The following is a 136,430-nucleotide window of genomic DNA, read 5'->3' as shown; positions in this document are numbered from 1 at the left end:
TCACCTGGTCCCAATGCTAGATGTTCCATCCAGCTTTGGCCAAAGACCCGGAGAGCTCTCAGGATAGTGACTTCCCTGACCTTGCTCTGGACACATTCAGGCACCTTCCTTCAGGAGGTTACAAAGGTTCTGTGAAGCTACCTATCAAAGGAGCCCAGTATGAGGCAGAATGGGATATATGCATTGGTCTCCAGCTTGTTCATCAAGCAGGAAGGTGGACTGTTACCCTCGTCCTTTGATAGTGCCACAGAAAAAAAGGAGTTCAGAATGGTACGTGTCCCAGCCTAAGGGCTCCCATGATCCACATTTTAGTGAGGGTTCTCTCATCAGCATGTTTCTGTTGGATCAAGTACCAATGGTGGCGGCATATTTTCCCACGAGGTCCCAATCAGTGGGACCAAAGATCTGGGCTTCATCTCTAAAGGTTCCCATACCCAGGACAACCAGTCTCAGGGCAAGGCATTGCCCAGCTAGCAACCTTTCACTGCCCCCCATCCCTGCCCCAATATAGACACAAGCACACACACAGGGGAAGTCAGGGAGGAGACAGATGTCCCCACCAAGATCCTGCAAGAGCCTAGCTGCCAGGGACCTCTGGAAAGCCTCTGGCGAGCAAGTGGGAGGAGTCAGCATTTTAAACATAATTTCATAAACCAGAAGCTGTTACAGGGCAGTCTTCCCCAGGGCTCAGAGGGGGGAAGCATGGCTGAAGACATGTCCACAAGTAGTGTCAGCAAAGTCACAGAGTTCTGGAAGGTCAGAGTTGGGTGGATCCTTTGAGACAGAGGAGAAACTGGAACCCAGAGAGGTCAGACCTCTCGTCCCTCAGGGCCAGTTCTGACTCGATGACGCTTCAGATGGCTTCCAACCCACCCAGGGACTAAATTATCCTCATTCAAGCGTGTCAAGAGAGAGGAATCAGACCTGAATAACCAAGATCCTAAACAGAGAACAACGGAAGCAAAGCCCTCGCGGCCTCCCAACCCGCCAGCTTCAAGAATCCTAGCTCCTTCCCATTCCAGGCGCCTGCGGTGGGGGGGGGGGGGAGGCTCTGGGGCACCATCAAAGGCCGATTCACCACCTCCACTGGGAGAGGTGGCAAAGCGGTCCACAAAAGGGAAACTTGAAGAGGCAGGGCGGCCAGGAACCGATTCCCAAGAGGGCAAGAGCGAGGCGGGCCGGCCACGTGACCGCCTTAGGGGAGGGGTTTCCCACAAGGACACTAGGGAGTTGACACTGCCCCCCGGGGTCCACTCTCCCCGCCCATTGGGAGCTCCCCCGCCACAAGATGCAGACCCCTGAGAAGCCAGACCAGAATCAACTTTGGCTAACCCCTTCAGTGACAGCGAAGGTGGCCAATCAACCCTGGCCCGCAGCGCTCTCCCCTCCCCTCACGGGACCCGCAGCCAATCGGGCCCCAGGACGCTCCGAGAGCGGCGGCCGCCGGCCTAACCCCGACGAGGTGCAAGCACCCCTCAGCGATCGCCGCGGCTGTTCCCGTGGCCCGCTCCTGCTTCTCACCTCCCAAGGACGGCAGAGGAGGGCCGGCCTGAGCACTGCCTTCACAGCGCCGCCCGCGGCCGTCGCCACCTTCAGCGCCATGATGAAAAGTGAGAACTGCCGCAGGTTCCGACTCGCAGATGCCGCTCTCGCGAGAGTTCGGCGGGGCGCGAAGTCCCGGGAGGGGGCGTGGTCCCGCAGTGCGCACGCACACGGCCGCGCCGGTTTTCACGCCCTCTTCCGGCGCCGAGAGCGGCGCCGCCGCCGCCGCCGTCGCCATCGTCGTCGCCATCTTGCGGGGGAGGGCGGCCCGCTGGGCCCCTGGTCCGGGGAGGGGACACGTCAGTGCCGCTGGCGACGTCACAGGCCCGCCCGGCCCGCCGGCCACTGATTGGCTGCTGCGGCCGCTTACGCGTCGCGCTTCCTCGTCTGCTCCTCGTGTTCAGGGGAGTCGCTCTCTTTTTCCCTCGGCAGAGAAGAGGCGATGGCGGCGCTGGCATCTCTCGGCGCCCTGGCGCTACTCCTGCTGTCCGGCCTCTCCTGCTGCTCAGGTAGCGGCCTGGCCGGAGCTCGTTTCTGGCGAGCCTCTCACCCACGACTGGTGGTGCGTGGGGGGAGGAGGGGTGCGGGCGAAGCGGGGGTCTGGGCTTTCTTCTTCAGAGAGGCAGGTGGTCTCTGGTCGCGGCAGCCGAGCCCACCACGCGCTCTTGCATCACACACGTTTACCAAGCAGCTGGGCTGCTGGGAGAAGCAGCCTAGTCTGTCCCTCGTCTACTTCCGCGAGGAAGAGTCCCAGAGCCTCTCCCGTGCGCCTGGCCCCAGCTCCAGCAGGAAAAATGACACACGTCCCTGCTGCCACTCCAGGAGCTCCCGGTCCCGGAGGGGGGTCGGACAGGAGCAAAGCTCTGCAGCGCCGGGCGATCGGAGCGAGAAACTGGGCCGGTGGAGAGGAGCCACCTGACCCGGTGCGGTGGGGCCAGGCCTCTCCAGGAAGAGAGCTCTGAGTGAAGAGGGAGCAGGGACGGTCCAGGCAGAGGGGCCCGGAGTGCGGGCGAGTTAGAAAGGAACTGAAGAGGGAAAGATGAGTGGGCCTAGAGTGCCTAGATCAGGCGGTTGATTTGTTTCCCCCGAGGCCTTGCCATATCTTTATAGGGTTTTTCAGCGGAGTCAGATGGCTTCACGTTCTTGAGAGGTTGTTAACACTTAGTGGCAGGGCTGAGCTCAGACTGGAGTCCAGAAGTTTGTTTAGGAGGAGGTCCTTGCAGGAGCCCCCACCCCGGGCCTGGGGGCCTGGACTGGGGCAGGGCCACTTTCAGTGCATTCACTTTACCTGCCCTACCTCAGGCCAGCGCCCTTGATGCCTGCAGTGTTTCACCAGCCTAACTGGCCTCCCCGCCTGCACCCTGCTCTCCTGCTCCTCAGGAACCCCCCCCCAAGCTATAGTCAGTGATGCCTGGAAAGGACAGACCTAACTATAAAGCCCCTCTGTGCTCCCCCGTGGCCACAGGAAAAAGGTCAAGTCTAGCAGAGCGTGGAAGGATCTGGGGGATGTGGCTCCTGAGAACCGCCTCCCACCCATGTTCCCAGGCATCTTCCTCCCGCCATTCCAGTCCCACGGCCTCTGACTGCTTCAGCCTAAGTCACGGCCCTGCCCGGACACCACATTTGGAGAGCAGTGGACGCCTTGTGATTTAGGTGGCACCTTTCCTTCCCTTTAGCCTCTAGCAGTGTGGAGATGACTACGGCAGCATCCTTTTTCTCAGTGCAGCCCTGTTCAAGGGGACAAGTTATGCTTATGGACCCAGACCCTCTGCCATTTCTTTCCCTCCGGAAACACTGGGGCCAGTCGTGGTCTTCTGTCAACTGTCTGGGGCAGAGACCCTTTCCTTCATATCAAAAGCCCCATAGGTTGCCAGCAGCACCATGCTTTGTGTCTGCAGAAGATGCCTTCAGTAAACTGTCCAGAGCCATGCATGGCTCTGGATTGAGGTCAGCCTGGCCACCCCCTGGGCTTCTAGGGTGCTCCAGGGCAGACTGCATCCCTAAACCATTGCACGGCTTCCCTGTCTGCAGGTCCAGGCACAGACTCGAGTCGTGCAGTGAATTCATGCAGCACGCCCCCCCCCCCCACACACACACACACACTCACCTGTTCTGCCTGTACGTTGAGGTTCCACCTGTACAAAGCCTTCGTGTCTCCCTTCCCCTGCCTTCCTTCAAGACCACTGTAGTTCTGACTGATCATTTGAATCTGTCTCCCAGACCCCACCTGGCAGGGTGCAAAGGGCCCTTTGTGTGCTCAGCTGATGAGCTCTGGGAAGTGGGGTTAGGGTGGTCCCTTCTGGCCCTAACCCAGCAAGCACAAGCCAGGCCTTAGCCGTTCATCTCTGCCTCTCCGCAGCAGAGGCCTGTGTGGAGCCCCAGATCACCCCTTCTTACTATACCACCTCGGATGCTGTCATTTCTACTGAGACTGTCTTCATCGTGGAGATCTCCCTGACTTGCAAGAACAGGGTCCAGGTGAGGCAGCGGGGGTTCAGCCAGGAGGGTGCGGGGGCGAGAGGTGAGCAGTGAGGCTGAGACCTGGGGCCCTCACTGGCAGTGGATGGGGTCAGACCTGGGGGTCCGTGTGGACAGGGAGAATCAGGGTTTTGATTCCCAGGTATAGGAGAGATCAGGGCACAGCCAGGCCAGATTCTAGCAGATATTTAAAGAACATTCCCCTCACCTGCCTGCTCTGCTGCATCTATGTGCGGTGATATAGACAGGCATCTTGCTGTGTGTGCAAAGAGTATACGTGTGAAGGGAGAGACAGCCAGGGTCAGCCCCCAGGCTTCTGCGTCCCTTTACTGGTTGCTCTTTGCCGAAGTGTGTGTCCACATGTGTGTTTCGTCATTTCAAGGCCAAGCAGCCCTGGCCTCAGCCTCTGCAACCTAAAGGCCCAGAGAAGGAAGGAAGTTGGGCCTTGGTAGGTACAGTCTGCTTTCGGCAGCTCATTGGGTGTCCGCGACCGTGATACCCCCTTCCAGGCTCCGAGGAGAAGCAAGAACACTTCACTCATCTCGCCCGTGTCCAGTTAACAGGCTCGCCGTGCGTTAGGGAGGCCAGGCATAGGGGAGATGTGGCCCCCGAGGAGGGAGACAGACGTGGAGAGTACCCCCGCCAGACACACCGCAGTCCCCGGCTGTGCCCGGCGGCCTCCATACCCACACACAGGCGGAGGGCGCTACTCCGGGTGGCAGAGCGGGGCCTCACCTGCAGCCAGAGAGGGGAGAAGGTGACTCTCCTTTTATCCCCTCCCCCAGAACATGGCTCTTTATGCTGACGTCAGTGGAAAACAGTTTCCTGTTACCCGGGGCCAGGACGTGGGCCGATACCAGGTAAGGGATGCTGTGGTGGTCACTTTCGCGGGAGGCCACCCGTTCACGGGTGTGGCTTGAAGGCCGGGCCAGCAGGGCTGGGGTTCTTGAATTCGATGCGCTGGCCGTGGCGCCATGTGCACTGCCCACCCCCTGCCGAACACACCCCACCCAGGTGTCCTGGAGCCTAGACCACAAGAGCGCCCACGCAGGCACCTACGAGGTCAGATTCTTTGACGAGGAGTCCTACAGCCTCCTGAGGAAGGTGAGTGTCCCCGAAGGCCACCCAGGCCTGCAGTAGGGGGGGCATAGCCGCTGCCCCAGCTGGCTCCACCCTGAGGTCCCCTCTCTGACTTGGAGCAGGACGGCCGGTGGGCGCCTTCCTGCTCACCCACCCCACCTGGCCCTGTGCCTTCCGTGTCGCTCCTTCACCCGCATTTCTCCTTCCACGACTCTGGCCGGTGTTCCTGCCTCTCCCACCCCACCCAGCATCGCCCCCTGACCCCAGCACCTCCCTCACAGGCTCAGAGAAATAACGAGGACATTTCCATCATCCCACCTCTGTTCACAGTCAGCGTGGACCATCGGGTGAGTGGCCAGAAGGGGCTGGCCTGGCACAGGGGAAGGAGGGAGCCGGTGGCAAGCCTCGCGTTTTAGCGAGAGCTGGGGGCTGAGCCAAGTGGACCAGTGTGTCTTCGCGCCCCAGGAGGAGGGTGGCTGGAGCGGCCGGCCTTCTCGCCTGTCCCTCCCCCGAGAATGACTTTGGTCTCCTTTCTTGCAGGGCACCTGGAATGGGCCCTGGGTCTCCACCGAGGTACTGGCCGCTGCCATCGGCCTAGTGATCTACTACCTGGCCTTCAGCGCCAAGAGCCACATCCAGGCCTGAGGGTGATGCCCCCCCGCCCCCCTGCTTCTTTCAATAAACAGTTACCAGCTATCCCAAGCACCAGGACTGTGTCACACACACGGGCAGAGCTGGGTGGCCGGCATCCCTCCGCCTGCCTAGACGGCACAGGCACCGAGTGGGGCAGGTCTGGAGGTCCCCTTCCTCCTTGTGTACGTTTGCTTTACTCTCGGCCATTGTTAGCGCTCCCTTCTCAGCCCCCTAATACCCAGTGCCCACCGTCTCCCAGGGCTGCCTGCCTGGTTCCGGGCGGGGCATGGGGCTGTCTCTCCCCTCCGCCCCCCAATCTCTGGCAAAGAGTGGCCTTGTTCTCCTGCCTGGGCCCGCTTAGGGAAGGACCCTCTGACCACCTGCCATTTTGAGGGCAACTGCCCAGGGCAGGTGGCGTGGGGAGCTTCCCCGAAACCCAGCAGTCAGCAGTGCACGTAGCCACGGCCCCTCCTGGCCTTCGGAAGGGCCCTGGGCAGGAACCACACACTGAAGTACTTCCTGTGCTTTTCCTGGGGGGCGCTGCAGGCGTCCCTGTGGCGCTTATGCGGTCGAAGCTAGTACTCCAGGTAGCTGTCCAGGGGGGTGGTCCTTCCAAGCTCTCCGCTCCAGTGTGGTGCCTCCCAGGATGCTCTCACCTCTGGTGTCGGGTGGGGCACGGAGAAAGGCACAAGAGAGGACCTGGACCCCCAAGCCTCCCAGGAGCCCATCGTTAGCCCTTTCCAGCTCGGCTGTGTCCCTTCCCTCCAGCGAACCCGCTCTCTGAGCACTGATGTTCTCGAGAAACCGGGCGGGCGTCCCTGTGCAGGCTCCACGCTCCACGTCAGCCCGCAGCCCTCCCACCAGCCCAGCGTCCCTGCTGCCACCTGGTGACTGCAGAGGTGAGGGGCCCTAGGGTGACCTGGCTTCCTCCAGGCTGTCGTGAGGGGTCCTTGGGATCAGCGTCCAGGGAGGCTGCACCCCAAAGGAGGCCCAGAGCCTACGGGAGTGGGTGGGGCTCTCCTCTGGGCCTTGTCCTCCGCGGGAGTGTGGAGGGACTTGCCTGGGGACCTTCTCCAGGCTAGGGGACGCCAGCTGTTCCCTGCCCCGCACCCTCAGTCCAAGCGAAGCGGGTCAGCATGGGTGGCTGGCAGGAATAGGGAGGCTCTAGGGAAGAGCCCCGTCCTCGCTCCCAAAACGGGCACAACAGGAACCATGGGGCCCCTGAAGACCAGGCCAGGCGCGAGCTGCTGGCTGAGGCGCTTTCTGCATCCCAGACAGGGCTGGTGGGAGCTCGGGTGGCGCCTGCTGGCTGAGCACCGCTCCTCCTCCTTTTAAGGGGGAAAGTGGCAGCTGTTGGCCACCCAGCGGCTCTTTTTGATCCCAGCTCCACCACTCCTGGTCCAGTGCGCCGGTTGCCAAGGGCTTCCAGATCTCCTGGTGTCAACATTGCCCGGAGCCAGTGAGAGCCAAGCCCCAGCACCGGCCTTCACACAGCCGAGGGACCCTCGGATCCGGGCCTGTCCTGGCCCCCACCCCAGAGCAAAAGCAAGGTGCCTCTAGCGCCATCACAGTGAGCCCCCAGCAGCCAGAGAGGGGTGCTCAGGGAGCAGGCGGCCTTAGTCTCCAACCGCAGCCAGTTTTCTGCGAGGGGCTGGGTCCTGGGAACCCATCCTTCACAGGGGCCTATGTGGAGTGTCCCCTCCCAAGGAACGGGGCCGGTCACGAGTTGATGTTCCTAGCCCCCCGCTCCAGAGGCCTCTGAGGGGCAAGAGGAAGGTGGTGTCTCGTGTTTGCCCCTTTTCATCAACAAGCCCTTTCCTCCCTTGAAGCCACTGGTGTTCTGTGTGACGTGCTGGGTCTTCCCTCCCAGCTGTTCAGACAGCAGGGCACTCCGCTTCTGGGAACACAGGCTCAGGTTTCTTGCTCACGCCAATCTCAGCAAGTTAGCAAAATTAACAAGAGGTCTACATTGCTCTTTCAAGAGAATTTTTAAATGTATCCTCACCCACTTAATGTGCTGGCAGCATCCTGTGTCCTTTCAGGAGACAGCGCCTACTCAAGGGCTCACCGCACAGACGGTACCCCTGGAGTTGCCGTCTTTGGGGCCTTGGCCCCAGCCAGGACTTAGCAGGGTTCCTGACACTGAGCAGATGCCCAGTGGTTTGCTGTGCTGAATGGAACCTCTGGGAGTTCCCGCAGCCACCTGGTATTCATCTGGTCAAAAGACACTTCTTTGCATCTTCTGAGGGCTAGGCACTGTGGGGTCCCCAAACAGGGAAGGAAGCCTGTGCCTTCCAGAAGCGCTAGGGCACTCCCTGAGCTGCAGGGCAGGGAGAGGGTGGAACCACTTCTCTACGACTCTGACCAGAGCAGGGGTGTTGGCCTCATGCACATGCCGGCTCCAGGCTCAGTCGCCAGTCCTGAGACAGGTGTCTGCCATCCTTCCTGCACTGGGCACCACCCTTGTGACCGTGGCAGACCTCTGAAATGACTCTGGTGGCTCTGTCCCTCCTCCCAGAGTGCTGGAGGCTGACTTCAGAACACCTCGCTTTTGCTCAGCTTCCCCCTGACCCGCCCGGCCCCACGCCAGCCCCCGGTGCTGGAGAATGAAGGAGAATGAACACGAGGAGGCCAGGAGTCACCCTCGAAGGCAGCTTGCTTTATTCTCACGATGCCGGCAGGGGGCGGGGGTGAGCAGCCTGTCAGCCTTCCATCTGAGGCTCTCTGAGCCGGGAAGGGCCCGCAGGCCAGCTCTCACTAATGCACAGGTCCCCGGGGGCTGCCTGGCCCACACTGGCAAAGTGGGGCGCAGGGCATCTTCTCCGGTCAGCCCACCTGGCAGGGCCCGCCTGTCACTCAGCTCCAGGCCGCTCCCTAGCTCTGCGTGGGTCGTGTCACCGAGGTCTGCTGCTACTCACGCCACTCAGGAGAGAAGCCGAGCTCCAGAAGGCGTCTGCCACAGCCCTGGGCTCTCTTCCTTCTTCTTGGACGGACACTGACCCTTCAGTCCCCGCAGTCGCCGGGGAAGGAGGTGACCTCCAAGGTGAGCCTGGCAAGCCACATCGGAAGCTCCCAGTCGCCACACCTCGGAGCGGAGGCCATCTGCAAAGCTGCTTCCCATTCTTGCCTTCATCCCCCCACCTCCCCTTCCCCCATCCCCCTCCCCTGCTTCCCCCCACCCCCCTCCTTCCCAGCTATCACTCGGGGATTCCGCCTCTGTCAGGCTGCCTGAAGGAGCTGCCAGCCCTCAGAGCGGGCCCACAAAACGAACAAACCCCAAAAACAACAATAGGCAAGCACAGAAAAGGAAAAGGACCACAGAGATCAGGGTTGCCTTTGTCTACAAGTAACGGACACTCTCTTGTGCTTGGGACAGTCTTCTTTGCCTCTGCTTTTCAGCTGACTTCCCTGTCCCCAAGTGCCCGCACTGAGAGCGCTCTGGAGGGAAATGCGTGTGTCTGCATGTGTACATGTGTCTGGGCTCGCGTCTCACACACACACATGCCTACGGCTGAAGGGGGGGCCGATACGGGTCTGCCCCCAGACCAGCTGTTGATGTGGTCTCTGTACTTGGGGAGAAGGAAGTCACCAATGGAGAGAAGCGTCCCTCGTCCTCCAGGGGCTTCTGTCTGGTAACAAAGTCCCACGTGCACACACAGACACCCGCTAGATTCTAAGGGAGAGCAGAAGACGGGGTCCCGGCAGGCTCAGTGGACCTGGGCCAGGGCGGAGGACCCGTGCCCTGGAGCACAGCTGGGCTCAGACAGTGGTGACGGAGAGCAGAGGGTTGTAGACCCGCTTCCCATCGGCCGAGCGCGTGCCGTGGGCCAGCATCTCCTGGATGGTGATCCAGTTGTCCAGGATCTTCTTGCTCCGCTTCTTCATGGTTTTGCGGTGGCTCAGGGCGATGATGTTGAGCTCAGCCTTGCTGTCGCCGCTCTGCTGCTCCCGCAGGCACTCCAGTCGGCTCTGCATCATGAACTCGCGCCGCTTCCGCTGCTCCCGGGCCCGGATCAGGTGCTGCTTCCGCTGCTCCTTGCTCCAGTAGCGGCCCATCTTCATCTCACTCACCGCATCGTCGTCGGTGGTCATGCCGCTGCGCTCCTCCCGGATCTTCAGGGCCCGGGCTTTTAGGAGGCGGTCCCGCACCGGTCGCTTGGCCACATAGCGGGTCCCGTCGCTGCGCACCTTGACCTTCCACTCCATGCGGGGCGCATCGGTGGCCGCCGCCGCCACCCCACCCACCCGAGGGCCACTGGCCAAACTCAAGGGGCTGCGGCCCAGCTCTTCCAGACCGCGCGGCGGGGCCAGCTGCATGCAGCTGTGGTAGTGATCGCCCTCCTGGCCCTGGATGCGGTGGCGCCGCGACAGGTAAGGGCTGCCCTCGGGGCCCACGCGCTCCAGGGTCACCCCCGTCTTGGGGCCGCGGCGGACCCGCTCCCCCGAGTGCTGTCTCCGGCCCACCTCGGGATCCCGGGAGAGGGATCGGAAGTTGGCGGGACCCCCCTGCGGAGGGGCAGCCTTGGGGTGGGCGGCGACGGGGGGTGCGGAGGGGGTCCGGTTCAGGTTGGAGTTGCCCCCGGCGGTTGCCCGCCTCAGGGGGCTCTCGGGCAGGGGTTCCGCCAGCAGCGGAGTGCTGCGGCAGCTCTCACCCGTGTTGTAGGCGCTGGTGCTGTCCTTGTCTGACTTCTCAGGCAGCTCGGAGATGTCAGACAGCTCGTGCTTCTTGGGCTCGCCGGCCCCCAGGTCGTAGAGGCTCTCCTCCTCCAGCAGCCAGGCCTTCATGCAGCGCTCCCGCAGCTGTTGCATCTTCTGCGCCCGCAGGATGTTGCGGCACTTGAACTCCAGGTGCCGCAGCTCCTCCTCCAGCACGGCCATCTCGTGGCCCACACTCTCGTTGCGGTTGACATCCAGGGCGCCGCTGCCGCCGGCAGCCCGGGGAAAGAGGAGGCCCAGGGGATTGCCATTCTCCAGGTGGCACTTGATCTCCAGCAGCTCGCGGTAGCGCTCGTACTCCTCATCCGTGAGGCCCGGCACTTCGCCGCCACCCAGCCCTGCGCCCTCGGCCAGCAGGGAGTCCATGCTAAAGTGGAAGTCGCGGCTCTGCAGGGCGTCCCCTTGCAGGCCAAACTTGCGCAGGGGCCCGGGCGTGTTGGCGGTACTCAGGGGCTCGTCCCCCAGCAGGTCGTGCTCAGAGCTCTCCTCGTTGCGCGTGCTCTCATCCGTCCTGCCCACCCCGCTGTCCAGCTCCTGGCTGTTGCTCAAGCCTGGGCCCGCATCAGGGGCCCCTTTCTCCTCTTCGTTTCCAAGCTGGAGCTGGAAGATGAGCCCCGCTCAGTCTGGGACCCACCAGTGGGGGCGCCGTGGGGGGAGGATGGAGATCGGAAGGGCTTTCGGGTCTGGTCCATCTCCCGCAGCCCCCGCAAGCCTCTACTCCGTCTGCCGTCATGCCCGCCCTCCCCGCCCTCCCCCCCACCGCCTTCCCTCCTTCCTCACCTGCTGGGCAGGGGGAGATTTCAGCTTCCGCGCCCGCAGGTCCCCCTCATTCTCAGAGCCAAAATCATCCAGGAAGTCATCCCGGTCACTGTCCTTCCACCGCTTCGCCAGCTGCAGAGACAGGCCCGTGCTGTCCCCACTGCCTTAAGGACCTCCGCAGACAATGACCCCACTCGCGTCTAGGTCCCAGCCCACTCAGCCATCAGAGGCCACAAAGGGAAATGGGCCCCGAACACTCCCCCACACCCTCCATCAGTGCCAGGATGTTGGCATGTTTGTGCCCTAGTCGGCAGCTTTCAAGACAGAAAGCCCCACATCAGGGGACTCAGGACGCCCTGTTGGGCACACACACCTGGCTCTCAGGCCGGGCCACCAGCAGGGAGATGTTGGTATTCTCCTCCTGGCTCAGGATGGCCACTGCTTCTTCCCGGTTTTGGACGTCCACACCATTTATCTGTGGCAGGCCAAGGGACAATCAACGAGGACACCAGGGCTGGCTCTGGGGCAGGCTCCAGTTGAGCTACAGGGGTCCCCTCGCAGGGAGCTCCAAAGCGAGCACCCTGGGCCAGGACAGGCTCTCGAGCTCTGGCAGGATGGAGACAAGTGGAAGGTGCCGGGGGCGAAGACAGCCTGGCCCACACAAGAGCACACGTGCTTGGAGCGGCGAGGAGCAGGACGCACGCTCACGTCTGGGGCACGGAGGGACAGGCTGGTAAGGGGCCCGAGCAGAGACGCCAGCAGAGCCCACGGGCACATGGGAGCCACCGCGTGGTCGTGCAGGAGGGAGATGGTCCTAGCCCTGGTTTCAGGCCCGGCGGGATGCCCGGCATCGGGCGGGGCTCTGAGCAGGAGGGAGCTAGAACTGGCTGAGGAGAGCTGCGGGGCCTGCCTGCCCTGCTCACCTGGATGATGCGGTCTCCCTCGCGGATGCGGCCGTCTTTGGCTGCGATGCTGTTGGGATTCACCTGCAAGGCACGCGCATCATGGGGACTCGGCCCCCTCCCTGAGGTGCCCGTCTGGTAGGAAGGGGCAGCCTCGCCTCAGAGGCCCCACTGTGAACGGAGGGCTGATTTTTTCAGCATGGCAAAGTATGGGAAAGTACCCAGCACCTGCCAGACGGGTGGCGGAGAAGAACCCCTGTGATTACCAGCAGGGCTCCTGAAGGACGTGGTGGGAGAACACAGCCTGGCCGGACCACATCCTGCCTTACCCCGCAAGGCCCCACTGTTCCACTACGGGCACAGGTCTCCTGGGGAGGACTGTCCGGCTGGACACACGCCGAAGCCACTGGCTGCCTTCCTGTGACGCTAAGCTGCCTCCTTATGGGCAGCCTCAGAGCCCTGGGCAGCGTGGCAAGGCTGTGGGGATAGGGTGGCATGGGAGTCTTCACGCGCCACATCCTGCCTCAGCACGTGCCTCCGTGCTGCCCTGGCCCCTCATGGGTGCCGTACAGATGGGCACCCAAGTCCAGCTGTCGTGTCCCAGCACACAGGAAGGCACGTAGAGCTCCACTGCCTTCTAGAAGATCCCAGCCGCCCGTCCCGCCTTCATACCTCTCCAACGTAGATGCCCAGGTCCTCCTCGTCATCCGTGCGGTAACAGACCATCAGGCCCAGCTTGTCCCGGTGGCTGGTTTTATACAGCTCCACCTCCTGCCACAAGGGGGATGGATAAGCAGAGGGAGAAGCTGCAGGGACGGCAGCCTCGGCCCAGCCTAACCCCCCAGACCGCATCACCTGAGCTGAGTTCCCAAAGGTCTCTCTTACCATCCCAAATGGCACGTGTGTCCTGTGGTGTCCCTTACCAGGAAATGCCCAAGACACACACAAGACACACGGGACGCACAGCGTACAGACATGCGTGGGACACAGACTCGCCGGCACACACTGACAGAGGGACCTCACCCGTGCCCTCCCCAACTCAGCCCAGTTTGGCCCTTGAGCCCTTCAGCCATGCGTGGGAAAGGGCCACGAGGCCCAGCCGCCTGGGGGTTCGGGAGCCAGGCCCGAGCTGGGCCACAGACAGATGCCCTGGGGCTGGCGCCCAAGGCTGGCCACCAGCTCACCTCATACTCCAGCTCTTCCATATGGTCTGCCTCCTGCGGGCTGCCCTCCATGAACTCCGCCGGGTCATAATACTCATGGCTGATGGGGGGGCTGCCCAGGAGAAGCGGGGCGTCAGGCCAGCCATCTGCTCCCCTCTCTCCCTAGCCCCGGCTCCCAGCTGGCGGGTCCCAGTGCGCTTGGCATGGAGCCCTGCTCGGGGTGCAACCTTGGGAGGCGGTGGCCCAGCTACCTCTTCTGTACCCCCTCCTTTTGAGCTACATGCATCTATGCAAAGACCAGGAACATTTCTTGAACAGGAGTGTGAGGGCATCTGCAGCGAGGACCCAGGCATGCCTAGCTCTCCCCACCCCGCCCTGTCCCATCCCATCCCACCCCATCCTGTCCTGTCCGCTAGCTCAGACTCCTCTAACCATGCCAGCCAGCAGGGACTGACTTCTCCAAACTGCGGGTGCCCCTCCCACCTGGCACTGGCCCCACTCATGCAGTGCCCCCAGGAGTTATCCAGGCCCTGGAGGATTGCTGGGCAGCGGAGGAGGGCCCAGTCTCTCTCCACAGGCGGCCCTCCTTGCCCCGAGGCTAAGCTTGGCTACTGCCAGCCCCAGGCCTACCTCTCTGTGGAGGAGGGGATCCCGGGATGACCTCCCTGCCGCCGGGGTGAGGCTAGCGAAATGAGTCAGCGCTCACACAGTCATGGGCCACCAGGCCCGGATGAGAGGCCCTTCTTCCGAGCGGGCCAAAGAAAGAAGCCGAAGAGATGGAGGAAGTTCAGAGCAGGCAGAGGAATGGGACAGACAAGGATGCAAGAAGATTCAAGGGATGATGCTTGTGAGGCAGAAGACGATGGGGCGGCAGAGGAGGAGAAAGGATAGAGGAGGAGCTGAGGACCTCAACCTTCCGGCAGCAAAGTCCCGGGACGGTCCTCCCTTGGCCCTGGGGGTAGATACAGTGGGGAGCCTGCATGTCAGGACCCTCAGGCCCATTCACCAGCTGCTGTCCAGCCAGAGGCTAAAGGCCCGGAGATGCCCGAGCCCTGGGGTGAGACGGTCAGCTCCGGAGGCCAAGGAGCCTGCTCCCTGCCCGGGGGCAGCCAGTCGGGGTCTCCCTGCCACGCCCAGAGCTGCGACAGTGTGGCCTCTGGGTGGCACGGGGCAGCCACCCCAGGTGGCTTGCCCTCTCTGGAGGCAGGGCCCGGGGCCCTCCTGAGGGCGACTCACAGCTCAGACGGGACGTACGGCTCCAGGATGACCATGGGTGGGGTGGGTGGGCGCAGCTTGCCCAGCGCCATGATATGCTCGAAGGTGATGTCGGTCTGAGTGCCACTGTCCACCAGCTGCAGGTCGTGGGAGGAGCCATCGCCCCGGAGGCGGGGACTGCGTCTCAGCACCTGGATTACCAGGGGCTCCTTGGAGGCACGCAGGGCCTCCAGGGTCTGCTCCTGAGACAGCTTGGAGAGCTCCTTCCCGTTCACCTGCGGCAGAGACGACATGTCCCCGTGAGGACCCGCTGAGGCCCTGCTTACCCCTGGGCGCCCTCATTCCCAGGTGAGCCCCACTTCTCAGCCCTGCCCCCACATGGCGCCACGCCCCGAGGGCCCTAGATCCCCTTCGGCCGTCCTCCTCCTTCAAGCAGCACTGAGGCCAGAGCTGGTGTGGGAAGATCACGGGGAGCCCCCTTAGCAATGACCGAGCATCTGCTGGGAACATCCAACATATCAAGGTGGGAGGGAGACCTTGACTCCCTTCTGACGACAGGAGTCAGTCAACAAACGGGTTCAGGTGGGAGAGTCCGGAAGAGCAAGAAGCCTCAGAGGACAGGGTCTCTGTCCTCAAGGCAGCAACGACTCACCATAGAGAAAAGGCCAACACACACCGAGCCTAAGAGGTGCTGAGGAAGTGGCCCTTATAAGACCACTGTTGTCCCAGTCTTCACTTCTCACGGTGCCACCCCCTCCCCGGGAGTCTCCGGAGAAGGGGTGCTTCACAGAGATGCCCAATGCAATTGCAAAATCATGTCTTCCAGGCTGCAAAGAACAGGCCAGCCCTGGATGTCGTTCCAGGAAGACAGGCTGTCAAAGGAAAGCACAAGGAGTCCTAGGGACGCCTGGCCAGCCAGTGGCTCCTCTGATTCATGGAACCCAAATAATCACCTTGCTGCTACTTGGTTGTGTCCTTGTAGACAGTAGTTTCAGTTTTTATGTTCCCCTCTCTGTAATCTTCGCATGGTCAGAAAAGATTTTTTTAATCAGGTCTGTCTAATTATAAAAAAAAGCAGTTTCGTTGTAGAACATTTGAAAAATACAGAAAACCATAAGGAAGAAAACAAAAATCACCCATCTCAAGGGTGTAAAAGCTGTGAATGTGTTGGCATATTTCATTCCTGCTCTTTTTCCAATTTGTAACTGCAGGCGCCCCGAGGCCTGGAGCACGCCAGCCTGCGCGTGGACCATCCGTTGTGTATTGGCTTGGTCCCTACTGTCCATCACTAGTGGTTTTCAATTTTATTATAAAGAAGGTTGCAGAGACACATTGTTTGTAAGTTCTGTACCTATTTTCTATGTATATCTTTGTGTAATCTATAGTTGTTATGTTAGAGAAATTTTCCAAAAGTGGAATTATTGGATCAAAGGGTATCAAGGAAACAGCTTGTCAACCAAGAAGGTATTAGTTGTAAGAATGTGGTCAGCACAGCCCGAGAGGATCTGGACAGCTGGAGAGGCCGCAGTTATAAAGCGAAGAGGGAACGGAGCCCGTGGGGCCACGTGCATGGAGAAAAGGGCTGGCTGCTGACGTGTATTTGGAGACGCGTGTGAAGGGTGGACTGGCAAAGGCTGGGCGCCAGGGGAATGTGAGGACTGGCCTTGAAGCCCTTAGCAGAGCCAAAACTGGCAGGAAATGCTTGAGGCAGCATTAAACGCAGCCAGTAGCGGCCTTTCAATGGAACAAACTTACAACTAAATGAATTTTATTAAAAACAAAGGCAAACGCAAACGTGCATGTTCCTTATATAAACACCAATATTTAACATTTAACTCAACCCTCAGGATTCATTAAGAAAAGGAAATTCAATAAAGTCAGACAGATGTGACTACAAGAAAAACTACCTCCAATGAATCTGGCTGCTTTCAGAACTTTGAATAAAAGAGAAGTCAGTTTTACTGAAACCATTTCCTCTAAGATCAAGAACAAGACAAAGTTGTCCACTCTCACCACTATTATTCAACATAGTTTCGGAAGTTTTAGCCACAGCAATCAGAGAAGAAAAAGAAATAAAAGGAATCCAAGTCGGAAAAGAAAAAGTAAAGCTGTCACTGTTTGCAGATGACATGATACTATACATAGAGAATCCTAAAGATGCTACCAGAAAACTACTAGAGCTAATCAATGCATTTGGTAAAGTAGCAGGATACAAAATTAATGCACAGAAATCTCTTGCATTCCTATACACTAATGATGAAAAATCTGAGAGAGAAATTAAGGAAACACTCCCATTCACCATTGCAACAAAAAGAATAAAATATCTAGGAATAAACCTACCTAAGGAGACAAAAGACCTGTATGCAGAAAATTATAAGACACTGATGAAAGAAATTAAAGGTGATACAAACAGATGGAGAGATATACCATGTTCTTGGATTGGAAGAATCAACATTGTGAAAATGACTCTGCTACCCAAAGCAATCTATAGATTCAATGCAATCCCTATCAAACTACCAGTGGCGTTTATCACAGAACTAGAACAAAAAATTTCAACATTTGTATAGAAACACAAAAGACCCCGAATAGCCAAAGCAATCTTGAGAAAGAAAAATGGAGCTGGAGGAATCAGGCTACTGGACTTCACACTATACTACAAGCTGCAGTCATCAAGACAGTATGGTAGGGCTTCCCTGGTGGCGCAGTGGTTAAGAATCCGCCTGCCAATGCAGGGGACACGGGTTCGATCCCTGGCCCGGGAAGATCCCACATGTCATGGAACAACTAAGCCCATGCACCACAACTACTGAGCCTGTGCTCTAGAGCCCGTGAGCCACATCTATTGAGCCCACGTGCCACAACTACTGAAGCCTGCATGCCTAGAGCCCATGCTCTGCAACAAGAGAAGCCACGACAATGAGAGGCCACGCACCGCAACAAAGAGTAGCCCCCGCTCGCCGCAAGTAGAGAAACCAGCAACGAAGACACAACACAGCCAAAAATAAAAACAAATAAATAAATTTATTTAAAAAAGACAGTATGGTACTGGCACAAACACAGAAATGTAGATCAATGGAACAGGATAGAAAGCCCAGAGATAAACCCATGCACATATGGTCACCTTATCTTTGATAAAGGAGGCAAGAATATTCAATGGAGAAAAGACAGCCTCTTCAATAAGTGGTGCTGGGAAAACTGGACAGCTACATGTAAAAGTATGAGATTAGAGCACTCCCTAACACCACACACAAAAATAAACTCAAAATGGATTAAAGACCTAAATGTAAGGCCAGACACTATCAAACTCTTAGAGGAAAACATAGGCAGAACACTCTCTGACATACATCACAGCAAGATCCTTTTTGACCCACCTCCTAGAGAAATGGAAATAAAAACAAAAATAAACAAATGGGACCTAATGAAACTTCAAAGCTTTTGCACAGCAAAGGAAACCATAAACAAGATGAAAAGACAACCTTCAGAATGGGAGAAAATATTTGCAAATGAAGCAACTGACAAAGGATTCATCTCCAAAATTTACAAGCAGCTCATGCAGCTCAATATCAAAAAAACAAACAACCGAATCCAAAAATGGGCAGAAGACCTAAACAGACATTTCTCCAAAGAAGATATACAGATTGCCGACAAACACATGAAAGGATGCTCAACATCACTAATCATTAGAGAAATGCAAATCAAAACTACAATGAGGTATCAGCTCACACCAGTCAGAATGGCCATCATCAAAAAATCTAGAAACAATAAATGCTGGAGAGGGTGTGGAGAAAAGGGAACCCTCTTGCACTGTTGGTGGGAATGTGAATTGGTACAGCCACTATGGAGAACAGTATGGACGATTCCTTAAAAAACTACAAATAGAACTACCATATGACCCAGCAATCCCACTACTGGGCATATACCCTGAGAAAACCATAATTCAAAAAGTCATGTACCACAATGTTCATTGCAGCTCTATTTACAATAGGCAGGACATGGAAGCCACCTAAGTGTCCATCGACAGATGAATGGATCAAGAAGATGTGGCACATATATACAATGGAATGTTACTCAGCCATAAAAAGAAACGAAACTGAGTTATTTGTAGTGAGGTGGATGGACCTAGAGTCTGTCATACAGGGTGAAGTAAGTCAGAAAGAGGAAAACAAATACCGTATGCTAACACATATATATGGAATCTAAAAAAAAAAAAAGTAGTTCTGGAGAACCTAGGGGCAGGACAGGAATATAGACGCAGACATAGAGAATGGACTTGAGGACACGGGGAGGGGGAAGGGTAAGCTGGGACGAAGCGAGAGAGTGGCATGGACATATATACACTATCAAACGTAAAATCGATAGCTAGTGGGAAGCAGCCGCATAGCACAGGGAGATCAGCTCGGTGCTTTGTGACCACCTAGAGGGGTGGGATAGGGAGGGTGGGATAGGGAGGGTGGGAGGGAGGGAGATGCAAGAGGGAGGAGATATGGGGATATATGTATATGTATAGCTGATTCACTTTGTTATAAAGCAGAAACTAACACACCATTGTAAAGCAATTCTACTCCAATAAAGATGTTAAAAAAAAAAGAGAAGTCAGTTTTTGAAATAAAATGCCAAATATAGATGGTGACCATCATTATAAATATTTTCTTTTGTTTTTAATCCTAGAGTGACTATCTTTTGTATCTTAAACTACCATGTTTCTTCAGTCCCTTGGAATACTTTTAAAGAATCTCATTGTGTGAACTTTAAATAAATAAATAAATAAATAAAAATAAAAACAAAGGCAATGAGTCCTCCAAGCTCATGGCTTTCTAATTATTTTACTACACTTTTATCTGGTCTAGTGTGTCTGGAAGGAGACACCATAGGACAGTGTGCGACTGTGCATGTCTTCCCATCCCCGCGTTCAGTGACATCGGGCTGGTGGCCATGGTAGGAGTGTTTACACCATGGAAATCGACAAAGGCTCCAAACGAGGGCTTTGCGTTTCAGAACATTTACCGGCTCCCCACTGCCCTTAAGTCAAGGGCTCCTGTAAGAAGCAGAAGGGCCAAGGGCCGAGAGCTGTGCTCGGCATCTTTGACCGGGGTTGGTGGGGGGTGGGGGACGTTTCACCTTTTCACCATGTGCAGTGGGACGCTCAGGTGACACTGGGAAACACGGGGATGTCTGTCTCCCTGGAAACGTTACCCAGCAGCAGCGTTGCTATGGAAACTGGGCCCAGGCAGTGGGAGGGGAGTGCAGGGTGGTCTGGGATGTCAAGAGGGGGATGGGCACACACACCACGGAGCAGATCGAGGCCACCGGAGTGATGCCCCTGACAGCCCAGCAACCTTCCCCTTGACCCACGTGGCGCAGAGCAGAGGCAGACCTCTCTGGGTGTGGAGGCCTGGAGCTCCTGGGCCACTCCTGCAGAGAGCGCCTGGGGCTCCTTCAGCCTCTTCTCTTCTCCTCAGCAGTCACGATGGGCCCCAAGAGCTAATGAAGGTGTGTGGGACCAGGACAGGTAAGACAGGAGCCCTCCCAGAAAGGGTGAAGGCTACAAACAAGATGCGGAAATGCGGGGCAACGGGCAAAGCAGTGCGGGCCCAGGCACACGGTAAGGATCCAGCGTTCTGCCGCTTCTCGTCCTCACTCACCCTACGGCAGCGAAGACTCGCGTGCACCGGCGAAGCCACCATTCAAATGGCCCCGCTCCAGTCCCAAAATGTCTGAACCCAAGCCAGCTTCCCTTCAGAGTCCCCCTCAAGCTAAGGCCACCGGGGGGCGCTCCCCACCTCCCCGGCTAACACTGCTCGAAACCCACACCAAGCAATTCCAAATGGATCAAAGTCCTAAACGGTAAAACTACCTTGGAGGCGAGAGAACGGTGTCTTTATGATGCTGAGATAGAGAAGCAATTCTTTCTTTTTTTTTTTTTTGGCCATGCCTCGCGGCATGCAGGATCTTAGTTCCCCGACCAGGGATCGAACCTGGACCCTGGCAGTAAAAGCGATGAATCCTAACCACTGGACGGCCAGGGAATTCCCTTAAGACAAAACATGGGCAAACAAGAATGGAAAAGATAAATTTGACTATGTTAAAATGTAAAACTTCTGGACAACAAAAGACACCATAACTACAGTGAGAAGATAGGACAGGCTAAGAGAAGATCCTTACAAACGCACAGAACTGATACAGGATTGTCCAGAATAAAGGGAAACGGGCATTCCAGGAAAAGGGAGCCTGCACCCACCCATAAGCTTGAATCGATGCCCCTTCGGGACGCTGGGAAGCGAGCAGCGTCATCTTAATAGCTAGAAAGAGCCGAGGGCCGGCCGTCGGTGGAGTGGCTCCAAAAAGTGTGGTATAGTCATACATGTGGCTTGTGACAACACACCTGCTTATGAATGGCACACACAGTAGAAAATGTGCCTCAGAATGGCAAACCTGAATCCCCTCGGACAGAGAAGGAGAGGAACGGGGTCAGGCATGGGAAAAACACTGAGGCCAACAAGGCCCACATCGAGGCTGGTGGCAGTACACGCGCGTGCTGACATCATTTTTGATGCTCATACTCTCCCAAGCTCAGGAAATATTCCAGAACATCTCCACGTGGAGGAGCAGCTAGGGGGAGGGAGGCCAGCTGGGGGGCTCTTGCTGCCGTCACCCGTTAGGATGTGGAATGGGTGAGACCTGGGGATGTGGGAGCACAGAGGTTTCTGGCCTGGGTGGCTCTAATACTGGCAGGGATGCCATTACTATTATTACTAATAATAGCTACAAACCAATACTAATAGCTACCACTTACTAACGGGCGACCGTGCCCCATTCTGCTGTGAGTGCTTTATGGCCAGTACTATGAAACAGGCACTGAGGGTACGTCCACCTCACAGATGAGGAAACTGGGGAGGTTAAGGGATTCGCCGAATAGGCCCACCACGGTCAGCATCTCAGGCTGCTGAGGGGCAGGGAGCATGCTCAGTCGGGACAGCTTCGAGAAGCCCCCTCCTTGCGGGCTGGGGGCGTGTGGGTGGTGGGAACCCATGGGGGGAAGGGTGCGGAGGAGTGGGGTGAGAGGGCGGGGCTTCGGCTCAGGTGGGGGGCTCTGGGCTGGTGGTCTGGGTAGGGGCGTGGGTTGTGGTGGGATGGCTTGGTGGCAGTGGGGGTAGGTCTAGGATCCTGCGTTGGACTCTCTTCTCCTTGCAGAGGGTCTTCTCTGGCCCCCTCCCTTCGCCACCCTCCCCCTAAGCGCTCCAGCCAAGCTTATTCATCTCTTGGGCTCCCTACTCCCGCCCTCGGCACTCTCCTGCCCGCTCACACACCCTTCTTCTTGCTGCTTGCACACCTGCTCGTCACCTCCTGCCCCCCTCCTGTCACCCACACTCACTTAAGGCCAGGTGCCCAGGCATGTCCATTCCGAGCCCAAGCGCCACTCAAGGCCTAGCGACCACCCAGGGAGAATGCCGAGCAGGGGGTCTGAGGGTGACTCGCCTTCCATCGGGCTCTGGAGGCCGCCCGAAGGCCTGGCCGGATACACTCACACCACACCTCGCGTGGACCTGCGCTCAGCTTCACCAGGAACCCTTCTAGTTCAGGGAGAGCAAATACTTGCTCGCTGAGCCCACGGTCAGGGAAATCGATTTGAAGATGCTGCCCAAGGGGACCGCCCTGTGGACCCAGCTGGGCTGGAAGTCGCTTTGCTTCCACTGAGGACTCTGCAGAAAGGTGCCCTTGCCTTGCCGGGGGGCGGGGACCGGCGCCTCAGAGGCGCCTCTTTGCCCAAATGTGGCCCGGGTGGCCCTCCCCCTCCCCTCGCTGAGGGCCTGACTCCCGTTTACCTGGAGATCCCTGCCCTGGAAGCAGCTGCGAGCCTGGTCTGGGGCGCGGGCGGGAGAGGTCCCTGGAGTAGCAGCCGCCTCCCCCCCCCCCCCCGACCCGCACTGCGACCCTTGCGCGGGCTGACCCCATCACAGACCACACACTCTCAGTCTGAACGTTACCCCAGAGCATAAAATGGTAAACTTGCTGGAGGAATCTGTCAATAACTATAAAGAACCTTGAAAATGTTCATCACACCCTTTGATCCAGTAAATTGACTCTAAGTAATAGATCCTAAAATAATCAGAATCGATATTACATGAATCACAGGATGTTCAGAGCAGCATTCATGATTTTTTTTATTGTGGTAAAATACACCAAACGTAAAATTGACCATTTTCAAGTGTACAGTTCAGTAGCATTTGGTGCATTCACGTAGCTGTGCAACCATCACATCTATTTAATTCCAGGACCTTTTCATCCCCTCAAAAGGAGACCCCCTGCCCATTCTCTCCAAATTCACCCCAGGCCCTGGCACTCACCAATCTCCTTTCTTTGCCTCTAGACATTTCATAAGTGGAATTCTACAACAGGTGGTCCGATGTGTCTGGCATCTTTCCTCAAGCATGTTTTCTAGGTCCATCCACATTACAGCCGGCATCAGTACTTCATTCCTCTATGGCTGAGTAATATTCCATCATATTCCAAACTACTGCATTGGGCGGACAGACCGTTGATCCCTCAACAGACACTGGTTTGCTTCTACCTTTTGGCAATTGTGAATCACGCTGCGGTGAACATTTGTGTACAAGTTTTTGAGTCCCTGTTTTCAAATCTTTGGGGCCATATGGTCATTCTACATTTAACTTATTGAGGTACCAGCATTATTTTTAATGCCCAAAACTTTACAACAGTCTTAAGCACAATTGTCTGCCTCGAGACTTCCCTGGTGGTCCAGCAGTTAAGACTCTGCGCTCCCAATGTGAGGGGCCTGGGTTCCATCCCCGGTCAGGGAACTAGATCCCGCGTGCCGCAACTAAAGATCCCGCACGCCGCAGCTGAGACCCAGCGCAGCCAAATAAATAAATAAATTTTTTAACAGTGTCTGCCTCATCGAAGTGTACAGCTGCCCTACCAGAGTCTTCCAATAACAAGCCTGTTTCTCAAAAAAGATATAAAATGCCATGTGAACTATGACGATTGCCATGTAAAGTATGTTTATGGAAAGACTGGGAAAGAATATATAAAAACATTGTTCGAGGGAAATGGAAATCTGAGAACTTGCTTTTTTCCAAACTTTATATACCATGGCTAAATTGTTTTTTGAAAAAATGTTTACAAACTTCAAAAAAAATAGCATTGCTGACCCCAGTTCTGAGAGTGTGGATCTCAGCACGTGGGAGGCAGCTGACAGATGAAGGTGGGGAGGGAGGTGTGAGCCCACGGAGGCTTCATGATGCTACAAATGTGCCAGCTCCCAGGGTGCACGGGGGCTCACGGGGCTTTGAAAACTATTTGGAATGCACGTGCCCGTTATGTATATTCATTGGTACGTGCGTAAGTATCAATTATCACACAATATCTTCTTTAAAGACTGGAAGGAGGGACTTCCCTGGTGGGGCAGTGGTTAAGAATCCGCCTGCCAATGCGGGGACACGGGTTCGAGTCCTGGGCCGGGAAGATCCCACATGCGACGGAGCAACGAAGCCCGTGTGCCACAACGACTGAGCCTGCGCTCTAGAGCCCGCGAGCCACAACTACTGAAGCCCGCATGCCTAGAGCCCGTGGTCCACAACAAGAGAAGCGACCGCAGTGAGAAGCCTGCACACCGCAACAAAGAGTAGCCCGCCAAAGCCCACGTGCAGCAACGAAGACCCAATGCAGCCATAAATAAATAAATTAAAAAAAACTACAACAATCTAGCCTGTGCTCGGTTTCCCTGAGGAGGCCCCAGGCTCGGGGGCATGGGCTGCTTTGTGCTTCTACTCCTGGGCAGCCCCTGCAGGCGGTACAGCCTCTGGGCTCAGGCCCCTTGGGAGCAGGCCATGAAGTCCCGTCAGACTTCACATCCGATCCGATCTGAGGAAGCTCGGGACGTGCTTTCTGGCCCAGGTGTCCCCAGAATGCAAGGGGCAGCTCCCAGGAGCCTGGAGCCCAGATGGGGGCAGAGCCTTCACTCCAGGACCTCCGGCCTGGAAGGTGGGGGAGATGAATCACAGCCTCCACCCCCACCCCACAGAGCATCAGGAAGCTGGTTCTGCAAGGCTGGAGAAGGGCCTTGTCATGGGGCTGCCAGCTGGTCTCAGGCCTGGGACAGGACAGAGCAGACACCATCCCACCCCCCATTTCCCCCATGCCCCTCCCCGTCACACCCACCTCCCACTGGCTCTAGGACTGCCTTTGCAGAGAGGTTCTGCGGGAGCGGGCCCTGAGCTCCCCCAGCCCAGTGTGTGAGCAGAGGGCGGCAGGAGGCCCCTGGGTGTGGAGGCACTGACCTGCGAGCGGGGGAGCACAGCCAGCAGGCCCCCAGGCCTGCCTTCAGAGGGAGGCCGTGCCCAGCCCAGCCCCTCAAGGTAGGCCAGGCCCCGGGGCAAGGCCCCTCACACCAGCGGAAGGCAGGTGCCTGTGGCGGCCGGGAGTGAGGTGAGGGTGGGAGGGGTGCGGGAGAGGAGCCAAGACACAGCTGGCTCCCAGCTGGCTCCCAGCTGGCACACAGCTGGCACACAGCTGACACACAGCTGACACACAGCTGGCTCAGGGACTGCCTCAACCCAAGCTCCAAAGGAGGACTGTGAGGCAGTGCGGGGGGGCATGCGAAGGCCTTTCCAACGATCCAGGGTGTTGGGGGTGAGCAAGGAAGCAGAGGGCCCCCAGCACCAGAGGCTGAACCCGGGCAGGGAGTCTGGGTGCCTGGGCCACTTGCCACAGCTCAGGCGCTGAGGGGGGCCCTGGGGAACACCCAGTCCCTTATCCCCAGGGGGCCGAGGACAAGGGATTCCTGGCACAAGCCCATGCTGTGCTGTCTCCCCGGGGCTTCTCCGGGGATCAGAGAGACATGGAAGAATGAGCCCAGGAAGGGAGGGGGAGTGGGATTTCCTCGCCGCCACCCACCCGCCATGCCGGGTTGCTCTTGTGGAAGCTGAGAGGCAGCCTGCTTCAAGCCGTGGGCAGAAGCTTGAGCCTGGGGGGATCCAGCACACAGCCCCTCCCACAAGGGTCCTGGCTGGAAGGTGGGAGGGAAAGGGGGGGCAAGGCTGCGGCTCAGAGGGTCCACGGCAGAGCGCAGGAGGTGAGGTCGGCACGTGGGGTGTGGGTGCACCAGTGACCCAGTCCCTGGTCGGCCAGGAACCACTGGAGGGAAGAGGGCACGTGTCCCGGAACAGGGCATTCGGGGACAGGCCCACGGCTGGCTCAGAGCCCAGGCTCACCCAGCACCGGCAGAACAGGAGCAACAACCTTGGGCAAGACGGACATGATCCCCACGTTGTTTGGGGAGACCAGTGCCGGGGCAGAAATGAGCATACAGAGCCTTGAGCTTGGACGGGGGCTGATAGAACGCACAGGGACAGCCTCTCTGGTGACATTTGAACTGAGACCCGAAAGATGACAAGGAGCCAGCCATGCTAGGGACTTCGAAGAACACTGCAGGCAGTGCTAAGCCCTAGGATGGAATGACTTAGCGCTTGCTGGAGAATAAGGCACGTAGGGGACAGGGCGGAGGCAGGGGACAGACCGGCAGACAACTGCAATGGCTCAGCTCAGGGGGTGGTAGTGGAGACGGGGCTACCATGAGCTGCTGCTGAGCTGGGGAAAATGACCAAGGAACCGTGAGGGAGGAGGGACACCGAACGAGCACAAGAGAAGATGCTCAATGTCACTCATCACAAGGGAAATGCAAATCAAAACCGCAATGAGATAGCCCCTCGCACCCACTAGGATGGCTGAAATAAAAACACAGAAAATAACAGTTGATGAGAACGTGGAGAAATTCAGCTCTCACACACTGCTTGTAGGAATGTCAACAGCAGTGGACGTGGAAAACTGTCTAGAGTTCCCAGATGACCCAGCAGTAACACGAGAATTGAAAACAGGCACCCAAACAAAAACTTGTACACAGATGTTCATAGCAGCACTATTTTTATTTTTTTGGCCACCCCACGCAGCTTGCAGGATCTTATTTCCCTGACCAGGGATTGAACCAGGGCCCCAGCAGTGAAAGTGCTGGGTCCTAACCACTGGACCGCCAGGGAATTCCCAGCAGCACTATTCATTTGTTGTTGTTGTTTGGCTGCGTTGGGTCTTCGTTGCCGCGCGCGGGCTTTCTCTACTTGCGGCGAGCGAGGGCTACTCTTTGTTGCAGTGTGTGGACTTCTCATTGCGGTGGCTTCTCTTTGTCGTGGAGCACGGGCTCTAGGCGCGCGGGCTTCAGTACTTGTGGCACATGGGCTCAGTAGCTGTGGCTTGCGGGCTCTAGAGCGCAGGCTCAGTAGTTGTGGCGCACAGGCTTGGTTGCTCCGCGGCATGTGGAATCTTCCTGGACCAGGGCTCGACCCCATGTCCCTTGCATTGGCAGGTGGATTCTTAACCACCGCGCCACCAGGGCAGTCCAGCAGCACTATTCTTAATTGCCAAAATTTGGAAGCAACCTACATTGTCCACCAACAGATGGATAAACATAATGTGGTAACATGCACCCGGTGGATTATTCCACCGTATAAAGGAATGAAGTCCTGCTACATGCTACGACGTGGATGAAAACAGCCCAGCTGAGTGAGAGAAGGCGGGCACAAAAGGCCATGTACTGTATGATTCCAGAACAGGCAAATCCATAGGGACAGAAAGTAGATGAGAGGTTGCCAGGGACTGGGGAGAGGGAGAATGGGGATTGCCTGCTTAATGGTGTGAAGTTCCCTTCTGGGAGGATGAACACGATCAGGCACTAGCTGGTGGTGACAACTGCACCGCACCGTGGACGTACTCAGTGTCACTAATGGTAAACTTGATGTCATATATCTTTTCCCACAATAAAACATTAAAACTGCTGCCCGGATCCAGAGACCACCAGTGCCCTTACAGAGGTGAAGACCACTGGAAAAGACACAGGGGTGGGGGGGAGGGGCGGGACCTGGGGAACTTGTTTAATCAATGCACATCTTTGTCTCTGATTTGAAGTCCCTGAGACCTGCAGACACCCCCAGCGCCCCCACTCCACTTACACGCATCCCAAACCGAGCCACCAAACCAGGTGTCATATGACCACTGCTACTGAATTCAAGCAGGGATTGGTTGTTCTTGACTTAAAATCATGAGACGGAGGCTATCACCTGGGGATTGAGTGTAGCAGAGGATAAGAGGCCCAAGGAGGACCCTAAGGCACCCTGACATTGAGCAGTTGAGGAGACACAGAGCTTAAGTCAGCCAGAGAGAAGGAAAACTAAGGAGGGAATCTGGGCAAGACAGTGCACCACGGACCGGGAGGATGGACTGGATCAGGACGCAGAAGGGTCCTCAGGATTTGCTAAAAGGGGGCAATCGGGGAGGGCGACCTGTACAGATACTCAGCCTTGGGGAGCTTCTACAGAGAATGGGGTGCAAGCGCCCTGGGGCTGGGGCTTGGGGATGCGGGAGAGCACTAACGTTTGGGTTTTACCAGGTCAGACGCCTGAGAGCGTCTGAAAGCTTGATGGGAAAGGTAGGTTCAGAAGACGAAAAAATTTTAAATGCCAAAGAAAGCGAGGGAAAGACCTGCAGAAGGTACGGCAATAAGAGAGGGGAACACGGGGGCAGGAGGGAGGGACACGGCGGGGGGGGGGGCAGCAGAAGGGATATCGGTGTCAGGTGAGACACGGGGGCTGACTAGAGGGACATGGGGGCAAGAGGGGACTCGGGGACAAGGGGTCAGGCAAGAGCAACGCAGGAAGCTCAGCGGGCAGTCGCGCTCCCGCAGGGGCCCGGTGGGCGAAGCGGGAGGCACGGCCCCACCCCGACCCCCGCCGCGAAGCGGCGGCGCCCAGGGAGGCGGGGGGCGGGGCCCAGGCTCGCTCGTCCCGCCTCCCCGGGCGCGGAGCCGCAGACAAAGAGCGCGCGGCGGCGGCGGCGGCGGCGGCGGCGCGAGCTAGGCTGGCAGCCCGTTGGCTGCGTCTCCGGCGCCAGCAGCCGGCGCAGCCCGACCGACCGGCGCGAGTCCTCCGCCCCCACTCCCGGCCGGGGCGGGTCTCCGGACCCCGCTCTAGGAGGCCTGGCGCGACTGGGCCGGAGGCTCCGGGTGGGAGGTCCTCGCCGTACTTCCCAAATGCCCTGATCGGGAATCTCTGAGCAGGCGAGAAGAGGGAGGGTAGGCTGAGAAAAGAGCCCTGGCCCGGGTGACTGGGGGTCCCGCGGGCCCCACGGCTCCCCGGGAGGTCTAGGGACCTCCCCTTTCACCCAGGGTAACGCGAGGGGGAGGGGGTTCACGACACAATTCTAGGGGCGCCCACGGTTGGGGTGAGTCTCCCAACCCCACCCTGCGGATTGGGAAACCTAGGCTAGGCGAGAACACAGACCGGAAGTCAGCCTCTGCGCTGGCGCCCCGTTGCACCCGCTATCTCAGCTCTGCTGTCGCGAGTGTCCAAGGAACACCTTGGACGCAGCCGTGTCTGGCTCAGCAGGACCGAGAAAGGAGAAGCCAGGCAGGCTCTGTGCGCTCCCATCTTTTCAGTGGCCCAGCAGAAGTCCTCATTCATGTGTTCCCATCTCTGGAGCTTAAAAATTGTCAACCCACAGGAACGTTGGCGCATCTGACCGTGGACATCTGCATTCCCCTCACCCAGCTCTCCCCGGAGTGCACATTCCACCGCACCTGCTCCCTCCTCGCTACACACACACATTCCCAAGCACCGACGCTCTCCACACACCCCCACCCCCCGGGAAACCGCGACACCCTTAATGTGCTCAGGGATTTAACACTGACACAGTCAGCACCTCTGCATCTCTCCAATTGTACTGCTAATGCCCTTATAGCTGCTTTTTTTCTTCTTCTTTTTTTTTTCAGATCCAGGACCCAATCAAGGATCACACACTTGGTCATTAGGTCTCTAGTCTCCTGTAATCTAGAACAATCTATGCATTAAAAAAAAAAAAACAACCTTTCATGACACTGACCTCTTGGAAGAGTCTAGGGCACGCGCCTTGCAGAACGTCCCAGTCTGGATTTGCCCGCTCCGCTTCCTTCCTGGTTAGATTCAGCTTAGGTGTTTTGAGGACAGCGCTGCCCAGGGCAGGCTATGTCCTTCTCCCTCCCCGCACAGGGCGAGGAGGGGCAGGGGGCCGGGCTGCCCACCGTTAGGGAGGCTCGGTTTGATCACCTGGCGACTCCCTTGTAAAGTTGCATTTTCCCTCCCCAATGCACAAGTAATCTGGGTGACACCTTGAGACCCAGTGACTGTCTCTCCCCCAGCAAGCTTTATCTCATGGTTTTGCCTTCCAAGGATGACCCCCAACTGGATGAATTGCATTGGCGGCTGCAAAGTGCCTTAATTTGTTAGAACTCTAGCAGGGACACAGCGCTACACGCCGCGCGTGACTGGCCCGCCCCCAGTTGGGGCTGCCTGGACAGGCCATACCGTCCGCCCCCCAGAGCTCTGTGCCCACTCTTTCTGCCCAGGGGCAGGAGCGAGAGAAGGAAGAAGCACAAGAAGCCCTCATCTCAAAGGACTTTTTAGTAGCTTGGGGCTGCTGAGTGTGTCTGGGTACCCATGTGAGCTGCCTGTAGGTTGGTAAGGTTGTGGGTGATGGGAAGAGGCTCAGTTAGCTGCACGTAGCCTGGAAGAACAGATTATGTCCCTTGGGGCCCCACCTGGTCAATTATCCCTGGAAATTGATCTGATAGGTGTGAGGCCTGCCCCTCTTATTTGTAATAACCTCACTTCCTAGGTGATATTGACATAATTTGGGGCTTCACTGATTTATCCAAGTCCTGAGCGAGGTCCTAGCTACTCAAAGTGTAGTCTGAGGGCCAGCAGCATGGACATCCCCTGGGAGGTCGTGAGTAATGCAGAATCCCAGGCCCGCCCCTGGAGCTGCTCGAGCAGATCCTGCATTCTAACAAGGGCCTCAGGGTAGAGTCATGCTGGCCCAGAGCACCCCCTTGAGGAACCGGGGAGGACTTGCACACACCTTGACAGGATTCAGACCACAGGCAAGTGCTTCAAAGGGTCTCTGCTCTCACTCCACAAAGGGGAGTGGGTGGGTGGTGCCCATGGGGCAAGCGGAAATCTGATCCACCTGCCCTGGCCCCCCTGCCTTTCCAGGGAAGAGCAGGCCTCTCGGGCCCCTCTGAAGTCCTGCCTGGAGAGAGAGGCTGGGAATGAGGGGTGCCCCACGTGCGGCCAGTACGGGAAAGCAAAGAACTTCCGGAGGTCATCATTAAGATCAGTTTTAGGGGGCTTCCCTGGTGGCGCAGCGGTTGAGAGTCCGCCTGCCGATGCAGGGGACGCGGGTTCGTGCCCCGGTCCGGGAGGATCCCACATGCCGCGGAGCGGCTGGGCCCGTGAGCCATGGCCGCCGAGCCTGCGCGTCCAGAGCCTGTGCTCCGCAACGGGAGAGGCCACAACAGTGAGAGGCCCGCGTACCGCAAAAAAAAAAAAAAAAAGATCTGTGTTTGGGTGTGTGCTCACAGCTTCCCAGGCACCTTGGGTGATGATGGAACACGTCCTCCCACCCACCCACCTCTGGGCTAACCTGGCTGGCCCAAAAGCAAGCTCTGTGTCTCGCAGTAATCAGAATGATATCCCTTATGGAGTGCTTTTCATTTCCACTGCTCAAAGCAAGCATGAGGGAGAGACAGATTGCACGACAAAGAGGGGAGACGCCTGTCACACCCAAAGCCAGCTCTGAGCCCCAGCTTCTCAATCTTTCTTCTTTTGACTTGGCTCACGTGCAAAAGGACCAAATGTGCCTCCACCTTGGCATGTGTCCATCGCCTAAGTAATCTTACACGTTACACTTCACAACTCACGGCGCCTCTGTTTTTCTCCCCCTTCTTTCTTACTAGAAAAACCCTCAGAATCATATTGGACATTCTTCTGTCACTGGACGTTAATTGTGACATGTTCATGAGGAATGCCTTCTCCATCCGATTTCCACGCCTTAACGCCTGACCAAATGGCCTGATGGCAGCAACTCCACCCCCACCCAAATGAGATCCCAGGGGACCCAGTGCCGCTGATCTCCCAATGGCAATGACGCCGGGAGGCAGGCGCTCTTTATTCCCATAGAGCAGGTGAAGAAACTGAGGCACTGAGCCAGTGAGCCGTTGAGTATCCCCACACCACACCGTCTTCCCCGGCAGGGATCCCAAAGTAGAAGGAAAGAAGGGGCTCCTGGTGGGCTAAGTGCTCTCGCGTGCTTTTCTTCCTTTGGTAGGTGTACACGTGTTTCTTGCTTTCAAAGCTTTACCGGGGTACCACTGCCACATGATCAGCTGCACATATTAGAGCGTACAGTTTGAAAAGTTTTGATATAAGGTGTACATACACATCTGTGAAGCCACCACCACAATCAAGATAGTGACCATTTCCATTATCCCCGAAAGCGTCCTCGTGCTCCTGCCTCTGCTCCCTCCCTCCCACCCATCCCTGCAAATACTTTCTGTCACTATAGATGAGTTTGCATTTTCTAGAATTTTTCTATCAGTGGCTCAGACAGATCCACGTCATGGGGGTCATGGTGTCAGAGAGAAGGACACAGGCCCGGCAAGCAGGGACAACAGGAAAGGCTCTCGGAACGTGCGTTTGTGTCTCAGTGTTAGGTGACCAGGCTACCTCCCTTTCTGCCCTTTATGACCTGGCTTCTTCCTCTTCCTATCAACATGCATGACCCTCCCCCACTCAGGGTCATTTCCAGATTTTTCAAGCTCTCCCTGTGCCCCCGCATGCCCCCAGCGCCCACCCTTGGTTAAGTATCCTTGGAGGACTAGACTGGGATAACAGAAATGGAGCTGCGGTTCTGACATGCCGCACTTAAAGTGCCCGTGATAGACCACGTCAGTGGAATCAAGGGCCCAAAAACCACAGGATCATCTCAAGAGCCACAGAAAAAGCATTTGACAAAACCTAACAACACTTCATGATAAAAACGCTCGAACTAGGAACAGAAGGGAACTTGCTCAAGCTGATAAGGAGCATGTATGACAAACCAGAACTGTGGGTGAAAGACTGGAAGCTTCTTAGACCAGCAACAAGACAAGGATACCCACTCTCACTTCTATTCAACACTGTACCGGAGGTGCTAGCCAGAGCAAATAGGCAAGAAAAGGAAATGAGAGGTATCCACAATGGAATATTACTCGGCCATAAAAAGGAACGAAATTGGGTCATTTGTAGAGACGTGGTTGGATCTAGAGACTGTCATAGAGTGAAGGAAGTCAGAAAGAGAGAAACAAAAATCGTGTATTAACGCACGTATGTGGAACCTAGAAAAATGGTACAGATGAGCCAGTTTGCAGGGCAGAAATAGAGACACAGACGTAGAGCACAAACGTATGGACACCAAGAGGGGAAAGTGGTGTGGGGAGGGGGGTGGTGGTGTGATGAATTGGGAGATTGGGATTGACATATATACACTAATATGTATAAAATGGATAACTAATAAGAACCTGCTGTATAAAAAAGTAAATAGAATAAAATTCAAAAAAAGAAAAGAAATGAGAGCTATTCAGATTGGAAAGGAAGTAAAACTATCCTCTATTTATATATAGGAAATCCTGAAGAATCCACTCAAAACAACCATTCGAGCTAATAAATGAGTTTAGTAAGGTTGCAAGATATAAGACCAATATAAAAAATCGATTGTATTTCTACACAGTGGCAATGAGAAAAATGAAAAGGAAATTAAGAAAACAATTCCACTTACAATAGCATCATAAAGAATAGAGTACTCTGGAATAAATTTAACAAAAGTGCAAAACATTGGCGAAGGAAATTGAAGACTCAGGGAATTCCCCGGCGGTCCTGTGGTTAAGACTCTGTGCTCTCACTGCCGAGGGCCGGAGGCCAATCCCTGCTCAATCCCTGGTTGGGGAACTAAGATCCCACAAGCGACGCGGCAAAGAAATTGAAGATTCAAATAAAAAGGCATCGCATGTTCATGGGTAATACTCTCCCAGATTCAATGCAATATTCAATACAAATTCAATGCAATTCGTACAAAATCACAGCTGGTTTTTCTGAAATTGACGAGCTGATCCTAAAATTCATATGGAAACTCAAGTGACTCAGAATAGACAAAACGACCTTGAATAGCACAAAGTTGGAAGACCCACAGTTCAAAAGTTACTTACAAAGCTCTAGTAAAAGCAATGTGTTACAGGCATAAAGATAGACATTTCTCCAGAAAAGATACGCAAATAGCCAATAGCACAGGATAAGATGCTCATCAGGAAATGCATATGATGTCCCCTCAAACCCAGTAGGATGGCTATAATAAAGAACGCGTGTGGGAAGGGTGTGGCGAAACGGAACCCTCATACACTGCTGGTGGGGACGTAAAACGTAAAACTGTGCAGCCCTTGTGGAAAACAGCTCCTCAAAATACTAAACACAAGTACCATATGATCCAGCAATTCCATTTCTGGGTACACACACACAAAAGAATTGAAAGCAGGGACTCAAACAGACATTTGTACACTCATGTTCACAGCAGCACTGTTCACACTAGCCAAAAGGTGGAGATAAGTCAAATGTCCATCAACGGATGAATAGATAAATATTATGTGGCATAGCCACACAAAGGAAAATTACTCAGTAATAAAAAGAAATTTAGTACTGATACATGCTACAACATGGATGAACCTTAAAAACACGATAGGGGCTTTCCTGGTGGCGCGGTGGTTGAGAGTCCGCCTGCCGATGCGGGGGACGCGGGTTCGTGCCCCGGTCCGGGAAGATCCCACATGCCGCGGAGCGGCTGGGCCCGTGAGCCATGGCCGCTGAGCCTGCGCGTCCGGAGCCTGTGCTCCGCAACGGGAGAGGCCACGGCAGTGAGAGGCCCGCGTACCGCAAAAAAAAAAAAAAAAAAAACACGATAAAGGAAAGAAGTCGGACAACAAAAGGTCGCGTATCGTATGGTTTCATTGAGATGAAATGTCTGGAACAGGCAAGTCCATAAAGACAAGTAGATTGGTGGTTGCCAGGGCCTAGGAGGTATTGGGGGAAATGTGACTGCTAATGGGTACGGGGTTTCGTTTCAAGGTGATGAAAATGTTCTGGAATTCGATAGTGGTGATGATTGCACAACTCTCTGAATATACTAAAACCCACTCAATTGTATGTTTTACAAGGGTATGTGAATTATATCTCAATAAAGTTTTTTTTAAATGCCTGTGAACTATCGGGAGAAAAGGGTCTGGAACTCAAGGCTAGAATAAGACACTCGGCACTTAACCTGGGTGTCAGAGACCTCTGGGGATCTAGGAAGGGGCCCCAGGGCGCCCCAGCAAAATGAAGCCACATGGCAAGTGCTGTAGGTGTACTTGTGCATTTCTCTGGGCTGAACTGTATCCCGGGGGGGTTCCTTATTTTGGCAAGGTGCGGAGGCCACAGGTGGGTGTGGACAAACCATGGAGAAGCCTCTCTGAAGCTGTGAAGCACCAGAGTTTAAGGGGGGGCAGGCAAGGGGTCCTGGAAACTGCCTGGTGTTCTGGGACAAAAGCTTCCCTCCCCTCTGAAAAGAGGCTGGGACCAGGAGAAGCTCCCTGCTGCGCCTGGGACGCCAGCCCCCAGACCCAGAGTCATCTGGGATAGTTAATGGTTTTCCCTGCTCTCCAGATTTTTTTAAATTCAATTCTCTTTTGTCTTCCCTTAATTTTGAAGGATAGTTCCTTTTTAAAAACTGCATCCATACTGTATAGCACAGGGAACTCTACTCAATACTCTGTAATGACCTATATGGGAATAGAATCTAAAAAAGAGTGGAAATATGTATGACTGATTCACTTTGCTGTACACCTGAAACTAACACAACGTTGGAAATCAACTATACTCCAACAAAAATTAACTTAAAAAGATAAATTTAAAAGGTAAAATAAAATAAAACTGCATCCAGTCTCGGATTCTGTCCAAACTTCTGCAGGAGCTTTAAAAGGGAGCAGCACCCCCAGGGACTGGTCAGTGAGGGCTGCAGATGAGGAAAAGCAGAGGCGGCTGGCCTGAGGCCGCCCTCCTCCTGGGGAGCTACTTGCCCAGGGCTTGGGGTTCTCTCTCCAGGAGAAAAGCCTGGACTGCGACCTTCCAGCCCAGGTTCACCTCAAGCCTTCCTGCGACATGAAGCCTCCCTGAAGGCCGTCCCAGCCAGATCTGTGGCAGCCTCCCTGCCACTGCCCATGGGGAACCCGAAGGGTCACAGCAGCGTCGCCTCCCAACCACGGCTCATCTCGGGCCTGCAGCGCAGCGCAGGTTGCCCTCCACTCTCCACACATCCGCAAGGGACTGGCCTTTAACGAAGCACTACCTCAATCCCTCTGGGAGGAAGTTAAGGTTCGCTTTTTGCCATTTGATAGAATGATCCCAAGAAAGGAAGCAGTGAGGACGGGATCCCACGGCCTCATCAACCAACCAGTGCAGCCCACCTCCCGCCGGGAGCCCTGGTGCCACTACTGGGATTCCACGGGACTGCTCGGGGTCCAGCCTGGGCCATTCCCGAACCTGATCCCACGAGGGCGAATAGCAATGGCCAGGCAAGATTTCCAAACAGCTGGAACGAGAGATGGGAGGAAGCACGAGGCGGGGTGGGGGTGGCGGAGAGAATGGCAGAAAGAAGGCGGAGGGCCGAGAGCGGGGAAAGCAGAGGGCCCGCGTGTCCCGGGAGAGCGGCCCGAGAGCGCGGAAGAGGAGCGCCGCCAGGCTAGGCAACATTCCCGTCCTGCCCCCCTCCCCTCCCGCCCAGGACGGCCAGAGGCTCTCAGCACGAATGCAGCACTCCCGCGGGCTCCCCAATCCCCACCGCGCCCCGGCCGATGCCTGTAGGGGTCCCCCCTTTTCTTCTAAGGAGACCCCATTCCCCCAGCCACCACCTCTCCGACCTGCACTTGCTCCCCAGTCCGGACCAATAAACCCAGAGCAGAAACGTTATCCCTGTCTGCGCCCGGTCTGCCCCTGGGTCCAGACTCCCTCTAACCTTGAACTCCCTCCACAGAGCCCTGGGGGCGTCTCAGACCACGCCATCCGGGACATTTCTCTAGACAGCTCTCAGAGCGCACACAGAAAGTACACACACGCAGGGCCGGAGAAACCTCCGCGAACACACAGACGGGGCACAGGCACGCACTCACGAAGTCACGCCACGCACAGGCAAGGAAGCCGAGCTCCGGGTCCGAGAGCGCGACCTGGAGTCTCCCCTCTCTCCCCGCCGATCACTGCCCGGTACACGCCCCCACCGCCCAAGACCCGAAGGCCCTGCGGGGCCTAGGGCAGGCCGGTCACCGACTCCCGAAGACTGCCCTTCTGGCAGACCCGGCGACAGCCACTCACCCGAGGCTCCCAAGGGCTGGGAGCCCACCGTTTGTCTGGGCAGGGCCGGAGCGGAGAGTGCGTGCGGGGGTAGATGCCCGATCCTGGCCAGGCGGCGGCGGGGTCCCGGGGCGGCCCGCGCGCTCCAGTACCCCTGGCCCACGGGGACCTGGATTTGCCCCGCCCCACCGCGCCGCGGGCGCCCTGCTCCCTCCCCCGCCCTGGGTCCACCGGGGCTAGCGAGTGCGGGGAACGGAGGCCGTTGCTATGCAACCCCCATCCCGCGCCGGCGCCGGCAGCAACGCGTTTCCCGGCTCCCGGGCCCGGGATGTATGAGCACAGGACCTAGGCTGAGCCCAACTTCCCGACCCGGGCCGACCTGGACCCAGGGCTCGCGTCCCAATCAATGTACTCCGGGCGAGCCAGGGATGCGCCCCGCACCCCTACCCCCGCGCAGGGACCCCCCATCTTTGCCTGGTTCCCACGGAGCACCTACACCCAGCAGCCCCAGAAACTGAGGGCGAGGATGGCTCCCTACCTCTTCCTCGTCGAGCCCTCGTGCCCCTCCACCCGGCCCTCCCCGCGGGCCAGCTCTTCCCCAGGTGTCGCCCACGCCCCTCGCCCCAGCTGCCCAGCCGCCCTACCTGAAGCATCACTTTGTACTGCTCCTCCGGTTTCTGGACCACGCACATATTACATCCCATGGTGCTAGCCGGCGAGGGAAGGAGGGCGGGAACGGGAAAACGCCTTTCACTGGCCCGTGCTCAGGACCTCGGGTCCTGGCCCAGGGCCGGGGGCCATACCCTAGCGCGGGGGGCGGGCCGCCTAGCGGGGGAGGGGGGCACGCCCCCGAGGGGGGGGCAGCTCCACGCCCCTCGGGTTAACTCTTAGCTGGCTGAGGCCAGGCGCAGGCATGCTCCCTTGCACCCGGCCAGGAAAAAAAGGGCAGCGGGGGATGGGCGGGCGCGCCGGGCGTTGCTTGGCTACGGCCCCCCAGGAGGCGCGGGGGCGCGCCAGGCCACTGGGGACCGTCAGGGGCCGTAGGCCGCGCGCCTCCCCGCCCGCGGGGCCCGCCGCTGCCGCTGCCGCTGCCGCTGCCGCCTCCGGCTCCCGCCCATGGCCACCAGCCCCGGGAGCCCGGCCCTCGCGCTTGGCGCCGCGGCCCGGCCAGCCGACTCGGGGGCGGCGGCGCGGCTGCGGCCCCCGCCCGCGGCCCAGGCCCGCGCCCGCGCTCCCGCCTCGCCCGGCCGCGCTCCCGGCGCCTGCTCTCGGGCCCGCAGCCGGCCCCGCGGTCTCCAGCTCCCGCCCGGGACGACGGGCACAGCGCGCGCGCCCGCGGCGGCGGCGGCGGCGGCGGCGGCGGCGGGGGAGGGGCGCGGGGACCGGGCGCAAGCGCGCGGGAGAGTGGAGCTGGGCTGGGTGGGAGAGCGAGCGGCTGGAGGCCGCGGGAGCTGGCGCGGGAAGCTGGGGGCGGGGCCTTGACGGGGATGGAGTGGGTCCCTGGTTCCCCGCGGTCCCCGGCGTCCGTCTCCGAGCACCCGGCCCAGTTTGTGCCGCCCGCCCTGTGCCAGCCCGGGAGACGGGGATCCTGTTTGGAGGAGCGCCTCCCGGGATCCCCCAGAGAGCTCAGGGCCTCGGGAGGGGGGCGCGATTTCAGACCCTTTCCCAGTTCCTCCGCGCCGCATCCCGAATGCCTCTAGCCCTCCCTCAGGTTGCCCTTTAACGAGTGCTTCTCTCCTTCAACTTAGCCGTTCTCTCGTTGTTGAAATGGACACCTTTGTTAAAATTTACAAAGAAACAAATGTTTTTAATAAGAAGGAGAAAAAGAAAAAAGCATGAGGTGGGGTGGGTCCTGGGGAGAGCCGACTAAGGGCCTTGGGGTGCCCTGGGGCCCTGGCGTGCAGCCTACCTGTGTCTCTCTCAGCCACAGCCTGCGCTCAGGCACACCGCTTTAACGTTCCCTCCATCTCCCTCTTCTCTCCCACAACCTGTCCTGGCTCTCTTCTTGGGAAGCCTGGAGAGGGGCAGCCTGGGAAGCAGCATCGGGTTGAGGGCTGGGTTCCCATGGGGTGCCAGGAAGAGCTGCAGAGCCCAAGCCCTCTGGCTGCAGATCACTTGATTAAATTGTTGCATGCTTCATTTCCAGGCTTTGGCAAGTGATAGGATCATTAACCACACAGGGCCGAAGGCCCCTCCAAAGCCTTTCGTTCCTCCCTGACTCCTGGCTTAGAGAACAGGAATCAGGAACGGTGGGCCTGCCTGGAGTCTGGAAAAGGAATGTGGGTGTTCCAAACTGCAGACCTTGAGACAAGACAAGGGCTGGTGTGCAGGTTGCATATGTCAGAAAGTGGTCTCAGGGGAGTGAGAGCCATCCTAAGGGCACATTATCAAGCTGGTCGGCACTTGAAGCTGCTAGGACTGACTCTGCTAGGGGCTGGCTGGGTAGAATTGTCTGCCCCGGACCCAAAGAGGAGACTGCCGCACCACAAAAGACCACGAGCCCGGTGGCTTAAAACAACAGAGACGCATTCTCTTCATAGTTCTAGAGGCTCCAAATCCGAAATTAAGGTGCTGGCAGGGCCACGCTCCCTCTGAAGGCTCTAGGGGAGGGTCCTTTGCCTGTGCTGAGCTGCTTGGCGGCTCGTAGCCATGTTTCGTGTTCCGTGACTTGTAGCTGTATCGCTCCAATCTTTCCCTTCATCTTCATATGACCTTCTTCCCCATGTGTCTACTCTGTGTCTGGGTCCAACTTTCCTTCTTCCTTACAAGGACACCAGGGAGTTCCCTGGCGGTCCAGTGGTTAGGACTCCGTGCTTTCACTGCCGTGGGAAGCCATGCTGCGTGGCAAAAAAAAAAAAAAAAAAAAGAGAAGACACCAGTCATTGGACTTAGGGCCCACCCAAATCCAGCATGACCTCCTCTTAAATTGGTTACATCTGCAAAAACTGTAAATCCAAATAAGGTCACATTCACAGGTACCAGGGACTGGAACTTGAACTTCTGGAGGACGTAATTCTACCCACTACACATCAGCAAGTCCAGATTCCGAGCCTGCAGAAGTGGACTCTGCCTCTTGGTGGGAGGAACGACAAAGTCACACTGGATAGGAGCGTGAGTGTCTGTGTAGACCACATGGGAGGGCTTTGTGGACGTTTTGCCATTGACCGTACCCTCCTCCATCACCCATTCTAGATTTCCCTCGCCCTCAGAAGGCCTCTCCACGGGTCGAGGTGATTTTCATGGAGGACTGAACCACATCTTTATCCGCCACAGGTCAGCGCGTTTCATTGCTTTCCCCTTGTCAGGCCACCAGCGTGCAATCACCTGTTTACAAACACCGAGAGACACACTAGCGAATCCGTGTGTCACGGACATACTTCCTGCTGTCCTTGGAGAGCAGCAACTCTAGCTCGTGACGTACTCAGGATCAGCTGCCCTGCCGATACAGCAATCTTTTCTTGAGTGGATGGTCCCTGGGTACGAGGAGCTCACATTGACCAGATGGTAGGTTTCATTTCAAGTTCTGCAGAGCCCTTACCATGAGCCCTGATGGAAGCAGTTCCCGCCACCCCAGAAACCAGGACCGCTGGTTCAGGAGGGCCTAAGGTTTCAGAAATGGGGAGCACAGATTCCCCAGATGGGTCACTGGGAAGCAATGGGAGAGCAGCCAACACTACTCTCATTCCTTGGTCCACAGCACCATGGATTCTATCCACTGGGGACACAGCACCACAGCACCACGTACTAACTATTAACTCAGTGCATTCGTCACATTATGGAGTAACACTCCGCAGCCCCACAGGGTGTATTTCCCGAGCTGGCATCTTTGCAGAGCAAGACCACTGACTCCCAGGGTCGTGTGCCTATTGTCACACCTCCTTTCTTGGAAGAAGAGTCCCTTACTCTGAAGCACTGTTACGTGACATACTATGTAAGCCCTCCGATTGCTGGCAGACACGCTATGCACAGGAAGGCCAGTCCACATCTGGAGTACAACCAATTATCGCCCCTTCCAAGGTGGAAGGAGCCCAGTGTAATCACGCTGCCTCCAAACGGCTGGATGGTCCCCTGGAGGAATGGCATCACACTGAGGGCTGAGGTCACTGCTCCGGCGGGCTGGGCACTCAGTGGTGGCAGAATCAGGATTAGCCTCCTCGGTGAGAGGAAACCCTAGCTCTTGGGCCTTTGCAGAACCTCCAGCCTTTCCACTACAGCCACTGCCTTCACGGGTCCAGGGTACCACGGAGAAAGGCCAGCTGACCTCCGCAAGGCAGAGACACGGGACCCACACCCTCTTCCCACACACCCCTTTCGGTGTGCTAGCTAGCTCCCACGCTCTTCTCCAAATCTTCTAGTCTTTGGCTGTGATACTGTGATTTATGAAAAGAAATATATATACTTGGTATTTGTCCCTGTTTCTGGCACAGAGCTCCTAAAACTCTTGGAATTTCCTAAGTGATGAGAGCTATAGAAGCGTCTTTATTAAGTGAATGAGGTGACTTTGGGACCCCACCTGAGGATGGGGGCTGGTTGCCAGGGGAACCAGCCAGGTGATTAGAAGCTTGGGATCTTCACTTTCTCCCCCCATCTGCCTCTGGGGAGGGGAGAGGGGCTGCAGGTTGAATCAATGGCCAATGGCCAGTGATTTCATCAATCGTGCCTGTGTGATGAAGGCTCCATGAAAACCCACCAGGACTGGGTTCAGAGAACTTCTGGGTTGGTGAACACATGGAAGTGGCCGGGAGAGTGGCCCCTGGTGAGGGCGTGGAAGCTCCGGGCCCTTTCCTCATGCCTCGCCCTGTGCCTCTCTTCCATCTGGCTGTTCCTCAGTTATATCCCTTTATGATAAGTCAGTGATCTAGTAAGTAAAGTGTTTCTCTGAGTCCTGTGAGCTGCTCAACCAAATTAATTGAACCCGCAGATGGGGTCGTGGGAAGCTCCCATCTATAGCTGGTCAGTCAGAAGCACAGTTGACAACCTGGGCTTGCAGTTGGCATCTGAAGTGGGGGGTGGGGGAGCGCAGTCTCATAGTCTCGTGGGACTGAGCCCTTAACCTGTGGGGTCTGATGCTATCTATCTCCAGGGAGACAGTGTCGGAATTGAGTTGGATTATAGGACACCAGCTGGTGTGCAAGAATTGCTTGGTGCTGGGGAAAACCCCACCCCCACCCCTCGGAATTGGGTGCAGAACCCTTTCTACCGACCCAATCTTACTCCCTCTGGGTCCCTGACCAATCAGTTAAGTTGTTTTCCATGGACACCTTTAACTCAGGCCATAGCTCTCTCTACCAAGTGGACGGCCAAGTGTATTGCTCACTGGGGGGATTTCCCTCACCACCGTCCCTGAGGGCCACCTGAATGGGACCATAGTGAGACAGCAATCCACTTTTATCAGTACCAACATAATGCGGTGACCCATCTATGAGCCGGGTCTGAGTGCTTCCCCCGCATGGGTTAGTCACAGGGAACCTCCGCCCATGAGCCCACAGGTGTGAGCTGAGGAAGAGTACAGAGTGTGATGGAGGCAGGTGACACGTGGGGTCTTGACTACCTGTCCATGTACCTGACCATGTAGCCTTGGGCCCCAGTTGGGCCTGGTCTGGAAGGTGTCATCTCCATTGGATCGCTGCTGTGTCTGCCAGGCCACAGGGCTCAGTGGGTCTGCCAATACTCGGCTCGTGATGGCCAGCTCTGGTTACACAGGCACTTGATAACCTGGCATGAGGCTCTAAGTCTGGACCACGGCCCGGTAGCATGACAGCAGCTTCTTTTTTTTTTTTTTTTTTTTGGCTGCATCGGGTCTTCGTTGCTGCACGCGGGCTTTCTCTAGTTGCGGTGAGCGGGGGCTACTCTTCGTTATGGTGCGAGGGCTTCCCATTGCGGTGGCTTCTCTTGTTGCAGAGCACGGGCTCTAGGCGCGCTGGCTTCAGTAGTTGCAGCACATGGGCTCAGTAGTTGTGGCTCACGGGCTTCGTTGCTCCACGGCATGTGGGATCTTCCCAGACCAGGGCTCGAACCCGTGTCCCCTGCATTGGCAGGCAGATTCTGAACCACTGCGCCACTAGGGAAGCCCCAGCAGCTGCGTTTTTGAGCGGTGGGTAGCTCTGCCACAGAAGATATGGCCTTGCTCCAGACCTTTATGGGTCTGTACTGGAATCCTTCTACAGAGGCTTCCCACAGACTCCCCCCAGCATCATTGTCTACCATGGACAGATCCCCTTGAGCCTTTAGACTGGCTGCATCTTATAGCCCTAGTGGCCTAGCATCTTGCACTGCAGTCCAGATCTTCTGCACGGCCCTTTCTTGCTCTGGACCACTCTCAAAACAAGTGACACCTGTGCATCTCAAGACCTGCTTATAGACATTCTACCAATTCAGTGATCTACCCAGCATCATGCCAAATAAATCCCTTTTCTTGCTTAAGTTAGAGTCAGTTTCTTCCTGCAATCAAAAAGCCCTAACATGAAAAACCTGTGAGAGTGTGGGAGAGGAAGATCGGAGACAGTCGATCGATCGAGGAGCAGCTGCTTTGGTCTGACCTCAGCAATTCAGCAATGAGGACGAGTGTGGAGGGGTGCCCCAGCATGGCAGGAGGGCAACAGGTATGGCAGGCAGCCAGGCTGGAGCAGAACAGCCGGCTCAAGAGACAGATATGGTGAGGGCAGTCACCACCATCATCTCCATGGCCATCGCAGCATTCGTTAACCTGAGGACCAAATACCAAGGTGAGCCAGCCCAGGTTCTTATCTGGACTGGTCCTATCCTGTGACTCTGGGTTTCTTTCCCTCGATGCCCTGAAGCTTGGTCCTGCTGAGGACACCATGTCACCCCACAGAAAGTTTGCACTCCAACTCACCCCTGATTGCTGCAAAGAGGTCAGGAAGCCAATCTCCTATTTTTCCAGTGGATGTACGGTCCCTGCCTGGTCTTCACCCCAGCCCTGCCATATGCCCAACTGGGAAGCCCTGTTTCCCAGTAGTCACTCATGACCTTGCCCACTGGCATCCCCAGAAGGGAGCTCCCAGGGAAGCAGAGGCCAGACCACAACCGGGAAACTGTCCAGCTTCTCATCTCTGGAGAGTCTGGACTCTTTGTTGTCTGTCATCCTAGAATGAAGAGGTTGCACTCTCCTAATTCTTTGTGTTTGCCACTCTATTTTCCACTGCTCGTATCTTTGGTGTTGTGAGCCAAAGAAGTCATCAGCAAACGCAAGGTCACCTAGATGTTCCTCTAGGTTATCATCTTCTAGGATTTCATAGTTTGACATTTCCTGTTTAGGTCTACGATTCATTTTGAGTTAATTTTTGTGAAACGTATAAGGTCTGTGTCTAGATTCATTTTTTTGCATGTGGACGTCCAGTTGTCCCAGCGCCATTTGTTGAAAAGATTATCCATTCTCCATTGAATTGCCTTTGCTCGTTGCCAAAGATCAGTTGACAGTAGTTGTAAGGGACTATCTCTGCTATTCCATTTTGCAAAACTGAAAACCCTGTTGATGACACGGAGGAAGCAGATGGTGGGCCCAGGGGGCTTCTCATGTTCTATATGAGAACATGTCCTGGCTCATGGGAACATAGGTATTTGCTTTTCTAGTTTTATTCTGTTGTTTTGTTTTTTTAATTCAGATGCACAGAATTGGATTACTCACTATCCACCAAATTTGTCCACTCAAGGCCCACTTTCATTTTGTTTATTTTAAAAATAAGCTCGTTAACACCGACTAAGCCAGCACCCAACCCTGACACAGGACCATTACCGGTAACTTACGTATACCATCCTGACCCCGCCTCCCCCATGCCCCACAGTGACCAATAGGCCACAGTTGGATTTATCATTCTCTTGCTTTTTAAAATTGGGAACAAATATGTATAACACAAAATTTGCCATTTTAACCACTTTTAAGTACAATTCAGGGGCATTAATTACACTCACAGTGTCCAACCATCACCATATCTCCAAAACCCTTTAATCACCTCAAACAGAAACTTTGTACCCATTAAGCAATAGTTCCCCCTTCCTGTCCCTGAGCCCCTGGTAACTTCTATCTACTTTCTGTCTGTATGAATTTGTCCATTCGAGATATTTCATATAAGTGGGATTGTATAACATTTGTTAGTTTATTAGTATTATTTTTTTAATTTATTATTTTTGGCTGCATTGGGTCTTCGTTGCTGCGCGTGGGCTTCTCATTGTGGTGGCTTCTCTTGTTGCAGGGCACGGGCTCTAGGTGCGCAGGCTTCAGCGGTTGTGGCGTGCAGGCTCTAGGGTGCGCAGACTACAATAGTTGTGGCTCACGGGCTCTAGAGCGCAGGCTCAGTAGTTGTGGCACACGGGCTTAGTTGCTCCGTGGCATGAGGGATCTTCCCAGCCCAGGGACTGAATCCATGTCCCCTGCATTGGCAGGCAGATTCTTTTTTTTTGTGGTACGCGGGCCTCTCACTGTTGTGGCCTCTCCCGTTGCGGAGCACAGGCTCCGGACGCGCAGGCTCAGCGGCCATGGCTCACGGGCCCAGCCGCTCTGCGGCATGTGGGATCTTCCCGGACCGGGGCACGAACCCGTGTCCCCTGCATCGGCAGGCGGACTCTCAACCACTGCGCCGCCAGGGAAGTCCCACGACTGGCTTACTTGACTCATCATAATGTCCTCAAGTTTCATCCATGTTGTAGTGTGTGTAGCAGAACTTCATTCCTCTCTATGGATGAATGGTATTCCATTGTATGGATGGACCACATTTATTCCTCTAGTTATCTCTCTGTGGACGCTTGGGTTGCTTCCCCTTGTTTTATCATATATGCTTTCAGTTTAGCTTATTTTTTAACTTTATGCAAAAAACTATCTCATCTGTAGTCTTCTGTGACTTGCTTTTCTCCCCTCAACATTATATAACTCAGACTTTTTCCCATGATGTTGTTTGTAGCTATAGGTAATAGGTAACAATAGGTAATGATGCATAATTTATCTACCCATTCTCTTGTTGAAGGGCATTTCAGTTGCTACCAGTGGGTCGTGTGCAGTCTCCTAGTGCAGCGTATGGAAGTTTCTCTTGAATATGTGCACATATTCAAACCAACAGATGAGGCCTAGTTGTTTCCCAAGGCGGTCCTGCCAGTGTACACTCCCACTAGCAATGTGGAAATGATCCTTTGGGATCTGCATCTTCAACTCTTGGCATTTTCAGACTTCATTTTTGCCAGGCTTGTGGGTGGAAATGGTCCCTCACTATGATTTTGCATTTCCCTGATGACTGATGATGGAAGAAATGTTCACATAGTGAGGTCTGGGGAAGTCATTCTGGCTTATGCATGAGTTCATTTGAATTTGAGGCTAACTAAAACAGCTTGTTTGTGGCCTATCGAACATACGTTGCCCATCTGCTTTATTAAAGAAAAGCGTGCATTGACCAGAAGTAAAGAACGTCAGTGATAAAAATATGAAATGCCTCCCCTCCTAGAACTCCTTTGATTTGATAAGACTCCCTTCCCATGTGCCAAGGCCATACTGACTCGCTGTGGACATGCCGGTCTGTTGTTTTAAACCTTGAAGGAATGTATCCTTGACTTGTTTGATGGTCTTTGTTCTGACAAGTTCTAAAACTGTGCTGAAAACCATGCGTCTCTGGAACAGTTCCTCAGAGTCATATGAGAGGCTGTCTTCCAGGCTAGAGTCCTCAGTTTGGCTCAAATAAAACTCTTTTCTATTCCTATTATAGATTGTTTATTGATTATTTTCGTCGACACTAGTGAGGCAAATATTTTCTTCCGTGGTTTCTTGGCCATTTGCATTTTCTCTTCTATGCTACACCTGGTTTTGACTTTTGCCTTTTTTTGTATTGTTTTCTTTTTCCATTTGCTTTTACTGATTTGTAGGAATTGTTTGTATATTCCAGATACTAATCCTTTGTCAGTTACAAATATTACATATATTCTCTCTCAGTCTGTGGCCTGCCTTTTCACTTTCTTGAAAGAGTGTTTGGTAAACAGAAGTTCTCAATTCTAATGTAGTTAAATCTACCAAAAAATATTTTTTTAATAAATTTATTTATTTATTTTTGGCTGCGTTGGGTCTTTGTTGCTGCGCGCGGGCTTTCCCTAGTTGCGGCGAGCGGGGGCTACTCTTCGTTGCGGTGCTCAGGCTTATCATTGCAGTGGCTTCTCTTGTTGCGGAGCACGGGCTCTAGGGTGTGCGGGCTTCAGTAGTTGTGGCTCGCGGGCTCTAGAGCTCAGGATCAGCAGTTGTGGCACGCGGGCTCAGTAGTTGTGGCTCACGGGCCCTAAAGCGCAGGCTCAGTAGTTGTGGCGCACGGGCTTAGTCGCTCCGCGGCATGTGGGATCTTCCCAGACCAGGGCTCAAACCTATGTCCCCTGCATTGGCAGGCGGATTCTTTTTTTTTTGAATTTTTGAATTTTATTTTATTTATTTTTTTATATAGGAGGTTCTTATTAGTTATCCATTTTATACATATCAGTGTGTATACGCCAGTCCCAATCTCCCAGTTCATCCCACCACCCACCCCCGCCACTTTCCCCCTTTGTGTCCATACATTTGTGCTCTACATCTGTGTCTCTATTTCTTCCCTGCACACTGGTTCATCTGTACCATTTATCTAGGTTCCACATATGTGCATTAATACACGATATTTGTTTTTCTCTTTCTGACTTACTTCACTCTGTATGACAGTCTCTAGAGGCAGGTGGATTCTTAACCACTGCGCCACCAGGGAAGACCCCAGAAAACATTTTTTTAAGGATTAATGCCTTTTATGTCTGGTTTAAGAAGTCCTTCCGTACCCCAAGGTCAAAAAGATACTTGCCTATATTTTCTTATAAGAATTTTAAAGTTTCCTTTTTGACATTTAAATTGTTATTTGCTGGGGACTTCCCTGGTGGTCCAGTGGTTAAGACTCCGTGCTTCCAGTGCAGGGGGGCGTGGGCTCGATTCCTGGTCGGGGAACTAAGGTCCCACATGCCAGGGGATGTGGCCAAATAAATAAATAAATAAATAAAAGTGTGATTTGCTAGACAAGCCCCTGCTCATTCATCTTCTTCAGGGGTGTATTACCTAGTCTTGACCTTTGCTGTTCCGTAAAGCCAGCAGTAAACCAAATATATAAACCTAGTAAAGAGAGTATAGAACGAAACCTTTTGAAGACAAGTGCAAAAATTCTAAAAAGATAAGCGAGTAGATTCCAGCAATATACCAAAAGAACGAGATATTATGTATGACCAAGTAGGATCTAGTCCAGAAATACAAAGGTAGTTCTGAAGCAGGAGATAGATGGGCCCCAGTCTGAAGTTTCTCCGCTGTGGACGGAAACTCCATAATAGCAGAAACTCCATAAAAACAGGATGGTGGAGGAGGCTGGCCCTGCCCAGATAAGAGATGAGAGGCCACATATTCCCATTCCCGAAGTCAAGGAGACCTCCCCGACTACACGTGTTCAGAAAGGCTCCTTGGAGGTCAAAAAGGGAGGGGGTGCCACCCCATAGTAAGTAACGCCAACTACCCATAGGCCTCTTCGCTAGAATCCATCTTGGCTAAGAGATGCGTATGCACACGTGGGAGGACCCTGAGTTATACCAAACACGGACTCAGAACCAGGCAAAGCAAGACGACTGGCCAGAGGAAACCCGGAAGAAATGCCCCATAAAAGTGATTCAAACCACCACACGGGCGCGACTCTCTCTGAGCCTGCCCGTGTGTCGATCCACACGTACTGTACTCTTTTCCCTCCTAATAAACATGTTACTTGCTTCACTACTTTCCTTCTCTATGTGGAACTTCATTCCTACACAGCTGATGGGCCAGGGCCTTGTCACTGGCCACTGGTCCCTGGTGGTCTGGTGGTTAGGGTTCAGCTCTCTCACTGCCGCTGCCTGACCTCCATCTCTGGCCGGGAACCGAAGCCCTGCTTCAAGCTGCTGCAGGCCGAGGCCACCGGAGATCAGTTCAACAGGAGAAAGTCTTTTCATAGAAATCATTACTCAGCAAATTAGAGGAAACAACTTAATCACATCAGTAGGTGCTAATAAGGCATTTGATCAAATTCAACGCTCATTCCTTTAAAAAAGAGTACGAGGTAGATCTTATACTAGTGAAATAAGACAGAAGGAAAAAGACAAATGCCATATGATATCACTTATATGTGGAATCTAAAATATGACACAAACTTATCTACGAAACAGAAACAGACTCACAGCCATAGAGAATAGACCTGTGGTTGCCAAGGGGAAGCGGGGATGGGGGAGGGAAGGACTGGAGGTTTGGGATTAGCAGATGCAAACTAGTACATATAGGATGGGCAAACGACAAGGTCCTACTGTAGAGCACAGGGAACTATAGTCAGTATCCTGTGATAAACCATAATGGAAAAGAATATGAAAAAGAATGTATATATTCGTATAACTGAATTACTTTGCTGTACAGCAGAAACTAACGCAACATTGTAAATCAACTACACTTCAATAAAATAAATTTTTAAAAACAGTGCAAGGCAGTGAGACAGCGTTTTGACTCTTCTGGTGATGTCACAAAAGCAGTAAGTTGCATGGAAACCCCCCCCCCCCCGCCAAAAAAAAACAAACTTCCGTTTTCAGCAAAACTAAGAGACAGATCTCCTCAGCCCCAAGGCAGTTAGAATTCGCGTCGTGCAGAGTCCACAGTGAGGCGGCCCCACCCTGGTGTGTCCCAGATAGACCAGCGCACTCTGTCCAAGTAGGGAGCTGACTCTGTGATGGTAACCCTATGTCCCTAACTACAGCAAGAGCTATAGGACCTGGGGGACATTGGGAGGAGGCGGACCGAAGCCACACGGGGGATACGTGCAATTAAAGGGTAAAGAGCAGAGAAAAGCAGCTAAGGGGCAGAAAATCTCAGAAAACACCAGAAACAAAATACACTTCTGTAGGTGAGGGGCTCATCCTGACATAGTAATCCTACCTGCCTAAAGCAGGAGCTTGGAGATAGGGGTCAAGAGAAAGGAGAGAGCAGAAGCCACGCTGCGGGGGGAGGGGCAGGGTGCAGGGAAGACTTGAAGAATAGCAAATTGGCCCAGTGCCGGCAGAGCTCAGAAAACACTAACTTATCAATATCTTCTCCTACGGTTAGTGCTTTTTGTGTCCCACCTAAGAAATCTTTCCCAACTCCGAGATCATAAAGATGTTCTCCTGTCGTCTTCTACAAGTTTTGCTATCTTGCCTTTTATTTTTAATTTCCAGTACAACTGAAATTGATCTTTGTGTATGCTGTCAGGCAGTGGTCACGATTTTTTTTTTCTTAAAAGAGAAGAAAAAGACTCTTCCAGGTTGAAGATGCTCTGTAGGGTCTAATCACGAGGTCCAGGTTGGTTTTCCAGACTGTTATTTTTAACAATGCCAGGAAGCTGACCAAAGTACTCTCTTCCTTTAAAAAGACACAGCATTGAGATGCAAGTCCCTTTGCGGGCGGGGCATTTGCTTCTACAGACTGGGTCTTGGGCACTTTTAAGTTTTAAGCGAAGTCCTCCAGGAGCAAATGCATCTCAGGAGCTCCTGGGGAGGGGATGTTGGGGGTGCTCTCACTCTGACTACTCTCCACTCCTCTAAGAACTTAAGCGGAGGCATTTGCTTATCCATATCGCGGCTTGACAATTTTTCAATTGTAAGGGGGCCGTTGGAAATTCTCTGGGCCAGATCACAATTCCTTCCTGGAGGAAATGCACCTCGTGAGTTCCTGGGGGAGGGGCTGCTGTGGAGTCTCTCGCTTTGGCAATCTTCAATTTACCCTTCCTCTCCTTGCTGCCTTGGGTCCCACCTTCTCTCGAAGTCCCCTCAGCCCCCATCTTTCCTGCTGCTGCTGGGGAGGGCTTTGCAAAAGCACCTCTGTTCTTGGGAAGGGTGGTGACCCAAAGGGATGTGGAAGGTAAATGCTTCTTTACCATCTTTGGGTCTCTGGCTGGGCCTGAGAATAAAACAGACACAAGACACATTAACAGGAGACAAGCATACGCATTCTATTAAATGTTAACATGTACCTGGGAGCCTTCACTAGAGAATGAAGACCCGAAGGAGTGACGAGAACGGGAAGATTTTCTACCTTTTAGACACAGGCATGTTGCATTTGTGAAGAATTGACAAGAGAAAGGGGTTTGGGCTTGGGTGGCAGGTAGTAAAGAAACAACTCGGAATACTAGGGTGAGACTAACAAGGTTTGCACAGACTTCCAGGCCCTCGCTCCGTCCCTGGGGCACGGAAGCACTTTCGTGGAGGCGGGCTAGCTCCAGCTCTCAGCAAGAGAAAGGCTCAGTACATTCATGACCTTTCACTTTCCTGCCTGGTGGTTACAACTGAGGAAAAGTTCAGTGAGAAGACTTTTTTTCTCCATGTAGATATTCAATGAACACATCTCCATTGAAGCAAAAGTTGCCCTTTCTCCCTGGCTGCGAAGTGTGTCGGAGAAACATCACTAAAAACAAAATCTCCCAACCTGGAACACCTCTCCACAAAAGCAGAAAAGATAGAAAACGGATGTAAAAAGCCTGAAAACAGAATGATCTGTGCAAACGCAGGCACCCCACCCGAGGGATGCGGAGACAGAAGGAACATCTCCACAGGGGTAGCAGACAACAGCCCCGCCCCCCGCCTCCCGCACTAGCTTTTGCCATTTGGAGTCCGGTCGGCTGAAGTCAGACGGAAGCTGGGAGGTCTGCAGGGCCAGCATCTTCCTTGATTACAATTCAAAAAGACGCTCCCAGACCCTGGAGTGGGGGAAACATTCCTGAGTTGTGAGAATGACCGGAGGCTGATTTAGCCATTAAAAAGATTTACATATATTTAAAAGGACAGAGGGAGAGATTCTGAAAGAAAATGTCTAGGAAGGGGAGTCTCTCACCTTATCTTCTCCCAGTAGAATTAAGACTCTTACTCTTACTTTGTATTCGTCCTTACAATTGCCTCCCTGTGTTCCTATGAAATAGTAACATTACAATATTTCATTATCTCCATTGTCCTTTTAACTTTCTCTGGGCAAGGGACAAGTTGCAGGTGCCTAATTAGCCAGGAGGAAAAATGTGAGGCAAAACGATTATCAGAATTACAATAGGATGACAGGCCACCATGGAGAACAGTATGGAGATTCCTTAAGAAACTAAAAATAGGGGCTTCCCCGGTGGCGCAGCGGTTGGGAGTCCGCCTGCCGATGCAGGGGACACGGGTTCGTGCCCCGGTCCGGGAGGATCCCACGTACTGCGGAGCAGCTGGGCCCGTGAGCCATGGCCGCTGAGCCTGCGCGTCCGGAGCCTGTGCTCCGCAACGGGAGAGGCCACAACAGTGAGAGGCCCGCGCACCGCAAAAAATAAATAAGTAAATAAATAAATATATCATACCAATGGGGAAGGGTTAAATCAGATTCTTGGGAAGCAATGCACATTTTCCTTCTTCATAGATTAATTTTACTAGCGGTTATGACCTCTTTATTAACTGACCTTTCAAATGGTTAACAATTTGAGTATTATTCTGAAGTTCCTTACAAAGTCTTGTCCAATCCAAGTCTAGAGTAGCTTAACTCTGGAGTTTTATAATTTAAAATTTTAATTCAGAGTTTTTCTTGTAAGGCCCAATACCTTTCTCCTGAGTTTTCATCAAATATATAGGTAACATCATATTTACATCAGTTTAGGCCCTTCTGTAATTGTTCTATCTTCTCACATACTGTGTCTCTCATGTGGACCACAAAGACACCCATGGCCACCATCCAAGTCTTAGGTGGCACCAATCCAAGGGCACAGATGGAACTTCCAGTGTTTGATGTCCATGACCGTATTTGTTTTTAGTCTTGGGACAAACCAGTCCCTTGCGCCATTTTTTTCATGCATCAGTCCAAATCAATAGTATTATAACGTTAAGTCAACGACATCTCCCTGAATAAAAGCCAACCTTTGTTTATCCCTCCGTACTGGGATTGGGAGAGCTTGTGTCCGAAAGTTAATCAAGTCATATTAGACCCGTCTTTTGGAGCCTCTGTCTGCAAATGCCAGATTTCTGTTTGTCTATTAATTAGATTCTTTTCTTCTGAACACCATCCTTTCATCTCTTTTGGAAGTCGTGGCCCAATACCTAACTGTTCCTTTAAATATCAATAGTCCTGTAACTTTGAACAATCTCAGTGCTCTTTTTTTTTTTTTTTTTTTCCGCGGTACGCGGGCCTCTCACTGCCGCCGTCTCTCCCGTTGCGGAGCACAGGCTCCGGACGCGCAGGCTCAGCGGCCACGGCTCACGGGCCCAGCCGCTCCGCGGCACGTGGGATCTTCCCGGACCGGGGCACGAACCCGTGTCCCCTGCATCGGCAGTAGGACTCGCAACCACTGCGCCACCAGGGAAGCCCTCAGTGCTCTTTTATAGCTGATTGTTGCTGGACTCTTCTAGTGAAGGTCTCTGAGGTCTGGGTGGGATGATTTTTTTCCCAGTATTAAACTATTTCAAATTTTTTAAATGTAATTATCTTTTTAATTTTTTATACAACGTTTAAAGGTTACACTCTATTTACAGCTATTACGTAATATTGGCTACATTCCCCGTGTTGTACAATACATCCTTGTAGCTTACCTTACACCCAATAGTTTTTACCTCCCGCTCCCCCAGCCTTATATTGTCCCTCCCTCCCCACTGGTAACCACTAGTTTGTTCTCTTTATCTGGGAGTCTGCTTCCTTTTTGTTATACCCACTAATTTGTTGTCATTTTTAAATTATCTACTTTTTTAATATTGATTTTATTAATTTTTTTGGCTGCATCGGGTCTTAGCTGTAGCATGTGGGATCTTTTGTCGAGGCATGCAGGATCCTTTGTTGGGGCGCGTGGGCTTCTCTCTAGTTGTGGTGTGTGGGCTTCTTTCTAGTTGTGGCCTACGGGGTTATTTGCCCTGTGGGCTTATTTGCCCTGTGGCATGTGGGATCTTAGTTCGCGGACCAGGGATCGAACCCGTGTCCCCTGCATCGGAAGGTGGATTCTTTACCACTGAACCACCATGGAAGTTCCTGTTGTAGTTTTTAGATTCCACATATAAGTGAGATCATACAGTATTTGTGTTTCTCTGTCTGACTTATTTCACTTAGCATAATGCCCTCCAAGTCCATCCATGTTGCTGCAAATGACAATTTTTCACTCTATTTTTTAAAACCAATTTTTTAAATTGAAGTATAGAAAATTTCATTCTTTTTTTTATTATTATTTATTGGCTGCGTTGGGTCTTTGTTGCTGCCTGAGGGCTTTCTCTATTTGCAGCGAGCGGGGGCTACTCTTCGCTGCAATGCACGGGCTTCTCATTGCAGTGGCTTCTCTTGTTGCGGAGCACGGGCTCTAGGCGCACAGGATTCAGTAGTTGTGGCTTGTGGGCTCTAGAGCGCAGGCTCAGTAGTTGTGGCGCACGGGCTTAGTTGCTTCGCGCATGTGGGATCTTCCCGGACCAGGGACCGAACCTGTGTCCCCTGCACTGGCAGGCAGATTCTTATCCATTTTGCCCCCAGGGAAGCCCCATTCTTTTTTTTTTTTTAATTGAAGTCTAGTTGTTTTACAATGCCCTGTCACAGGATATTGAATATAGTTCTCTGTGCTCTACAGTAGGACCTTGTTGTTTATCCATTCTAAATGTAATAGTTTGCATCTACCAACCCCAGAGTCCCCGTCCATCCCTCTCCCTCCCCCCACCCTTGGCAACCACAAGGCTGTTCTCTGTCTCTGAGTTGCTTTCTGTTTTGTAGATAGGTTCATCTGTGGCATATTTTAGATTCTACATATAAGAGATATCATATGGGGCTTCCCTGGTGGCGCAGTGGTTGAGAGTCCGCCTGCCGATGCAGGGGACGCGGGTTCGTGCCCCGGTCCGGGAAGATCCCACATGCCGCGGAGCGGCTGGGCCCGTGAGCCGTGGCCGCTGAGCCTGCGCGTCCGGAGCCTGTGCTCCGCTACGGGAGAGGCCACAGCAGTGAGAGGCCCGCGCACCGCAAAAAAAAAAAAAAAAAAAAAAAAGACATATCATATGGTATTTGTCTTTCTCTTTCTGACTTATTTCACTTAGTATGATAACCTCTAGCTGCAGAAAATGTCATTCTTTTTTATAGCTGAATAGTAGCCATATATATATGTAGTATATGTGTATATACTACATATATATACACACATATACCACATCTTCCTTATCCATTCATCTATTGAGGGACACGTAGGCTGCTTCCATGTCTTGGCTATTGTGAATAGTGTTGCTGTGAATATAGGGGGTGCATGCATGCATCTTTCTGAATTAGAGTTCTGTCTGGGTACATGCCCAGGAGCTGGATTGCTGCATCATATGGCAACTCTATTTTTAGTCTTTTGAAGAACCTCTATACTGTTCTCCACAGTGGCTGCACCAATTTACATTCCCAGGAACAGTGTAGGAGGGTTCCCTTTTCTCCACATCCTCTCCAACATTTGTTATTTGTGGTCTTTTTGACAATGGCCTTTCTGACAGGTGTGAGGTGATATCTCATTGTGATGTTGATTTGCATTTCCCTGATGATTAGCGCTGTTGAGCAAACTATTTCAAATTTTAAACCTCTTACCTTTTACAAGCATTAGTTCTACTAAGTTCCCAGTAAAGTGGGTCAGGGAGAACTTCCTGCGCTTAACTTGGCAATTGCCCGTAGAGGAGTCTGCTGATAAATGGCACATCTCTTTGATGTGCTTTGAATAATTTCATTAAAAAAAAATTTTTTTTTTAATTTATTTAGTTTTGGCTGTGTTGGGTCTTCGTTGCTGCGTGCGGGCTTTCTCTAGTTGCGGCGAGCAGGGGCTACTCTTTGTTGCAGTGCACGGGGCTCTCATTACGGTGGCTTCTCCTGTTGCAGAGCACGGGCTCTAGGCACACAGGCTTCAGTAGTTGTGGCATGTGGGTTCAGTAGTTGTGGCTCGTGGGCTCTAGAGCTCAGGTTCAATAGTTGTGGCGCATGGGCTTAGTTGCTCCGCGGCATGTGGGATCTTCCCCGACCAGGGCTCGAACCCGTGTCCCCTGCATTGGCAGGCAGATTCTTAACCACTGCGCCACCAGGGAATTCCCAAATAATTTCATTTTTTTTTAGTGGACATAGTAAGAGTCTAGTACCTTTAAAATTCCTCTCTTAGATGATTTTTGTTGATGACACAAAAACACTAACCAGGCAAGTAGGGATTGTGGTATAAGAACGATTTTGGATTCCCATAGCCCAAACTTCTTTCAGCCCCCTTTTCAGTTCATTTGCCCATTTCCTTCTGTGGAGCTTTTTTTTTTTTATGAACAAAATCTTCTTATTGTAAAAAGCGGAGCACCTGTGTTTGGAGGCCGCCATGTTTTACCAGCAGCTTCGGCAGCTCTAGCCAGAGAATCCTGGCATTCAGCAACTTCCTCCTTCTGCCCCGCGTGAGCTCTGCAATGATTTATTGATATCTGAGCAGGCAGTTGTAAAGCCTCTGACGAGCCAACTATCAATTTTTCCATGAGATATTTTAGTTCCTATGGAATCCAGAAATCCTCTATTTTTTCAAATTCACCCTGTGGTTTGGCCTGATACCAAACATGGAGTTATTATTTATATATTGTATATAAACTGTATATATAAAATATGCATTCATTTTAGGTCCAGAACCAAGAATTGCAGCCCTAGTCACTGACATTAACTTGTCTGCTGTGCGGGCTTAATTGCAGACAAAACACCAACCTCCACGGTTTTATGACAAGTCATCACAGTACAGGAAGCTTTAGGTGGCTGCTTTTTTTTCTAAATTTATTTTATTGAAGCATAGCAGCTGATTTACAATGTTGTGTTAATTTCTACTGTACAAATCAAAGTGATTCAGTCATACATATACATATATATATTGTTTTTCGTATTCTTTTCCATTATGGTTTATCACAGGATATTGAATATAGTTGTTCCCTGTGCTATACAGTAGGACCTTGTTGCTTATCCATTCTGTATCTAATAGTTTGCATCTGCTAATCCCAAACTCCTCCCCTCCCCCACCCCAATCCCCTTGGCAACCACAAGTCTGTTCTCTATGTCTGTGAGTCTCTTTCTGTTTCGTAGTTAAGTTCTTTTTTTTTTTTTTTGGCTGCACCTCGCAGCATGTGGGATTTTAGTTCCCCGACCAAGGATCAAACTCGTGCTCCCTGCAGTGGAAGCGCAGAATCTTAACCACTGGACCTCCAAGGAAGTCCACGGATGAGTTCATTTGTGTCATATTTTAGATTTAAGTGGGCCACTTTTATCCCAAGTACCTGACCCATGAGTAAACGTCATCAAAGGTGCGATATGAATAGGAATATCGGATGAATCAGGTTGGGATTTTCACAGTTTGGAACCCCCAAAGCTGGGGGAGAGACTGGAAGCCAATTTCAGTTGCTCAAAAGCCTCTTCAGGTTCCAGAGACAGAGACCGGGAGAATGTGCGTGCAGTCGCTCCACCTGAGGTTTGGTCTGCTCTGCAAAGCTGGAGATAATCCACTGTGAGTTAGACTGCACCAGCCCCCACATTGGCTAATTATTTTCGGTCGGAGTAAGCTGTTTTATCTGCAAAATGGGCCGACACCTAGACTCTAACACTCTATGGCCGGCAACTGACAACAGATGCTCTAAATATTCCACCTGAGTTTAGCAAGATTGCAATTTGTCTGGTGAGGCTTATGTGCTTATTCAGGGAGAAATTGTAAGAAAACCCCAAAGCAGGCAGATTCTTAACTGCGCCACCAGGGAAGTCCCTCAGTCTTACTTTTTTAACCACTCTCATAAGCTCTGCCTTTTAATTGGTCTGTTTAATCCATTTACGTGTGATGGTTAGGTTTAAGTCTATCATCTTGCTATTTATTTTCTATTTGTCCCATCTGTTCTTTGTTCCTTTTCTCCTCTATTCCTGGTTTCTTTGGATTAATCAAATATTTCTGGCGTTCTATTTTTTCTCTGCGGTTGGTTTGTTAGCTCTGATAACTGAGGCCACTGGTTCTGCTCAGGAGCCCCCTCTTCCTGCACCATATTCTGGAAAGTACCTCCAGGCAGAGATGCAGGCTGCTCGGAGCCATCTCCACATCTGTCTTCCTTCTGATCACAGTCGTGCGTTGCCCGTTGGCCAGCAAGTCATCTATATCCTGAATAACCTTAGAGCTCTCTGGTGGACACATCTCTCTAAGTTTTCCCATAAATGCCTAGAGGCAATAATAAGAGAGTGTGAAACCCTCGAGGAGTCCCTTGCTATAAATATCAGACTTTTTTCATAAGCAAAAGCGAACAAGAATTTAGACTCATCTGCTAGAGGAACAAGAAAGAAAGAAAGAAAATGCAGGCCAATGATCAGATACAGAAAAACTTGTGCAGACAATGGTACCAAAGTCAAAGGAGCTGTAGGAGTTCATGAAACAACAAATGTATTTACTTCTTTGAGCTCTTGTACAAATCTATGTAATGGTTGATTATTTTTACCAAATGTACCTTCCATTATGGGATGAATGTGTCTCCCCCAAAAATTCATATGTTGGGGACTTCCCTGGTGGTGCAGTGGTTAAGAATCCACCTGCCAATGCAAGGGACATGGGGTCGAGCCCTGGTCCGGGAAGATCCCACATGCCGCGGAGCAGCTAAGCCCATGCGCCACAACTACTGAGCCCGTGTGCCACAACTACTGAAGCCTGTTCTTAGAGCCTGTGCTCTGCAACAAAAGAAGCCACTGCAATGAGAAGCCCACACACCACAACAAAGAGTAGCTCCTGCTCTCTGCAACTAGAGAAAGCCCGTGTGCAGCAACGAAGACCCAATGCAGCCAAAAATTAAAAATTAATTGCTTAATTAATTTTAAAAAATTTATATGTTGAAGCCCCAATTCCTGATGGGATGGTATTTGGAGGTGGAGACATTGAGAGGTAATTAAGTTTAGATGAGGTCATGGGGGGGCCCTTATAAGGGATTAGTACCCTTAAGAGAAGAAGTTAGAGGTCTCATTCTTTCCACCCAAAAGCGCGTAGCAAAGGCTGTGGGAGAACACAGTGAAAGGAGCTCACTACAGGAAGTGAGCTCTCACCAGGAGCCACATCTGCTGGCATCTTGATCTAGGACGTCCAGCCTTGAGCACTGTGAGAAATAAATGTCTATAGTTTAAGCACCCTGCCCCCAATCCCAGGTCTCTGTTATTTTGTTATAGCAGCCCAAGCTGACTAAGGTATCTTTATTTTTTACTGGAAGTGTGGGAATTTAGGGGGTGAGTGCCTTTTAAAAATTATCCTTTGTGTTTTGAATTCTTTTATAACGTGTGTGTTATATTCCTTCTAGTTGAGCTCTTCACAAAGGATTTTGTTTTACACATGACTATGGCTTATCCCTTTAGTAAACTATTTGTATTGTTTCTATATCTCGAATTTAACTAACACCTTTATTCTCTAGGGTTCAAAAGATGCAACAATTTGTTTCAGCTTGGGGTGCTTTTCCAGCACGGTGTGACATGACCACTTCTGTCATCCCCATTTCCTTTCAGAAGCCACAGAGTAACCAGATCAGGTGCTTTTCCCCCCAGGAGCTACACAGACACTCCCTCTGGAGGACAGAATATGGCAGCCTCTAAGTTGCACAGCAAGCCCCTCTCCCCAACAGGTTTGTGCTGATTCCAGAGGCAGTGAGAACACACATTCCTTGGTCAGAAAAAGTATCTGTGTGGGAACTGCAGAGGGAAAGGAACAGCAGCCCGTACTGGTGGGAAGCGAGACATTTCTCAGGAAGTTGCAGAACAAGCAGCACCAGTATCTGCCAGAAAAGGCACTGACGGATTAGCCCCAGGAAAGGAGGAAATGTTATTGACACAGAGGTTCCCCACTTCCCATGTCTCAAAGTCCCAGTCTGTGAGCTTTGAGCCGTTTGCCAAGTGTTTCCTAGCTGAGGGTCTTGCCCTCTAGGCTCTCCTGATTCTCTGGTCCCTGCAATTCCTGCCTCTTCCGATCTCTTTCTCCAAAATTCCTCTGCCTGGGAGTCTTTGGCTTCTCCGGATAAAGGTATACAGGGTCTTTCTTCCTTTCTCCTCCTTACAGGTCGGCCAGAGCAGAGTTCCAACTGAGCAACTGACGCTGCTTCACGCTGCCAAGGGCTTCAGCAACGTCTGGGGCCTTATTTATTTATTTGGCTGCGTTGGGTCTTCATTGCTGCACATGGGCTTTCTCTAGTTGTGGCAAGTGGGGGCTACTCTTCGTTGCAGTGCGTGGGCTTCTCATGGTGGTGGCTTCTCTTGTTTCGGAGCACGGGCTCTAGGCGTGCGGGCTTCAGTAGTTGTGGCTCACGGGCTCTAGAGCACAGGATCAGTAGTTGTGGCTCACGGGCTTAGTTGCTCCGCGGCATGTGGGATCTTCCCGGACCAGGGCTCGAGCCCATGTCCCCTGCATTGGCAGGCAAATTCCTAACCACTGCACCACCAGGGAAGCCCACTTCTGGGGCTTTAAATGGTAATATCAGGTGTCCAGGAAGGCATGTGGATGACCTCAGAGTCCTGGGTAGTTTCTCAATGGCATCAGCCTTGCTGACCATCTAAGTAGGAAGAGCTCGTTTTCCTCTCACTGCGACAAGAAAAAGGTAGAATTATATTGCATTTTGCTCTCCTTTCCAGTACTGATGTCCAACAACTTAACACCTTATTAATAACAGAGAGACAACAGGAAAATCTCTAAACACTCGGAAACTAAACAACACACTTCTAAACAATCCATGGGTCAAAGAGGAAGTCCTGAGGGAAATTTTAAAAGTCTATTGAGCTGGATGAAAATAAAAATGCAGCAGAGCAAAATGTGTGGGACAGCTAAAGCAGTGCTGAGAGGGAAATTTATAGCACTCAAATGTGTACATTAGAAAAGACGATAAGTCTCAAATCAATAACCTGAGTTCCCACCTCAAGAAAGTAGAAAAAGAAGCACAAAAGGAACCTAAAGCAAGCAGAAGGAAGGAAACAATAAAGGTAGGACCAGAAATCAAGGACAATGGAAGCAGAAAATCACATGAGAAAATTAATGAAACAAAAGATCAATAAAATTGACAAACCTTTAGAAGACTGACAAAGAAAAAAAAAGGGAGGGGGCTTCCCTGGGGGCGCAGTGGTTGAGAGTCCGCCTGCCGATGCAGGGGACACAGGTTCGTGCCCCGGTCCGGGAAGATCCCACATGCCGCGGAGCGGCTGGGCCCGTGAGCCATGGCCGCTGGACCTGCGCATCCGGAGCCTGTGCTCCGCAACGGGAGAGGCCACAACAGTGAGAGGCCCGCGTACCGCAAAAAAACAAACAAACAAAAAAAAAGAAAAAAGGGAGGGACTTCCCTGGTGGCACAGTGGATAGGACTCCGTGCTCTCAATTTAGGGGGCCTGGGTTCGATCCCTAGTCAGGGAACTAGATTCCACATGCATGCCACAACTAAGAGTTCGCATGCCACAACTAAGAAGCCCGTGTGCCGCAACTAAGGAACCTGCCTGCTGTATCTGAGACCCAGCACAACCAAATAAATAAATAAATAAATATTTTTTAAAAAGGAAAGAAAGAAAAAAGGGAGAAGAAACAAATAACGAGTATCAGGAATGAAACAGGGGATATCACCATAGACCCTTCAGGCATCAAAAGGATCATAAGGAATTCTACCAATAGTTTACAAAAATGTGACAATTTAAATAGAAATGGAAATGGACAGGAACTTCCTTGGCAGTCCAGTGGTTAAGACTCCACGCTTCCACTGCAGGGTGCACAGGTTCGATCCCTGGTTGGGGAACTAAGATCTCAGGTGCTGCGCTGCACTGTCAAAAAGAAAAAGAAAAAAAGAAATTGAAATAGACAAATTCCTCAAAAACACGAACTACCAAATCTCGCCCAATATAAAATAAATAATTTGAATAATCCTATAACTATTAAGGAAATTGAATTGATGATTTAAAATCTCCCCCAAAAAGAAACTTCTAGTCATAGATGGTTTCACTGAAGAATTCTGCCAAACATTTAAAGAAGAATTAATATCCATTCTACACAATCTCTTCCAAAAAATGGAAGAGGAGGGAGTATTGCTTAATTTATTTTATGAAGCTAGTATTACTCTGACACCAAAACCAGACAAAGAACATTTAAAAAGAAAAGACTACAAACCAGTATCCCTCATGAACCTAGACCCAAAAATGCTTAACAAAATATCAGTGAATGGAATTCAACAAAATATGGAAAGACAAATGCTGAGCCCGTGTGCCACAACTACTGAGCCCACGTGCCACAACTACTGAAGCCCGCACGACTGGAGCCCGTGCTCCGCAACAAGAGAAGCCACTGCAATGAGAAGCCCGTGCACCACAGCAAAGAGTAGCCCCTGCTCGACGCAACTAGAGAAAACCTGTGCGCAGCAACGGAGACCCAAAACAGCCAAAAATTAATAAATAAATAAATTAATTAATTTTAAAAAATGAGATGTCACTTTACACCCACTGGAATGGCCAGAACAAAAAACAATTGTTGGAGAGGATGTGGAGAGACTGGAACCCTCATCTATTGTTGGTGGTTGTGATTGTTCATTTTATGTGTCCACTTGGGTGGGCCCTGGAATTCCAGATATCTGGTTAAACATTATTTCTGGCGTGTCTGTGAGGGTGTTTCCAGAAGAGATGAACATCTGAATCGGTTAGACTGAGGAAAGCAGATGGCCCTTCCCAATGGGGGTGGACCTCCACAAACCCCTTGAGGGCCTGAATAGAACCCCAAAACCCAGGGAGGATCCCCTCTCTCTGCCTGACTGCGAGCTGGTGTCATTGGTGGTCTCTCCTGACCTTGGACTGGGATTTACACCATCAGGTCCCCTGGTTCTCAGGCCTTTGAAGTCAGACTAGAATTTATATCACCGGCTTGCTGACTTTAGACTGTGGGACCTCTGAGCCTCCATAATTTCATGAGCCAATTCCTTATAATAAACCTCATGGTGTGTGTGTGTGTGTGTGTGTGTGTGTGTGTGTGTGTGTGTGTGTGTGTGTGTGTGTATGGATCAATGACCCCAGCCAGCACAGGAAGTCCATTCCCTGCCTATTGATTCAGACTCATGAGGAGCCCAAGGTGGCTGAGTGACAGTTTTAACTTCCGGTTCAATGGAATCATTGCTGTGTTTCCTTGTGGAAGCCTCCGACTTCTGGAGCTAAGACCTCTAGGCCCGCAGAGCATAATGCTGCAGAAACAGGAAGAAAAGCTTTTGCCTGTGGGTCACTGGGGGTAATAGAGAGTGGTGTCACCACCATTTCCAGCCCCTGATGCCTGCACCATGAATCCTGGCTGTGGGAAAAACAGTATCGTACGCTGAACGCTGACTCTGAGTGTATACAGCCTTCTGGAGAACCTTGCCCCTGCCCTGGAGGGTATCTCCACCTAGCTGGCACTGTGAGTCTGCAAGGGGCCTTTGCACCCATCTACCAAGCCCTTTCCACAGTGGAAGTGGTCCAATGTAATCAACCTGTCACCAGGGAGCTGGCTGATTAGTCTGGGGATTGGTACCATATTGGGACTCGGTACTAGTCTCTGTTGCTGGCAGATTGGGCACTCAACAGTGGCCATAGCCGGGCTGGACTTGGTGAGTGGAAGTCCACGTTGCTGCACCTTCCATCATAGAATGAATACCATATGCACTAATATTTAAAGTGTTTTCGTTTGGCAAATTATCTTGCTTCTTGCTTATCTTATTGAATTTAGGTCAGATTGACAACAATTTACTTGCAGGGGATAATGTCTATCATCTCAACTGTTTTAATGTTTTATGTTAATAAATGTCATGGTAGCAAAGCAATGATATATTGTCAGGAATGGAAGAAGAGTTTTTAAAGTAACTTTCACAAGCTCAGGATATTCATTTTACACTTTTCTCTAAAATGAAGCAAGTGATGCTGTATTTTCAAAATTCATCTTCAATCTTTCTTTTTTTCATGATTTTTTTTAATTTGGTTGCACTGGATCCTAGTTGTGGCAGGCGGGTTCCTTAGTTGCGGCACATGGGCTCCTTAGTTGTGGCATGCAAACTCTTAGTTGTGGCATGCATGCGGGATCTAGTTCCTTGACCAGGGATCGAACCTGGGCCCCTTGCATTGGGAGTGAGGAGTCTTATCCACTTCGCCACCAGGGAAGTCCCTTCAATCTTTCATCAATAGTCAGTTCCAACAAATTATCCTGTAAAGTCGTAGTCAAATTTAAAGAATATTTTAGAGAAATGCAAATCAAAACTACAATGAAGTATCACCTCGCACTGGTCAGGATGGCCATCACCAAAAAGTTGACAAATAGGGAATTCCCTGGTGGTCCCATAGTGAGGACTCGGGTCTTTGCTCCAGAGACAATCTATATTTGCCTCTGGCCGACAGTTGGGACACTAGAAATCCCGGCTTTCCTTAATCTGGTTTCCAGGGCTCTAAATAGCTCAGATCTTGAGTGCAGTCCCTTACAGGACAGAGCTGCAATCTTTTAGAGGGCTATTCTAGTTCCACCTTACGCTTACTCCTAGACCTTTGGGTCTTTAACCCAAAGCATGAGGTACCATCTCCAAGTTTTGATCCCCTGCCACATAAGTCTGTCAACAGCTGTGCTCAGCTTCTCAGACTCTCAGCTGCCTCTCCAGGACTCAGCAGGTGGCCTTAGGGGATAAGTCCCCTTAAATGCTGAGCTCACATCTCTTTCACTTGCCTCTTTCTTCCATATTTTGGCCTCAATTCTTCACCACCTGTTATCACTTGGACATTTTCAAGCAAATGTTTTTCATACTTTGTTGAGCTTGTCTAGTTGTCCTCAGTGAGAGCTGTGGTTCAAATTGCTTATTCTATCATTGCTGGCCACAGACGTCATTCAGCACCATGATTTGAGGCTCTCTTTATGTCACTGGGTCTACATGTAAATATTTTCTTGTTTGTTTGGTTGGTTGTTTTTTCTAATTTATTTATTTTTGGCTGCGTTGGGGTCTTTGTTGCTGCGCGCGGGCTTTCTCTAGTTGCGGCGAGCAGGGACTACTCTTCGTTGCGGTGCGCGGGCTTCTCATTGTGGTGGCTTCTCTTGCTGCGGAGCACAGGCTCTAGGCACGTGGGCTTCAGTAGTTGTGGCTCGCGGGCTCAGTAGTTGTGGCTTGCGGGCTCTAGAGTGCAGGCTCAGTAGTTGTGGTGCACAGGCTTAGTTGCTCCACGGCATGTGGGATCTTCCCGGACCAGGGCTCAAACCCATGTCCCCTGCCCTGGCAGGTGGATTCTTAACCACTGCGCCACCAGGGAAGTCCCTTTTCTTTTTTTTTTTTCTTTTTTTTTGTCGTGCCCTGCAGCCTGCGGGATCTTAGTTCCCCAACCAGGGACTGAACCCGAGCCCCGGCAGTGAAAGCCCCGCGTCCTAACCACTGGACCACCAGGGAATTCTCTACATGTAAACCTTGCTTGCAAAGACGGCACAGTGCTCCCTAATGTCCTATCTGCTTCCTCAGTGATGGATGTTCAGATTGCCTGCACGTTCTTGTCACAGAAAATAAAGCTACAATGAGCTTTGTCACACATGTAACACCTTACACATTGTGTCTTAGGTGACACAGAATTACAGGGTCTTAGGCCAGGTGTATACATACTTTTTTTTTTACATTTTGGCCATGCCGCAAGGCATGTGGGATCTTAGTTCCCCAACCAGGGATAGAACCCACACCGCCTGTTGTAGAAGTGTTAACCAATGGACCGCCAGGGAAGTCCCAGGTGTATACATACATTTTTTTAATATTAAATTTATTATTTTTTAAATTTAAGTTTGTTAGTATCCTTTTTTTCTTCCAGTTTTATTGAGATATAAGTGACATACAGCACTGTATGAGTTAAAGGTGTACAGCACAATGATTTGGCTTACATACGTCATGCAATTATTGTCATAGTAAGTTTGGTGAACATTCATCGTCTCACATAGATATAAAATTAAACAAATAGAAATTCTTTTTTTACGTGCCGTGGAGCAACTAAGCCTGGGCTTCAGTAGTTGCGGCACACGAGCTTCAGTAGTTATGGCTCTCGGGCTCTAGAGCACAGGCTCAGCAGTTGTGGCGCATGGGCTTAGTTGCTCCAGGACATGTAGGATCTTCCTGGACCGGGGCTCGAACCAGTGTCCGCTGCATTGGCAGGCGGAGTCTTAACCACTGTGCCACCAGGGAAGCCCTCATTGCTTTTTTAATTTAATTTACATTTCTCTCATAATCCATGGGCTTGAGCATCTTCTTTTTATGCTTCTCAGTATTTTGGGTTTTTCTTCTGTAAACTCCCTATTCATATGCTTTGCCCGTTTTTGATATTTTAATTTTAATATTTTTCCAGCTTAATTGAGATGTAATTGACACATAACCATTAAAATACACTGTAAGTCAGGAAAACGGAAACTACACTAAGTATTTCAACAGAGAGGATTTAATACAGAGAGTTTATTAAGCAGGAAGCAGAAGACTGGGCATTGGAGGAACTGAGATAGCACAAAGGCAATAACTACAGGCAGCAGTTGCCCACCTTCAGGGCTGGGAGAACACAAGGAAGAGCTTGGGTATGGATCTCAAAGCTCAGAGGAGGGGCCCTGCAGAGTTGGAAATCAGACACAGAGGAGAGGGTGTTGAGTCGCTGCTGCAGAGGCTCAGGGGAAGGGCCACATCGGTCTGGGACTCTCGCCTCTGAGGAAGAGTGCCCCTTGGCCGGTTCTAAGAATGCTGAAATCAGCTCGAGATGGAAATCAACTGACGCTGCCAGGCTGAGGGCCGAGGCTGGGCCAGAGTGATAGGAGCAGAAAGCGAACAGGAAGGAGTAAGACCCTTGTCCACTTCTCCAGCCTTTCAGTTTTCCTCTAGTGCCCCTACTGGTGGAACCCAACAGACACAGAGCCAGAAGACGAGGAAGCGTTGCGGAGCCCAGCGTGGCACAGCTCCCGGCTCTAAGCCTCTTCAGCGTCTCGGCATCAAACCCTTCTACATGTATTTGAACTGCCAGCAGCAATGGTGACAACTGTATGTTTCTGCCTGACCAAAGGCCAGCATCTTCCATAAAAATATGCTCCCACCCTCTCCCCAAAGAGGAGAGGGGCCAATTCCCAAGAGCCCTTTTTTTTAAATCTTAGCTCCCCCACCAGGGATTGAACCTGGGCTCCGGCAGTGAGAGCGCCAAATCCTAACCACTGGACACCACGGAATTCCCCCAAGAGCCTTTTTTTTTTGCGGTACGCGGGCCTCTCACTGGTGTGGCTTCTCCCGCTGCGGAGCACAGGCTCCGGACGCGCAGGCTCAGCGGCCATGGCTCACGGGCCCAGCCGCTCCGCGGAATGTGGGATCCTCCCGGACCGGGGCACGAACCCGCGTCCCCTGCATCGGCAGGCGGACTCTCAACCTCTGCGCCACCAGGGAAGCCCCCCCCCAAGAGCCTTTTTAATCATCTCTGATGACAGCCACAGTGCTGCTGGTGTTAATTTCTCCTCTAAATGTCATAGTTCCACTTTAATACCCTGTGATCCCGAGACTAAATTGTAAAGTTACGATCAAAACAATTGCTATATAAAGTAATAAGGGGAGAGGAGAGGAAGCAGAGAATTCTATATATATAATGTATATATATATGTATATATGTAGTATACATACCACGTCTGGGACAGTGTGAATCTCTGCTTTTGTCGGCCTAAGCTCTCTGCAGTAGTGAGGGCCAGGTCGACCTTGACCAGGGGAAGTCTGTGTTGTTGAGTCCATGCATAACACACCCCTGCCACCATGGCCGCTTTGTTCAGGGGCCTGTTGAGCGAGCGCTGGGGTTGCTGGGAAGGAGGCTGGCTGGCATCCACAGAGCACATCTTTCAGTCTCATCTGCAGTGGACGCCCCTCTGAAAGGTCCGTCCACATTCCTCTTCCCCAAACCTATGTTGCCAAACTTCCAGCCCTGTTCTTTCCAAGTCATGACCATTTAGCCAAATCAGTAGCAGTTTCCTACGAATCTATGCAGATCCATACTTCTGGCCGTCCCTCAGGCCAGTCAGAATGGGCAATCAACTACATCAAGTTAAATAGCTTCTGCACAGCCAAAGAAAGAACACTGAAAAAACAACCTATGGAAAGGGAGAGATATTTGCAAACCATCCAGCAGATAAGGGGTTAATATCCAAATATACATAACATGCAACTGAACAGGAAAAAACTAAATAATCTGATTTCAAGATGGGCAAAGGACCTGAACAGACATTTTTCCAAAGAAGACATCCAGGTGGCCAACAGGTTCATGAAAAGATGCACAACATCACTAATCATCAGGGCAACGCAAATCAAAATCGCGGGGTGATATCACCTCACACCCGTCAGAACGGCCATCATCAAAAAGAGACAGAGGGCTTCCCTGGCGGCGCAGTGGTTGAGAGTCTGCCTGCCGATGCGGGGGACACGGGTTCGTGCCCCGGTCCGGGAAGATCCCACATGCCGCAGAGCGGCTGGGCCCGCGAGCCATGGCCGCTGAGCCTGCGCGTCCGGAGCCTGTGCTCCGCAACAGGAGAGGCCGCGACAGTGAGAGGCCCGCGTACCACAAAAAATAAAAATAAAAAGAATCTGCCTGCCGATGCGGGGGACACGGGTTCGTGCCCCGGTCCGGGAGGATCCCACATGCCGCGGAGCGGCTGGGCCCGTGAGCCATGGCCGCTGGGCCTGTGCGTCCGGAGCCTGTGCTCCTCAACGGGAGAGGCCACAGCAGTGAGAGGCCCGCGTACCGCAAAAAAAAAAAGAGCAAACAAACAAACAAAAAAAGAGACAGATAACAAGTGTTGGTGAAGATGCGGAGAAAAGGGAAGCCTTGTGCACTGTTGGCGGGAATGTGAATTGGTGCAGGTACTTTGGGTATATTATATGCGCAAAGGAAATCAAACCACCTTCTTGAAGAGTTTTCTGCGCCCCAATGTTCACAGCTGCACTATTTACAATAGCCAAGACATGGAAACAAGTTAAGTGTCCTTCGGTGGATGAATGGATAAAGAAGATGCAGTATATATATACAATTGGATATTATTCAGCCATAAAAAAAGAAAGAAATCCTGCCACTTGGGACAACGTGGATAGAACTTGAGGACACTACGCTCAGTGAAATAAATCAGACAGAGAAAGACAAATACTGCGTGTATAATCTCATTTCTGTGTGGAGTCTAAGAAAGCTGAAGTGATAGAATAGACAGTAGGACGGTGGTTGTCAGGGGCTGGGGGAAATGAACACGTGGTGGTCAAGGGCACAGACTTCCGGTTAGAAGAGGAATAAGTTCTGGGGTCTAAGGTACAACATGGCGAGTATAGTTAATAATACTGTATTGTATACTTGAAAGTTGCTATGAACAGCAAAGTGACTCAGTCATACATATATACGCATTATTTTTCATATTCTTTTCCATGATGGTTTATCACAGAATACTGAATAGAGTTCCCTGTGCTCTACAGTAGGACCGTGTTGTTTACCCATCCTATAGATACTAGTTTGAATCTACTAATCCCAAACTCCCACTGCTTCCTTCCCCCACCCCCTCCCCCTTGGCGACCACAACTCTGTTCTATAAGAGTAGATCTTAAACGTTCTCACTAACAACAACAACGACAAAATGATAATTCTGTGAGGTGAAGGATGTGTTCACTAACACTATTGTGGTAAACGTTTTGCAACAAATACGTGTACCAAATCGTGGTGTTGTACACCTTCAACTTACATGATAGTATATGTCAGGCCCGCCCGTGAATGGTTCTGGCAGGCTCCCAGCAGACTGTGCAGCGCCATCCACAAGCCAGGCTCCAGTTGCTCCCTCCTCACTCACCTGTCCTGCAAAACATCCCGGGAAGCACAGACGTGGCAGAAGGAGAGGATGTGCTGCAGGAAACCGAGGCGCTTCCTCAGGCTGCTTTCCTTCTGAAACCACCTGAGCTCCTGTCTCTAAAATCCCATTTCCACTCATGGCGACGCGCCGCTGCACGTGCCCAAACTATGGCTTGACAGGTCAGACCGACACCCAGTTCTGGATGGAAAACTCAGGTCACCCAGAGTCCTAAGAGTTCAGTCTCTTCCAGGGCCCGAAAGCAAAGCCAAGTCTGCTTCTCCAAAGGAGAATGGTTATCGGAAAGAAGAGGACATGGATTTTCTACAAAAGCCTAAAGGTCTGCGTGGTGACCCCCCATCGGTGCTGGCCAGAGACTCCGCCCAGTCTCACTACCTTCCACAGACATTCTGAGAAGTATTGGACCTGCTGGGTCACAAGGCCCAGTTGCAAGTGCTCCTTGCACGGCAGCCTGGACTCACTGCAGAGTTCTCTCCTGCTCAGGTCCCCACACAAAGTGGCAGCCTTGAGTTACACACTCGATGGGTCAATGTGGCACACTCACCTGTGATATATATTCCACAGTCGGAGAGGGTACACCAAACGTTATTTTTAGAGGTGTTTGGTGTAGGTTCAGCGTCCTGTCTTTCACCTTGAAGAGGGTATCTTTACATTCCGTAGAGCATTGAACTTCCCGAAACTTCACTGAGGTTTTACTTCCCTAACTTTTCATGGAGTAACTCTCCCCCCTTCTAGTCCGGGTATGTCTTACTAAGGCATCTCTAGTACTTTCTGCCTCTTGCTCCTCATATCCAATCAGGATGATGTCATTGATGTAGTGAACCAGTGGCTGTTGTGAGAAATGGTGAGACAAAGTCTCTAAGCGCTACATTATGTCAGAGAGGAGGCGAGGTGACATGGCCCTTAGGTGCGCTGTTGGCCCTGCCAAGTAAAAACAAAGTGCTTCTGGTGGACTTCGCAAAATGGTATGGAGTTAAACAGTCAATAGGGCAAGACCTGCGTACCAGGGGCCAGGGGTTGTGTGTTTACTGCTTCGGTAAAGAGACTACCTCTGGAACAGCAGCTGTAATCCGAGTCACTGCCTGATGAAGTTGACATCAATCCATAGTCATTCTCCAAGATCTATCCACCTTCTGCCCAGACTCAAATAGACAAATGGGGATATGAGCAAATATCATCACAACTGCAACTTTCAAGTTCAAGACACAAATACCTGCAGCTCCCCCTAGGACACACCTTCGTGTTCCTTCCTCTACATCAAGCCAGGGTTGTTCTGGCGTCTTGATATCATTGAAATTAGGCCACAGCTGAGTCCAAGTTTAAGTCAACCAACCAAATAGGCTGTTAGAATCCCTTCCAGCTGCATGGGCTAACATTAAATATAGACTCTCTGGGGGACTTCCCTGGTGGCACAGTGGTTGAGAATCTGCCTGCCAATGCTGGGGACAGGGGTTCGAGCCCTGGTCCAGGAAGATGCCACATGCCGCGGAGCAACTAAGCCCGTGCGCCACAACTACTAAGCCTGCGCTCCAGAGCCCGAGAGCCACAATTACTGAAGTCTGCGCGCCGAGAACCCGTGCTCCGCAACAAGAGAAGCCGCTGCAATGAGAAGCCCACACACAGCAATGAAGAGTAGCCCCCGCTCGCTGCAACTAGAGAAAAGCCTGCACGCAGCAACGAAGACCCAACTCAGCCAAAAATAGGTGTCCCCTTGCAAAGCATCAGAGAGCTTCCACGACAGCCCTAAAAATTCTCTTCCTCTTTGCAGCCGTGTAGCTGAAAGTGCTGCAAATCAAGCACAACGTTTCATTGTGCGGGTTGCGGAATCCCAAGGTCAGATGAGTTCCCAGCCTCTCCACGTTTCTCATGTGAAAGGCAGGGCAGTGGGTGGGGAGGAGTGAACGGCGCCTTCAAGCCGAAAGACGCAAACAAACCCATCCCCAAAGCGCCTCTCAGGATGTGATTCCTGACACCACCCCTGTTACCAGTTTCTCCATCAGCCTAGATCCAATCAGGAAGCAGAAACGATGGCAGGTCCTTCCCTAGCGCCCTGCACAAGCCTGCCAACACCTTGATCCTGGACTTCCAGCCTCCAGAACTGGGAGACAATTCATTTCTGCTGTTTAAGCCCCTCAGCTTGTAGTCCTTTGCTACAGCAGCCCCACAAACTCATACAGCCCCTAAGCCTGGAAGGAAGGGAAGGGGCTGCGACTCCTCAAACAGCAGCTTGGACAGGGGCCCTGATCGGTGACACTCAGTGTCCGAGTGGGGGCAGAGCCTAGCTAGTGCTGGGGTCTCTGAGCTCAGAAAAGAGCCCCAGGGGGCGGGGACCCAGACCTGTGAGGAGGACGGGCACTGGTTGCCTGCGAAGTGGGATGCAACAAAGCTGCTTTTGTAAGTGTTGGGAAATCTGAAAATTGGATTCAGCTGGTGCCGTGAGGCTGCGCTGCTGACAGCTCGGATGAAGAGGACTCGCGAGGTGATGCTCCCGGGAGGGCGCATGTCCCTTCTCCCTCTTCCGGCTTTGCCGTCTCCCTCTAACACCCCGTGAGAGCAGAGCCTACGACGGGGCCAGCTTGGCAAAGCAGGAATGCGGTTTGCAGAGCCTCTGCTCACGCATCAAGAAGCAGAGGACAACAAAGTGGGTTGGGACTCAAGACAATGGCTTAATACCTGGCCCAGCCGCGTTCCTCCTAGGGCATATCACCCCCAAAAACCGACTGCATAGATCCGCTGTACCCAGAATAGCCAGGCAAATGGATGAGCAAATTGCGCTGCGTCCATACGATGGATACGCCCCAGCAATGAACGGGAGGGCTGACGTCACGAGAGGGGCTGTCTCTGGAGCAAGGTGTTGGCTGGGTAGGGGCATAGAGGGGCTTTCTGCAGTGACGCAAGTGTTCTGAGTGGTGGGTTCAACAGTGAAAAATGCAGGTGTGCACTTCATGCCGCGCGTGCTAACTCCCAACGATGACATTTGGGGGGGTTTAGGGCAGTGAAATGACTCTGTGACGCTGTACATTTGTCCAGATCCATAGAACATCCAACGTCAAGAGTGAGCGCTAAGGCAAGCTGTGGCCTTCAGTTAACGAGAACGAGTCACTGCCGGATCATCACTTGTAACAAATGTTAAGACGTGAAGAATGAGGGAGACTGCTGAGGGGCGGGGCTGAGGGACTCTGGGGGAACTCTCTACTCTCTGCTCAGTTTTTCTGTAAACCTAAAATTGCTCTTAAAAACAATGAGGCAGCCAGGGCAGACATGGCAGCTCCAGCTCAGCAGGACCCCAGGCTCCTTTTACGTCGCTGCTCTGCCATGCCCTCCATTCGGCGGTGCAGGATGGCTTTCCTCGCAGGCTGGGGAGACGGAGCCGGGCAGAGAAAGGCACACTGTGCTTCTTTAAGGGCACAGCCCAGAGGTTGCCCCTGCACTCACATTCCTCTGGCCCTACCTAGATGCAAAGGAGTCTGGGAGATGTATCTTCAGCTGAGCAAAATTCTATTGTTATGTAACAAGAAGACAGGTATTGGGGACAAGAAGCAGATGCTGCTACAGGTGGAGATTAAGTGGGGCTGATGAGCGTAGACAGCTCTTGAGGGGCGGTGCGGTCAATAGGGGCAGAGAAGCCGGACAAGAGCTGGAGGGGGGCGTGGTGTTAGTAGTGGGTGTTTTTAGTGATGGAGGCTGTTACAGCATGTTTGCCCGTGGACTGATCAACAGGGACAGAAAAATTAGAGATACAGAAAAGGCAAGGTGGGCTTCCCTGGTGGCGCAGCGGTTGAGAGTCCGCCTGTTGATTCAGGGGACACGGGTTCGTGCCCCGGTCCGGGAAGATCCCACATGCCGCGGAGCGGCCGGGCCCGTGAGCCATGGCCGCTGAGCCTGCGCGTCCGGAGCCTGTGCTCCGCAACGGGAGAGGCCACAACAGTGAGAGGCCCGCGTACCGCAAAAAAAAAAAAAAAAAGAAAAGGCAAGGAAGGCATAGCAGAACAATCGTTGATGGGTCCTGGTGGGGCGGGACCCAGTGCCTGGGTGATGGGCTGACCTCAGACTTCGGCTCACCCACAGGGGCCGGAGGACAGAGCGTTCAGGTCTGGGGCTGGGGCTGGGGCTGGGGCTGGGCAGGGGGTGGGGGGAGGGGACAGAGTTGATGGTGTGAACGTGGGCAAAGACGGCCTCTTCTGGTGGTTTCTAGTGGCTCAGCTAAAGATGAAACCAAGGCCTCGGCTGAGTGCAGAGGCCAGGGGCTGGGGAGCGGTGCAGGAATCCGGCCTGGGAAAGCCAGGGAGTGAACCGACGCAGAGATCCCCAGGCTGTCCCTGTGGGTCCACTTGCGGTGTTTGGTCACTGCTTTAGAGGGCTGGGCAGCCCTGGGGCCCGAAACCGTGGTGACAGCCTAGAGCTCAGCTCCCCTGGAGGCCAGTGGGAACGAGAAGCAGGCAGCAGGGCCCCCGGGGGCGGAGAGCCGGGCCTGGCGGGGCAGGTGGACCGCAGCGTGCAGCACGGTAGGGGACAGGGTGTTCGGTAAAATGACAGCAGCTCCTCTTTGTTTCCAGGTTTTATTTGCCTTTTATAATTCTGATATTTATGTACATATATATATAGACTTTTGCTTTTTGTAAAGGGCTCATCCACAGACCGAGCAAAGGCATATGGGGAGATGGGGGCTGCTGGGCGGGAGCGCAGCAGAGCCGGGAGAACCAATCTTTCCTTTTTTTTTTTTTTTTTGGTCTGTTTTTATTTTTCCTGGGATGGGATCATCAAAGCTAATTGCTATAAAACCTAGAAACCACCTAGAGACTCAGACATCTGCCTACACACTAGTGGCATATGGGGAAAGGGCATGGGTGCAAACTTTCAAAGTCACGGTGTATTTACATCCCAAGGTGGGGCTGGGGGAGGCTGAGGAAGGGAACTGTTCAGACTGGGGGCGGGGGCAGGGGGTCGCTAAGGGGTCCTGGGGTGCGGTGGAGGCTGGGAGAGGCCAGGGTCAGGGGGGAGGAGGTGTGCCTGCCCCGCACCTGGGCAGTGACGGAGGCCACTTGGATGTCGTCTGGCGGGTACCAAAGGCAGCGTGTGTACGGAACTCCTGAAAGCCGGCCGCAGGGTGGGGTGGGCCGGGCCGAGTGCGACACCGGCAGGTGGGACTCTGGGCTCTCCAGATGGCCTCCTCTGCACCCATGGCCAGCCTGCCCAGCTCCCATCCCAGTTGGAGCAGAGATGGCAAAGAAAAGGGAGCAGATGGTGGGGACACTGTGTTCTGTCCCCTGTCCCAGCCAGGCTGGCCAAGCAATGGCTGGGGGTGCAGGTGCCAGCCGTGGTCCTGAGGAGACCCCACCGGGCAGCATCCCCGCTTCCTCTGCCCTGACCGCAGCCTCTCTCTGCCCAAAGGCCGGCGAGGCAGCACCTGAAGGCTCCTGATGTGTGGGTGACTGGCCCCCGAGCTGGAGTAAAGCAGTGTGTGCCCAAGAAGGGGTGCAGCTGGGTTTTGGCAATCGAGTGGGGACCAGGCAGTCAGAAGGGGATTAGAGGCAGTGAGTTCCTCTTCTCTGCCCCCGACTTAAGCCTCCCTCGGGCTCAGGATCAGAGGGCCGGGCCACCGCCTGGTGAAGAGAGGGAGGGGCCTCAGTCCCAAGGTCAGGGACCCAGCACAGGCCTCGGACGGGGGGGCTTGGCCTCTGAGTCGGCTGCGGCCTGGCCCTGGGCTGGCTGGACCCTGCTACTCCAGGGTCCCCGCAGGGTTGATGGGGGAGGCGGCCCCTGAGCTGTCGTTGCCTCCCGCCGCCTCCTTCTCCTTCTTGCCACTGTACTGGCCGATGAAGGAGCCGTCCTCGTTGAACTGCACGTCCACGCTGCCCCCGTAGTCGGCCAGGCTGTCGTCACTGCCCAGGGGCTTGATGTCTCCGTTGAGGGATGGCTGGCTGCTGCCGAAGGCCTTCTCCTCGTTGTCACTGCAGGGGGAGGGCAGAAGGGAGTGGGAGGCTGCCCAGCAGTGCCCAGCAGGAGCTGGCAGGTGCTGGCCTGCAGAGGAGGCCTGGCTGGGGGCGGGGCAGAGCCCCAGGGGCCTGGGTTCCGCTAGTCTTCCGTCTTCCGTCTTCCGTGTGCTCTGAATGTACTGGGGCAGAGGCCCTCCGCCTGGACACACTGCCGGGAGGGCAGGTGGCACAGCACGAGTGGGGCGAGGCTTGGGCGTGCCCTGGATCCTGGGGGAGGTGGGGGGCTCGCGGGGCCTGGCTCCCATCTGCAGACGAGATGGGCGGGGGTACCTGTACCGCTGTGGCCCCGGCAGAGCCCAGAGAGTGGCAGCTGGGATGGGGACAGGCAGGCCCGGGAGCTGAGTGTCAGCGTTGGCTTCTCCCTGAAATAGGGAGCTGCCGGGCCGGAGAGCCGGGGGCGCGCAGAGGCCTGGCAAGCAGGGGCCAGTGGCACTCCCGGGCACACGGCGGCCATGGGAGGCCCCCGGCCCTGCAGTCTAACAGCATCTCCCCACCCGCCCCGCCTTACCTCTCCAGGGACCTGCCGGTACCCCGCAGCACGAAGGAGAGAGAGAGAGACGGGGTCAGGCCTGAAAGCGAGCAGCTGGGCGGCCCATCGGCGCCTGCCCCCGCCCAGCTCACCTGTACTCGCCGAAGGCTTCGTCCTTCATGGGCCGGGCCTCCGAGTCCGCCTGGGTGTCTTCCTTGTCCTTCACTGCAGACACAGAGAGGGCCCAGCTTCTCCTCCCGCCCAGCCTCCACCGGGCAATGGGCCTCGCCCCAGGCGGGGACGCAGGCGAGGCTGTCCCTCTGGGCCCTGAACGCTGACAGCACCCTGTTTCAGCGGCTCTCAGGAACCGACAAGCCTTCAAGGGTGAACTGCTCGCCCCCCGTGGGCCTGGCTACCACGCGCCCCGGTGTGCGCAGAAACTCCCCTTAGGCCTCCTGCCTGCCCCCAACACGCCCACCCCATCCTGCCAGGGGCTCCCGGGACCAAGGAGAACTCGCAGGAGGGATGAACGGGGGCCCTCGGCGACCATCCTCCCTGAGCCCTGGGGTCAGGAGTTACCTGAGTACTTGCCACCCTTGCTGCGCTTGATAAAGCAAAGGATGAGGAAGATGAGAAGCAGGACGATGATGGCGCTGACGAAGCCGATGAACCAGCCCTCCGTGGCAAAGCCGGCGGGAGGGAGTCTCACTCGGCCTGGCAGGGACAGTGGGAAGGAGAACGAGCCCAGGCCCGGGGTAAGATGCTGGGTCCCGGGCGCTGCAGACCCACCACCTGAGCCTGCCCCCCCCACCCCGTTCCCAGCCTTGTGCGCGGGCTTCCCTCAGAGCCTCTAGTTCCATTGGTCCACTCCCGACCCCTCCACCCCCGGGGACCAGGCAAGGGCAGGTGAGGGCCAGGCCCATGGACGCCAGAGGGCCCGGGAGGAGCGATAAGCTGGGGCGAAGCGTGCTTGGAGCTGAGGCTTGCGGGGGACCCTCTGCGGGACAGGGAGGAGGACCTTCTGCAAAAGTGGTTGCCCTGGCAACAGTTCAAACAGAGGATACAAAAAGGGATCGTTCCAGGGACCCAGACTTCTCCATCCTGGGCCGCGGGGCACCCAGGTACTGGGAGGAAGAGCCGAGCCGTGGCCTGGGGCCTGAGGTGGCTGTAGCCTGGCCGGCGACGGAGGGACGCTGACCAGTCAGTGCCCGAGGCTCCCTTACCAGTGCCGTTGGTCTTCACGGCCATCTGGTGCAGGAGAACCCTCTCCTTGAGCAAGTGGATCTCGTAGTCGGTGTCAGGCTGCAGGTCCCACTGCGTGTAGGAGCTCTGGTTGTAGCTGACGTACTGCGGCGGGAGATGAGCGCCCAGCTTCTCATCTGTAGGGGTGAGAGGGCAGCAGGGGTGAACGGGAGGGCCCGGCAGCACCCTGGCTCCACGCCCCCCCGCAGCCCCTCTGGGCCCTGAGCCCCCTTCCCCCTACTACAGGGTCCCCTTTTGCGCTCACCCCCCAGGGCTTTGAACCAGATCTGGAACCCGAAGTTGCACTGGCCCTCCTTGGGGACCCAGGAGACCACGCTGTAATTCTCGCCAGCCATGGCCGAGATGTTGCCAAAATCCGGGGTCCCTGGAGATTGAGAGAGGGTGTGGGACCTCGAGGCAGCCCCTGGGCCGCCCTCGTGGGCCCGGCTGCCTACCCCCCGCCTCAGCCCCCTCCAGCTCACCAGATAAGGCCATGGTGCCTCCTTCCCGCACGATTGCCTCTCCAGGGCCCTCCTTCGTCGTGGCCTGGAGCTGGAAGCGGTACCGCAGGTGGGGGCTGAGGTTCGTCAGGTTGTGCATCCGCAGCTCAGGGTCCGGGAGGTCGAAGGACAACTGCTCTTTGCCCCCATCATCCACTGCGAGGACAGGCGAGGAGTCGGCTTTGGCCGCCAGCACCGCCCACCCCCGGCTCCCCTCCACCTCCCAGCCGGGCTGGGCCGAAGCTCCGGGCCCACGACACACGTACGAGGTTGGTAGGAGAGCACGTAGCCCGTGAGCACGCCATTGTGGCTGAGCGGGGGCTGCCAGTGCAGCAGCAGGCTGGTGTCCGACTGGCACTCCAGGTGCAACGCCTCGGGGTGTCCAGGAACTGCGGGGCACGGAGACCAACGGCAGGTCGTCGCCCTGGCAACCCGGGTGGGGGGAGGGCGGGGCAGGGGTGCAGGGCGCAAAGCTCACCTCCCTCGGGGGTGCTGAAGGTCATCTCGCTGGCGGGCCCCAGTCCCCGGCCGTTAAAGGCCTGCACCTCCAGATGGTAGGAGCTGTAGGGCCGCAGGCCGCCCAGGATGGCGCTGGTGCTGTTGGCAGGCACCAGCACGTGGCCTCTGTGGACGTGCCTCTTGCTGTGCCTCCTCTGACTGCCCTCCCACCAGTACGTCACCTGCAGGCGGACAGGAGACCCCGAAAGGGCAGAAGGCCTCTGCCAGTGACCCTGGGGCACGTGTTCCCCCCTGCCCTCCCAGGGGAGCCTTCCTTCCAACCTGAGCACTTCCGGCAGAGCAGCTGGCAGAAGCCCGCCCCCAACCTTGTCACTCCTGGTAGCCTCACCCCTCACCCCGGGGATCTCCCCAGCCCCTACGCCTCGGACTCTTACATTGTATCCCCGGAGGTGGCCCTTGACCTGGGCTGGGTCCACAGGCCACCATCTGACCAGCACCGTGCTCGAATTGAGGATCTTGATGCCTTCCAGCTCAGGGCTTGCCTGGGGGTCTGGAAACGGCCAATGACACGGATGAGGGCCTGTGGCATCCTGCGGCCAGCCCAGAACCCCGCCCTCCCGCAGGGGGATGGCGGCTCTGGATGCGATATGAGGCGTGGGCAGTTTGATGAGCAGGGCGTTCGCATGGTCTCAGGGTGTCTCCCTGCAGACTGTTTATTAGTCGCGAGAGAAGACGGTAACTACGCCGAGTAGTAACTAGAAAAGACCTTGACTGGATGACCAAGCTTAACATCTGGTAACGCTCTACATTCAAGGAACGGACAGAAGCAGGATACCTAGACCCCATGCAGGATCCTGAATGGGACCCTGGACTGGGGTGAAGACACCACTGGTCCATACCACGGGGGTACCGGCTGCCACCCAGATAGATGCAAAGTTATAGATGCCAACTTGCTGACGGTAAATTTCTTTCTGGATCTTCATGACGGCACTTTGGTCATGTAAGGAAAAATCCTTACTCTTAGGAAATGCACTACTGTATATTAAGAGGTAGGAGCTGGGCACCTGGGCGGATCCCTGAGGGGCTGGGGGGGAGTGGGCCATGCCGGCGCACGCAGGCTCCACCCCCGGGTGTGGGCGGGGCCAGCCCAATACTCACAATCCTCCCCAGAGTAGCCGATGGTGATCTGGGGCTCCGGGCCCTTGCCCTGGCTGTTGACGGCCTGGACCTTGATCTCATAGGGCACAAAGGTGGAAGTGTTGGACACCACCAGGAAGGGGTCGCTCACGATCCGTTCCTGCCAGGCCCCCTGTGTCTTCTGAGGGCGCCACTGCACGCGATACTGAACCTGGGGGGCATTCCAGTCCATCCACCGGAGCGGCTGGAGCGGGAGAGCAGAAAGGGAGCTGGTTGGCCAAGCGCCCCGTTCCCCGACCTCTGATCCACTCCCCAGCCCAGCCTCAGGTCCCTGGTCCTTAGGACAGCCAGGGGGAGCTGCAATATCTGGGTGCCGGTCTTACGTCTGGGGGTGAGCTCAGCCTAGGGGCCGCCTCACCTTCCAAGTGATGACCATGTTGTTGGTCTCGTTTCCTTCCCCCTTCACGTCCACGGGGTTCTTCTCCGGGGCTGCAAAGTAATGTGTTAACACATCAACGCTGTGGGGCTCCTGCTGAGGCCGTGAAGGCCCAGGACCAAGGAAGCAATGAGCCGTTCTGGCCCTGGAAGCAGAGGAGCTTGGGCACGGTCATTTCTCTAGACTCTCCTTGCAGAGCCCAGGGGGCCCGGCGCCTGAGGCCCCGCCCAGGTGCTCACCTGCTTCTGGAGTGAGCACGGTCTCCGAGGCTGGGCTGGGCTCCCCAGGGCCGTATTTGTTGATGGCAGTAACTCTAAAGGTATAGTGGACATAAGGCGACAGCTTGAGGGTGGTGGAGGTCTGGTTCCCGGGCACCTTGCCCAGACTGTGCCACTTGTCAGGCGCCATCTCCTTGTCCTCGAACTCAATGTCATACTCTGCCAAGAAGTGGGGGGCGGTGACGGGGCGGCAAGGTCTGGCCCTCCCTGAGGAGGGGAGAGGGCGCCCCAGGCGACTGGTGTCCTCGGGCTCCTGCGAGCGACCCGGAGCCCCCGAACACAGGTGCGTGCTTCAGTGAGCCGGGCGGCCCCGGAGCCGCAGCTCTGGGAGGAGGGTGGGCCCGCCAGGAGGGAGGGCCAGTGGGGCGCCACGCTGGGGGCCTCTTACTCTCAATGGGGGCGTTGTGGTCGTCAGCGGGGCTCCAGGACAGGCGCACCTCGCTCTGCTTCAGCAGGTGGCGGTCAGACAGCTCCAGCTGAGGCACGGGGCCGGGGCTCCCTGAGGGCCACAGAGGGTGGATCTCGGGCCCACTCACAAGCCGACCACCCCACCCCCCTGCCCGAAAGCGCCCTGCACTGTAAGCCTGGGCTCCCGTGCCCCCACACCTCTGGGCCACGAGCCTCATACCACGCGGGACTCACCCACCACCAGGAGCCCTGCCCTGCTCTCCACCGCGTCCAGCTTGGTGCTGGCCACGCAGCTGTAGTTGCCCTGGTCGCTGTAGTCCAGGCTGTGGATGACCAGGCGCCCGTCCTCTATGAAGTACCTGGCGGGGGTGGGGGGCACGCGTGTTCTTCTGCTCCCGGCGGACCCGCTACTCCCTGCCGCCTGCACTCTGCTCGCCCCGCTCCCCTCTCCTGCCAGAACCTTCCCCCTCAAAGCGGGGCACCCCCCCCCATGGATGAGGCCAGGAGGTCTGGACGTCCTGCCTTTCCCACTCTTCCCCCTTCCACCGAGCCCGGGTTGGGGCTGGGCCCGCACTTGTCACTGTCCCCAAGCTCCTGGAGGTCGCGACCATCCCCGCGCCAGGTGATGCTGTGCTGCAAGGAGGGGTCGAAGGAGGCCTGGCACGTGAACGTCACTCGCGAGCCTTTCTTCTCGATCGCGCTGCGGGGCCCCTGTGTGATCTGAGTGGCATCTGAGGGCAATGACGGGAGGGGAAGGTCACTCCGGGGTCCCCCAGAGACCCTGACCCCCCTCCTGGAGGGGCTGCTGATCACATCGGACCTTTGACCTGCAGGTTAGCCACAATGGTCACGTTGTTTTGGTCATTGGCAGCCTGGCAGAAGTAGTGGCCGGTGTCATTGGCCTGGAGGTCTCGGATGCCCAGGGTCCCGTTGGTGTAGGGGAAGAAGCGCTCGTCCTGCAGCACTGTCTTTCCTTCCCTGTCCAGCCTGGTGCGAGCAGGGCAGGCCTGGCTCAGATGCCAGTGGGCTGGGCCCCCGGCCCTCCCTGGCTCCCTGGGCCAGGAGATGGTGCCCCCCGCTGGGGTTGGGGCACTCACCACTGCACGCTGGGCACAGGGGCTCCAAAGGCCTTACACAGAAGGTAGGCGGTGCTGCCCTGGACCGCCATGTACGTCTCGTTGTCTGGGGTCAGGATCTTGGCCGGCAGCTCTGAGGGAGGAGACGTGGCAGGACTGAGGGTCGGGCGGGCACCCACGCGCGATCAGGAGGCACATGAAGGGGCTGGCGGGGCAGCTTCTCCCAGGAGGGCTCGCAGCCTCTGGAAGCTGCCAGTGACTTCCAGGCGTTCTCAGGCCCCCGAGAGCCCTGCCCATCTTGCTTGCCGGCACCCGGCTCTGGCCTGCGCCAAGCTGAGCCTCTCTCGGCCTTAGGACACGCCAGCCCCTCCGCCTCAGATGCACCTCCCGTCCCAGCCACCCATGTCGTACCAATTATTTGAGGTCCCCCTGACAGTCTACCTCTTCCCAAAAGCCCCCCAGGCCTAGCCCCCTAGTCCTCCCCAAGACTCTGGGAGAGGAGCCGCTAGGCTGGCCTCGGGCACACCCTGGCCAGGGTGAGCCTCTGCTCAGTGACCTGTGCTGCACCAGACCACTGTCTGAGGCTGCTTCTTCACCTGGAAATACCGACAAAGAGCCTGCCTCTCCTCCGTGATCCCCACGCGCTGTTGGGAGGAGGGGCGGGAGAAGAGGGGAAGGCTCCCGAGAGGAGAAAGGGAGCCACGGCAGACAGAGCAGCCGTGGGCTGAGTCAGTGTGGTGGCCCTGCCTCGTGGGCTGCAGGGACGGACTGGGGGCTACGAGGCAAAGAGGCGGCGGCGGCTGGGTCCAGCTGGCTGGCACTCACCGACCACGTAAATGTAGGCGTTGGCCAGCAGGAGCCCGTGCCGGTTTCGGGCCTCACACTGGGTCACCATCGTGTCGCTGGGCTGCACGTTGCTCAGGATCAGGGCTCCATGGTGGATCCGGTACTTCTGGTCCTTGGCCAGTTCTGTGTGCGCAGAGGTGGCCCGCGGGCCCAGGGCCAGAGCAGTGAGCCACGCCAAGGCCGCTGCTCGTCCCCGCCGTCCCCAGGGCTCCCCAAGCTCACTCCCTGTCCCTGCCCGAGGCCCTGCTCACCCTCCACAGGGATCCCATTGATTCTCCAGGTGACCTCTGGTTGGGGCCTGCCCTGCACTTGGCAGTCCAGGCGGGCAGTCTCTCCCGGCCCGTACAGATGGCTCTGGGGCTTGTGTAGCCAGTACGGGGCAGCTGCGAGGAAGGGGAGAGCCGCCCTGAGCCCGCAGCCTGCAGCCAGCTCTTGGCCCTGGCCCAGACCCTGCCCACCCCTGTGACAGTGAGGGCTGCATTCTGGGCAGCCTGAACGGGATGAGCCGGCAGAGGCACCGTACCCTCCACGGTGACGTAGTAGGCATGCTGGTCACTGCCCAGGGAGTTCTCAGCCAGGCAGCGATACTCGCCGTCGTCCTCCTCCCCCACGTTCAGCAGCTGCAGGGTCTTGTTGTGGTTCTGGTAGGTGACTCGGTCAGCCGGCATGGGGCCGCTCGGGCGTAGCCATTTGATGGTGGGCGTGGGGCTGCCCGGGGCCACGGCGCACGGAGGCCAAGGAGAGAGCACAGGGGAGAGAGGACCAGGCCACTCAGCCCTGCCCCGGCAAAGGCTCCGCCCCGCCCCGCCCCGCCCCTCGCAGGGGGCGCAGACTCACAAGCCCTCGGCGATGCACTCCAGGGCCAGCGGCTGCCCCTGCAGGGCCACCAGGTGGGTGCTGGCGTCGGTGGGGAAGAGCAGGCGCGGCTTCCTGTCCATCATGCTGTTGGCTGTGAGGACACAGAGCTGACTGCGGCGCGGCTGACTGTTCCCTCCACCCACGACGTTCCCAGGCCGGGTGATCTGGACACCCCAGCAAGCCCCCAGGGCTGCAGTTTCCTCCTCGCCCTCACCACCCGGGGAGGCACCCGGGGAGGCGTTTGGGCCAAGCTGTCTTCGAGGAATTCCGGGGTGGCCTGACTGATGGGATGGGCCACGCCTGAAGGTGAGAGAGCAGTAGGGCCTTTGGGACTCACTGGCCTTGACCCGGAGGTCAATGGGTTCCTTTTGAATGATGGTCCGGGTGCCAGGGAAGTGGGCATGGCAGATGTAGTCTGAGTGGTTGTCCGAGGTAAGCACATTGGCGAAGTAGAGGTTGCCGTTCTGCCCCATGGTCACCCGCTCGTCCTGCTTGATGTGCAAGATCTCTGCGGGGTGGGGGAGGCAAGGAGGCAGAGGTCAGGACCCCCACCCAGGAATCACACCCACTGACACCCTCCCGCTCGCGGGCACCCACTGCTGTTCATCCAATAGATGCGGAGCGGCTCCGCGCTGGGGGGCGGGTGGCAAGGCAGAATCACCGACTCCCCTTCCTCCGCCTCGACGGGCCTCACTGTCTCCTTTGGCCACTTGGGGGTACCTAGAAGGGACAGAGAGACTGGCACTGTGGGTCTCAAGTCTCCTCCCGGCCAAGGCAGAGCAGGGGAGAGGAGGAGGGATAGCCAAGGGGGTGGGTCAGAGGGCCAGGCCGTGGGGAAGTTCACGTAAAGCAGGCAGACACTCTGGGTCCTTTTTGGGCTCAAGGCAGAGACCGGGCACTCCATGCAGAGGAGAGGACGGGCAGGAGGCCGGATGGCTGCGAAGGGTTAACTCTCCACAATTCTCAGCTCCCACCAGGAGGACAGGATGAGGGCGGGTGGGGGAAGGCTGAGGTGCAGCGGTGGGGGGAGGGGAGCTGCGGAGGGATGCTGGAGCTACAGACCCTTCCATCATCCTGACACAGAAACCATGGCAACGGTTCCCAAGGTAACTGGAGGGGCAGAGAGGGGAGAGGAGTGCAAGCTCAGGAGGCAGAAAGCTCAGGGAGGATGGAATGCAGAGGGAAAACCCCAGGGAAAGGGCGACACAGATAAAGACAGAGCCAGAGAGCAGGAAGGAGGGAGCTGGAGGGGCCAGGTGAGAGGCGGAAAGCAGCGGGAGAGGAGACGGAGCGATGGGGGAGGCGGAAGGAGGTGACCGAGAGTGGTAGAGAGGAGATGGTAATTCGGGGATATGGACGGGGCGGAAGCCAAAGCCCAGGTAGTGGCTCAGACAGGCTCAATCCTCCACCCACTCAGTCGGTCAACAAGCCCAAGCCCACGCGCATCCCCCAGGCGGCAGGCCCCCGAGGCCAAGAGGGCGTAGAGCACAGAAGAGAGGGAAGGGGAGATGGAGCCGACCAGGAAGAACGGAGAAAGTACAAGGCAGGGAAGGAGGATGCGGCTACGGGCACGCTTATCAGCCAGCTGAGGCTGGACTCTCACACACGCTCCCCAGGCCTGTTTGGGGACCTTCTCACGTGCCCCAGGCCCTCCCCGGTCCCTGCAGCGCCTCGCACCCTCGGCCATGAGCTGGATCTCGTGGGACATGGCGGTGCCCAGCTTGTTGCTGGCAAAGCAGCGATAGGTGCCCTGAAAACTCTGGGCGAAGTTGCTGTTGTTGCCCGTGATGGTGAAGGAGCCAGAGTGGGGGGCCTGGTTCACGGTCACACCCGGCTCCTCCTTGGGTTTGAAGAGGACGCCGTCCCGAGTCCAGCGGAACCTGCGGGCAGAAAAAGGCTCAGAGGCCTGAGGCCGGGAACCCAGGACCGCGGCTGGCACAGGCCATGGCAAGGCTGCAAGCCGCCAGGGGCCCCGGGGACGGGCTGAGGCAGGGCGAGGACCAAGGGTGACGAGGGAGATCTGGGGTGTGTGCTCCCAGCTGTTGGGAGGCCCTGGGAGACACGAGGGCTGGAGATAAAGTCAGTGGTCAACCCCAGGGCTTAGAGGGTGAAGGTCACTCACTGCACTTGGGGTTTGCCGCTGGCCTCACACTTGAGGCTGATATCATCTGTGGGGAACACGACCACGCGCCGTGGAGACTGTTCCGTGATGACAGGGGGCTCCATCGCTGGGGACAGGATGGGGACAGTGGTGGTGAGGGTGGCCTCTGGCGGGCAGCGGGCCTTAACCCCTGTTCCGTGGTGAGGGAAGCGGGGTCTGGAGCCTTATAGGCCCCGCGGCAATGGGGTTGCGGGGAGAGGAGGAAGAAGCTGGGCCCAAAGCTGCTGGGGCGAATGCGGAAGGAGACAGAATAGAGAGAAGACGGCACTAAAGGTTTACAAAGAAAGAAACCAGAGGAGACAGATGGAGCCAAAGAGGAGGGCAAAGAGTGTGAAAGAAAGAAAAGAGAGACAAGGACAGACACAGACACAGACACAGACACAGACAGAAAGCCAAAAGGGAGAGAGGGGACCAGAGGGAAGGGGAGGCAGGAAACCCCGCGGACACAGAACAAACGTGTCCCCCAGGCACCCCAGGAACCAGGAGGGAGGCTGATGCGGCCTCCAGGCCTCCAGCACGGGACCCAAGAACCAGAAAAGACTGCAACCCGCGCAGGGGACACGGCACACAGGGAGAGCTGAGCATGTGCAGGAGAGGGGGAGGGACGCGCCGACACCCCCTCTTTTCCTCTCTCCTTGGCCTTCTGGGAAACACTCCCACCCTCCCCGCAACTTACCGTGGTGTCCTTCATCTGAGAAATCCAGGCAGCAAGGGAGAGAGGGAGAGAAAAGCTGACATGCCGCCCCAGCAGGGGGCCCTGGCAGGGGAAGAAGTAAGTGCGCAGGGAAGACACCCCTGGGGGAGGGGAGGCCGGGAGAGGAGGTGTAACGTGGGGACACGTGCCGGCGGAAAGAGGGGACACAGCTCGCATCACCAGTCAATGCCCAGGGGGAGCCAGGCCTCGGCTCCAGCACGCAGGGAGAAAGAAATCCGCGACTTGAGCGAAGAGTGTGCTTTGAACAGACCCTTGCATCTTCCTGGCAGGCCTGCAGAACTGACCCCCACCCCACGCAGGATGCCTCAGAAGGCTGAGAGGCAGACAGTCGTCAGCCGGGGCGCCCTCCCCTGCTCCAGCCCGCTTCCCTCCTAATCCAATTAGCACAGCTCAGTGTTTTCAATTACCCAGACCCAGTCTTCAGAGCCCAGCTGCCCCCTCCCCTCCAAACCCTCCCAAAGGCCCTGCTGAATCTGAGTATCCATTGCCTGCAGGGCCGGCGCCAGCCCTCATTTTCTCCCCTTCCTTCCTCTCAGCCCGCCACCAAGCTCCCTGGAGCTGAGGCCCGAGCTACGGCCCCCAGTGCCGCTGGACTCAGCGCAGCACTGGCCAGGGTGGCTGTGAGGAGGGGAGAGAGGGGAGGGAAGGGTGGAGAGCAGTGGGCTGCCTCTGAAGGCTTTGTCTCTGCCGAAGACCTCAGTGTAAGGGCCCCCAGGAGAGAAGAGGGGCTCCCTGGGGACACTGCGGAGAGGGCCCTGCGCTGGGAAGGGGCCGGTGCAGGCAGCCCCAGAGCCAGAGCCAGAGAGAGGGACGACAGGCTGGGGAAAGCAGGGAAGGAGACAAAGGGGCCTGGAGTGGCCGGGGAGGGAGACAGCTGGAGGACAGTTTCCAACAGGGAGGCACCAGGCCGCCTGCCATATTGTATTGGGGTCAATAACAAGCGCCCACCGGTGCCCAGGGCAGCCTCAGACTCGCCGTGCTCTTCGAGCTACTTCTCTGTCCTCTACCCTCCTTTCTCCAAATTCTCCCTGCGCCTCCACACACAGGTGTAGCGGGGCAGGTGGACGCCCAGGGCAAGGCCTGGCAGCGACTGAGAGGAGAAGGACGGGGGAGGAAAGCACGTGTGTGGGAATGTGGAAGGTGGGAGTCTGGGCACGTGCGTGGATGCTGCAGGCTGAGCTGCAGTGACTCTGTGCGCATCCGCTCATGCGTCTGTACTCGGGTGTGTCTCGCCGGAGTACATCTGGAGGCTGTGTCCCGGCTTGCATCCAGTGTACAATTTTGTGTTGCACACCCACTTCTGTGTTTGTGTGCATGACTGTGTTGCTTTGTGTCTAAACTTCTCACTGTGTGCCTCTCGGAGTCTCTGTGCCTGGGTGGGTACGGGTGGCTCGTCTGCGTCTCCCCACGTGCTTGTCCGTGTGCATCCGCAGCGGGGGGAGTGGCATGGGCGTGAGTGCATGCACCTACATGTGTGTATCTAAGGAGACATCCCGGCCTTTCTTCCCATCAGCCCCTCTCCACCTCGTCCAAACCCTCACTGTCCCCCAGTGCTACGTGCTCTCCAAACCCACCTCCCTCAGCCCCTGTCCCATTCCTGGCACGGACAGTCCCCACGTTCAGCCCAGGGCTCATCTCTCAGTGATGCTGGCCTCCTATAGGTCCAGGCTCAGAGACAAAGATGGAAAGGTGAGGGGGGAAGGGAGTGGAGCTACCGAGGAGACTGCCCCTCACGCAAGCCCAACAGCCACTCACAACGGTGTGTTTTCAGGAGAAAACATCGTCACAGTAACACACATTCCACACACACACACAGGTACATGCACACACGACCCACTACAATCCAATGTTAACAGTCAAATACCTACAGACCTTCACAAATGTGACCAGTAAGTAACGGTTATACTGACTCACAAACTTACCCACATAGGAGATCAAGCTCACACTCGGGAATACCCACACTTAGTCCATGACACCTCACGCATCTACAAATACATCCAGACAAAAATAACGTCTGGCCAACTCACAAGCATACACAAATACTCATGTTCGTTCAGTCACAACCTTCCAGCCACACTCCGCAACACCCACGCACCTACCCGTGACCCCCCCCCCCGAAAGGTAATACTCCAACAGCCCCACCCCCAGCCCCACCAAGTAACTACACGTCAAATAGCGAGGGCCCAGAAGGCTAAGGGGTCTGTTCCTGTCCCAGTTCACAGAAAGGGCTACCAAGGGCCCAAGATAGGATTACCCAAGCCAGAAGCCGGAGCGAGGCTAGAGCGAGCTAGCCGAGGACTGGGGATGGCCCCATTCACCTGCCCGCCCCATCCTCGGAGGAGGGGTGGGGCGGGCCGAAGGAGAGCGCGGAGGCCGGGAGGAGGAGGGTCCAGGGCCTGGCCCGCTGTCCGTGGTGCTGAAATCTCACCAGCCCTCCCTCACCTCTGGTCCCTGTCCGTGGTACTGAGATACCCCGAGTCTTCCACCCTGTCCTTTCCAGAGGTACTCAGCGTCCTGGGTACCTCTTGTCCACTCCCTGCCCAGGAAAGGAGGGGTGAGGGGCCGGAACCGGGAGAAGGTGAAGAGGTGGAAGATAAAGAGAAGCCCAGCGCGGCGGTGAAGGGAGGCGCCGAGGCTCCCTCCGGTTACTCACATTCCTCGGGGATCTGGATGAGCAGGCAGGGGCTGCACAGGAGGAGAGGCCACAAGTACCGCAGCGCCACGGCCATCTTCCCGGCGGCGCCGGCGGCTCGGCGCGGCAAAAGCCGGCCGGGCTCGGCTCAAGCTCCGGCCAGAGGGAAGGGGGCTGGTGGGCGGCTTGGGGAGGGAGCCGGGGGTGGGGACACTGCGAGAGGGGAGGAGGGAAGGGAAAGGTAAGGGAGGAGAGAGAACGGACGGATGTTAGTGACTAACATCTGGGCGAGCCTGGGCTCCTGGCCCCGCCCCCAGCCCCGCCCCCGGCTGTCCGGCTCCTCCATCCCTCCCTCCCCCCCACCTTGGAGAAGGCAACCTGCAAGAGACAGCGGAGGCTGGGGCTCCAGTTTGCCTTTCATCCCCTTCCTACTCTCTGTCTGTGCCTCCTCCGCCAGCTGCCTCTCCAGCACCAACTTGTTGCCCCGATCAGCTCCCCTGGGCATGCCACAGGCTGCTCTGTGCATGTCATCCTCGTGTGCGACTCAACACCCAGCAAGCAGATGCCTACGGGCATGAGTGGGGATGTGGGTCTGCACGTAGCCAGATATGCACATCAGTATCTTTGTGGCTGTGTGTGTCCACCTTCATCTTCTCACGAAGGGGGATGCACTCATGAGTGGGTGCGTGCACGCGGAAGTATATGTGTGTCTCGTGTGTCTGTATCTCTGGGGGATGAATCCTCATGTCTGCTATCTCTGTTTGCACACACAAGCATGCCTGCGCACATATGTAGAGAACTCATCACCGTCTCATTGCTGTGGGTTTCAGAGCCAACTGATCCCCGGGTGCTGTTCAGGCCTAAAAAGCTGGTGAGGGGCAAGGGGGACTTGGGAAGTGGGAACAGAGAAAGAAGGAAAGGGGCCCAAGAAGGCTGCATTTCACAGAACAGGTTGAGGAAAAGGAAGCCTGCCCTCAAAAAGTGGCAGGAGGGAGGCAAGGAGGAAAGCACCTCCCTGCTGTCCCTCAGGCTCCTGGGGGGACAATAGAAGCGACTGTGGCCTCTCCCCTTCCAGATGCTCCAGGCCAGGGTCGGAGCAGGGGTCAGGAGAAGCTCTGGGACAGTGTTTCTGACATCTCGAGTGTCTGGCAAGCCCACCTTCCGGGTCTTTGTCTGAGTCTTCAGGGCTCAACTGATAGATGTGTCCACCGCAAGCCCAAGTGATGCCAGCTATATGCACATCCCACCTGCGTGCAAGAAGCCCCAGCGACTGAGGGCCCGGGGGAGGGGGCTTCTCTGCCAACGACTAGAAGAGAAGACACTCCCAAGAAGACAGACCGTTTTGACTGCAAACAGGAAGAGGTGTGAGAAAGAGACAGTGGTAAAAGTGCAAGAAGGGCAAGAGCTTGGAGGCTGGGGCCTGGATGCCTTCACCAAGTCCATCCCGGGCATCCTCGCCGTGCCCAGCCAGGGCCTTATCAAAGCGCGGGCCAAGCCTCAGCCAGAATGCTGAAGGGGTGGGTGGGGAGGCCTGGAACGCCATGCTAAGACATCCAGTGTGTCAGGAGGCAACCAGAAGCCACATAATGGTTTTGTGTAAGGTGACCCGAGAAGGGTGAATTCAGCAGACGGCCTGGGGACTGGGCAGGGAAAATGGACGGCGGCGAATAGCAATTAGATTAGACCCAAAGCTGGAGGGGGAGGGGGAGAAGCACCAGCGTGGGTCGACGTGGACGGGCTGAAGGCCAAGAGAAGGACTCGGAGGGTAAGAAGTGGCAAAGGCGTGGCCGATTCCCAAATTGCAGGAGCCAAGCTGGGGCCCAGAAAGGAGGGGCAACAGCGGACCCGTTCTGCCCCCACCTTCCTCCACAAAGCCCGAAGCGAGCAGGGTGGGCCCCTGCAGCCTCGGCCTCGCCTTCAAGGCCTGTAGGAAGCAGTAGGAGACCCAGATCAGAGGGCAGGTGATCAAAGGCAGCCTTGGGAGCTCTGCGCGCTCTGGTCTTAGGAGGGGGAGGGGAGAGAAACGAGAGAGAATCTCAAAGGCGGATGAGAGGAGACCAGAGCACTCCCTTGGCTGGAATGATGACGGCTGTCTTGTCCCCAAACTAGGTTCCCAGAATTGGGTTTGGCGTGTGTACCCCAGTGTATATGCAGGGGATATATGATGCTGCCAAAGCCCCTGGTCCCCACTCTCTGCCCCATCCCAACACCCCACAGTCTCACATCCAACCTCCTTTAGTCCCTGGTATTTGCCACCCAGCTCACCGCCTTCCCAGGCACTCAGAGGCGGAGAGGCCCCTGACAGCTGGGAGGGGCTCTGCCTCCTCCCGTCCCACTGCTGCCTGCCGGCTCTCGGATCTCTCCCCATTCCTCAGGCAACTACAGAGCAAGCAGCTCAGGTTGCCAGCTCGGCAGGCCCCCACCCCCCATCGGCACCTCCAGGGGCAAAGGAGGCGGGGGAGTGTTCCACAAGCTGGTGTACAGATGGAGCCACGGCCATGTCTGCAAAGCGGGGGCAGGCTGGGGAGGACTGAAGGGTGACAGACAGGGTGAGAAAGAGGCAGGAGGGAGCAGGAGAGACAGAGAAGTAGGGCTGGGGGAGGGAGGGCAGGGAACGGGAGACAAAGACGGATGCTGGACCACCACAGCAACCACGATGGAGAAATCCAGAAACAGAGACCCAGGCAGCGGGGAAAGGAAGAGAAGAGGGGAAAGGAGCACAAAGGATGAGACAGCTGCAGAAAGCACTGATGAGAAATGGCCGAAAGAGGACGACTGGGGGCAGGGGGGCGGGGGGGTGTGCGCACGCGCGTGTGCACACCTACGCGCAAACCCAGTGGCGCTTCCTCGGCATCCTTGTCCCTGGGGGGGGGGGGGTGCCAGGCAAGAGACAGGAAAGGAGGAGAGGAGGACCTGAGTCGGGGGAGGTGGACTTCTTGGGCTTGGAGCTGAGGTCGGACTGGAGACAAGCAGGAGGCAGAGAAGCTGCGAGCCAGGACCACAGACACACATACAGAGCAGCACGGCCCTGGCCACTTGTGGCACTAGGGCAAGGAGACGGTTATAGACAAGATGAGCAAAGCCACTGCTGGCCAGCCCTCAGGGAGCAGCTGGGGATCCCCACAGGGGAGGAGGGAGAAGCACCCAGAGGACCCCAGTGACTCCCTCCAAGATTGCTGTTGGCATGGAGAGAGCAGCCGCCTGGCTGACGGGGTGCCGATGCGTCCATGGGCCGGCACAACCGTGAGTGCCCACGTGCTGGGGGAGGAAACGACCAAGGCAGGCCGAGTACCCATCCTCTCTGGAGGCCTCATGCACACTCACGGGGGCAGGGAAGGAGAAAGGGCATGGCGGGCTCTGAGGTGGCAGAGCCAGCAGGGAGGGGCTCAGTGGGACCCTAGGAGAGCGCCAGCCCTGGGTCCCGCGGCCAGTCCTCTCCTCTGGCCTCCGCCCTCTGACCGGGGGCTGGGGGACACTTGGGAGGTCGCGGAGCCAGGCTGAGACCTGGGATGGCTGCTTTCTTCTCTGTGCACACACACACCCTGGGAACCTCCAAGGGTGCCCTGTGCGTGCTCGCTGCACACAGGCCCACCGGCTGCCAGGTCCTGCCTGGAGTCCTCTCTGCCCCTCCCACCTGAGAGAAATGCACCTGCCCAAGGAGAAGTCACAGGCAGGTAGCCCAGCCCGTCTGTTCCGAGTGGGGGCAGCGCTGGGGGCTCAGCCCTGGTATGTGAGATGGTCAGAGTGTGAGTGCCAGGTCCACGTACTTGTGGGCTTGTGGGGGCACTTGGGGGCACCTACGCCTGGGCTGTCCCCTCAGCAGGGTGTATATGAGGGCGTGGGTGTCACCTACACCCCAGGCACTGTGTTCCTTTAAGGCTCCTCCTCACGCGCCCCCCCAGGCTGTGGCTGGCGGGTTTCCATGGAGATGGAGCCAGCTCCCTCCACTGGCAGAGATGGGGGAAAGCTTGCCGCAGCCTAATGGGTTATTGAGATAATACATAAAAGAGGCTGCTGGGTGGGAGCCCCCAAATGTACGCGGGGGCCCCGGAAGCCCTCGAGGACGGCTGCTTAGTCCTCGGTGCTCTCTGCCCCGCCCCTCCCTAAGGGAGAGCGCGCCCTCAGCCCCGTTAAGGCTGCGGTCTCCAAGGCAACGGCAGCTCACCTGTAATGGACCATTCTCCTTACAGGATAAGGAAGGGGCGGGCCAGAGGTTAACCCTTTGTGGGAGAGGGGAGAACAGACAGTCTCCATTGAGAAAGCAAGGGGGTATCTCGCCATCGGCAGCCAGACAGACATTCCGCCCCCCTTCCCTATTTTATTAACTGAATTCGCGGATAGCACTTACCGCACACCAGGGACTCTTCTAAACACCCCTGCACGCATTACTCGTTGAATCCTTAAAATTACCCTGGGGACGGAGCAGTATCATTATCCCCATTTTACAACTGAGGAAACTGAGGCCCAGAACCGGAGCACCATGTCCAAGGTCACGCAGGTGGCACTGATGCTGAGCAGGTACGGGGTTCTAGGTGGGGTGGGGGCGCCCAAAGCCGCCTAAGACAGCTCGGGCAGTTAGCTGGCCTCTCGGCGCCTCAGGCATCCCAACATGTATGCCTGCTTGCGTTCGCAGAGGGCCAGGGCCTGGGCCCCTGGGGAAGGGCCTATTTGCTAGGCAGATGGCAGGCAAATGCAGGGGAATCTTGGGAGGAGGCCACGCGGAAGTAGGATGTGACCCACATCACGCCTCAGCGCAGGGCAGGAACCACCCTATCCCTCAACGCCCCCAAGGACTCTGCACAAGAGAAGGCAAACAGCTCCAGGACAGCCAGGACAGCCTGGGTTTCTTGCCCCCCTCCATGGCTGTGCAGAATCTTGGGTCGCTCTGACTCCTTTCTCAAAACCAAAGGCTCCAGGGCCCCCTCACAGAGCACTTGGCTACCAGGGAGGCCCCCCTCTCCAGACAGACCTTAGGCACAGCATGGACTCCCTTCCCGTGCAGAAGGGAAAACTGAGCTCCAGTGAAGCAGGGGCCAAATCTCCGGCCTCCCAGGCCCCTAGAATGCAAGCACTGTAGCCAAGCTGCCCGTGCGCGGTTGGGGAAATTGACGCCCACGGCCTAACAACCGTGCCCTTTCACCCCCTCTAAGCCCTCCTTCCAGCTCTGCAAAGTGCGCTTAGAACAAGATCTGAGAAGTGAACCTGGCACCAGCGGGGGCTTCAGGGGCCCGGCAAGAGGGAGCGACATATGTCGGCTCCTATGGGCCAGCAGGGCTTGCCCCAGGACCCAGAGGAGGGAAGGAAGGCAGTGCGGGGGAGGGAAGGTGCCAGGCAAACAGAGAGGTGGGAGGGGCCCAGCCCGAGGCCCACCCGAAGCTGCTCAGTCCTGCCGGCCCTGGGACACCTGGCCCAAGTGAGGGGGGCAGGGGGCGCCTGGAAAAGCTCAGACACTGCCAGCCCCCTCCAGCCGCCTTGGGGCTCCCCATTCCAAAGGGTTAAAGAGCAGAGGGGGCACAGGAAGCCTGGGAATGGACAATGGAGCCTCTGTTGTTCCCTGGGCTTCAGCATTCCTAAGGCATGAACGCAGGCGGTCAGAGGAAGGGCCAGAGGGCACCCCCCTCAGCGGGAAGCCCCACGGTCTTACAGGGAGACACTGCGGCCTCCGCAGCCACCACCAGCAGCCCCGCCCCTTCCCAGCACAGGATCAGTGCGGGCACAGGAGGATCTGTGTGCGCACACTCTCACCAGCACACACACACACACACACACACACACACACACACACACACGATTGCACACATGCAACCAGATGGCTAATGCCCACACGTGCGAACAGGAACACGGGACGCCATGCACACACTCCCACACCCAAAGCCGCCCCGCGCAAACCCCCAATCTGCCTGGCTCTGAACACTTCAGAGGGAAGCGTGGCTCCCGGGGACTCATCACCTCCCTTCAAGCTCCACCATCAGACTGGCAGGAAGACGGCCTGGCTCAGAAGGGCCCCTCAGCGTCGGGGCCCCTGAGCCAAGCGCGCAAAGCCCAGGACACTGCGCCTTCCTGCTCCACCCAATCCGGGGTCATCCCAGGGGCTGGCGTGAGCTGCCGGCTGGCAGGACAGCGGCCAGGCCCTCTCCCCACAGCTTCATGGCCTGGGGAGAACACGGAGGGGGGGCGTAGGCAATAGCCTGCGGCCTCGGACGGGGTGGGGGGGCACTGGACAAAGAAAAGCTGGAAAGACTCGAAGTCCGTCCAGACCCTCCCCGGCTCCTCCCTCTCTCAGACCACAGCCTCTAGGAAGCCACAAAGATCCTGTTGATATCTGGGGAGAAGGTGGGCTGGCCTTGCTAACCGCCAACCGCCTCCCCCAGGGTCCTCTGCTGGTGGCCACCAGGTGCCCCCTGTACACCTTCCAGGTCAGACGAGGCCCCCACGGGAGGTCTGGGCCCAACCCAAAGGCCTAGAGTCCGGGGGACGTGTGCTGGGTGGCGGTCACCCCCGTGCTGAGGTGCAGAGCCCAGGCCGACCTTGGGCTTTAGGAATCGGGGCAGGGAGAGCTGCAGAGAGAGAAGATGGACAAAAGGGGAAGTGCGGAGATGGCGACAAGGGCATCCAGGGAGGGGTGGGGCAGGCAGAAGCAGGGGAAGGAGAGGAGGGCAGTGCTGTGCGAAACTCCAACAGAGCAGGGAGGAGAAAGGTGACAGTGTGGGAGTGGAGGTGTAAAGAGGCAGCTGAGAGCAAGGCGAGGGCAGGGAAAGCAGGACCGGGGCATCCAGGACGGGCCAGGTCAGCGAGCAGGAGGGAGAAAGACTGGGGGGGGTGGTAAAGCCCCCCCTCCAGGGACCTCAACCCAGCCTTCCCAATTATGAGAGGAGGGGCAGGGCAAAGACAGCAGCCCAGTGGTCTGCATCACAGGGTGCGACAGAGCTCCTGGGATGGCGCTCCGGGTCGCCACTCACGCCCACAGAGGGGGGCCTAGTGGAGCAGGGCACTTGGCTGGGATGCCCATCTTGGCCAACCTTTGCCCAGGGCCCCCCTTTGCTCCATTCTCCCCAGAACAGGCCCCTCCTAGGCCCAGGGCACCCCTGGGAAGCAGCCCCCCATCTCACTCCAGACCTGTTTCAACCTTTTGCCCCAAGAAGGGGTTGGGGGAAAGCTCCCCTCACACGTTCGCCCTGACTCTCCGGAAGGCAGGCCCGGCAACGTCCTGGAGACGTTCTGTCCAGCTGCAGCCATTTACGCTGGCACCAGGGACCGTTTGCCTTGAAAGGGACCTTGGAGATTAACGAGTCCACGCCCCATGTGATAACCAAGAGGGCCGAGACTCAAAGAGGGGAAAGGACTGAGGGTCCCATGTCGCTGGGCTGGGCAATGGTGGGTGTGGCACACGGGCTGCTCCCCCACCCTCCCCAGCTGGCCTCGCCCGAGTGCGCACCGCGGAAGGCATCCGCCCCAGCAGGGCAAGAGGCTGATGGGGGCACAACCTCCATCCCGGCCTCCCCTTTCCCTGCGAATAGTCACAAAGGAAAACAGAAAGCCAGTCCACACCCCCTGAAGACAAAGACGGTGTTGGTCCAGTTTGTTACTGGCTTTTCCATAGGTAGCCCCGAGCCTGGTCCAGGCAGGCACCTGGCAGTGCAGCTGCCCAGCGAACGCCTGCCCGCCCCGTGGGCCACTGAGCTCCTGGGCTGGGAGGAGCTCCTTACTGCGCGCTAAGCGCCGGCTCCAAGCTTTGCAGGGGGCTGGGCGCTGGGCATTGGGGGAGGAGCCTCTTGGGAGTGGGTTGTAGCAAAGCAGGGAGACTGAGGCTGGGGTGTGCTGAGCGGGATTCTCCCTCGGTGAACCGATCACCCAGGATCCTTAATTTCTTTTGTTCTTTTTTGTATATTTCAATCATACCACAATAAGATGTATCACTTTGGGGATCGCACACACACAAGCATAAATAAGTACGAAGAGAGAGGCTAGGATGCAGCAAAGAAAGTGTCCAGGAGCCGGGGACGGGTTGGGGGGGGTCCCCAGCCTCAGCACTGACAAGAACTTGCCATGTGGCCACAGATTCACTAAGGCGCCCCCCGAAAGCTAGGGGGCCCATGGGTGCACGTGTGGGTGTCGCATGGGCACTGCGCTGAGAGGCCAGGCCAGGCTGAGTCCCATCGCCTGCAGCAAGGAGATGGTCAGAGGAGACAGGCCCCAGGCCGCCCCCTGTCCCAGCCACCTCACAGGCGACAAGTTCTTGGGAAGAAAGGGTGACTCTGGCTTCTTCACCCTCGAGCCACGTGAGTCAGCAGCGATGGCACCGAGCTGCCCAGAAGCCCCTGCCTCTGGGTGGAGTTAACTGGAAGCAGGGCACCTACTTAGAGGGGGGTGTCAGGCCCCCCACTTCTTGAGTCGGGGCAGATGGCCCTGGGCCTGCCTTCCTGAGACAGGCAGCGAAGGGCTGGGCTCCAGATACGCTGTAGGGGCAGCAGGTTGTACTAGGGGCTCTGCAACCCCTGCCAACCAAGAGTCCCCCAAAATTTCCCCTAGGAAGGGGGAAAGAGGAATTGCAGACCCCTCTCATAACCAGACAGCGACAGGAAGACTTGGCAATGGACGAAAGACCTGCAGTGGGCAAGGCAGGGCCCCAGGAGCTGAGGCCCTCCCTTCGTCGTCCCCCTACCTACTGGGCCCACCTTCTACACTCATGTGCGCAGCCGCACCCTGCTGGGTGCCCAGGCCAGCCTCACTTCAGTGCGCCCTTTCTTGGCCACAAGAGCCTGCAGAATCTGCGGCTCCAGAGGCACCCCACGTTCCAGGGCAGGAGACTCTGGTCCTGGTGCAGGCTGGGAGCGTAAGCCCGGGGAGTCCAGGCTGGGGTTTAGAGAGGAGGAGAACAAAGCCCCCCTTCCCACCTTGGGGCTGAGGGCCAGGCAGGGCCCAGCCCAGTTCCTTCCCCTGCCCCCCACTGCAGGGGCAGCCTAGTCTGACCTCCCCCCAACCGTGCTGGCAGCTGGATTTTCGGCCAAACAGGACTCTGGACTGGGGAAGGGGGGCAGCCACGCCCCGGGCCACACCCCACGGCGGCCGATGGGGGGATGGGGGTCACGGCCCCACCGCGCTCCCCTTCTCACCCACTCACACACCCGGAGGGACGTGCCACCTTCAGCCCCCGCCAGCCCGCACAGACCCTGCCTGACTTCCCCCAGAGCATCCCTCCCCGGGTCGGCATTTCGGGCGCCGCCCAGGTACTCTTCACCTGTCGGGCTCCGGCCCCCGGCCGCCTTTCCCTGCCCCGCTGCGCTCCGCAGGCCCCGGAGCCCGGTGCCCGGCCTGGGTGGGGCTCTAGCCGCTCCGCCGGTGGCCGCGGGCTGGTCCGGGTGGGGCTCCCCGCTTTCGCCCCCGGGGCAGGGCTGGGACGGGAGGCTCGGGGAGCTGCAGGCGCGGCCCGGGCGCGAGGGCAGGCCTGCCCGCCTTACCTGCGCTGCGGCCGCCGCTCGGGTTACCCGCCCAGCCTCCGCACTCGCCGGTCTCGGACCCGCCGCCCGAGCGCGTCTGCGATGCTGATGCTGCGGCGGCCGCGGCGCCGGGGCGGGGGCGGGGCGGGGCGGGGCGGGGCGGGCGTGCGCGCAGGGGAGGGGGAGGGGAGCGCTGGGGAGGCGGGGGAGGGGAGTGAGATCACCTCCCCGGCCGCCCGCCCCGCCGCGCCCCTCGTCCCGGCGGAGTTGGGCTGCCGAGGCCGCCGGCACGGGGAACCGCGGCGACCCCCTCCGGGAGGGAGCTCAGTGGGACCCCCGCCGCCGGGTCCCGCCTGACCCGCGCCCGCAGCTCTGTAGTCCCTGGCCCGGCAGTGCCCAGCAGCAGGGCACCCACGCCGCAGTGGAGGCTCCGGGCGGGAATCTCGAGGCAGGGGTGCCCCCGGGGCGCGGTGCTGGGCGGTGGGGAGAGGAGTCAGAGGAAACAGATCCCCTGAGCCTCCACCCAGCCCTCGAGGGCGCTGGCGAGCGCCCGGCACCCACACGCGACGCGGTCTCGGCCGCGCCCTGGCCGTGGGGTGCTTGGACGCCCCCCCCAGGGCAGGATTCCCGAGGCCCTGGGCTCTTCCCGGAAGCACCCCCCTCCCATCCTAGGCGCTTGGTCCGGGAGGGGCGCACGGGCGTCAATCTCAGCCCTCCAGGGAGGCGCAGAGGGGCGCGGGCTCCTGCGCAGCCCAGAGCCGGGGGAGGGGGGGGGAGCGGGGAGGTTGCTGAGAGAGCGCCCCCCGAGCTGCCATAGCGCATCCCCAGATATTCCTCCGACTCCCTGTCGGTTTCCCTGGCGTCCTATTTCTTTGTCGTGGGGATTGGCCCCATCCCGACCTCTCCCGGCAGCCCCACTCCTCTCACTGGAAAGCGTGGGGACGTATCTCCTCCCCAGCGCCCCCCACCCCCCCGCCCCAGGCTCGCGGTCGTGACCTCCGAGGCCAGGCGGAGGGCATAGCTATTTCGGAGTGAGCCGAGCCCAGCCGCAGGGCAAGGAAGGCCTAGGGCCCAGATGGCAGATTGCGGCCCTGTTGGCCACGGTATTTTTATGGGCATGCCTGTTGCCCAGTGAAGCATGCCCGGGCCCTCAGCTCAGCCTCCCCAGACCCTCCAAGCCATGCAGGGGGCCCACGTAGGAAGGGGCCTGGAGTCCCCCCGCATCCGACCATCTCCCCACCACCTTCAGTTTCTCCTGGAAGGGGAGGCCTGGAGTGGCCCCACTTGCCCTCAGGGAAGGTCCGGACGCCAGGTTTCTAGGTGTCTTTAGAAGGGGCGTGGACAAGACCAGAGTGTTGAGTGAAAGTGCGGGCTGGGGTAGGGGGGGACCAGGGAGCTGGGGGCAGGGTGTTCCCCAGAGTTGCCAGTGGCCCACCCTCTGGTTCCAGCAGACCCAGGGTGGGAGTGCTGCCTGGGCCCTTGTGCCACGGTTGCAGCCCTTTCAGGAGCAGTGAGGAGGCTGGGGCTGGGGAGGTGGGGTTTAGGCTGGTGGGCGGGGCGCTGGGCGCGGAGGAAGCTGGGCCAGCGGGCAGGCCTGGGCACCGGAGAGTGGTTATTTTCCATGAAGCACTGAGCTGCGGTTCGCTTCCTGCCTGCTCTGATCTGACCTCCGATAGGCCTGGCCTCTCTGCTCTCCAGCCGCCTCCACTCACTACCCTCCCCGCCAAGTTCCCAACCTCTGCCTCCAGCCCCAGCTTCCACAAATCCTTTACGGAGCGCAGGGTTCCACGCTGATCCCTGGGATGGGAATGACTAGGGTGAAGTAAGAAGGGGGAGGAGCCACTTCCTCTGCTCCTACTAAGTGCTTAGTGATGGGTTCCGTCTCCATTTGTGATGCTATATTCATTACTATTATGCCACTAAATCCCGTTTATTGAGCATTGCCCCGGGGCCTGCCAGTTAGAAGCACATGTCATGTACTGGCGCAATTATCTCGCACACCAACCAGGGAGGTCAACCATTAGTCCACATCACAGATGAGGAAACCAAAGGCCAAAGAGCTCAAGGAATGTGCCCAGGGAGCAAGGCTGGGAAGAGCGTCTTTGTCTCATTAGTTCACTGCATCCACAGGTAACCCTGTGAGGAAGTTTCCGTTACCCACCTCTCCAAGCAAAGAGCCCGAGAGGCAGAGGAATAATCACGCAGCCGAGAGGGTCTGTGCCGAGCACTCCACAGGCATTCACCCACCTGCTACTCAGCCCATCACTCTAAGTAGGCACCAGTATTTCCCCCATTTCACAGATGAGGAAACTGAGGCTCGGACCGGTCAAGTGACTTACCCAAGATCTCCCAGAAGGTAACCGGCAGAGCTGGGATTTGAACTTCCTTCTATGTGACTGCCGTGGGACCAGCGGGGGCAGGAGAGGTTGGCCTCGAATGAGAGGGAAGCCATCCCTGCACTGCCGCATGCTTGCCGGGAGGTTGGGAGGCTCTGAACAGACAGACGGCTGGCTCTTGCCCAGCCACACCCGCTTCGAGGGCAAGTGCTCCTCACAGCCCCCGTGACTCACCCCTCTTGGGCACAGTCAGCTAGAGAGGGAGGCCCCCCAGAGTCTTGTCAGAACGCCCCCAAGATGAAGGGCCATGTGATGAGGGGGCGGGAATCACAGAAGCCAGTGTTAGGGGAAGAATGCGCCAGTGGGCTAGCAGGGTGGGCTCCTGAGCATGACATGTCTTTATTCTTCTCCTTCCCGTCTTTCTGTGTCTTCGTGTCTCTTGAAACAGCATATAGTTGGGTTTGGGTTTAGTTTGATCCAGTCTAACAATCCTTGTCTTTTTTTAAAAAAAAAAAATCAGCTTTACGGAAGTATGACTTACAGACAGTAAAATTTGCCCTTTTGAGGTGTACAGTTCAATGAGTTTTGATAAATGTCGTGTAACCACCACCAAAATCAAGATCGAAAACATTTCCATCACCTCCCCAAATTCCCTCAAGTCCCTTTGCGGTCAGCCACTCCCTCCAGCCCAGCCCCTGACCCCCAGAGCCCCCTGCTCTGCGCTCTGCCTTTGCTGGAATGTATTACAAATGGAACCATCCAGTGTGGACTCTTCCCCCATGTTGGTGTGTGTGTGTGTGTGTCAGCAGTCTGTCCCTTTTGATTACTGAGTAGTACGGCATTGTTTGGATACAGCGTAGTTTGTTTAGCTGTGCACCCGTTGAAGTGCGTCTGGGTTGTTTCCAGCTTTGGGGAGTGATGAACAGAGCTGCTCTAAACATTAACGTACAGGCTTTTGGTTGAGCGCGCTCTCGTTTCTGTAAGGTAACCACTGAGGAGTGGAATCACTGCATCATATGGGGGTTTTATCTACCTTTTACCTACAGGGTTTAGTTGATTACACTGGTGGGGGTTGCTGTATGTTTGGATTTGTCTTTGTCCGCTTGTTAAGTCCTTTCTACTTGCCCTGCTTTCCAAACTTCTCTCCCCGCACTCCCGCTTTCTATCAGTGAAGGTTAGGGGCAGGAAGCAGTCCAACCGTCTTACACAAAAAGAGATCTTGTGCGGGGAGCTAGAAGCGAGCACAACCTTTGGAGGGGCTGAGGAGCATGTTCTGAGTGGGCTTCCCAGGACACCACCACAGCACTGGCTCCCCAAGGAGCTGCTGCCTCTGCCCCCATCAGCAAGGTGCGGGAACAGGCGGCCATGGTCTACCTGCCGAGTTCAAGAAGACGCCACCATCGTCATGACCCGGGGATTGCTGCCACAAGAAACAGAGGCCAGGCACAGGGCCTCTGCTGCCGAAGCCCCACACCTCCTGGCCTTGACATCCAGCAGCAAAACAATTCCACACAGCAGAAAGACAGACAGCCTTTCCTTCAGGCTTCCAAACCTCACGTGGGTGCACCTAACTGATGAAGCCCAATCTGCTTTCCGCAGCCCGGCTGCACGCAGTCTGGACAGTAAGTACAAAGGCACATTAAAAGAAGGCGGGACTCACACACTACCGTATGTAACATAGATAAACAACAAGGACCTACTGCAGAGCACAGGGAGCTCTGCTCAGGACTCTGTAATAACCTATATGGGGCTAGAAACTAAAAGAGTGGCTATATGTATATGTATAACTGATTCACTCTGCTGTACAGCAGAAACTAACACAACATTGGAAATCAGCTATACTCCAATAAAAATTACTTTAAAAAAAGGAACTGGGGGCTTCCCTGGTGGCGCAGTGGTTAAGAATCCACCTGCCAATGCAGGGGACACGGGTTCGAGCCCTGGTCCGGGAAGATCCCACATGCCGCAGAGCAACTAAGCCCATGCACCACAACTACTGAGCCTGTGCTCTAGAGCCCGCGAGCCACAACTACTGAGCCCGCACGCCTAGAGCCCGTGCTCCGCAACAAGAGAAGCCACCGCAATGAGAAGCCCGCGCACCGCAATGAAGAGTAGCCCCCGCTCGCCGCAACTAGAGAAAGCCCACGCACAGCAACAAAGACCCAACGCAGCCAAAGATTAAATAAATAAATAAATTTATTAAAAAAAAAAATTCCTTAATTTCCTCAGGGAGATAATAGGATGAATATCCATGAGAGAAGAACGGCTGCCATAAAAAAGAACATTCAGAGAACAGACAAGAACTTCCGCAGCAGCAGCAACTCGGAAGTCAGTAGCTGGTTATTTTGCTTCTGCCTAGGATACAGAAAGTTGCAAGACAGCATCCCTACAGGATCATAGGTTCTTCTTCTTTGAAGCCTATCAGGGAGCTGAAGTTGCAACAACAACAACAAAGTCTGAAAAATGGCAAGTCCTTCCCAGGGAAAAGACCCATTGCTGCTTTTATCCTTGGCAGAAGGAGGAACTTTTAATAAAATTTTTAAACGTCGAGTATGGGATGATGTGACAGTGTGAATCCCTAGGGGCCTTAGACACACAACACAGACACACACAAGTAGCCTAACAGAAGAAGAGGCACGTCCTTCGTGGGGCACAAATGTTATTTATTATATTCCCTACTGTTCTATTACAATCAATGTCTGGCATTCAATTAAAAAAAAAGATACATGTGGAAAAGCAAGGAAATATGACCCATCATCAAAAGAAAAGTATCAATAAAACCAGACTCATAGATGGCCCAGATGTCAGAATTATCAGAGACTTTAAAATGATAACATATTTATCATAATTCCAGCATCCCCTAGGCACTTCATTGTCAAACTGCTGAAAAACAATTTTTCTTAAAACAATCTTGAAAGCAGTCAGAGAAAAAAAGACACGCTACATCCAGGGGAACAATAAGAGTGACAGCAGACTCCCAATCTAAAACCAACAGAGGCTAGAAGATAATGAAACAACACCTTCAAATGCTGAAAGGAAAAGAAAAAGTTTCAATCTGGAATTCTATATCCAGTGAAAATATCCAACAAAAATTAAGACAAAATAAAGTTGCATCCCCAGATGAGAATGAATAATTCATCTCCAGCAGACTTGCAATGAGAGAAATGCTAAAATAAATTATTTAGACGGAAGATCAATTATAGCAGACTGAAGAAAGGAATGAAAAACACCAGAAAGAGTAAATATATGACTATTTACTCTTTAAAGTAAAAATAATAACAATGGAATGTGGAGTCATCTTTTTGTATATTGTGTGTAAAAATACTTATATGACAACCAGAACACAAAGTTGGGACTGTAGCAATCGGAATACCGTTGTAACATTCTTACATTGTTTATGAAGTAGTGGCATTTGTTTCTGAAGGTAGAATGTGCTAAGCCAAAGAAACAAACGGTAATCTCTAGAGCAACAATTTTTAAAATAACACAAAAAGATTTGTAACCAAAAAGTCAATGAAGAAAAAAAAGAAAAGAAAAAGTCAATAAAGAAGATGAAATACTGAAAAGATCCAATTTGTCCCCCCGCCAAAAACAAGGGCAGAAAAGGAGAGAAAGAAGGAAAATGGATGGAACAAATAGAAATTAAACATTGAGATGATATATTTAGACCCAAAATTATCAATAATTTTAGTAAGTATCAATGGACTAAAACTCCATTCCTGTTACTGTTGCTGCATAACAAATTGCTCCAAAATTTAGTGTTTTTAAATAGTTACAATCATTTTCTTATTGCTCATGGTTTCTGTGAGTCAAGTATACAGGAAAGGCATTCTTCAAAAAGCTAAACATAGAATGACCATATGATCCAGTGATTCCACCGTTTTTATAAAAAAAGGATTTGGGAAGGACTCAACTGGGCAGCTCTGGCTGAAGGTCTTTTATGTGGTTGTCATTAGACGGTGGCTGGAGCTGGGGAAGCTTAGAGCTGGTTGGGCATCTCTCCATCTTCGTGTCGTCTCAGAGCCTTTTCATGTGGTCTCTCCCGTAAGGGCTAGTTTGGGCCTCTTCATACCATGGCAGTCTCAGGGCAGTTGGACTGCTCAGGTGGTAGCTATAGGCTGGAAGAGTGAGCATCCTTGCTAACGAGGCAGGGGCTGCATTGCCTTTCCTGATCTAGCCTCAGAAATCAAGTGGCACCACGTTTACCATATCATGTTGATTACAAGCAAGTCACAAGCCTGCCCAGATTATAGAGGGAGGGTTAAATCCCACCTCTTGATGGGAAAATGGCAAGGCTCCAGAAGAGCATGTGGGATGGGAGATATTGTTGGGGCTACCTTTGAAAAACACAATCTGCCACACACACCAGTTAAAAGGCAGAGACCGTCAGGCTAGATGAAATAGCTGTGTGTTATTTACAAGCATAAAGACACAGAAAGGCTGAAAGTACAAGGACAGAAAAAGATACACCATGCAAACACTGAACATAAAAAAGCTGGTATAGCTGCATTAATGCTAGATAGAGTAGAATTCAAGACAAAGAATACTACCTGAAGTAAAGAGGAATATTTCATCCTGGAAAAAGGACAAATAATCAAGAAGATATAATCATTTTAAATATGTAAGCACCCAATAACGAAGCTCCCAAATCACGAAAGACAAACTGACAGTGCCAAAGGGTTGGAGAAATGGACAAAGCTACAAACATAGTTGGAGACGTTCCCATTCCTTTCTCAGTAATTGACAAAATAGACAGGAAAAACAATCATTAAGACCTGGAAGACTTGAACAACACTATCAACCAAAGTGACCTAACTCATATTTCTAGACTGCTACAACCAACAAGAGAATACACATTCTTCTCAAGTGCAGATGTAACGTTCACCAACATAGACAACACGCTGGACAATAGAACAAGCCTCAATAAATTACAAAGGACAGAAATCAGACAAAGCAGGATTTCTGATCACAATGTAGTTGAATTAGAAATCGATAACGAAACGACATCTAGGAAATCTGACTATTTGGAAATGAAAAAATAGATGCTTCTAAGTAACACATGGATCAACAGAGAAATCACAAGTTGAATTAGAAAATATTTTTAATTGAATAAAACTAAAGACATAAAATATCATAAATTGGGGATTCAACTAAACAAGTGACTAGAAGAAAATGTATAACATTAACTACTTATATTAGAAAAGGAGAAAGGTCCCAAATCAGTTTTGTTTTTTGCAGTTTGTTATTTCTCTTAGATTTTTTTTTTCTGTACAGGAATTAAAAGAATTTTGTAATAGTTGAATTTAGGGGCTTCCCTGGTGGTGGAGTGGAATCCGCCTGCCAATGCAGGGGACACAGGTTTGAACCCTGGTCCGCGAAGATGCCACATGCTGCGGAGCAGCTAAGCCCGTGCGCCACAACTACTGAGCCTGCACTCTAGAGCCAGTGAGCGACAACTACTGAGCCTGCACACAACTACTGAAGCCCACGCGCCTAGGGCCCGTGCTCCTCAACAAGAGAAACCACCGCAATGAGAAGCCCGCTCACCGCAACAAAGAGTAGCCCCCGCTCGCTGCAACTAGAGAAAGCCCACACGCAGCAACGACAACCCAACACAGCCAAAAATAAATAAATAAAATAAAATTTAACAACAACAAAAAATAGATGAATTTAATGAATTTAAGTGAAATAATACAGGCACAGAAAGACAAATACCGCATGATCTCACTGATAGGTAGAATCCAAAAATGTGGAACACGTAGTAACAGAGAATAGAATGGTGATTACTAAAGGCTGCGGGCCAGGGGACATGGGAAGATGTTGGTCAAAGGGTACAAATTTCCACTTATAAGATCAATAAGTTCTGGAGACCCAATATATAGCATGATGACTAGAGCTAATAATAATGTATATTTGAACTCAGCTAAGAGAGTAGATCTCAAGGTTCTCACCACCACCACAACCAAAAAAAAAAAAGGTAACTAGATGGGGTGATGAATATGTATATCAAAATATCACATCATATACCCTAAATATATACAGTTTCAATTTCTGATCATAGGTCAATAAAGCTGGGGAAGAAACCTGGAATTTATTTGTTTTTTCTTTTATAGTTTCTTGTTTTATCTATCTGCGTGTTTGTTTTACTATACTGAAGATGGCTTGTCCCCAGCAAAATAGAGAAATTCTCCTGTGTTTTCTTCTAGTACCTTTGTTCTTTCACTCCTCACATTCCAACATTTTCTCCCTCTGGAATTTCTTTTGCTATAAAGTGTGAGGTAGTGGTGATCCAATTTTATTTTTTTTCCAGATGTCTTTCCAGTTTCCCCAATACCTTTTATCGAATAATCCATCTGTTCCCAACTGATTTATAATATCATCTGTATAATAAATTTATATATATAAATCATATATAACATTTCACATATATATGTTTCTAGGTTTTTAATTTTGTTTCATTGATCTATCTGTGTACTGTTAAAAAACAAAATTCAAGCAAGTGAATTTGAGGATATAATTGGCTTTATTAGGCGATTCATGAATTGGGCAGCATCCCATCTGGCGACTAGATTAATGAAATTGATAAACCTCTAGCCTGTCTGATCAGAAAAAATGGAGAGAAGATACAAATTACCAATGTCAAAACTGAAAGAGTGGGGGGCTTCCCTGGTGGCGCAGTGGTTGAGAGTCCACCTGCCGATGCAGGGGACACGGGTTCGTGCCCCGGTCCGGGAGGATCCCACATGCCGCGGAGCGACTGGGCCCGTGAGCCATGGCCGCTGAGCCTGCGCGTCCGGAGCCCGTGCTCTGCAACGGGAGAGGCCGCAGCAGTCAGAGGCCCGCGTACCGCAAAAAAAAAAAAAAAAAAAAAAATGAAAGAGGGGCAATCAATACAGATCTTACAAACATTAAAAGGATATTAAGGGGACTTCCCTAGTGGAGCAGTGGTTAAGAATCCACTGGCTAATGCAAGGGACACGGGTTCCAGCCCTGGTCCGGGAAGATCCCACATGCCACGGAGCACCTAAGCCCGTGTGCCACAACTACCGAGTCTGTGCTCTAGAGCCCGTGAGCCACAACTACTGAGCCCAAGTGCCACAACTACTGAAGCCTGCACACCTAGAGCCCATGCTCCCCAACAACAGAAGCCACTGCAATGAGAAGCCCAAGCACTGCAACGAAGAGTAACCCCCACTTGCCACAACTAGAGAAAGCCTGTGCACAGCAACGAAGACCCAATGCAGCCAAAAATACATTAATTAATTAATTTAAAAAAATAAAAGAGTATCAAGGGAATATTGTGAAACACATATGGCAATACAGGTGAAATGGACGAATTCTGTGAAAGATACACACTATCAAAGTTCATTCAGGAAGAAATAAATAACCCGAATAAACCCTATAGTTATTAAAGGAGTTGAGTTTGTAGCTAAAAACATTCTCACAAAGAATACTCCAGGCTTACATGGCTTCACTGGTGAATTCTACCAAACGTTATGGAAGAAATAACACCAATTCTACACAAACTCTTCCAGAAAATAGAAGAGGAGGGAACACTTCCCAACTCATTTTATAAGGTAAGAATTATCCCTATATCAAAACCGAAGACATTACATGAAGAGGAAACTACAGACCAGTATCGCTCATGAATACACATGAAGTAAAAGTACTAACCAGAATTTCAGCAAATCAGGGAATTTGCTGGTGGTCCACTGGTTAGGACTCTGCTTTTACTGCTGAGGGCCGGGTTCAATCCCCGGTCAGGGAACTAAGATCCCACAGCTGTGTGGCGTGGCCAAATTAAAAAAAAAAAAAAAGCAAAGCAAATCTAGCAATATATAAAAAGACAGCACATCATGACCAAATAAGGTTCCAGTTTGCTTTGACAGTTGAAAATCAGTCAATGTAATTAACCATATTAACAGAGCGACAACAAAAAAAGAGCATCACGTGATCATCTCAATAGATGCAGAAAAACATCTGATAAAATTGAACACCCACTCATGCTAAAAGCTCTCAGTAAACTGGGAATAGAGGAAGACCGCCTCAGCTTCAAAAAGGGCGTCTATGAAAAGCCCACAGTTACTATCATATTCAATGGTGACAGACTGACTGCCTTTCCCTTCTGATCAGGAACACGGCAAGGCTGTCTGCTCTCATCACTTACACTCACCATTGCACTGGAGGTCCTAGCAAGCGCGGTAAGGCAAGAAAAAGGAATAAAAGGCATATAGATTAGAAAGAAAAAAGTAAATGTCTTGATTCAGAAATGACGTGATTGTCTGTGTAAGAAAAAATTCTAAGAAATCTGCAAAAACCAGTAGAACTAATAAGTGTTTAGCAAGGTTGCAGGATAAACAGTCAATATGCAAAAATCAATAGTATTTCTATATACTAGCAACAATCAGAAACTGACATTTAAAAGTACCATTTACAGGACTTCCCCGGTGGTCCAGTGGTAAAGAATCCGCCTCCCAATGCAGGGGACACGGGTTCGATCCCTGGTCACGGAATTAAGATCCCACATGCCTTGGGGCAACTAAGCCCACACACCACAATTACTGAGCCTGCACGCCTCAACTAGAGAGCCCGCGTGCCGCAAAGTACAGAGCCCATGCACCCTGGAGCCCGTGCACCACAACTAGAGAGAAGCCCACGCACCACAACAAAAGATCCTGCATGAAAATTGACGCAGCCAAAAATAAAAACAAACAAATAAATAAAATATTTTAAAAGTACCATTTACAATAGCATCAAAAATATCAATACTTAGGGATAGCTTAGTAACATATGTGCAAAACCTGTATACCAAAAACGACAAAATATTGCTGAGAGAAATGAAAGAAACTTAAATAAACGGAAAGAAACACCACAGTCATGTGTCGAAAGACTCATTATCGTTACGATGCCAATTCTCCCCAGATTTATCTACAGATTCAATGTAATAGCAATTAAAATCCTGGCAGGCTTTTTTTTTTTTTTGTAGAAACAGACAAGCTGATTTTAAAATTTATGTGGAAATGCAAATTACCTAGACTAGCCGAAATGATTTTGAGAAAGGACAAAGTTGACGGATTTATGCTATCTGATTTCAAGACTTACTATAGGGAATTTCCTGGCGGTCCAGTGGCTAGGACTCCACGCTTTCACTGCAGGGGGCCTGTGTTTGATCCGTGGTCGGGGAACTAAGATCCCACAAGCCGCGAGGTGTAGCCAAAAAAAAAAAAAAAAAAAAAACTTACTATAACTCTAGAGTAAGCAAGACAGGCATAGAGATCAAGGGACAAAATTGAGAGTCCAGAAACAGACCCACACACATATGATCAATTTTCAGGAAAGGTGCAAGTAGTTCAAGGTGAAAAGGACAGTCTTCTCAAGCAATGGTCCTGGAACACCTGGTATCCACACACAAAAGAAGGAACCCAGGCTTTTACCTCATACTATGCACAAGATTTAACTCGAAATGAATCACAGACCTAAATGTAAGAGCTAGAAATATAAACCTTCTAGAAGAAATCAAAGGAGAATATGTTTGTGACAGTGCATTAGGCAAAGACTTTTTAGATAGGACGCAAAAAAACACAAACCATGAGAGAAAAAAATGGACAAAATTAGACTTTCCAAACTTAAAACATTTGCTACAGGGTGGGAGAAAATATTTGCAAAACCATTCTGTTTGAGGATGTGTATCTAAAATATAATCAAAATGAAAAAAAGAAAAAAACTCTTACAACTCAATAATTGAGAAAACTTTAAAAAATTGCCCGAGATTGGACTAGGTACTTCACCAAAGAATATAGACAACTGGCAAATAAGTATATCATCAGTCAAAAGAAAGGTTAAAATGAAAGGGGCTTAAAAAAAAAAATGACAGACTGACCACAGCGAGTGCCGGCGAAGATGCAGAGCACGTGGAACTGTGCTGCTGGGAAGGCAAACTGATCTGAGGCGTGTGGAAAACAACCTGCCGGTTTCTTACCACCTGAAACATATTTATCATGGGCTGCCCACTGGAGACGTTAAAGCACACAAGAGTTTGCACTCAGAGTCGCCTCATTCATGAGAGCCCCAAACGGGAAACAACCCACGTGTCCATCGGCCGGTAATGGAATAAACTGTCTGTGGGCCATCCAGACAACGGAATGCTGCTTAGCAAGAAAAAGGAACAAAGTCCTGATACAAACAGCCAAAGAGATGAACTCAAAGTCATCCTGCCGAGTGAGACAAGCCAGATACGAAATACTGCACACGCTACGATGCTATAAAATTCGAGGGAAGGCAAATCTATAGTGATAGGAAAATCATGGCTGTCAGGCTCCAGGTGGGGGAAGGAGATTGCAAAGGGCCACGAGGGAACTTTCCGCAGCCATGCAAACATTCTATATCATGATTATGGTGGTGCTTACACAACTGTGTGTGTCAAATCTCATGAAGCAAGTTGTGAATTTTACTGTACGCTAATCATCCCTCAATAAAACAGATTTTACACGGTCATTCCTGGGGAATTCCCTGGTGGTCCTTGTTAGGACTCGGCGCTTTCACTGCCACGGGCGCGGGTTCCATCACCGGTTGGGGAACTAAGATCCCGCAAACTGAGGCATGGCCTCAATAAATAAACAAAAACGAAAGTCAGGGGACTTCCCTGGTGGCGCAGTGGTTAAGAATCCGCCTGCCAATGCAGGGGACACGGGTTCGCGCCCTGGTTGGGGAAGATCCCACAGGCCGTGGAGCAATGAAGTCCGTGCGCCACAACTACTGAGCCTGCGCTCTAGAGCCCGCGAGCCACAACTACTGAAGCCTGCGCGCCTGGAGCCCATGCTCCACAACAAGAGAAGCCACCGCAATGAGAAGCCCGAGCACTGCAACGAACAGTAGCCCCTGCTCGCCACAACTAGAGAAAGCCCGTGCGTAGCAATGAAGACCCAACACAGCCAAAAATTAATTAATTAATTAATTTTTAAAAAAGTCATTCAGGACAAGGAGAGACGTCACAGTCTGCAGAGCCCTAATCCATCGAGTACCACTCTTGTGCCTCCCCCAGCATGCAAACAGGCCTTGTCCCATTTTTAAAATTACTGTTCACTTTAATTCAGACCTCAGGTGAGTCGCCACGCTGTCTTTCTGTCGTCTTTGGTCCACTTGACTCCCAGTACACACTCGCACGCAGGCACACACGCGTGGTTTGATTCAATATATCTTTGCCCCGTTGGAGCTCTTTCACCTCCTAGGCCTCGCCTCCTCGCCCTGCTCTCCCCTGTCATTCCATTTCACTCGCTGTGAGCTCACTCAGTCCTCCCTCTGCCACCGTCTGCAAAGCCCACCCCACAGGTGGGATGCCCAGTTAGGGCACCTCTCTCCATCCTTGTGTGCAAGGAAAGTTGCCTGCCGCATCGGTAAGCCCCACGCTGTGCACGCTGAGGGGATTCAGGATGGAGAAAACAGGATGCTGGCCCCAGACGGCTGAGGCACAGATCAAAGGAATGATCTCAATGAGCATCAGACCCTTGCCTCTTCCCATACCTGGAAGAGTGCTGGATTCAGTCACTTGAAATGCCCAGTTTTCTTTAACTGACAGTAATCTTTTGATGTTCTCACTACCCTGGCTCCCCCCTTACCTCCTCAGAGCTGTCCCTCAGAGCTCTCTGAGAGGCTGTCCCCCGGACTGGAATCCTCAGGAAGTCCACCGAATAATACATAATCCTCAAGTTTTCGGGTGTGCATTTTTTTCTTTTTCTTTTTTTATATTTATTTTATTTATTTATTTGGCTGCATTGGGTCTTAGTTGTGGCAGGCGGGATCTTTGTTGCGGCACGCAGGCTCCAGAGCACGCGAGCTCAGCAGTTGTGGCTCGTGGGCTCAGTAGTTGGGGCTCGCGGGCTCCAGAGCGCAGGCTCAGTAGTTGTGGTGCACGGGCTTAGTTGCTCCACGGCATGTGGGATCTTCCCGGACCAGGGCTCGAACCCGTGTCCCCTGCGTTGGAAGGCGGATTCTTAACCACTGGACCACCGGGGAAGTCCCTCAGGTGTGCATTTTTTTCCAGTTGACACCAGGCATGGCCTTCCAGGGGCTTTGCTCGCGTCCTTCCTTCCCGTAGGGCACCTGTCTCCCCTCCCAACCTCGGGAACCTCTGCTCTCCTGGTTTTCTCCTGGCTTTTTCGTCACTCTTTCTTCGTGTCCCTGGCTGGCTCCTCTTTCTCTTTCATCCCTGAAATAGCCTTCAAGTGTCCCCTCCAAGGCCTGTGCCTTCCCCCTCCACCCCCCAGACACACACCCCTGGGGGGTAGGGCCGCTTCGCCTGTTGAGCAAATGGTCCTGGTTCCTGAGAGCCAGTGGTAGAGCAAGACAGACAGATCCAGGTCCCACAGTTCTGACCCACTGCCCTGGCGCCGGGCACCTGGGATGGTCAGTGCCCCCACCCCCTCTGCTCAGACACTGGGCTGGGGGAGCTCGGGGCCCACTCCTCGGCCACACACAGAACCTTTCTGCAAAGGCAGTCCTACGGGGAGACGGTACTGGGCAGGGCAGAGGGGGCTGTGCCGGGGGAGGGGGGGAGGGTGTCTGTTCACTTCTGCCCGGGGCCTGAGGCCACCTGAGGCCAACTGGCTGCTCCATGGCCAAGTCCTCCTTGGTGGCTGGGGCTGGGGTGGCCTGGGGTGTCTCCATCTGACCAGCTCTTTGCCGCCCGCAGCGGGACTCGGCCCAGCCTCTCAGCTGGCGCAGCGCCGGCAGGTGCACCAGGGGCTCCTGAGTCGGGCTGTCAGCCAGGTAGCCAGACTCTCCGGGCACACCGGCTGGCCTCAGGGGCTCTTCGTTCCTCCCAGAGGTCCCAGCACTTGTTTCCCTTTACATCCAGGCCTTGGTGTGGACACAAAGTCCTCCCGTTCCTTCTTGGAGCCGAGAGAAAGTCGCAGCGAAGGGTCTTCCCCCAGACTTTTCCCTGGGCTCGACAGTGGGAAATAAGGAGCACAGGGCGCAGAGGTGTCCCCAAGCCCTGCGCCAGCTCTCTGCCGGGATACAGCCTGCATGACCTCGTTTGGGGCTGGGCAGAGAACCCCATAAGGAGGTGATGGCCCGTTTACCCCAGAAGGCTGGCACTGCTTCCAGAGCTGCCCGAGACGCAGTGAGCAAAAAAAGGCACTTCCACACCTGCCGGCTTAAGTCTCTGCCCATCCTATCGCCATGGCTCAACTTTCAATTGTTGGATTCCCATTTTACAGAGGGGGAAGCTGAGTCACAGAGAGCTGGCCACAGCCTGTCCAAGGTCCCACAGTGGAGGAGTGGCCAAGTGGGGACATGCGCTCCTCTGCAGGCGCCTCAGTTCCCCAGGGCAGATGAGGAAGGTGTCATCTCACCGGCGAGTCTGGGAGGGTCTTGGGGACCGGGCAGCGGGAGGCACATGGGGAAGGGGGCACAAGGAAACAAGTGCCCGGGAACGCCATTTTCTACCCTTTTCGTTGATCTGGATGGCAGTGGAAAAGTCCTTTCTATGCTCCTGGGTTAGTCATGGTTGTGTGGTTACAGGGAGAGTGAGGATGTTCTGGTTCCTAGCAGGTGTGGCTGATGTGTTCAGATGTGGGGTGTTGGTATTCTACAACCGACTTCCAAATGGTTTAGCAAAAACCATTACAAATACGCACACATACCGTGGGGGTGTGGTGTGGAGCGTGTGTGTGCGCGCGCGCGTGTGTGTGTGTACTGCGCGCCGTGTGAGTACTGGGCGTGAAGCGCATGTGGTGCAGTGTGTGTGCGTGTGCGCTGTGTGGGTGTGGGGTGTAGGGGGGCTGGGGGGGCCCCCACCCTGATGACCCCTACTGGCGCCGCCAGACTCTGGCCGCGAAGAGGACGCCTGGCCTTGGCTGTACTTGAGCCCCTGGTCTGTGAGAGGCTGCTTTGGTCCCTAGCCTCGCAGGTCAACAGAGAGGAGGGACAAACAGGAAGAAAGGGCCAATCTCAGCCTGGAGCCGGGCTCTGGGCCGCATGCAGGCCACTGCCTTGGGCTGGGCTGGGCCGGCCTGGACTGAGGGAGGCCAGGGCCGGTGGCAGGAGCTGGGGTGGGGGTGGGGAGAGCCTGGGATGGGGAAAAGGATGGGCTGGAGAGGAGAGGAGGGAGGAAGGGCACAGGAGAGCGCGCGCGCGCGCGCGCGCGCGCGCGCGGCGTATGTGGGGGGAGGGGAGAGAGGAGCTGGAATATGCGTCAGTGCAGAAGCTCTGAGCCCCCTTCTCCTAGGACAGGTGTGGGAGGAGGAAAAGCGTGGAGGTGTCCCGGGCTCCCACAGTCTGGGGAGGAAGCTGGATCTCTCGGGGACACCTTCAGCCCCAGCTTGACCCCGCCCCCCCTCTTCCCGTCCCTCATCTCCTGCGGCCTAATTGAGGAGCGGGTGGGGCCTTCGCAGGCTGGGGAGAAGCCCTCCTTCTGCCTAGCGGGGACCTCGGGAGAGCCTCGCCCAGGCCCGGAGAGGGGCAGAAGGAGCCTGGCTTGGGAAAGGGGGGGGGGGTCAAGCTTCACCACGAGAAAGCTGTGTGACGCTGAGCCGGGCCCACCCATCTCCGGTCGCAGTTTCCCCACTTATAGACACGCTGAACTAAGTCATCGCCCAGAGCTCCGCAGCCCCACGAGTTAATAAAGGGGGCCCTGCGGAAGTGGGGGCAGGCGCGGGTGGTGGCAGATAGCCGGCTGCAGCTAAGCCAAGCTCTGGAGGGCTCGGCTCCCCCTTGGCGGGGAGAACGGAGTCCTGGGATGGCTGTCGCCAGGAAGGGAAGCAGAGGCGGCCAGGAGCCTACTTCCCCGTGCCAGAGGCGGGAGGCTCATGGGGGAGGGGGAGGAAGTCCCCTCCTGAGCAGGTCACTCCCAGAGGCCTGGTTGGGGCGGGGCAGGCGATGGAGCGCCGATCTGAGCTCCTGGGCCACCTTTGCGCCCGCTGCCGCCCAGCTGCCCAGGAGCCCGGGAGCCCGGCCAGGTAAGGGGCTACACGGGGGCATACCAGCCCTCCCACCGTGTCCCCAGCCCTCCGATGGCCACCTCTCTTGGCCTCTGTCAGGGCTGGGGGGGGGGGTCTATCTGTCTGCCTCGCTTCTTGTGGGCCGCCTAGGTAGGTCATAGGCTTGGTTCGTCCATCTGTCTGACTGTCCCTCTCTCCAGCTTCCCCTGCCTAGTCCTGGGAGGAGTGTAGCAGGGCTCCGAGGTCGATGTCTCTCAGGGGCCAGACCTCACCAACCCTGGTTAGGCTAAGGATGTACCCCCAGTGCCCGATCACTGGAACACACACACTCACGCATGCGCGCGCGCACACACACACATGCACGCGCACGCACACACCCCCACCCCACCACCCCGGCAGCTCTCTAAGGACCCCTATCCGGAGACTCTGGGCAGCCAGGCTGGCCCCTCTGGTGGGAGGCTGAGCTCGCCACCCCGTCTCCTCCAGGCGCTCAGGACTCCTGCCCGCCCCACCATGGTCATGGCGTCCACCACGTCGGGTAAGGTCCCAGCCACTGTCCCTACCCATACCCCCACCCTTTCCTCCACTGGGATGAGCCAGGTGGGCCGGGCGGGGTTGGATGAAGCCAAGAAGACCCTTCCAGAGACCTCCTTCACCCACTTCTCCGGGCTGCTGGTGCGGGGAGGGGAGCGCATGGCCCTATGTATTCGCTTGGGCTGGGGCTGCCCTTCCCTCCCCACCACATGCGGATCCAGGAAGTGGGAGGCTGGAGGGAAGCAGAAGGCCACCAGCTCTGCCTGACCAGCGGGAAGCTCCCTGGGCTCGGTTCCCCTGCAGAGCACACTCCCTAACTCGGGCCTCTCCCCCCACCGCTGCCCAGCTGTGCCCCGGCCCCTCTCCCAACCTACGCCGCCCGGCAACGGCAGCGAGGAGGAGCCGCTGGACGCCCGGGACCCGCTGCTAGCCCAGGCGGAGCTGGCCCTGCTCTCCACAGTCTTCGTGGCTGTGGCCCTGAGCAACGGCTTGGTGCTGGGTGCCCTAGTGCGGCGGGGCCGGCGGGGCCGCTGGGCGCCCATGCACGTCTTCATCGGCCACTTGTGCCTGGCCGACCTGGCCGTGGCTCTGTTCCAAGTGCTGCCCCAGCTGGCCTGGGACGCCACCGACCGCTTCCGTGGGCCCGATGCCCTGTGCCGGGCTGTCAAGTACCTGCAGATGGTGGGCATGTATGCCTCCTCCTACATGATCCTGGCCATGACGCTGGACCGCCACCGCGCCATCTGCCGCCCCATGCTGGCACACCGCCATGGAGGCGGAGCTCGCTGGAACCGGCCGGTGCTGGTGGCCTGGGCCTTCTCGCTTCTCCTCAGCCTGCCCCAGCTCTTCATCTTCGCCCAGCGTGACGTGGGAGATGGCAGCGGTGTCCTCGACTGCTGGGCCCGCTTTGCTGAGCCCTGGGGCCTCCGCGCCTACGTCACCTGGATCGCCCTGATGGTGTTCGTGGCACCTGCCCTGGGCATTGCCGCCTGCCAGGTGCTCATCTTTCGGGAAATTCACGCCAGCCTGGCGCCGGGGCCTGCAGAGAGGGCCGGGGGGCGCCGCGGAGGGCGCCGGACGGGCAGTCCCAGCGAGGGAGCCCGGGTGTCGGCGGCCATGGCCAAGACCGTGAGGATGACGCTGGTGATTGTGATAGTGTACGTGCTGTGCTGGGCGCCCTTCTTCCTCGTGCAGCTGTGGGCAGCGTGGGACCCGGAGGCACCTCGGGAAGGTGTGTGGCCGTGGCTCGAGCCGTGGGGGCCGCTCAGGCTTGGCTGCACACACACCTTGGCCCCTCCCCTCCCCAGCCGTGGGCTCCCGAGCGGACGCGGGCTGATGTGCACTGCTAGCCGCTGGGTGGCACGTGGGTCGCGGCCTTCCCTGGGCACCCTCATCCCCAGCCCAGACCCCTGCACCACACAGGGCCCCCCTTCGTGCTGCTCATGTTGCTGGCCAGCCTCAACAGCTGTACCAACCCCTGGATCTACGCTTCCTTCAGCCGCAGCGTCTCCTCCGAGCTGCGAAGCCTGCTCTGCTGCGCCTGGACGCGCGCCCCGCCCGGCCTGGGGCCCCACGAGGAGTCCTGTGCCACGGCCAGCTCCTTCCTGGCCAGGGACACCTCCTCCTGAGAAACGAGGGGCGCCTTCCTTCCAGAGGCTCCACGAAGCTCAGCCGCCTGCCCGGGGACAGGCTCCGCGATCGCGCGGGGGCCCGGCAGTCAGCTCCTTGGCGCCGCGTGTAGGGAGGGGCTGCGGCGGTGGGCTGCAGGGTCCGGGGCCGGCGCATGGCTTCCACCCCAACCAGTGCCTGCCCTGCCGGCTGACGGAGGTCCCGGGAGCGGGGGGTGGGGTGGGGGGTGGGGGCCCAGGAGGAAGAAAGGGGTGGGGCCGGGGGCCTTCCTTTCCCCGCCTCTCTAGTCCCCCTCTGCCCTCCCTTCTGACTCTCCCCGTCATAAAAGTTCCAGCTCATTTCCCACCTGGCGAGTCTCCTTGGATCAGGGTAACGGTGGGCGCGGGGGCAGCGCGGAAAGATTCTCAGAGCCCTCCCGCACCCAGACACGTGAGCGGCTCTAGAACCCGCCACGCAGGCCTTCAAAGGCAGCCCTGTGCCAAGGAACCCCCCGCAGAAGCTGTTCCCAACCTGCCATCTTTGGGGTGCCAGGAGGCTGGCCCTGTACCCACCTTCCCAGCCCCACCGAGACAGAGAACTGGCTCGCGTCGGGGAGTCAATGCACAGGCCTTTATGAATGGCCGCCAACACCAGGCTGGCACCCTCGGCTGAGCAAGGGCACCGGGCACCCGACAACCAGCGACAAGCCCTCACGGCCAGCTGCCCCCAGCCTCCCTCCTCGGCTGCCTCCCAGAGGGGCCTGAGCCAGGGCGGGGGAGGCAGGGGTGAGCTGGGGTGGCCTCGTCCTCCTCTCTGCAGACCGTCACGAGCAAGCATGCTGCACAGGACCAGGGAGAAGCAAAGGGCCTGGGGAGCCCGGCCGGTCTCCCCCGTGGCCGCCTGGGGCGGGGCGGGGCCTGCAGAGGAACCGGTAGCACCTCAGTGCGGCTTGAGGGGTGAGTCCAGGTCCTGGGGCTGGGAGGCCAAGAGTGAGGCTGGGGCCCCAGGGCCACGGGAGAAGCCTTTGTTCTTGCCGGGGCGGCCGCAGGCCACGGTCTTCAGGCTGCGGGGCCCAGGGCCAGGGGAGATGGTGGACGCCGGCCCGAGGCCCTGACGGACGGCGGTCTTCCCCAAGAGCTCCTTAAACACAGAGTCCATGGTCTGCGCCACGGCCTGGCGGGGAGGAGAGGAAGGCAGGGCGTCGGTGCGAGCGGCCTCCACCTGGCCAGCCAGTCCCCCACCCCCAGGTCAGTGGCGCCAGCTGACCCAGGAGCGAGGCCCTCCTACCCTCCGCTGCCCAAACTCCTCCATCCCCTGAAACAAAGTCCTCGGCCACCGCCTGTCCCCAGGCCCCTCCCCTCCGTGGGCCCCGCAGCTGTCGCCCCTCCCTTGCCCGGTTTTGCTCCTGCCACTTTTGGTGTGGCGGTCACCGTCTCCTCCGGGGACAGCAATCCTCAGTCCAGCCCTGAAATGGGAGCCCCTCTGGCTGGGCCCCGGGTCCCCCTCCTCCTCCCACTCTCTCCCTGGCTGAGATCACAGCCACCATCCCCTGGCTTTGGGGGCGACCAGCGTGCCTGGACCTCCAGGGCCAGTGGTCCCCTGCAGCCCAGGGAGGAGGGGCTGAAATGCCCCTGGAGAGACGTGCACATCCTAACCACCCCCCACCCTGCACTGGGCTGGGACCCTGTGTGGAAATAGGGCCTTTGCAGATATAAGTTTAGGATCTGGAGATGGGGAGACGATCCTGGGTTATCCGGGCAGACCCCAGATGTAGTGATAAGTGCTCACACGGTTCCCGGGGCTCAGCCCGGCGGTGCCCACTGGGAGCCCACAGTGGGGTGCGCTGGGCCCAGAGGGGAGCCGGGTGTCCCCAGGCTGCACCCCTGGCCCCGGCCGCATCCGGCACCCGCTCTCTCCCCCTGCAAGAACTACGACCCCGCCTGGCTCCCCAGTCAGCCACCTCCCTCAGCCTCTTGTCCACCTGCCCCTTTCATCCTCCCTGGCTCGCCAAGCGCCTGCCACATCACCACCTTTCACCTAGTCTGGCTCTAGATGCCAGCCTTGAAGCCTGTCCCACTCACTGCGTCCCACTCAGGAACCGAACATGAAGCCCAAATGTGAGAGCCCCAGGTCCCCTTCCCTTCTACCCTGCCTCCAGGCCCGTCCCTCCCCACTGCACTCACACCCTTGCCGGCCTGCCCCTCCCTAGGCTGGGCTCCACCGGCTGGTCTGAGGTCAGGAAGGTCAGACTTGAACCTTGGGAGGGAAGAGTCCGGTTCATAAGGGGAAGCAGAGACCCATCCCTGAGAGGTGCCCCCCACTTGCCACACGGCCATTCCCAGCTCTCACCTTATCCACCTCCACATGTCGCTCCGGGGATGCTGGGACCAAGCAGCGCCGTCTGTGCCCAGAGGGGCCCCCGGGTGTGCCGAGAGGGGCCTCGGGTTGGGTGCACGGCTCTGGCCTGCAGGGCATAGACAGTGGGCCTGGCGGGGGCCCTGGGGAGGCTTCTCCCAGTCCAGGGTGTGGCCAAGGGAAAGGGAACAGTGAGGCCGGTCCCTCTCCACCTCCTCCAGCCTGGGGTGGGCGGGCAGGGCCCCCGGAAGCAGTCTTCCCCTTGCTCACCTCTGGACAAACTCCATGGCCGGGAGGGCCTCTGGGCTGCTCACCAGCTCCCCGGCGGCCGGCAGCCCCTGGCCCACAGCAAGCTTCTCTGCCCTGGCGCCAGAGAGACAAGACCGCCTGTTAGAACGCTCATTCTGGGCTTGGGGTCTGGGGGCCAGAGGGCTCAGCGCTGGCCAGAAGTGGTCAGAAAGGCGCACTCTGGGCCACCCCGGGCCTACGGAAGCGGGGACTCGGGGCGGGGGAAGGGCCAGAAGCCCGGGTGAAAGGAGAGCCTCCCAGGAAGGGCTCCAACTTCACTCACTCACCCCGCCGGCAACGTGATGTACTTATGGGGGATGAGTCCCCGGGCCCCGGCGTGCTCGCCCCGCCACCAGTCGCCTGAGGCCCGCTCGTGCAGCCGCAGCACGTCCCCCCGCTGGAAGGTCAGCTCCTGGGCCGTGCGGCCCGTGTAGGCAAAGCAGGCCACGGCCTCCACAACCCCCTCCGGGTCTAGGGAAAAGAGGGGACCCCAGTGTGGGGGAGGGGTGGAGTGGGCATCCAGGGCGGGGACAGGGTGGGGCACTCCTTCCCGCCCCCCTCACCGTCCTCCGGGGCCAGGCTCCCAGCCTCCGGCTCCGGCTCCGGCTCCGGCTCCGGCTCCGGCTCGTTCTCCCCCGCCGGGCCCTCCAGCTGGGCATCCCTGCAGTGCAGAGCAGAGCAAGGCGGATGAGCGCACGAGGGATTGCCCGTCTGCCGGACCTCCCTCCCGGCAGCACGAAGAGCCTACCCCAGGCAGCTGGCAGAAGGCGGCGCCATGCACTTCTCATAGACAGGGCCAGGCAGCTGGGCCAGGGGCGGGAAGACCCGCGAGGGCTGCACAATGACCGTCTGCACCAGCTGGTTCACCCGGCCCTGCAAGGCCACCGGGTCCTGCCCGGCGGGTACGGGCAGCAGCGTCGGCCCGAAGCACACGGCCAGGTTGTAGGCATCCATCATGTTCTCATCGCTGTACTGGGCCAGGCTGGGGGCACAGGTGGGTCACAGGCAGGGAGTTCTCGGCCCGGTGTCCCCTCACCCCCACTAGCAGCTGGCTAGAGCCACCCCTGAGCCGCCCTCGCCCCCCCTCCCCCCGCGCCGAGAGGTACTCACTGGTTGAGGAAGGCGAAGAGGTAGCGCAGGACCACGAGCACCGGTGCGGGCAGCCGGGCCAGGAGGCGGCTCACATGCTCCACCCACTCCGCCGCGGCCTCCGCTTCTGCGGCCGAGGCCAGTGCCCCGGAGAGAAGGCGTGAGCCCAGCCGTGGAGGCCAGCGGGGAGGGCCCCCCCCCCCAGGGCCCGCCTCAGACCCCCGCCTCACCCGCAGAAGCCAGCAGCTCCCTGAACAGCTCCGGGGGGAATATCGGAGGCTGCAGGCTCCGGAAGTAGAGCTTCAGCACACCTGCCACCGAGTCCAGGTCATGGGCGGTGCAGCCCTCCACCAGTGGGTCCTCTCCTGAGGGCGACACGGTGGCGCAGGGGGCGAGAAGGCGGATGGCACTGGCTCTTCCACCCACCCCCATCCTCACCCCCGGCCCCGCCGGTCCCCACCTCTCTCAAAAGCGTCACGGATCTCCGAGACCCGGGGCTGGGCGCCCGACACCCGGAAGATGCCCTCGTGCTGCAGGCCTGCGGGAGGACGGAGAGCCGGTGGGCGCAGGATCGGGTGCCAGGCCAGCGGCAGGAGGGCCCAGGTCTTACTCACCGTTGAGGTTAATGAAGCGGATGCAGCTCTCCACCACCAGGGGCACAGACTGGCCCGAGCTCTGGGGACAGGGACAGAGAGGGTGTTCCCTCCACTGTGGACACAGCACGTCCTGCCTCACCACTCACTCGCTTTTATTTTCTCTTAATGCGTTATGCGGTCAGCAGTAAGGCCTGCGAGATGCATGCCCAGGTGTCCGACATCCCTGGTGCCGTCTCGGGCCACGCCTTACGTTTCACCTGCTAACTGTTTATTGCTGGCATGTGGAAATGCCATCGAACTCCGTATGGCGACCTCGAATCAAGTAACATCGTGAAACCCAAAATTTGTTCACTTAAATAATCTGTTGATTCTTTTGAACCGTGACATACAGAATCACATCCTGCAAATAACAGTGTGATTTCTTCTTTTCTGATCCTTCTTGCTTCCCTTACTTCCTCTCTCGTAACCCAGAAGTGGGGCCCGTGGACACTCTTGCTTCTGTTAACTCAACTCCTCAGCCCTAAAATCGCTGCCACCCGAGGCTTTCCGTTACTAGTTAGGGACGTGCCCTCTGACCAGTGCAGGCCCGACAAAGGCCCACCCAGGAGGAGACCGGTGGCCAGGGCGGAGGTTACTGGGTTCACAGGCAGCCCCCGGGGCTGGAGGGAGAGCAGAAGCGGGGAGGGGCCCGCACTTGGTTGGCGGGTGACACAAAGCAAGTACCTGGATAAACTTCTCCATGTCTCCCCCAAAGAGCTTCTGGTTATACTGGGAGCTGGGGCGGGGAAGGCGGCTCTTCTGGAGTTTTCTCTGTGTGTACTGGGTCCTGTCGTGAACAGGAGCTGGCTCTGAGGGGAGTGGGTGTGGAGACTAGGCTGCCCCGACACCCTGGCCCAGCCAAACAGCATGCTGGAGCTCGCGAGCTATTCCAGAACCCACTGGGCAAAGTGGGAAACAGGCCACCGAAGGACGAGCAACAGAGCCGGGTCCCAAAGAGAGGGGAGGTGGGGACCCCACAGCTCCTCGGGACAAGCTGGTCCTTCACGAAGGACTCACCGAGACACCTCCCGCTCTTCCTTGTCACCTGGGGAGGAGAAAACGTTGGTGTGTCTCTCGGGCTGGGAGGTTCCTCAACACCCCGCAGAGGGAGAGGGCACCTGAAGGCCCAGGGCGGTCACAGGACAAAAGGCGGGATAGGGGCCGGGATCCTCGCTGGCTTATTCCCTGCGTGCCAAGCACCCTCCCTGGGTGGAGAGCACGTGGGCCGGGTGGAGGACCCAGGAGGAGAGCCAAGCTGCGGCCGCTCCCGGCCCTGGGGGTGGCGAGGCAGGGGCTCAGGGGGCCAGGAGCGGGGCCCACCTCGCTGAATGGCCTCCTGCAGCTTCTCATGCTTGGCCTGCAGCTTGGCGAGGATGCTCCGTCCACTCAGGTACTCCTGGAGTTTCTAGGAAGCCCCAGGAAGAGTCCAAGGCTTTAGTCCTAGCTCTGGGCCTCCCCGGCCCCCCCGCCCTCCCGGCCCCGCCTCCCCACCGTGACGTAGAAGGTCTCGGTCTCCTGCTGCTGCCCCCGCCTCCGGCTGGCCTGCCGAACCCCTGGGTCCGAGTTGGTGGACTTGAGGGACTCGGTGGAGGGGCTGGCCTGGAAGGACTCGAGCATGTCCCCATCTTCCGACGCCACCACCTCCAGCAGGGCCTGCAGGGTGGCCTTCAGCGTCTTGTTTACCTGGGGAAGAAGTGGGGACAGGTGAGGGACAGGGAGTCCAAGTCAGAAGGCAGGGGGAGGGCAGGCCGGGTCACCCATACCTCCTCTGTCTCGATGGTTTGTCGGTCCAGGCGGCTCCGGATATTGTAGGCTCTGGGCAGAATCTCGTCCCGCAGCTCCATCTCAACCCGGATCTCAGCCACCTGCAGAGGGCGGCATCCAGGCGGCTGAGGGCCACGCCCGAGACGCAGGGTGGGGCTGGGCAGCAGGCACCGAGGTCCCTGGGGCCCATTTTCGCTGCCTTGGCCGCCGATGCACAGGATCACCAGCCTTGACGCTGCGTACAGCCAGATCTGAAGCGTGGCAAGGACACCTTCCCAAGGGGAAGGCGCACACCCGCACGCATAGAGACTTGCGCACGGACGTTCCCCGCAGCGCTACTCCTCACAGCCCAAAGGAAGAAGCAACCCAAGCGTCCAGCAGCTGATGAAAAGACAAGCAAAGTGCGGTCTCTCCATACAATGGAACGTTATTCAGCCACAAAAAGGGAGGAAATTCTCACACATGCTTCAACATGGGTGAACCCTGAGGACGTTATCCTCAGTGAAACAAGCCTTTTGTCACAAAAGGACAAATAGGACATGATTCTACTTGTATGAGGCGCCTGGAGTAGCCAGATTCCTAGAGACAGAGAGTAGATGCTGGGGGCCATGGGCTGGGAGGGGGGGGGGGAGTTAGTGTCTAATGGGGACAGATTTTCCATTGGGGAAGATGAAAAAGTTCTGGGGAACGGACGGTGGTGATGGCTGCACAACAATGTGAAGGTGTTTCATGCCACTGAACTGTGCACTTAAAACGGACAAAACGGTGAGTCTTATGTGTATTTTACCACGATTATAAAATTTCTATCCAGGCCCTAGAAAACACTGACATTAGAAGACCCACCCCCTCAAGCCCACATAATGGGCAGAAAACCAGAAATTGACTCTCTGGAAAGGATAAATCAGAGGGGTTCTGGACTCAGGGACACTAGTCACTGCTGAGGAAGGGGACGAAAGTCCCTACTGATGAGAGAGAACACAGCAGCCGCCGCCATCTGGGGCTGGCCAGGAGCTCAGAGCTGTGCCTCAGTGTGGGCCTGTTGGACATAAGGAATGTCACAGAGCATCAACGTCAGACAAAGCCACTGTGGCCATGACGGCTGAAGATAAAAAAAAAGTCATCAGCGTGTCTGAGCACAGACCAAAGCAAAAACCTTGTCCAAGGCACAAACATGAGCAAACCTCCGCGCGCCCCAGCTAGTGTGAGGGACGGTTCCTTCCTCACTGATGACAGCTCTAGCCTCCCTTTAGCCACCCCTGCCCCGTCTTCTCAATAAGATTTATTAAGACACCCTGTCAGAGTTACCCCTGTTTCCTGACAGCATCCAAGCCAGCGCCAGGCCCCTCCCCCAAGTCCCCTAACCCTTGCCCAAGTCCTCGGAGTCCTTTCTAGCACCCTCTTACCGAGACACCCCCAGCTCCCCGTGATGTGGGTGTCCCTCACAGCAATGATCGGAGTCCCTGCCCAGCCACCCTGGGGGGAAACCCACTGCTGACAAGCTCTGCTCACACACATCAGATACGTAAGGCACCTCTCTTCAGTGCCTCCTCTGAAATATGAACTGACGGCCAAGAACCGGCAGCCATTTGAGGGAGAGCGCTAAAGTGGAAGACATTGATCAAAGCAAGAAAACAGTGAAAAGGCAGGGAACCGGGGGAAAATGTCAAGAAAAGGAATGAACATTTCAGAAAGATTTGAGAAGATATTGTATCCATGAAACAAGAAGAAAGGGCTATTTTAAATAGGAATTTGGAAAACAAACCCAAACTCTTAAAAACAAAAAAATATGAAAGTAAATTAAAAAAAATTTCAACAAGGGGCAGGAAGAAATAGTCGAAAAAATATCTAAGAAAGCAGAATGAAAAGGTATAGTGATGAGAAATAGGAAAGACAAAAGATAAGGAAATCAGGGCTTCCCTGGTGGTGCAGTAGTTGAGAATCTGCCTGCCAATGCAGGGGAAACGGGTTCGAGCCCTAGTCCAGGAAGATCCCACATGCCGCGGAGCATCTAAGCCCGTGCACCACAACTACTGAGCCTGCGCTCTAGAGCCCGCGAGCCACAACTACTGAGCCCGCGTGCTGCAACTACTGAAGCCCACGCGCCTACGGCCCGTGCTCCTCAGCAAGAAAAGCCACCACAATGAGAAGCCCGCGCACCTCAACAAAGAGTAGCCCCCGCTCGCCGCACCTAGAGAAAGTCTGCGCGCAGCAACGAAGACCCAACGCAGCCAAAAATAAATAAATAAATTTATATTAAAAAAAAAAAGATAAGGAACTTAGACTGTCAATCCATGGTGTTCAACATCAAATTACAAGAATTCGTGAAAGGAAGAGAAAAGAAAATTAAGGGAAGGAAATTACCAAAGGAATAATATGAGCTCAAAACCTTGAGACACAGGTTTGCATAGTGACGAGGCCCACTGGGTGCCCAGCACCATGAAGGAAAAGGATCCCCAAGGCACATCATCATAAAACCTTACACGAGGGAAAGAGTCCATCCTAAAGGCTTCAGGGAGACAAACTGCAGGTCACGTGCAACAGTCCAGAAATCAGAATGGCATTGCACTTCTCACCTACAACCTTGAATTCTATACCCAGCTACACTACCAATCAATTTCAAGGATAGAATACAGACATTTGGGGCTTCCCTGGTGGCGCAGTGGCTGAGAGTCCGCCTGCCGATGCAGGGGACACGGGTTCGTGCCCCGGTCCGGGAAGATCCCACATGCCGCGGAGCGGCTGGGCCCGTGAGCCATGGCCGCTGAGCCTGCGCGTCCGGAGCCTGTGCTCCGCAACGGGAGAGGCCACAGCAGTGAGAAGCCCGCGTACCGCAAAAAAAAAAAACCCAAAACAAAAAAAGAATACAGACATTTTTTCAGACTTTCGAAGTCAGGAAAGTATGGGGAAAGATGTCCACACAAACAAGGGTAATAAACCAAGAAAGAGGAAGACACAGGATCTGGGACACAGACGGTCCAACGCAGGAGAGAATGGCAGGAATGCTCAGGACGATGGGGCAGGGAGGTCCTGGACTTCACAGGCCTGCAAGCCGGGACTGGACGGCTCCAGGGCAGAGCTCTGAAGAGAAGAGATCATCTGGTGTGAGGGGAAGACGGAGACGACAGCACTGGGAGGTGGTGATGTGGGGAGGAGCCCTAATCAGCCACGAAGGAGGCCGGTAGGGCCTCTGGAAGCGCAGAAGCGCTAGCAGCACCTGCCGCGTTGCTTGCAGCAGAAGCAGCAGCTAGAAGATGGGGAAGGGGTTGCGTCTGGGGAGTGGGAATCAGGGACGGAACGGGTGAGTCAGAGAAGGGCTGTGTGCCATTGGACGCCTTGAGTAACGTTTGACTTCCGATACGACTTTGGTCAAAATACATATTAAATAAGTAAAAGCTCAGCGTAACCCCAGCCCCTGCACAATGTTCACGAGGATAAACTGGTAAACAAAAGAATAGCTCGGAGGTGCATTTAAAAATGCCTAGTGGGGACTTCCCTGGCGGTCCAGTGGTTAGGGCTCTGAGCTTCCACTGCAGGGGGCACAGGTTTGATCCCTGGTCGGGGAACTCAGATCCCACAAGCCGTGTGGTGCGGCCCAAAAGGAAAAAAAAAAAAAAGATGCCTAGTTATAAGTTACTGTTTGCATGGTTTCTCTCCCCGCAAGTTTGCATTATGAAACGTCTAAGGTACATAGAACCGTCGAGAAAAGAGTATACGGACAGCTATATACCACCCGCCAGCTGGCCTCAAAACCAGTGGCATCCTGGCTGTTTGCCCTTGCGGGGGGCGTGGGTGTGTGTGCGCGTCCTTCGCCTGAGCCGCAGAAGTGAGCCGCGGAGGTCTGCTGGCTCCAAACGCAAGTCCGGAAACCGCAGAGCCTCATTTGTCTTGAGGCCACTGAAGGAGGGTCTGAGAAACAAGCTACCATCACAATGAAGACGAGAAAACACAAAGCATTTGCCTGAAGGGGCGGGCAGAGACCCTCACCTCATCTCCCTCGTGGGGCTGGTAGTCGAAACGCAGCGGGGGACAGAAGGCGGCTGCGTGCACCTCCAGCACCTTGGCCTTGTCCCCTGGAGGGTCTAGGGCTTCCACCACCTCCTCCAGGCTGCCCAGGCCCTGTAGCTGGGAGGCCTGGGTGCGGCTCTCGGCGGCCGTGTAGCTCCGGAGCACCTGCCCCAGGGCCAGGTGGAATCCCGTGTCACAGCACTGGGGGACAAGCGAGGACACGGCTCGGGCAGGCTCGGCACACAGGCGCCCGGCCCCGCCTGCCCGCCAGCACTCACGTCCATGAGGTCCAGGACGTCACGCACGTAGTAGTTGTTGACAGCGGCGTTGACGCTGGCCAGGCTGAGCAGGTACTCGTTGCGTGCCTTTGTGCACTTGAGTTTGTGCTCCAAGAACTTGGCATGGCGCTGCTCAGGACCACACAAGCCCCAGGATCACCCACGCGGCCCCAGCTCCGCCTCCCATGTAGCCCTCACCCGCGACACATGCTCTCTCCCCTCCCTTCCCCACGCGGACAGCTACACCCGCTGTCCCACCAGGTCCCTCAAACAACTTGGCCCCGAAGTCATGATGTCCTCCCTCCGCAACCCTGGCAGCCTCAGCGTCCCCATCCTCTCTTCAGGGACCGCCTCAAACATTCCTCCTCCCCTCCTGTCACTCAGTCACCCATTCGACACGTCCGCTCGCTTGTCTGCAATCTCACAGCACTGCGTGAGGCAAGGACGGGTGGGTGGAAGGGCCCCCAGGCTTCCGGCAGCAGATTTCTCTTTGCCCAGCGGGGCTTGGTGGGGGAGACCAGCTAGGAGCGTGCGGGCTGTCCCGGGCCTAGTGGCTCTTCTCCTGCCCGCTCTGTCTACCACCCCAGCTTGGGGAGCCCTCCAGAGCCAGCCCCGCCTTCCTGCTGCACACCACCTCCCTGCAGGGCCGGGACTCGGAAGGACAAAGCCCAGGAGCCAGAGCCTCCGGACACAGACGGCTGCCCCCCAGGCCCACCTTCTCCACCAGCCGCCCTCCCTTCTTGAGGGAGCCCTTGCGGAGGGGCCCTGCCTCGGTGCCGGCACTTCGGCACGCCCGCTTCTCCTCCTGCCGCTCGGCTTCCCGGAGCTTGGCCTCGGCATTCACGCTCTCCATGTGGTACACCTGGTATGTCTTCTTGGCCTGCAAGGAGGCCCAAGGCCAGGCAGCCCTGCTCAAGGCCACGGCCGCAGCCAGCCCTCACCCTCCCCATCCCAGCCCATCCGGGACTCGGACCTGAGCGCTCTGCCCAACCACCCAGTGCCCAGAGCAGGGAGAGAGGGCCGAGCTTGCGGTCCTCGAAACCCAGGTCTCTCCTTGAGCCTGGCTCGGGGAGATGTGAGGTGATGGCCTCCCTCTGATTCGGACAGGCCCTGCGGCGCTCTCACCGTCTGAAGCTCTGACACCACCTCCAGGAGCTCCTCCTGCAGCTGTTGCTCCAGATCCTTACTCTGCGGGGGAGGGGAGTTGAGCACAGTCCTGCCCCAGTGCAACACCCACCTCCATCCTGCAGCGGCGGCCAGCCCTCAGCTTGGCTCCCCTCTGCCCGACGCCCCCCGGCCTCCTGGGCCCTCCCAGCCGTGACACCTCTGCATCGGGCACCCACGGGCTGCCCTCGCTAGATCTTGAGGCCATCCAGCATCCCGTGCCCAGGGCAGGGGCCTTGCCTTCTTGACTATGCGCCCAACATCCTCCGCGATGTGACTCAGGCGCTGGGCCAGGGGCCCACCCAGCATGTCGCTGAGGGCCGCGCTCTCGCGGCTCTGCTGCCGCGTCTGCTGCAGCAACACGGCCCAGCAGTGTAAGGGCGACAGGAGGGACGGCTCCTTCCTGGGGGAGACGGGCACTCAGACCGACGGGGAGCGGGGCCTCAGGCCCTGCTGCAGTCGTCCCACCGGCCAGTCCCCAGGACCCACCGGAAGCTCTGGTGCTCCCGGCTGCCACCCCCCAGGCGGCCTGCGCGGCCAGAGAAGCGCTCAACCAGCTTGTCCAGGCCCCGCGAGTACTCCAGCTCCACCTCGGCGCGGCGCCGCATGAACTCGGCCAGCTCCTGCAGCAGCTCCCGCCGCAGCTCGCCCTGCAGCTCCAGGCAGCGCAGCTGCTCGCCCAGCTGCCAGCGCATCTCTGTAGGGGCGGGGCAGGGGGGGGGTACGACGCAGCTCAGGCTGGGGCAGTGGACCCACCGCCGAGTGGAGTGAGCGCAGAGCCGAGGGGGCGGGAGGCCGGCCCGGCGCTGCGGGAGGTCTGCCGTCCAGCCGGCTCGGGGCGGGCCTGAGGAAGGGGACCTCTGAGGTGAGGCTGAAGGGAACCAGCCGGGAAGGAAGAACGGAAAGGCCCTTCCAGGCAGAGGGCAGAGCCCTGCGAAGGGCCAGGGGCGAGAGGGAGTGTGGAGGGTCCCGGAGGCTCGGAGCAGGTTGGGATGGTGGGAGGGCACCTGGCACTTGGGCTTCCCATGACTCCCCGGTTTCCCTGCCACTTCCTGACCTTTGGGTGCCCAGGACCCCAGGCAGGGTGGCCGCCCCCGCAAACACAGAGACACACGGGGCTGCGCAGGCGCGGGGTGGCCACGGCGCTCTGCCAAACCTGCAGTGAACTTGCGGCCTCGCTGGCTGGAAACCCTGCCCTCAGCCCCAGGGAGAAAGGGCAGCGCCAGTGGGAGGGCCAGACCAGCTGGTGGAGGCTGACCAGTGACAGGACTGAGGCAACTGGCCTGTTTGCTGTTCCCAGTACCGACTCCTCACTACCCACCTCCGGGCAGAGAGGGCCACACCCCGCTCCCCACACTGCTGGCTTCTGACACCTTATCGCTGACTTGATTTGGCAACTTTCCTAAAGCAAAGAACCGCCTGAATGAGGATCTTAAGCAACCCACTGGCGAGCCCTGGGCATCCCGGGGACATAACGCACTGTCTCGGCTTCTGGCAAGCGGGTCACCACTTACTAATTGCTGTCCAAAAAAGGGACGTTAAATGACTCCTTCATTCAGCATAATGTTGGTTATGCACCCAGTCAGTCTAGACATGGAGACACGGTGCCCACCCTCCTGGGGACACAGCAGGGGGACAGGCACGCGCTAGAACGTGTCGGAACAAGTGGCACTGAGAAGACAGCACAGAGCGGGAGGTGGTCAGGAACAAGCAACACTGGAACAGAGAGCTGAAGGAAGCAACAGAGGGGCCGTGGAGCCAGCGTGGCTGGAGAGAGCTGCGCAGGCGAGGGGAGGGGGGAGATGGCCAAGGCCCGTGGTTGGGGAGGACTCCCCGCTGGACGCCGAGGGAGAGGGGAGCCACAGCAGCGGAGCCACGAGGGTCCGGCTTCGCACTCAGGGCCCCTCAGGCTGCCGTGGGGAGCCAGGGCAGAGGTCAGGTGACGGAGGAAACGTGCCCAGCCCAGGTGGCAGCTACCGCACCAGTCCAGGCAAGACAGTCAGGGGCTTGGACCAGACAGCCAGCCTGGGAGGAGGTGGGCAGTGGCAGGACCCAGGGTGGCTGTCGGAAAGAACTCTGCGGTGAACAGCTCGGTACTGGTGCCATGTGGATTTCTGTCCCGCCAGTGGCGTCCCACGGGCTGTGGGGCACGTGGCAGCCTCCATGGGTCCTGCCTGCTCGGCATCCGCGTCTCCTCCTCTGATTTCCCTTTCGAGAACGTCCCCTTCCTACTCTCAGCCCCTGGGTCCCTCTCCCTGACTCCAGGCGCCCCAGATGTGGCTCTTGCATCACCCATCCCTCGGCCCCTCCACCGTCCTCCACCGTAGGACTAGATCAGTGACAGGCCCAGGGGCCACCATCCCTGCCCCGCGCTTGCACCGCAGTGACTGAACGAGAGCGCTCTCTTTCCACCAAGGGGTCAAGCTGGGTAAATGGAAGCCTGGGCGAGGACTGCTTCCTGAAGGTGAAACCAGTGCAGTCTCCTTACACCGTCCGAGGCCAGGCCACTTGAAATCAGGAGAGTCTTCATTGAATCAGGGTAACAGTTTGGGGATAAAAGTAAATTTCATTTCATTCCAAGAAAGATCTGAGATGTCCCGGCTTGCCTCACTGTCCTCTGGCGTCTGCCCCTTCCTCGTGGAGCGACAGTTCGCTGGGGACCTATTACAAGCGAACAGTGCTCAACGGGCCAGCACACCAAACCGTTTCATTTCTTCTGTTCGGTGCAGCCAAGCCTGGGCTGGGATTCGGGCCTGGCGTCAGGCAGACGTTGAGTCGGCAGGGTCTGAGCACGGTGAGCCGGTGCCTGCTGAGCTCCCCAGGCTCCCCAGGCTCGCAGCTGAGTCGGCGTCCAGCTCTCAGATCTCAGCTGGGATGCGCTCATCAGGGAAGCCTTCCCAACCTCCCCACAGACTAGGTCTGGCCCTCTTCCTGTCCCCTTTCTTGACATCCGCACCCTCCCTTTATAGTGGTTTTCATCATAATTGAAATGAATTGTGTGATAGGTTGCTCACTGTATGTCTCCCCACTAGACCTGTGAGCCGCATGACAGCAGGGATTGCTTCTCCTGTGCTCAGCGCTGTATGTTCAGGGCCTGGCAAAGAACAGATGCGTACAAAACATCTAGCAAAAGGAAGGATGGAATCCACGTATGCTTGAATTGCAGAGCCAGGACTGGGCCTCAACAACACTTCCTGTGAGTGAGGCATTCGGTCTCACTTCTGCTGACAAGCAAAGCAGAAAAGATGGCCTCCCAAACCACGACTATGCTGACCTTTCAGAATTTCGGGTGTCAAGACAGTGATCCCGTTTTTCTAGCATAGTAGGAAGTTTCTTTGGGTGGGGGGGGTGGGGGCACGGGGCGGGGGGACGGGGAACAGAAGCTAAAATCATTAGGGACCCAGAGCAGGCAAGGAACAACTTAAAAGACAGCCTTGCTCGAAACCCCAATTTTTTTTCAGTGTGAAGGAACGACCCACATTTGCTGACTGAAGAGTTTCCAAAGTCCTTCAGCCGCATGACATTTGGGGGATGCGGCTGCGGACCATTCTCTCCATCTGAGGAATGTTGCAGGGGAGGCTTGGAGAGCTGACTGGCCCTGCACGGTCACCTCAAGCTGGCTCTGGGCAGCAGGCCACCCTTCCCAGACGGGGAGGACTCGAGCATACTTTGGTGTAAATTGCTTGTATTGGATAATGACGTTGGAATCTCCATCTATGGACTGGAAGGACATTCGAGGCTCATTTCATTACACCTCCTGGGACCTACAGGAGTGGCCATAAGCAAGTCACTGCTCCTCTCTGAGCTTCGGTTTCCTTCATCGGTAAAATTGAGCTATTGAGACTGATATACAGGGTCGCACATCTGAAGACACCAGAAAATGTTACAGCCTCAAACTGCTGGCACTTGGACGCTGCCTGCTTCCCTTTGCACGAGTTACCACGCCCTGAATAAGACCCAGAAAAGCAGTCGACTAAGAGTTTGCAAAGCTGATTTGCATACGATTTGCACAGAGTGTTTATCAGAACCCAAAGAGGTCTGCTCTTGCAGAGGGCGCAAGATCCCTCAGGCCAAGATACACTGTGCCGGTTTGACCCAGAGACAGTGGCCTTCAACTCTGAGCCACCTCAGCGCCCAAGGGAGGGAACAGGGACTGGGCTGCAGGGACTGGAGTGGTTTTAGGGTAAAGCCATCGCTAAATCCATCCACCGAAGCTCTCGGACCCCCTACCCAACCCCCGTCAGCAAAGTCAAGGTGCTCCATTTCACTGTGGCTAGAATGCCACTTTGGGGGGAGCACTCGGTGCCCCCTTCCCTCCTCGGAGTCCTTAGGTGAGGTGCAGGGAGAACCCAGGAGGACACAGCTACCAAAGGGAGGGAGGGAGCGAGGGAGAGTGGAAGGAAGGAGGAACAGCGGCGGTTGCGGCCAAAGGGACGTGGAGAGGCGGGCAGGGGGCGCGGGTTCCCTCCCTCAGCCCCCTCCGGAGGTCACTGGGGGAGAGCAGCGGGCCCTGGGCCAGCGGCCAGGTCTTTTCGAGCTCCCCCACGACCTTCGGGGTCTCCGTAGGGAACTGGGCCGGGAGCGCCCCGCGCCCTCTCACCTTTGACTTGCGCCTCATGGTCCGCCTGCGGCCCTCGCTCCCGGCGCAGCTTCCCGTGCGTGGCCATGGCCGCCGGGCGGCCGCGCCGTCGAGCTCCGTTGCTCCCACGCGGCCGCAAGCGGGCCGGGCGTTGGGACCGGAGGCCCCCGCAGCCAGCAGCCTGCGCCGGCCCCGCCCCGCCCCGCCCCGCCCCCAGCGCGGCTCCCGGGGCGGGGCGGGGGCGGCCGGCGCGGCCTGGCACTGCTCGAGAGGGTCTGGGGTCGGGGGGGGGAGGGGTGTGCGCGTGCGTGTGTGTGCGTGCGCGCGCGCCCACTGGGGCCGGGCCTTGCCGTCGCCTCGCCCCAGGCACTGGGCGCGCACCCGGGCAGCCTTGTGCCCAAGGTTCGGCTGCTAGGGCCGGTGTGGGAGCCCCAAGGTGCCCGGCAAGCTGGCATCCTCTGGCTGCCATTCCCCCCCAGCCTCCAGAAGGCTGTCTGGTCACCACTGCCAGACTGCACATCGTGGCCATTGGCCCTGAATGCCAGTGCGCAGTGACACCATAGCTGCTCCAGACCCTGGGCTCCCTTGGGTCACCTGCCTCCCCCAGATCCCCAGGACATCAGATGGGGCCCACCCTTCCCAAGCACAAGGAGCCTGGAGAGCCAGGTGGGAAGGGAGGTCAGCACCAGAGAACAGAACGTGCCTTCACTCCCTCCAGGCCCCCTCATGGGGAGCGGGTGGGGGCGGAGGTCAGAGAGCAGGCTTGGGCTAAGGTTCCCCTTCTGCTCAGCCCTGTGGGGAGGAACAAGCCTTGTTGCCCCATAGGTGGTTACCACTTCCTGCTGCCGGAAGAGACTCTTCTGCCTCCTTTCCCCGGCAGCTTGCACCTGCTGTCCTAGGCCCAGGGGACTGGGGAGGGGCAGCCTTCTTCCCTCACTCTCAGAGTAAGGCCTTACTGAGCCTGGGGGCGTCTTGGGGCCTCTCTTAGACAGGAGTGCTGGAGTTTCCCTTCACCCCTCTCTACCAACTCGAAGTCACAGGCCAGGACGACAGGTTTTTCTCCAGTATACTGAGAAGGCAGGATGCAGGTAGCAATTGACCAGCCGGACTGGACAACTGTCTTCAGTTGGGTGGGAGGGAAATCCCTGGGGTATAGATGGTGGGGACGGGGGCGAAGGCCGTTAGGCTCTGGGCTCGTGCCCAGGGGAGGCGGGCCTGTAGGCGCTAGTGCAAGGGGTCCGGGCATGTGTGTGCGTGGATGTCCAAGTCAGGCTCTGTGCAAATGTGGGCACACGTGACCCTGACCTGCAGCTGTGGGAGGGAGGGGAGTCTGCGCAGGTACTTCCTGGCTTTCAACTGTGAGCATTTCGCTCACCCAGAAGGGGAAAACATACCTCCTCAGTTCCCTGCCCCCCACCCCCAGTACCAGGCCCTTCTCTAAGGTGCAGTGTGTGCACGGGGCACTGGGGCTTTTCGGCCTGGGAGCAGGCCAGACCCCAGCAGGAAGGCATGCCCCTCATCGGCTAAACCCAATACAACACACCTTGCCCCCTACCCTCTATCTGAGCCCTGACTGGTCGCCCAAAGTTCCTCCCCCATTCAGCAGAGCCAGGCACAGGGCTCAAGCCCGCAGGAAACTGCGGCTGAACTGGTGTCGGCGTCTACTTTCAAATGCTCTCCTTCGTCGTTTTACTTTAGGACTCCAGAAATGCTCACGTGAAGCCCCATTCAGCCACTGGTGTCAAAACTCGAGTGACTAGCCCTGGCTTTTAGGACGCTTCTTTGGCATTTAAGGCCGAACTGCTTGCTCTGTCCTCAGCTCTATTGTTCCCCTTCCAAGAATCTAAATGGTGCAGAAGGGCAGGATCAGATCTGCGGGGCCTTGCTAAGCCTGTTGACAAGTGGAGTGAACACTTGGTCCTGAGGGGTGACCGCAGGGCTGACGTGGTCAGGTCTGCTGGGTGAAGGATGGACCAGAGGGAGAAGAGATCAATGGGGAGGTTGTTAACAGATGTCCACGTCAGATGAGAGCATGAATTGGACAGTGAGGCCACTCCCATTTTCCCACAAATGAGCTTTCCAGGAGAAGTTTCACAACGGGGGTCCAGGTTGTGCACCTCTGTGTATAGGTTCATCCCCTGGGGAGACGTCCCCAGAGCCCACCCCCAGTCACACGGCTAGGGAACAGGAGTTCCTGCTTTTCCCACCCTCAGCCTTCCAGCCTCTGTTCGGCACCTAGCTACTGAAGCGGCCCCTCCCAGAGCCGGGTCCTGCAGAGAAGGAGAAAGTGCTGGGCCCCAAGGGTCAGTCGGGCCTGCGGCTTCCCCTCTCTGCCCTCCGCCCTCGCCTCAGCTCCCGCCTCCGCCCAGAAAACCCAACCGCCTGGGGGCGGCCGAGCGTCAACGTGCCCTCCTGGGACGCTGGACGCGGAGAGCAGAGGGCGGGCCCGACGAGGGAGGAAGAAGTGTGCCGCAAGGCACCGTGGGAGCCTCCGCGGGCTCCCTCCCGCCAGCGCTGGGGCGCGGCCGATGTAGCGCGCATGCTCTCCCCCTTGCCCGCCCCGCCCGCCCCGCCCGCCCCGCCCGCCGCGCGGAGCCCAGC

General features: G+C 55.8%; 6 protein-coding genes and 1 long non-coding RNA gene across 20 annotated transcripts in view; 3 read left to right on the top strand and 4 right to left on the bottom strand.

Annotated features, from left to right (window-relative positions):
- The window catches only part of IDH3G (isocitrate dehydrogenase (NAD(+)) 3 non-catalytic subunit gamma), an 8,227-nt gene extending 6,548 nt beyond the window's left edge, over nucleotides 1-1,679 (bottom strand). For 3 of the 4 annotated variants that reach the window (XM_067723633.1, XM_067723632.1, XM_067723634.1), the window contains exon 1: nucleotides 1,522-1,678. In XM_067723633.1, the coding sequence (XP_067579734.1) occupies nucleotides 1,522-1,602 (81 nt within the window). In that variant the 5' untranslated portion in view covers nucleotides 1,603-1,678. Of the gene's footprint in view, nucleotides 1-1,521 lie in introns of all 4 variants that reach the window. The other variant, XM_067723635.1, reaches the window with a different exon arrangement.
- Nucleotides 1,680-1,889: 210 nt separating this feature from the next.
- On the top strand, nucleotides 1,890-5,796 carry SSR4 (signal sequence receptor subunit 4). Of its 3 annotated transcripts, none has more exons than XM_067723649.1 (6): nucleotides 1,890-2,051; nucleotides 3,902-4,020; nucleotides 4,806-4,880; nucleotides 5,035-5,124; nucleotides 5,382-5,447; nucleotides 5,641-5,796. In XM_067723649.1, the coding sequence occupies exons 1-6, from the start codon at nucleotides 1,985-1,987 to the stop codon at nucleotides 5,743-5,745; spliced, it is 522 nt and encodes a 173-aa protein (XP_067579750.1). In that variant the 5' UTR covers nucleotides 1,890-1,984; the 3' UTR covers nucleotides 5,746-5,796. The 3 variants fall into 3 exon arrangements, with proteins under 3 accessions (XP_067579750.1, XP_067579753.1, XP_067579752.1); XM_067723651.1 differs by having other exon boundaries at nucleotides 1,891-2,051; nucleotides 3,905-4,020; XM_067723652.1 differs by lacking the exon at nucleotides 5,035-5,124.
- Nucleotides 5,797-9,036: 3,240 nt separating this feature from the next.
- Nucleotides 9,037-37,860, bottom strand: PDZD4 (PDZ domain containing 4). Of its 5 annotated transcripts, none has more exons than XM_067723618.1 (8): nucleotides 37,419-37,860; nucleotides 14,510-14,763; nucleotides 13,295-13,385; nucleotides 12,783-12,881; nucleotides 12,132-12,194; nucleotides 11,582-11,683; nucleotides 11,230-11,340; nucleotides 9,037-11,049 (listed from the first exon to the last, which is right to left on the bottom strand). In XM_067723618.1, exons 1-8 carry the CDS (start codon nucleotides 37,476-37,478, stop codon nucleotides 9,493-9,495), a joined length of 2,337 nt encoding a protein of 778 aa, XP_067579719.1. In that variant the 5' UTR covers nucleotides 37,479-37,860; the 3' UTR covers nucleotides 9,037-9,492. The 5 variants fall into 5 exon arrangements, with proteins under 5 accessions (XP_067579719.1, XP_067579720.1, XP_067579724.1 ...); XM_067723619.1 differs by having other exon boundaries at nucleotides 14,528-14,763; XM_067723623.1 differs by lacking the exon at nucleotides 37,419-37,860 and adding an exon at nucleotides 13,904-14,225 and having other exon boundaries at nucleotides 14,510-14,648.
- LOC137217146 (uncharacterized) lies at nucleotides 14,698-18,823 on the top strand. Its single transcript, XR_010940019.1, has 2 exons — nucleotides 14,698-14,836; nucleotides 15,315-18,823. It is a non-coding gene; the product is annotated as an uncharacterized lncRNA (long non-coding RNA).
- A 36,451-nt stretch (nucleotides 37,861-74,311) lies between the features above and the next one.
- L1CAM (L1 cell adhesion molecule) lies at nucleotides 74,312-98,385 on the bottom strand. 2 transcript variants are annotated; one of them, XM_067724515.1, is made up of 29 exons: nucleotides 98,277-98,385; nucleotides 88,840-89,031; nucleotides 86,148-86,162; nucleotides 85,433-85,538; nucleotides 84,988-85,190; nucleotides 83,908-84,030; nucleotides 83,648-83,818; nucleotides 83,290-83,401; nucleotides 82,976-83,160; nucleotides 82,704-82,835; nucleotides 82,432-82,575; nucleotides 81,628-81,739; nucleotides 81,351-81,517; nucleotides 81,105-81,261; nucleotides 80,765-80,889; nucleotides 80,511-80,621; nucleotides 80,084-80,281; nucleotides 79,827-79,897; nucleotides 79,430-79,652; nucleotides 78,706-78,821; nucleotides 78,291-78,492; nucleotides 78,079-78,201; nucleotides 77,795-77,968; nucleotides 77,578-77,697; nucleotides 77,294-77,449; nucleotides 76,650-76,784; nucleotides 76,223-76,295; nucleotides 76,110-76,121; nucleotides 74,312-75,556 (listed from the first exon to the last, which is right to left on the bottom strand). In XM_067724515.1, the coding sequence occupies exons 2-29, from the start codon at nucleotides 88,913-88,915 to the stop codon at nucleotides 75,325-75,327; spliced, it is 3,774 nt and encodes a 1,257-aa protein (XP_067580616.1). In that variant the 5' UTR covers nucleotides 88,916-89,031; nucleotides 98,277-98,385; the 3' UTR covers nucleotides 74,312-75,324. The 2 variants fall into 2 exon arrangements, with proteins under 2 accessions (XP_067580616.1, XP_067580618.1); XM_067724517.1 differs by lacking the exon at nucleotides 76,110-76,121.
- Nucleotides 98,386-115,441: 17,056 nt separating this feature from the next.
- Nucleotides 115,442-117,897, top strand: AVPR2 (arginine vasopressin receptor 2). Of its 2 annotated transcripts, none has more exons than XM_067722440.1 (4): nucleotides 115,442-115,548; nucleotides 116,017-116,068; nucleotides 116,411-117,221; nucleotides 117,487-117,897. In XM_067722440.1, the coding sequence occupies exons 2-4, from the start codon at nucleotides 116,044-116,046 to the stop codon at nucleotides 117,803-117,805; spliced, it is 1,155 nt and encodes a 384-aa protein (XP_067578541.1). In that variant the 5' UTR covers nucleotides 115,442-115,548; nucleotides 116,017-116,043; the 3' UTR covers nucleotides 117,806-117,897. The 2 variants fall into 2 exon arrangements, with proteins under 2 accessions (XP_067578541.1, XP_067578543.1); XM_067722442.1 differs by having other exon boundaries at nucleotides 116,411-117,295; nucleotides 117,487-117,842.
- A 390-nt stretch (nucleotides 117,898-118,287) lies between these two features.
- On the bottom strand, nucleotides 118,288-134,019 carry ARHGAP4 (Rho GTPase activating protein 4). 3 transcript variants are annotated; one of them, XM_067722437.1, is made up of 22 exons: nucleotides 133,851-134,019; nucleotides 129,740-129,947; nucleotides 129,491-129,653; nucleotides 129,212-129,274; nucleotides 128,802-128,966; nucleotides 128,087-128,215; nucleotides 127,788-128,009; nucleotides 123,803-123,904; nucleotides 123,531-123,722; nucleotides 123,360-123,444; nucleotides 123,057-123,084; nucleotides 122,724-122,826; nucleotides 122,019-122,079; nucleotides 121,865-121,942; nucleotides 121,635-121,769; nucleotides 121,426-121,531; nucleotides 121,064-121,297; nucleotides 120,879-120,976; nucleotides 120,603-120,786; nucleotides 120,298-120,390; nucleotides 120,022-120,136; nucleotides 118,288-118,845 (listed from the first exon to the last, which is right to left on the bottom strand). In XM_067722437.1, exons 1-22 carry the CDS (start codon nucleotides 133,915-133,917, stop codon nucleotides 118,612-118,614), a joined length of 2,865 nt encoding a protein of 954 aa, XP_067578538.1. In that variant the 5' UTR covers nucleotides 133,918-134,019; the 3' UTR covers nucleotides 118,288-118,611. The 3 variants fall into 3 exon arrangements, with proteins under 3 accessions (XP_067578538.1, XP_067578539.1, XP_067578540.1); XM_067722438.1 differs by lacking the exon at nucleotides 121,064-121,297; XM_067722439.1 differs by lacking the exons at nucleotides 118,288-118,845; nucleotides 120,603-120,786.
- Nucleotides 134,020-136,430: the final 2,411 nt, after the last annotated feature.

The sequence above is a fragment of the Pseudorca crassidens genome, chromosome X (assembly GCF_039906515.1).
Source record: "Pseudorca crassidens isolate mPseCra1 chromosome X, mPseCra1.hap1, whole genome shotgun sequence".
NCBI lineage: Eukaryota > Metazoa > Chordata > Mammalia > Artiodactyla > Delphinidae > Pseudorca > Pseudorca crassidens.
The sequence above is the reverse complement of the archived record's forward strand: the minus strand, read 5'-3'. Positions and strand labels throughout refer to the sequence as shown.

Bases quoted from the DNA above. Each gene is read 5' to 3' on its own strand.
- SSR4 (XM_067723649.1), top strand. From the start codon at position 1,985: ATGGCGGCGCTGGCATCTCTCGGCGCCCTGGCGCTACTCCTGCTGTCC. The intron at 4,881-5,034 runs GTAAGGGATGCT...CACCCCACCCAG, and splicing joins AGGACGTGGGCCGATACCAG to GTGTCCTGGAGCCTAGACCA. The intron at 5,125-5,381 runs GTGAGTGTCCCC...CCTCCCTCACAG, and splicing joins CCTACAGCCTCCTGAGGAAG to GCTCAGAGAAATAACGAGGA.
- PDZD4 (XM_067723618.1), bottom strand. From the start codon at position 37,478: ATGGGATGTAATATGTGCGTGGTCCAGAAACCGGAGGAGCAGTACAAA. The intron at 13,386-14,509 runs GTGAGTCGCCCT...TCTCCTGGGCAG, and splicing joins CCGTACGTCCCGTCTGAGCT to CCCCCCCATCAGCCATGAGT. The intron at 11,050-11,229 runs GTGAGGAAGGAG...CTCATCTTCCAG, and splicing joins AATCTCCCCCTGCCCAGCAG to CTCCAGCTTGGAAACGAAGA.
- L1CAM (XM_067724515.1), bottom strand. From the start codon at position 88,915: ATGGCCGTGGCGCTGCGGTACTTGTGGCCTCTCCTCCTGTGCAGCCCC. The intron at 84,031-84,987 runs GTGCGAGGCGCT...TGTCCCTTCTAG, and splicing joins GATCCAGCTCATGGCCGAGG to GTACCCCCAAGTGGCCAAAG. The intron at 76,785-77,293 runs GTAAGGGAGCCT...TGTCCCTGCCAG, and splicing joins CGTGAAGACCAACGGCACTG to GCCGAGTGAGACTCCCTCCC.
- AVPR2 (XM_067722440.1), top strand. From the start codon at position 116,044: ATGGTCATGGCGTCCACCACGTCGG. The intron at 116,069-116,410 runs GTAAGGTCCCAG...ACCGCTGCCCAG, and splicing joins CATGGCGTCCACCACGTCGG to CTGTGCCCCGGCCCCTCTCC. The intron at 117,222-117,486 runs GTACGTGCTGTG...TGCACCACACAG, and splicing joins ACGCTGGTGATTGTGATAGT to GGCCCCCCTTCGTGCTGCTC.
- ARHGAP4 (XM_067722437.1), bottom strand. From the start codon at position 133,917: ATGGCCACGCACGGGAAGCTGCGCCGGGAGCGAGGGCCGCAGGCGGAC. The intron at 123,445-123,530 runs GTGGGGAGGCGG...GGGGCTTCCTAG, and splicing joins CCGAGACCTTCTACGTCACG to AAACTCCAGGAGTACCTGAG. The intron at 121,943-122,018 runs GTGAGTAAGACC...GTCCTCCCGCAG, and splicing joins CCGCTTCATTAACCTCAACG to GCCTGCAGCACGAGGGCATC.